At 44.5% G+C, this 144,179-nt stretch overlaps 1 protein-coding gene and 1 long non-coding RNA gene across 3 annotated transcripts; one reads left to right on the top strand and one right to left on the bottom strand.

Annotated features, from left to right (window-relative positions):
- The first annotated feature begins 38,377 nt into the window (after positions 1-38,377).
- CEBPG (CCAAT enhancer binding protein gamma) lies at positions 38,378-119,164 on the top strand. 2 transcript variants are annotated; one of them, XR_012234329.1, is made up of 2 exons: positions 38,378-38,849; positions 88,936-89,540. XR_012234329.1 is itself a non-coding variant. In XM_073586703.1 (2 exons), exon 2 carries the CDS (start codon positions 117,309-117,311, stop codon positions 117,720-117,722), a length of 414 nt encoding a protein of 137 aa, XP_073442804.1. In that variant the 5' UTR covers positions 38,475-38,849; positions 117,273-117,308; the 3' UTR covers positions 117,723-119,164. The 2 variants fall into 2 exon arrangements, 1 of the variants encoding a protein (XP_073442804.1); XM_073586703.1 differs by lacking the exon at positions 88,936-89,540 and adding an exon at positions 117,273-119,164 and having other exon boundaries at positions 38,475-38,849.
- LOC141098720 (uncharacterized) lies at positions 51,767-55,369 on the bottom strand. The gene is made up of 3 exons (XR_012234328.1): positions 54,555-55,369; positions 52,990-53,047; positions 51,767-52,035 (listed from the first exon to the last, which is right to left on the bottom strand). It is a non-coding gene; the product is annotated as an uncharacterized lncRNA (long non-coding RNA).
- Positions 119,165-144,179: the final 25,015 nt, after the last annotated feature.

Here is a 144,179-nt window from a genome sequence, read left to right as displayed (position 1 = left end):
AATGTCTCCAATCCTGCCCCCAACGTCTCCATCCTGCCCCCAATGTCTCAAATCCTGCCCCCAATGTCTCCATCCTGCCCCCAATGTCTCCATCCTACCCCATCTCTATCCTGCCCCCATCTCCATCCTGCCTCCATCTCCATCCTGCCTCCATCTCCATCCTGCCCCCAATGTCTCCAATCATGCCCTGCCTCCAATCCTACCCCCATCTCCATCCTGCCCCTGCCTCCAATCCTGCATCTCCAATACTGCCCCATCTCCATCCTGCCCCGTCTCCATCCTGACCCTAATGTCTCCAATCCTGCCCGTCTCCATCTTGCCTCCCCTTGTCTCCAATCTGCCCTGGCAGGATGGAGACACATGGTCCATGTGTCTTCATCCTGTGGGGAAACATAATAAATAAAAAAAAACTTACCTGGCCGCCTCCTGCTGGAAGATGCCGCTCCTGTGTGAGCTCAGCTATTGCTAAAGAACCTGTGGTGATGTCATTGTCATGTGATCAGGGGGCAGAGCTGATCAATGGTGAAGGCCTGTGATCAGCTCTGCCCCTGATCACATGACAATGACGTCACCACAGGTCCGCTTCGGCATGGCTCTCCCCTCCTCCTGCGCTCCACATGACTAATTTGAAAACTGAATAATTAGCCATGTGGTGCAGGAGGCTGGAGGGGCCCCCCTCTCACCTGGGTCCCCGTTCAATGAACCATCTGCACAGCCGGTAGGTCCGCCCCTGGTAGGCTTAACCATGCGTGAATGTAAGGGTGGGTAAGAGAACATGTTCTGGACATTTTGCTGCAAAAGTAACATTGAAAACCTCAAACTAATACCCAGACATTTTCTGAGTTATCATGATTGAAAAGTCTCAATCCTTAAAGTTAGAGGCATTGATCATATCTTTACTGGTACTTGTGGAGGAAATATAGCCCATCGTCTGTCTTAAAAAGGAATGCAAATGGATCTGGACCCTTGATACAGTGCACCCAAATGGTTTAAATATAGTCTGTAGTTTCGTACCATTCCTCTAGTCTAGTTGATCCCCTGACTTCCCTTTATTTATTTTATCTGTTTTTAATATATCTTGTATTTTAAACTAATTAGGCACTTTTTTTGTTTTATGTACTTCTAACTTGCATTTTATTACTTTCATAGTGATATCAGTGGAGCACGGATATTTATATATATTAGGCCTGGTTCACATATTGTTAACAGCAGTCCGTTCAACGCGTAGCGCTGACGGACTGCGTTAAGGCTATGCATAGCGTGATCGCGTTATGTCCTCCCACCAGCGCAGATGCTTCATCTGCGCTAACAGTGACGGACCCACAGATGCTGCAGCCCGGGTCTGTCACAGTATGACGGCACATTGCTAACGCATGCCGATTATGGCATGCATTAGCGATGCGCTCGTCTATAGCTGTGTATAATGCCATTAATGCCGATATATAATGGATGCATTAAACGCAGCCCATTAACGCTATGTGAACCCAGCCTTACCCTCTTTGTACCTTCTCTATAAAGGCTGATCTCTTTCTGGACAAAACATACAAAAAATCTCGCATGGATCCTGATGAAAAATATCCTTTCTTCCTGCCTCGATGGAGATGACGTCATCTAGGTTGGATCTAACCAGAACGTCTGGAATATTGAAGAAATATATACATTTTCTCTGTCCTGCAGACCTTTATAGTTGGCAATTTGTTGAATTCTTTCACTTCTTTATTCATGTCCTTATATGCATTCATATATTATGAAAAGTGTTTTTATCACTTTCATTCCTGCTTTTATATAATTATCTACTTCACTTAATATGTAATGTACGCCTTTTTTTCTTATCACTTATTTTTACATGCACTCATGCACTTTATTTTTATATTTACGTAATGTGTCTTTCTTCTTTAATTGCACAACTTTTTTGCCTTTCTGTAGTACCGGCTCCACTTTTATATACAGTTGTGCTCAAAAGTTTACATACCCTGGCAGAAATTTTGCTTTCTTTGCCTTTTTTTCATAGAATATGAACAATAACACCAAAACTTTTTCTCCTCTCATAGTCAGTGGTTTGGTGAAGCCATTTATTGTCAAACTACTGTGTTTTCTCTTTTTAAATCATAATGACAACTAAAACATCCAAATGGCCCTGATCAAAAGTTCACATACCCCATTTCTGAATACCGTTTATTGTCCCCTCTAACATCAATGACAGCTTGAAGTCTTTTGTAGTAGTTGTGGATGAGGTTCTTTATTTTTTCAGATGGTAAAGCTTCCCACTCTTCTTGGCAAAAAGCCTCCAGTTCCTGTAAATTCCTGGGCTGTCTAGCATGAACGCCACGCTTGAGACCTCCCCAGAGTGGCTCAATGATATTGAGTTCAGGAGACTGAGATGGCCCCTCTAGAACCTTCACTTTGTTCTGCTGTAGCCAACGACAAGTCGACTTGGTCTTGTGTTTTCATGTTGGATCATCCAAGTACGTCCGATGCGCAGCTTTCAGACATATGAGTGCAAATTTGCCCCCAGTATTTGCTGATAACGTGCTGCATTCATCTTTCCTTCAACTTTGACCAAGTTTCCTGTGCCTTTGTAGCTTACACAACCCCAAAACATCAGTGATCTACCTCCGTGCTTTACAGTAGGAATGATGTTCCTTTCATTATATGCCTTGCTGACATCTCTCCAAATGTAACGTTTATAGTTGAAGCCAAAAAGTTCAATTTTGGTCTCATCACTCCAAATTATCTTGTTCCAGAAGTTTTCAGGCTTGTCTCTCTGCTGTTTTGCATAGTTTTTGCATATTGATACTTTGTGGCATTTGTCCATTACTCCCCAGCAACATGCCCGCTGTCTTGGGGTCATACTTGATTCCGAGCAGTCATTCACCCACAACATCCGATCACTGGCTCACTCTTGTTATCTGCACCTCAAAAACATTTCTAGGATTCAACCCTTTCTTACTTTCAACTCTGCAAAAACTCTTAGTTTCTCTTATTCATTCTCATTTGGACTATTGTAACTTTCTACTAATCGTTCTCCCTCTTACCAAACTCTCCCCCCTCTAATCTGTCTTGAATGCTGCAGCCACATCAGCGCTAGTCAGTGAGGCTGCGTGGAGTCACCTGGCTGTGCAGAGATGAACTAATTCTTTTTCCAGTGGTTTACAGCGGGGTCGGTCGCATTAGCACCGGACCCCGTTGTAAACTAGTTAACCCCTTCTGATGGATTGCAGCAGGGGACCTGACTGAACAGCGGAGAGGTATGTATATTGTTGCTTTTTTATTTTTTTTAAAGATCCATGGCTTTTTCTTGGATTAGCAGATGAATAAATGTGGTCAAAAACTTGGTGTGTTTATTTCATTAAAAGAATTTTTAATTAATGTCTGTTTTTTCAACCCTTTACTATTCTAGGGTTAACAATGGATGGGTGTCTTATTGACACCTCTCCATTATTAATCTGGCTTAATGTCACCTTCCAATAGCATGGTGACATTAACCCATTATTAACCCATTAGCCACCTCTACAGGGCAATGGCAATAGAGAGGCTAAGTGCCAGAAAGGAGTATCTTATAGATGAACCTTTTCTGAGGTGGCAGGGGCAGATTTTTGTAGCCAGGGGGGGGAAACAATGGTCCCTCTCAATGCTATTAATATCTGCCCTCACTCACTGGCTTTTCCTCTCTGGTTGAGAAATTACCGTGGGAGCCCACGCAATTTTTTTCAACGAATTAATACCTTAATTTAACACCTACATGTCCCAAATTTTACACACATACCCTAATCTAATTATTAGTCAAAGACATATAAAAACTAAATTAAATAAAATGGTTTACTGTATGTAAACCATGTGTCATTTCATGTCGGGTTTTGCATTGATTTTACAGAAGCCGGCAATTGATTTTGCGAATATTCTGCTATGTAGAACTCTATGAAACATAAATATATGTGTGTCTCAATGACATGTATATATCTATATATATATATATATATAATCGTCTTATCATGTCTGTCGTAACCGAAATCCTGCTGCGCTGATTGGTCGCGGCCGGCTGCGGCCAATCAGCGACAGGCGCACTGCGCAGTCTGGAATTCGAAGGACGCAAGCCACCCCTACCGTCGGGAGATCAACAGTCTTGAAGGAGTTCCCAGAGATGCTTAGCACTTGTTGGCCCTTTTGCCTTCACTCTGCGGTCCAGCTCTCCCCAAACCATCTCGATTGGGTTCAGGTCTGGTGACTGTGGAGGCCAGGTCATCTGGCGTAGCACCCAATCACTCTCCTTGGTCAAATAGCCCTTACCCAGCCTGGAAGTGTGTTTGGGGTCATTGTCCTGTTGAAAAATAAATGATGGTCCAACTAAAGATGGCTGTCAGGGCACGCTGCACCAGGCTCTCATGGGTCTGTACACCATGCTGTTAAGGCCCCAGGCGTCAAAATTGCGGCATAACACGTGATCCAGGCCTTTATACAGGTCGGGTCACATCAGGAGCTGGCCAATCATTGGGCCAGAAGTACCCACAGACTTAGGCTACTTTCACACATCAGTTTTCGTGCATCAGGCGCGATGCGGCGAAAAGTGTAAAAACCGGATCCGGCGCCTGTTGCCACCGGATCCGGTTTTTTCCCCATAGAGTTTCATTATCGCCGCATCGCGCCTGATGCCTATGCGGCGTATCCGGTTTTTGCCAGATCCGGCAAAAACAGCAGGTCCGGCGTCTGGAAAAAACGTTCTCTGCAACGTTTTTTCTCAGCGCCGGACCGGCTTTTTCCACAGCGCATGCCCGGACTCTGTGAATGTTAACCCCACAAGTGCCCGGTGAGAGAGAGAGAGATCTCTCTCTGTCACCCAGACACTTGTGAGAGATCTCTCTCGCCGGGCACTTGTGGGGTTAACACTCAGTGTCTGGGTGAGAGAGATCTCTCTGTGGGGTTAACCCCACAAGTGCCCGGCAAGAGAGAGAGATTCTCTCGCCCGGACACTGAGTGTTAACCCCACATGTCTCTCTCTCTCTCCAACCCCCTCTCCTCTCCCCTCCCCTCTCCTACCCTCCCCTCACCTCCCTTTCAGCAGCTGTCTCTCTCAGCGGCTGTCTCTGTCCACCTCCTGCTGCGGCTCCTTTAAATCACGTCCGAGCCGTATCAGACGCCGCACACACATCCGGTGTCACGGCTGCAGGCCGGATCCGGCGGCCCGGCTTTTCGCCGCACGCCGCCGGACCCCACACACCGGATGTGTGAAAGTAGCCTTAGAGCTTGTTGATTGGCTGCGTCGTAGCCTTTCAATAAGCTTTATTAGGCTGCCGAATCCAAATAGTACCATGGATGTTCAGTAAGAATCGTGAACTTTACCGTTCGGGTTTGCTAATCCCTACTTCTTAGTTAAAATTATAATCATACCTTCAGTTAATTTTACCAATTTTTAAAATAGCATTTATGTATGACTGAAAAATGATTCTAAGTTATTTGTAAGTTCTGTTTAATATCTTTTTGTTAATATTAACCCCTTAGCGACAGCCAGTTTGCAGCTTAATGACCAGGCCAATTTTTACAATTCTGACCACTGTCCCTTTATTAGGTTATAACTCTGGAACGCTTTAATGGATCCCGTTGATTCTGAGACTGTTTTTTCGTGACATATTGTACTTCATGTTAGTGGTACAATTTCTTCGATAAGACTTGTGTTTATTTATGAAAAAAAACGGAAATATGGCGAAAATTTTGAAGATTTTGCAATTTTAAAACTTTAAATTTTTATGCCCTTAAATCAGAAAGATGTGTCACGCAAATTTCTTAATAAATAACATTTCCCACATGTCTACTTTACATCAGCACAATTTTGGAAGCAAAATTTTTTTTTGTTAGGAAGTTATAAGGGTTAAAAGTTGACCAGCGATTTCTCATTTTTACAACAAAATTTACAAAACCATTTTTTTTAGGGACCACACCATATTTAAAGTCATTTTGTGGGTTGTACAAGACAGAAAATACCCAAAAGTGGCACCATTCTAAAAACTAGACCCCTCAAGGTGCTCAAAACCACATTCAAGAAGTTTATTAACCCTTTAAGTGATTCACAAGAACTAAAGCAATGCGGAAGGAAAAAATTAACATTTAACTTTTTTTTGCAAAAAATTTACTTCAGAACCAATTTTTTTTATTTTCACAAGTGTTAAAAGAGAAAATCAACCACAAAATTTGTTGTACAATTTCTCCTGAATACGTCGATACCCCATATGTGGGGGTAAACCACTTTTTCAGCACATGGCAGAGCTCGCAAGGGATGGAGTGCCGTTTGACTTTTTCAACGCAGAATTGGCTGGAATTGAGATCAGATGCCATGTTGCGTTCGGAGAGCCCTTAATGTGCCTAAACAGTGGAAACCCCCAACAAGTGACCCCATTTTGGAAACTAGACCCATTAAGGAACTTATCAAGATGTGTGCCGAGCACTTTGAACCTTCAAGTGCTTCACAGAAGTTTATAACGTAGAGCCGTGAAAATAAGAAATCCATTTTCCACAAAAATGATCTTTTCGCCCCCAAATTTTTATTTTTACAAGGGTAACAGGAGAAATCATACTCCCACAGTTATTGTGCGATTTGTCCTGAGTACGCTGATACCCCATATGTGGGGGGGAACCACTGTTTGGGCTCATGGGAGAGCTTGGAAGGGAAGGAGTGCCATTTTGGCAGGGCTGTGGAGTCGGTGCTCATTTTGGTGGAGTTGGTATAAAATGGACCGACTCCTAAAATATATAATAAATTGGGTACAGTAGTTCAATGCAGAATGTGCTGAATATTTTTTCATAGGAATTTGGGAAAGTTATGAAATGTCCTATAAATGACTGTTCTTTTCCTGATCTAAGGCTACTTCACACACAGCGTTTTTTGAGGATACATTTTTCAGTTGCAAAAGCAGATCAGCTTTTTAAAAAACTGCATCACCTGAAAGGTTTTTGAGCTCATAGATGTTTTCAATAGCAAAAGCAGATTAGAAATCTGCTCTAGCTATCCATTTATCCATATGTCTATCCATATCATATCTGTACCAAAAAGAATGAAAGCTGGATAGCACACAGACTGAGGCTAGTTTCACACTTGCTTTTTTTTGCAGCGCGTTTTTCCCGCAAAAAAACGCATACAAACGCATACAGATGCTGCGTTTTTTTCAAGCATTTTTATGAGCATGCATGAAAAAAACGCAGCGTTTTTATGCGTTTGTAGTGCGTTTTTACCGCGTTTGCGTTTTTTCCCAACATTAGGTGGCCCCTCACACTAACCCAAACCATGACTTTACTAACCCTAACCCTTAACCAAACCATACCCTGATCCTAACCCTAACCCTGACCCTAACCCTGACCCTAACCCTTAACCAAACCATACCCTGATCCTAACCCTAACCCTTAACCAAACCATACCCTAACCTTAACCCTAACCCTGACCCTAACCCTAACCCTTAACCAAACCATACCCTGATCCTAACCCTAACCCTGACCCTAACCCTTAACCAAACCATACCCTGATCCTAACCCTAACCCTGACCCTAACCCTTAACCAAACCATACCCTGATCCTAACCCTGACCCTAAACCCCCTTAACTAACCCTAACTCTAACCCAAACCCCTAAATTCCATTGTCTAACTAATGGTAAAAAAAAAAAACGCATGTGCAAAAAAACGCATACATAAGCATGCCAATGCGCACATATGCTCACCATAGACTTATAATGGGTGTCTTGCTGTAAAAAAACGCATTGCGCGCGCATGCGTTTTTTTGAGGCAAGTCGGACGCCCAAAAAATGCAACAGGTTGCATTTTGTGCGCCCGAGCGCATACCGCAAAAAAACGCATGCGCGGAAAAACGCGTACAAACGCATGTGTATGCGCACATAAGCGCATCCCATGCAAAGTATAGGAAAAAAAAACGCATGCGCTATTTAGCGCTAAAATACCGCGAAAAAAAACGCAAATGTGAAACCAGCCTAACACTCCTTTTTTTTAGCACCAGTCAGGTACACCTCATAGCTGCCCAAAAGGACGCCCAGGACAGGCATTGCTCGTCTTCAGTAACACATCAACATCAATCGATAGTTGGAATAAATAGACAGCATTCATCACATCTTCTTAAGGTGCAGGCTTTATTTTCAAGTGTAGGGGTGTGCAGTATGAGGTTCTGCAGCAGCTGAGGTATGCAGTATGAAATTCTGCGGAACAGTATGAAGTTCTGCCCCCCCTCCTCTAGGTTTGATCCTGGCTATGCCCATAGTGTGAATGTAGCCTGAGGATCTAGGCTTTATCTTAGACAAGATAAGTCATAGTGTGTGTATATATATTGTAGGGATTCGCTCTGGTAGGCAATAGCTGGGCGGCAGTAACGAGGCAACACACAGGCATAAAGACCAATTTCAGTGGATTTAATGTCACTCCATAACCAGCAGCTTAACAAAACATAAGGGAAATAAAACACATACTCCAGCTTGGAGAACCACTGGTCCCAGACTCACCCCTTGCATGGGACGGGCGTAACTAAGCGGCTGCCAGGTCCTGCGGCCTCCGCCAGGTGCCATTCCCAGGGTTCTTCTGAGTCTTGCTGCGATAGTCCTGCAGCACGGGAATACTATATACAAGTTCCAGGCTGAGTCCACACAAGTTCCTGTAGCTTCCAGAAACACACTCACACTGTGGCATTTACCAACCTCCATTACATAGGGCCTAACCCCTCCCACCAGTGAGGTAGACATCACATGGGCTGATCACGTTACCCTGACATCATCGCAGGTCCCGTCTTTAAGGAAAAACCCGGCCAAACATTAATCTGCTAGGAGAAACATCTTCCATCCAGTAAAACACCCTTTACTGTACCACATACCTCCCCCCTATGTTCAACCCTAGAGGGGTGGACACATGACATACAGTGAACTCTGGACAGGGCATCTGCATTCCCCTGTAGTCTTGCCTGCGCGATGTTTAAAGTTTTGCAGGGACAGGAACCACCTGGTGACTCGGGCATTCCTCTCCTTAGTTTGACTCATCCACGTAAGAGGGGAATGATCTGTCACCAACCGAAATGTTCTCCCCAGCAAATAGTAGCGCAACGATTCCAGTGCCCACTTGATGGCCAGGCACTCTCTCTCCACAATACTGTACCGGGTTTCATCTGGGGTAAGCTTCCGGCTTAGGAAACTAACGGGATGCTCTTCCCCGTTAACTTCCTGAGACAGCACGGCACCGAGGCCTATCTCAGAGGCATCAGTCTGCACCATGAACTTTTTTTTGAAATTTGGAGTGATCAGGACTGGTGTACCACACAGTACCCCTTTTAATTTTGTAAAGGCCTCCTCTAACTGATCATTCCAGTGGACCATCACAGATTTTTTTCCCTTTTAAACAATCTGTTAAAGGTGCGGACAGGGTTGCAAAGTTGGGAATCGCCTGTTATATCCCACCAAACCCAAAAAGGCCTTTACCTGCTTTGTTGTGAGGGGACGGGGCCAGTTCTGAATTGCCTCGACCTTGTTTACTTGGGGCTTGAGAACTCCCCTCCCAATGACATAACCCAAGTACCGGGCTTCCTCCAACCCTATGAAACACTTCTTTGGGTTGGCAGTTAGCCCTGCTTGTCGCAGGGAGTCTACCACTGCCTGTTCTTTTGCTAAGTGGCTTTCCCAATCGGTGCTGAACACAATATCATCTAGAAAGGCTGAGGCATAGCGGCGATGGGGACGGAGAACAATATCCATTAACCGCTGGAACGTTGCTGGAGCGCCATGCAACCCAAAGGGTAACACCTTATACTGGAACAGCCCCTCAGGTGTTATAAACGCCGTCTTTCCTTTCGCCGCCTCTGTTAAGGGTACCTGCCAATAACCTTTTGTGAGGTCCAGAGTTGTAAAATACCGTGCTTGCCCAAAGCGCTCTATCAACTCGTCAACACGGGGCATGGGGTAGGCATCAAACTTTGAAATGTCATTGATTATAAAATCATTACAGAATCTTAGAGACCAATCAGGCTTGGGTATTAGAACTATTGGGCTGGCCCACTGACTCTGAGACTCTTCTATGACCCCTAACTGTAGCATCACTTTTACCTCTTCCGAGATGACTTGTCACCGGGCCTCAGGTACTCGATATGGCTTTAGTCGGATCTTGGCCTGTGGCTCTGTGACAATGTCATGTTGGATTAGGGAGGTGTGTCCAGGGAGCTCCGAAAAAACATCTGTATTTCGGCTGATGAACTCCCGGACCTCCTGAACCCGTTTAGGAGACAAAGTATCTGCAATTTTGACCGCGGGTTGGGCTTCTCCTGCCTCGCCCCGAGGTAACGGAGCCTTTTCCATCTGAAACGCTGGCAGCGGACTATCCCCACCAAGGTGCTCTCTATCTTTCCAGGGTTTGAGCAAATTAATATGGTAAACCTGTTCTGGCTTTCTCCGACCTGGTTGGTGTACCCTGTAGTCTACTGGCCCCACCTTCTCCATGATCTCGTAGGGTCCCTGCCACCTTGCGAGAAATTTGCTATCTACGGTAGGCACAAGCACCAAAACTCGATCCCCAGGGCTAAAGGTTCTTACCCGAGCCTCCCGGTTATAGACCCGACTCTGTGACCGTTGTGCTGCCTCCATATGTTCCCGAACCAAAGGTAGGACTGTCTCCATTCTCTCTTGCATTTTTGCAACATATTCTATCACACTTTTGTGGGGAGTAGGTTGGTTCTCCCAGGCCTCTTTGGCTATATCTAGTAAGCCCCGTGGATGTCTGCCGTACAATAGTTCAAAGGGCGAGAACCCCGTAGATGCCTGAGGTACCTCCCGCACTGCAAATAACAAATATGGCAATAACAGATCCCAGTCCTTCCCATCTTTGGAAACTGCCTTTTTTAACATGCCCTTCAGTGTCTTATTGAATCTTTCTACCGACCATCTGTTTGGGGATGATAGACCAAGGTACGCAACTGTTTAACATTTAACAACCGTCAGAGTTCCTTCATAATTTTTGACATAAAGGGGGTTCCCTGGTCGGTTAAAATCTCTTGCGGAATTCCCACCCATGAAAACATACCCATGAGTTCCTTTGCTATAAGCTTAGCTGATGTGTGGCGCAGAGGAATGGCCTCAGGATATCGGGTAGCATAGTCTAGAAATACAAGAATGTGTTGGTGTCCCCTTGCCGACTTATTGAGTGACCCCACCAGGTCCATGGCCACTCTCTCGAAGGGTACCTCTATAATTGGCAAAGGCACCAAAGGGCTCCGAAAATGAGGCTGGGGACTGGTTACCTGGCATACTGGACAGGAGCTACAGTACCGTTTAACTTCTTCATGAACCCCTGGCCAGTAAAATCGCTGCAGAATTCGGTCGAGGGTCTTCTTTGGCCCAAATGCCCCCCAAGTACATGTGCATGCGCTAAATCCATTACCAGCCTTCGATACGTCTGAGGTACCAGTAACTGTTCTACCATTTCCCCACGTATTTTCTCCACTCGGTGCAACAAATCCTGATTCAACTCAAAGCGTGGAAATACCGTGTCTGCCCCAAGTTGTTGGGGTTCCCCATTGACAAACAGTACATTTTCTCTGGCCCGGGCTAAAGTGAGATCTCGGAGTTGCGCTGTACCAAAATTATCACCTGATACATTCAAGTCTGACAACTCGGGTCCCAGCGGCAAGTCTTCCACCTCTCCAGCCAATACTTCTATGGGAGAACTCTCCCCCTCCTCCACCGAAGGGAAGGTTATTCCTACCGCCAGCACTTCTTCCTCCGGGCCACCAGGTTCATGCCCCCCTTCTGGAGAATGTAACCTGGTTGCCTCTGGTGCCGGCAGTTGCTCAGTGGACGGGACAACCGACGGCCACAGCACAGAAAACGGAAAGTCTCTTCCAATTATCCCTTCATAATGTAAATTAGTCACCACCCCCACCTCGTGGCACCGCCTCCCTGCTGGCGTGCTGATTACCACTAGTGCGGTGGGATAGTCTTTTAAGTCTCCATGTATACACAACACCCCAATTTTCCGACCCGTATACTCGCTGGTGTGTATCCAGCTGGCTCGTACCAGGGTTACAAGACTCCCTGAGTCCAATAGGGCCACAGCCGGGGAGCCCTCCACTTCCACCCGACACAAATGTTCCATATTGGGGCCTTTCGGGGTGCCCACTGCACACATTGGTTCGGCATAATGGGACTGGCGGTACCCAAAATTAGTGTCCATGGGCTGTCAGGTGGGGGCAATCAGCTCTCATATGACCTGGTTCCTGGCACCGACAGCAGATTATGGGGCTCCTTACTTCCCCAGATAAGTCCTGAGCGGCCTTCCTGGGCTCCACTCGCCGAACCAGGGGCGGGGACTTAGGGAACCTTCCTGTTACCCTTCGAGGGGTCCCTCCCTGTAACTCTTTGGTAGCCCCATACCTTTCTATGAGGTCTTAATCTGCATGGCATTAGTAGGGGATGCCTGACCGACCCATGTCTGGAGGGAGTGGGGCAAAGCCCTTCAAAATTTATCAGTCACTATGCGGTCCAGCATGGCCGTGGGGGACAACACCTCAGGCTGCAACCACTTTTGTAATATGTGCAACAGGTCGTAATACTGGGACCGGGCCGGCTTGGCGGGGGTAAACTCCCACTGGTGTACCCGCTAGGCCCGCACTAACACATTTACCCCAAGACGAGCCAGTATCTCACCCTTGACGACCGGGTAGTCTGCCCTTTGCTTGGGGGGTAGGTCCTGATACGCCTTCAAAGGTCCTGGGGTCAGAAACGGAGCAAGGACATCCGCCCAACTGTCCCAGGGATGCCTCCACATCGTCCGATTTCTCCATCTTGGGAATCGCTATACGAACCGCTTTCCGGACCACATGGATTCCCCGGTCAGCTCCTTTTGTCTGCGCTGCCATGATATGCTGTATCAACATCGGATTGGTTTCCTGCTGCTGCACAGCCTGCTGTCGCATGGCCTCCTGTTGCTGCTGCCGCATGGCCTCCTGTTGCTGTCGCATGGCCTCTATGAGTGTTTTTACCGTGGCCTCCATTTCTGGAAAGTTCCCTGCCTGGGTCTCTGCCACTTGTTTCACCCAGGACATAGGCTGGGGTGCAAATCAAAAATAAAAACAGCCTGGCCTCACTGCTTGTGCCCGCATTCTCCACCAATTGTAGGGATTCGCTCTGGTAGGCAATAGCTGGGCGGCAGTAACGAGGCAATACACAGGCATAAAGTCCAATTTCAGTGGATTTAATGTCACTCCATAACCAGCAGCTTAACAAAACATAAGGGAAATAAAACACATACTCCAGCTTGGAGAACCACTGGTCCCAGACTCACCCCTTGCACGGGACGGGCGTAACTAAGCGGCTGCCAGGTCCTGCGGCCTCCACCAGGTGCCATTCCCAGGGTTCTTCTGAGTCTTGCTGCGATAGTCCTGCAGCACGGGAATACTATATACAAGTTCCAGGCTGAGTCCACACAAGTTCCTGTAGCTTCCAGAAACACACTCACACTGTGGCATTTACCAACCTCCATTACATTACATAGGGCCTAACCCCTCCCACCAGTGAGGTAGACATCACATGGGCTGATCACGTGACCCTGACATCATCGCAGGTCCCGTCTTTAAGGAAAAACCCAGCCAAACATTAATCTGCTAGGAGAAACATATCTTCCATCCAGTAAAACACCCTTTACTGTACCACTATATGTATATATATATATATATATATATATATATATATATATATACACACACACACACACACACACACACAGTACAGACCAAAAGTTTGGACACACCTTCTCATTCAAAGCGTTTTCATTATTTTCATGACTATGAAAATTGTAGATTCACTCTGAAGTCATCAAAACTATGAATTAACACATGTGGAATTATATAATTAACAAAAAAAGTGTGAAACAACTGAAAATACTGTATGTCATATTCTGGGTTCTTCAAAGTAGCCACCTTTTGCTTTGATTTCTGCTTTACACACTCTTGGCATTCTCTTGATGAGCTTCAAGAGGTAGTCACCAGAAATGGTTTTCACTTCACAGGTGTGCCCTGTCAGGTTTAATAAGTGGGATTTATTGCCTTATAAATGGGGTTGGGACCATCAGTTGTGTTGTGCAGAAGTCTAGTGGATACACAGCTGATAGTCCTACTGAATAGACTGTTAGAATTTGTATTATGGCAAGAAAAAAGCAGCTGAGTAAAGAAAAACGAGTGACCATCATTACTTTAAGAAATGAAGGTCAGTCAGCCAAAAAATTGGGAAAACTTTGAAAGTGTCCCCAAGTGCAGTGGCAAAAACCATCAAGCGCTACAAAGAAACTGGCTCACATGAGGACCGCCCCAGGAAAGGAAGACCAAGAGTCACCTCTGCTGCGGAGAATAAGTTCATCCTAGTCACCAGCCTCAGAAATCTCAGGTTAACAGCAGCTCAGATTAGAGACCGGGTCAATGCCACACAGAGTTCTAGCAGAAGACACATCTCTACAACAACTGTTAAGAGCGACTCTGTGCAGCAGGCCTTCATGGTAAAAGAGCTGCTAGGAAACCACTGCTAAGGACAGGCAACAAGCAGAAGAGACTTGTTTGGGCTAAAGAACACAAGGAATGGACATTAGACCAGTGGAAATCTGTGCTTTGGTCTGATAAGTCCAAATTTGAGATCTTTGTTTCCAACCACCATGTCTTTGTGTGACGCAGAAAAGGTGAACGGATGGAGGAGGAGGTGTGATGGTGTGAGGGTGCTTTGCTGACACTGTTGGGGATTTATTCAAAATTGAAGGCATACTGTACCAGCATGGCTACCACAGCATCTTGCAGCGGCATGCTATTCCATCCGGTTTGTGTTTAGTTGGACCATCATTTATTTTTCAACATGACAATGACCCCAAACACACCTCCAGGCTGTGTAAGGGTTATTTGACCAAGAAGGAGAGTGATGGGGTGCTACGCCAGATGACCTGGCCTCCACAGTCACCAGACCTGAACCCAATCGAGATGGTTTGGGGTGAGCTGGACCGCAGAGTGAAGGCAAAAGGGCCAACAAGTGCTAAGCATCTCTGGGAACTCCTTCAAGACTGTTGGAAGACCATTTCCAGTGACTACCTCTTGAAGCTCATCAAGAGAATGCCAAGAGTGTGCAAAGCAGTAATCAAAGTAAAAGGTGGCTACTTTGAAGAATCTAGAATATAAGACATATTTTCAGTTGTTTCACACTTTTTTGTTAATTATATAATTACACATGTGCTAATTCATAGTTTTGATGCCTTCAGAGTGAATCTACAATTTTCATAGTCATGAAAATAAAGAAAACTCTTTGAATGAGGTGTGTCCAAACTTTGGTCTGTACCGTATGTATGTAATCGATATTATACAGTGTATTACATATTTACAATTTATTAGTTTTTTGTGTTCTAAACTTGTATTCCAATAAATAGATATGTTCTATCTAAATATCTTGATTATTGCATCATAGAAATGATTTCTGATGTTCACATTGTACTACAATAAATTTTTCACTTAAATATAAGCAATATATGTGGAAGTCGGAGTCGTGGAGTCGGTGTAAGGGAAATTGAGGAGGCGGAGTCGCAGGTTTGGCTTACCGACTCCACAGCCCTGCATTTTGGAATGCAGACTTTGATGGAATGGTCTGCGGGCATCATGTTGCGTTTGCAGAGCCCCTGATGTGCCTAAACAGTGGAAACCCCCAACAAGTGACCCCATTTTGGAAACTAGACCCATTAAGGAACTTATCTAGATGTGTGGTGAGCACTTTGAACCTTCAAGTGCTTCACAGAAGTTTATAACGTAGAGCCGTGAAAGTAAAAACTTCATTTTTTTTCCACAAAAATGATCTTTTCGCCCCCAAATTTTTATTTTTACAAGGGTAACAGGAGAAATCATACCCCCACAGTTGTTGTGCGATTTGTCCTGAGTACGCCGATACCCCATATGTGGGGGGGAACCACTGTTTGGGCGCATGGGAGAGTTCGGAAGGGAAGGAGTGCCATTTTGGAATGCAGACTTTGATGCGCTTGCAGAGCCCCTGATGGGCCTAAACAGTGGAAACCTCCCACAAGTGACCCCATTTTGGAAATTAGGCCCCCTAAGGAACTTATCTAGATGTGTGGTGAGCACTTTGAACCCCCATGCGCTTCACAGAAGTTTATAAACGCAGAGCCGTGAAAATAAAAAGTCTTTTTTATTTCCACAAAAGTGATTTTTTTAGACCCCAATTTTTAGACCCCCAAAGTTGGTAAATAGTGGAAACCCCTCAATTCTTGCTCCAACCCTAACCCCAACACACCCCTATCCCTAATTCTAACCCTAATCCTAGTTCGCCCTAACCCTAATTCTAACCCTAGCCCAACCCTAACGGAAAACTGAAAAAAATATTTTCTTTATTTCATTATGTTTGCCTATATAAGGGGGTGATAAACGGGGGCGTTATGTACTATTTTTTTTATTTTGATCACTATGATCGTTTATCATAGTGATCAAAATAATGAATGGAATCCGCCAGCCGGATCCGGCAGATTCCCGGCGAGCGCACTGTGCATGCGCCCGCCATTTTCAAGATGGCGGCGCCCATCGAAGGACGCCGGCGGGACGTGGGACCACCGGGAGGGGATGGAGGACCACAGAGAGGTACCGGGGGGGGGGAAATCGGGGACCCTATTTCTCTCTCCTCTGATGTGCGATCACATCAGAGGAAAGAGAAATTTAATGCATAATCGCGGCTTTTTTTTTTTTGCGGTCGCCGTTATGGGGTTAATAACGGCGATCGCAAAAGTGGGGTCGGTAAAAACCGACCGATTCATGTCCTCTGGGGTCTCGGCTACCCCTGGCAGCCGAGACCCCGGAGAAAATCCGACACTGGGGGGCGCTATTCACTTAAATCACAGCGCCGTGAATTAACGGCGCTGTGGTTTTAGTACCCTTAACTACCGCCGTTAAAAGGCGTATCGGCGGTCGTTAAGGGGTTAACTCTGATACCACAACAAGATTTCATGACAGTATTTACAAATAGAGCAAAAAAAAACAACTGAGTAAACATTACAGCTCATAGCCAGACATCAGCTAGCATTTTTCTTTTATGGTGGGGTTGCCTCATGCAGTGTCTGTAAAAGAAGAAAAAGAAGATTGTAATACTTCTAGATGGCAATATACAGCTCTGTCAAAAATTAAGAGACCACTTCCAAACATTCAGTTTGTCTGATTTTTTCTCTTTATAGGTACCGTATATACTCGAGTATAAGTCGACCCGAGTATAAGCCGACCCCCCTAATTTTTCCACAAAAACTGGGAAAACTTATTGACTCGTGTATAAGCCGAGGGTGCACAGTGAGTGGCCTCAGTTATCTGCAGTGTGTGGCCCCAGTTATCTGCATAGTATGTGGCCCCAGTTATGATGCACAGCATGTGGTCCCAGTTATGATGCACAGTGAGTGGCCCCAGTTATGATGCACAGTGAGTGGCCCCAGTTATGATGCAAAGTATGTGGCCCCAGTTATGATGCACAGTGAGTGGCCCCAGTTATGATGCACAGTGAGTGGCCCCAGTTATGATGCACAGTGAGTGGCCCCAGTTATGATGCACAGTGAGTGGCCCCAGTTATGATGCACAGTGAGTGGCCCCAGTTATGATGCAGTGAGTGGCCCCAGTTATCTGCACAGTATGTGGCCCCAGTTATGATGCACAGTATGTGGCCCCAGTTATGATGCACAGTATGTGGCCCCAGTTATGATGCACAGTATGTGGCCCCAGTTATCTGCACAGTATGTGGCCCCAGTTATCTGCACAGTATGTGGCCCCAGTTATGAAGCACAGTGAGTGGCCCCAGTTATGATGCAGTGAGTGGCCCCAGTTATGATGCACAGTGAGTGGACCCAGTTATGATGCAGTGAGTGGCCCCAGTTATGATGCACAGTGAGTAGCCCCAGTTATGATGCACAGTGAGTGGCCCCAGTTATGATGCACAGTGAGTGGCCCCAGTTTTCTGCACAGTGTGTGGCCCCATCATGTTGCTGCTGCCGCTGCCTCTTACAAAAAACCCCAAAAAACTGTATACTCACCTCAGTCGCTGCCCCCTGCTCATCAGCGTTGCGCTCTGCAGTGACTGTGCAAGCAGAGAGCGATAGCGCTCTCTGACCTGAATGTCACTGCAGAGGACGCAAGACAGCAGAGTGCAGGGACAGGTGAATATGCCTCCCAACCCCCCCTTCATACTCACCGGGTCCTGGCGCTTGTCTCTGCAGCTCCTCTGCTTGTTCCATGTTGTCGGCGCTGCTCTCTTCCTGGTTCAGCGGTCACGTGGTACCCGCTCATTAAATATGCGTATATTTAATGAGTGGGTACCATTTGACAGCTGAAGCAGGAAGAGAGCAGCGCCGACAACATGGAACAAGCAGGGGAGCTGCAGAGAAGGGTGAGTATGATCTGACACCCCCGCTCCCCCGCCGATCCCCCCGGTATATGACTCGTGTATAAGCCGAGAGGGGGACTTTCAGCCCAAAAAAATGGGCTGAAAATCTCGGCTTATACACGAACATATACGGTATATTTTTGAGTAAAATGTAAATTGTTCTTTTAGTCTACAACCGTCTGACAACCTGTCTCCGAATTTCCAAGCAATACATTTTGTATTTTTTTTCTGAAAAGGAAAAATAGCCAAAATAAAAAAAACAGCGCTTTCAGACCTCTAATAATGCAAAGAAAACAAGTTCATAATTATTTACAACGATACTAATGTTTTAACTCAGGAAGGGTTCAGAAATAAATATTTTGTGGAATAACCATGAATTTTAAAAACAGCTTTCATGCATCTTGGCATGCTTGCCACCAGTCTTTCACACTGCTTCTGGCGCACAAATTTAAGCAGTTCTTCTTTGTTTGATGGATCGTGACTATCCATCATCCTCTTGATTACATTCCAGAGGTTTTCAATGGGGTTCAGGTCCGGAGAATGGGCTGCCCATGACAGGGTTTTGATGTGGTAGTCTCTTATTTTTTGCCAGAGCTGTATGTGTGTATATGTGTATATATATCACTAGAACTACCGCATGTTTCATAATACCTATAACTACCATTAGGGGTCATTTTGACTCCCATTCAAAAGTACTGACTCTGGAGTAAAAATAACTTTTTTGTTGCCAACAAATTAAAGAACATTTATTTTAACTTAGTAGGAACAGTGTTAAGATCAAGTTTCCTTTTACATGGTCATAGCATGCGGTGTCCAACAGTTAACACAAAGTACTTTCTTCCACTTTCCCAGTGCATTTTCCACAAACTGGTTTGCTACAGCTTGCGCAAGTTTTAGTTGCATCTTCCAACTCCATATTTTCGACGCTTGCGGATTTCTTGTCCTTTTGTTTGTGGTTCAGACATTGTGGATGATGGGCCACTTCTTCTGACTCATTTTCAGATAAATTCTGAAGACATTTCAAAAGTTCATCACTTGTCAGACCCCTCTGCTTACTCATGCTTCAAATATACGTCGCAAAAAGGGACTTGTAAGATCGCTAGAACTACCAGAGGGGTCATTTTGACCCATTTGCTATTTCTTTTTCCTATAATTTCTAAAATTTTAACAAATGAGTTCTGACTTTTTGTGACTTTTATTTATTCATGGTAGTGTATATTTTAGGACACAAAAATGAATTGTAACTTTTTCAGGGGCCCGGATTTTACAATTCATACCTATAAGTACTGAAGGGGTCAATTTGACCCCATACATAAAAGTGGTAGTAGGCAAGTCACCTAATATTACAGAGTACAGAAAATCACAGTGCTTCTCCCTAGTTGTAGAGTGTAATTGTATCTTTGCATATCAGGGATGATTCAGCATTTTGCTTTGTCTAAACTTGTCTGAACATGTTTGATCCATGTCTCTTGTAGCGATTTCTGTCTGCACTTCAGTAGCAAACATTACATACAGTTGAAGCTACAACTCTGCATGTTTGTACAGTGTCGTTTTATTACTTCTGCAATCTAACAAGTCCCTTTTTGCGACGTATATTTGAAGCATGAGTAAGCATAGGGGTCTGACAAGTGATGAAATTTTGAAATGTCCAGAATTTATCTGAAAATGAGTCAGAAGTGGCCCATCATCCGCAATGTCTGAACCACAAACAAAAGGACAAGAAATCCGCAAGCGTCGAAAATGTGGAGTTGGAAGATGCAACGAAAACAAAACTAAAACTTGCGCAAGCTGTAACAAACCAGTTTGTGGAAAATGCACTGGGAAAGTGGAAGAAAGTACTGTTTGTGTTAACTGTTGGACACCGCATGCTATGACCAAGTAAAAGGAAAATGCCTGCTGTATTTGATCTTAACACTGTTCCTACTAAGTTAGAATAAATGTTCTTTAATTTGTTGGCAACAAAAAAGTTATTTTTACTCCAGAGTCAGTACTTTTGAATGGGGGTCAAAATGACCCCTAATGGTAGTAATAGGTATTATGAAACATGCGGTAGTTCTAGTGTTAAATATACACACACACAATAGCAAATCTGGTCTCATTTTAAGACTACAATGATTTTTCTCATGCATAAAAAAAATTGATCAATTTTCATGTTTGTTTAGGATGGGATTTTCACCAGTGTTTTATCAGTGTGTCAGATTTTACCATCAGTTTTTTTTGCTGCATAAGAGAAGTTTTCTTAATTTTCTATCAAACAAAAATAGGACAGAACACGGATGGGATCCACATTACTTGCATGTGTGAGTGCCAGTCATGATTAGAGATGAGCGAATATGTTTGGAAAACGATCGCCAAACATATTTGGCACGCTTATGGCACATTCGGATTCGTGATTGGTAACACGAGCATTTTTGTTAAAAATCGGAAAATGTTAGTACAATTTAGTAAAAGTGTAGGAAAATAATTGCATTGCCACTAAAGAATTTTAAAGTAGATAACAGATAGAAGAAACACTAGCAATTCAGCAGTAGTGTAAAATCACTGCAGGAGCCAACAGGATAGCAGAGATGAATTATATACAGTAAATACAAAAAGAATGGATATACATACTGTATATATATATATAGATGTCTGTGACTATTATATATACTGTACATTACTAACATTATTAGTGAGGGACATATATAAATCTAATGGATATGCAATGGTTTACTGTATGTAAACCATGTCTCATATCCTGTCGGATTCTGTAATGATTTTACAGAAGCCGACAGTTGAATTATCGGCTATTCTGCTATCTAGCTTTGTATGAAATATAAAGACATTATATGTCCATTTTGCAAGCCAACGAGAAAATCTCGCCATACAGATGTCACGCGGATGCTTAGATGCGAGAAAATCGCATCCTCGCATTGCACACGGATGACATATGGATCACTGTTCAGGGAACATTTCTGCGATTCTAGTCCGTGTAAAACGGACAGATTTTTTATATGTTGTGTGTGACTCCAGCTTTAAATAAACACACACACAGCCAGAAAAGTCTTTTAATGAAATAAAAAATTACACAGTTTTCCCATTTTATTGTATGCCTAATCCATGCGACACCCTCAATCTCCTGAAAAAAAAGAATAAACAAATACTCCGTTCCGACGTAGTCCATTTAATAACGAGTGTCCCACCACGATCTCCCCTGTAGAACAGTGACATCGGGTGACGTCACTGCTCTACAGGGCCTCCCACAATGCACTGACAGGACACAATGGCTGTTGCAGTGCATCACTAAAAAATTTACCTGAGTTCAGCCTCTCAGTTTACAGCAAGGCTCAATGCTTCGTGAGAATTAGGCCGGGGTCACACTGGCGAGGAATATGGCCGAGTGATAGGCGCTAAAAGCACGCATTAGACACGGACCAATGATTCTCTATGGGGCAGCTCCCAACAGCCGTATATTTCTCATCTGTATTCTACGGTCCGTGCCAATCGCAGCATGCTGCGATTGTCAGCGTACTACGGCCGTAATACGCCAATGCAAGTCTATGGATGCGCAAAAAATACTGATTACACACGTTCCACACATGTGACTTGCGAGAAATACGTACCCGGAGTCTTTAAGCAAAGCCGGCAATTCAGTGAGCTATACAGTAAACTCACACTGACAGGTTTAATAAAGAAACGAAAGAATAGATATAGACACATAGAATACACACACATATATATATATATATATATATATTGTGGCAGGGCTAAGGGTCGTGTAATTGATGGGAGATATGTGTCTCATAAATGGCTTATCTCCATAATGTAAGGCATAAGTAAAGCATACCAGATATTTGTTATTGTTTTTGTTTGAAGGACCTGTGGTGAGGTCACAGTCATGTGACCAGTCAGCTGCTGGGTTTGTGGGTGTGACTACAGCCTTATAATGTGATCTGCTCTTGAACCAGGGAGCTGTATGTGGGGAGGACTACATCTCCCAGCATGTGCTGAGACTCGCGGTCTGAGCCTGCAACCACGAACGTTTATGTTTTGCTTGCCTAAGCTAGAGGCTATTCTTGGTGACACGCTGTTTTATGGTTTATGACAGAAATAAACCTCAGGAACTTTGGAAGAACCGGTCTCCTGATTGTCTCCCGCTGCACTTTAGTGAGTCACATCCCTACAATTGGTGGTACACGTGCGGGCAGCGGTCCCAGCAGAGACTTGAGACAGTTGCTGCATGTCCTGGGTGAAGTTTGCAGCGGGGCAACAAGCACTGCCGGGAATCATGGAGGACCTGCTGAAACACCTGGTCCAGTCCCAGGCACTGCAGCAGGAAACCAACAAGCTGTTATTACAGCAGATCCAGCAAAGCCAGCAGGAGCAGCGGCAGCAGTTCCAGCAGGAACAACGGCAGCAGATACAGCTTCTGGCAACCGCCATCCAGGAGGGCAGGACGAGCGCCCCAACCCCAGGTCGGGCTGATGCCACCGATGTCGAGAAGGCGGTAAGACGCGCATTACAAAAAATGACCCCTGAGGATGATGTTGAGGCCTTCCTGACGGTGTTTGAAAGGGTGGCTGAGAGGGAAAAACTTCAGCCAGAGCGGTGGGCGGAGGTACTGGCCCCATACCTAACGGGGGAGCCCCAGAAGGCGTACTTTGACCTGACGGTACAAAATGCCAAAGAGAATCCCAAATTAAAAGCGGAAATTCTCGCCCACTTGGGGGTAACAATGACTACCAGAGCACAGAGAGTTCATCGTTGGGCCTATCACCTGGAAAAACCCCAGCACTCCCAAATGTTTGACCTGTTGCACCTGGTCCAGAAATGGCTGCAGCCAGAGTCGGCTTCCCCTGCACAGATGGTAGAGCGAGTTTTGATGGATCGGATTGTGCATTCTCTGCCGAGACCTCTACAGATTTGGGTTGCCCAGGGTGATCCCCAAAATGCTGATGAACTGGTTGGGCTGGTCGAGAGATACCAGGGGATGGAAGGTTCCTTGGGGAAGCAGCCCATTCCGTATTGGGGGTCCCAGCAGGGGGCGGAGTCACAAAAAGGGGTGGTGCGTCCAAGGTCAAAAGGGGCGGGGGAGGCTGTGCCCAAGGTCCCCTCGGGTGTTATTTGCTGGAAGTGTCATGGGCCAGGACATATAGCGGCCCGTTGTCCCCAGACCACCGAGCAGATGGACTGCAGCATGGGACGCCGTAGTTCATACTACGCATATCCAGATTGCAGTGTGAACTCGCTACCTAACAAGGGTCCACAAGCGTGTCCCGTGAAGGTGAACGGTCGAGCAGTAATGGCGCTTCTGGACTCCGGGAGCTTGGTGACCCTTGTGAGGGCCAGTTTTCCTCTAAACATACTCCCGGGTAAAAAGATTGGTGTTCGGTGCATACATGGCGATGCAAAGGACTACCCTATGGCTAGGGTGAAGATTGAAACGGCGCATGGCACCGAGTCACATGAAGTTGGCGTTGTTCGAGACTTGTTGCATCCCATAATTATTGGCCAGGATTTCTGTCTGTTTTGGGATCTGTGGGGGATGGGTTCTGAGGGGGCTAGCAAGAGCAGGGAACCAATCCACCCCACTGAGGTATCGCCACCACCAGAGGCAGACGAGTTTCCTTTATGTGTCCTTGTTGGGGATGAAGGGGAAGGGTCCCCTGTACCTGACATCCTGGAGTTAGGGGTGGCCGGGGAGAATTTTGGGACTGCCCAACATAGGGACCCCACGCTAAGGGAAGCCTTTAACAATGTCACCGTCATTAATGGGGTTGCACTAGAGCCGGGAGCAGACATAAGGTTTCCCCATTTTATGTTGGGTGGGGAATTGTTGTACCGGGTCACGAAAATAAGGGAGGAGGTGGCAGAGCAGTTAATAGTACCAGGCCCCTATAGACAAAAAGTGTTGGACATGGCCCATTCACACATCTTGGGGGGACACCTGGGGGTGGAAAAAACCTAGGAACGGATTGTACAGAGGTTCTATTGGCCTGGGTGTCACCGGGAAATAGTAAACTATTGCAGGTCCTGCCCGACATGTCAGTTAACTGCCCCCACATCTCATTTTCGGAACCCTCTTGTGCCACTGCCCATTATTGAGGTGCCATTTGAGAGAATTGCCATGGACTTGGTCGGTCCCTTAGTTAAATCAGCTTGGGGCCATCAGTATATATTAGTCATCCTGGACTATGCCACACGCTATCCTGAGGCCATTCCCCTGAGAAACTCCTCCTCGAAGAGTATAGCCCGTGAGCTGGTCCATGTGTTTTCCCAGACGGGTTTGCCGAAGGAGATCTTGACCGACCAGGGGACACCTTTTATGAGCAAGGTGATGAGAGAATTGTGCAGTCTTGCAAATTTCCCAGTTGAGGACTTCAGTGTACCATCCGCAGTCAGATGGCCTTGTTGAGAGGTTTAACAAGACCCTGAAGAGCATGCTGAGAAAAGTCATAGAGGAAGATGGTAGACACTGGGATTGTCTCTTACCGTATTTACTGTTTTCTATCCGTGAAGTTCCCCAGGCCTCCACGGGGTTCTCCCCCTTCGAGCTTCTGTACGGCCGGCATCCGCGAGGTCTCCTAGATATAGCCAAGGAAACCTGGGAAGCCGAAGTCACGCCCCACAGAAGCGTCATTGAGCATGTGGCACTGATGCAGCAGAGGGTTGCGAAGGTGATGCCCATTGTTAAAGAACATCTCCGCCAGGCACAAGAGGCTCAGGCCAGGGTCTACAACCGGTCAGCCAGAGTGAGGCAGTTCAATCCGGGAGACCGAGTTCTCGTGCTAATCCCGACGGTGGAAAGTTCTTGGCCAACGATCACTGGGTTTTGGCGGTTGCAGCTGAAAAGAGGAAATCGGAAAACCAGGGGAAGAGTCTTGAGGAGATCATTTGCATATTCCCAGTGCCTTCTGGGATAAGTGAAGAGTCTCCGCGAGCTCAACGATCACTGGGTTTTGGCGGTTGCAGCTGAAAAGAGGAAATCGGAAAACCAGGGGAAGAGTCTTGAGGAGATCATTTGCATATTCCCAGTGCCTTCTGGGATAAGTGAAGAGTCTCCGCGAGCTCAACGATCACTGGGTTTTGGCGGTTGCAGCTGAAAAGAGGAAATCGGAAAACCAGGGGAAGAGTCTTGAGGAGATCATTTGCATATTCCCAGTGCCTTCTGGGATAAGTGAAGAGTCTCCGCGAGCTCAACGATCACTGGGTTTTGGCGGTTGCAGCTGAAAAGAGGAAATCGGAAAACCAGGGGAAGAGTCTTGAGGAGATCATTTGCATATTCCCAGTGCCTTCTGGGATAAGCGAAGAGTCTCCGCGAGCTCAACGATCACTGGGTTTTGGCGGTTGCAGCTGAAAAGAGGAAATCGGAAAACCAGGGGAAGAGTCTTGAGGAGATCATTTGCATATTCCCAGTGCCTTCTGGGATAAGTGAAGAGTCTCCGCGAGCTCATCTTTCATCATTGTTAAGAAATCTCAAGATGGAAGAGGCCAGGAGCCATTTGGTGAGCTGCATTTCTTGCTACATGTTCACAGATTTACCAGTGGAAAAGCCAAACTTCACATGCCACAAATGCAAGCTTGTGTCCCTGTTGGAGGAAAAGTTGCAAAATCTCGAAGAGAGGTTAGCTACGTTGAAGATCATTAAGGAAGGTGAAGAGTTCTTGGACAGAGCAGAATTATCTCTTCATGTTACAGAAAGAGAAGAAATTCGAAGTACACCTGAAGAAACAGAGGAATGGAGACATGTGACCCAGAGAAGCAGGAGGATCAGGAGGCAGTCAGCACCCATACTGCTCAGAAACCAGTACCAGGCTCTCACGCAGGAAAACGATGAAGAAATACATCAGGATAAGACTTTGCCAACAAACAGCAACCTTGTACGCCTTCAGAGTCCTCCTGGATGGAGAAAGAAAAATGTTGTGAAGAAGAAACGGAGAGTGGTGGTCATGGGGGATTCCCTGCTGAGAGGAACAGAGGCCGCTATCTGCAGACCGGATATAACTACAAGAGAAATGTGCTGTCTTCCAGGTGCAAAAATTAAAGATGTGTCTGACAGGATATCAGGACTCTTCAGACCTACAGATGACTACCCATTCCTGCTACTACATGTGGGGACAAATGACACCGCAAGAAACGACCTGGAAATCATCTGCAGAGACTTTGAAGACTTAGGCAAGAAAGTGAAAGAACTGGGAGCGCAGGTGGTCTTCTCTTCCATCCTCCCAGTGGATGGCCATGGAACAAGGAGGTGGAATAAGATTCTGCAGGTGAACAACTGGCTACGTCGATGGTGCCGTCAGCAAGGATTTGGATTTCTGGATCACGGAGTGAACTACTTATACGATGGACTACTTGCTAGAGATGGGGTGCACCTTACGAAGACTGGAAAGCATGTATTTGGAAGTCGCCTTGCTACACTTGTAAGGAGAGCTTTAAACTAGAACAACATGGGAAGGGAAGCAAAAGACCAGAAAAAGCCATACACCTGACAAATGCTATTGAGAACTCTGCTATTAGAAGTGGAAAGGAAGAACAAAGACGAAAGAATCTAATTAATAAAAATATTGGAGAAAGAGAAACCAATCACAAACTAAAATGTTTCTATACTAATGCACAAAGCATGGGCAACAAACAAGGAGAATTGGAACTACTAACACAGGAACAGAAATATGATGTAATTGGAATCACTGAAACTTGGTGGGACAATACACATGATTGGAATACAAGACTAGAAGGATACAACTTATTTGCAAGAAACAGACTTGATAAACGAGGAGGGGGTGTCGCATTGTATGTTCGAAATGCGTATATCTGCACAGAGATTGAAGCTTCAGAGACTGGGAGTTCTGTGGAAACTGTTTGGGTAAGAATACAAGGACAGAACAATGGAAAGGACACCATTGTAGGCATTTACTACAGGCCGCCTGTGCAAGCCGAATATATAGATGAACTCTTTATGCATCAGATGGCCAAGTTCTCCAAAAAATATGACATAGTTGTCATGGGAGATTTCAACTATCCAGACATTTGTTGGGAATCTCTCTCAGGCAAAACTAACAGGTCAAGGAAATTCTTATCCTCTCTTGCTGACAACTTTATCTTCCAAAAGGTAAGGGAGAAAACAAGGGGAACTGCTACCTTGGATCTAATCCTTATAAACAGGGAGGAAATGGTTGAGGAGGTAAAAGTGGCTGGGACCCTAGGAGGTAGCGACCATGCTATTTTAGAATTTTGGATTACTAGAGGTGGAAGACCTGTGAAGACTCAGACGTCAAGGTTAGATTTCAGAAAGGCAGATTTTAAGGGATTCAGAAAGAGAATTGGAGGGATCCAATGGCTGGATATCCTTAAAGACAAAAATGTCCAGGAAGGATGGGAAATCTTGAAAAATGAAATTCTCAAAGCACAGTTGTTAACAATTCCGAAAAGAGGGAAGAATAGGAAGCATTTAAGGAAACCAGGATGGATGAACACAGAACTTAAGCACATGCTAAAAAGGAAGAAAAAAATGTTTATAAAATGGAAAGAGGGAGGCATATCTAAAGAAGAATATAATGCTGTCTGCAGAACCTGCAGGGCACAAATCAGATTAGCTAAAGCTGAAAATGAACTGAGGCTTGCAAGAGATGTCAAAAGCAATAATAAAGGATTTTGGGGATATGTCAAAAGTAAAAGAAAAGTCAAAGATGCTATAGGATTTTTACAGGATGAAAATGATGAAATGGTAAGACAGGATGTTGAGAAGGCTGAACTTTTAAATTCCTATTTTGCATCTGTTTTCTCTCAGAAAGGAAATGCAACATCAACTGTTATTCACTGTCCTATTAAGGGAATAGAAGAATCCAGGATATCTATAAACAGAAAGATAGTGAGGAAACACTTAGCTAACCTAAATGAATTCAAGTCTCCAGGTCCAGATGAATTACACCCCAGAGTACTGAAGGAGATAGCAGAAGAAATTTTTGAACCCCTCTCCATAATCTTTGAAAATTCTTGGAGAACAGGAGAAGTGCCAGAAGACTGGAGAAGAGCAAATGTTGTTCCTATCTTCAAAAAGGGGAAGAAGGTGGACCCAGGCAACTATAGGCCGGTGAGTCTGACTTCTATACCAGGAAAGATCTTTGAACAAATTATTAAACAACATGTATGTCAATACCTGGATAAGAATGAAGTGATTAAACAGAGTCAGCATGGGTTTCTAACTAATAAGTCATGTCAGACTAACTTAATTTCCTTCTATGACGGTATCACTGATTGGGTGGATCAAGGAAATGCTGTAGATATAGTATATCTTGACTTCAGCAAAGCATTTGACAAAGTCTCTCATACAATCCTTATTGAAAAAATGACTAAGTATGGAATGGACAAGGCAACTGTTAGGTGGATTCATAACTGGCTTAGTGATCGGACCCAAAGAGTGGTCGTAAATGGCTGTACATCCAGTTGGAAGAATGTCTCAAGTGGGGTACCACAGGGCTCTGTCCTGGGCCCTGTATTGTTCAACATCTTTATCAACGATTTAGATGAAGGAATTGAGGGTAAACTGATTAAATTTGCTGATGACACAAAGCTAGGAGGGATAGCTAATACTAGAGAAGAGAGAGAGAGGATTCAAAAAGATTTAAATAAACTGGAGAAGTGGGCAGCAACTAACAGAATGGTTTTTAACAGGGAGAAATGCAAAGTACTACATCTGGGCAATAAAAATGAAAAAAGCATATATAGAATGGGAGGAATAGGGCTAAGTGACAGCACATGTGAAAAAGACTTGGGTATACTAATAGATCACAGACTGAATATGAGTCAACAGTGTGATGCAGCAGCAAAAAAGGCAAATGCAATTCTAGGATGTATTAACAGAAGCATACAGTCTAGATCACGTGAAGTCATTATTTCCCTCTACTCCTCTTTGGTCAGACCTCATCTGGAATATTGTGTCCAGTTTTGGGCACCACATTTTAAAAAAGACATCAACAAACTGGAGCAAGTTCAGAAAAGAGCGACCAGAATGGTGACCGGTCTGCAAACCCTGTCTTATGAGGAAAGGTTGCAGGATTTGGGAATGTTTAGTTTGCAAAAGAGAAGACTGAGAGGAGACTTAATAGCTGTCTACAAATATCTAAAGGGCTGTCACATTGTAGAAGGATCAACTTTATTCTCATTTGCACAAGGAAAGACTAGAAGCAATGGGATGAAACTGAATGGGAAGAGACACAGATTAGATATTAGAAAAAACTTTTTGACAGTTAGAGTGATCAATGAGTGGAACAGGCTGCCACGAGAAGTGGTGAGTTCTCCTTCAATGGAAGTCTTCAAACAGAGGCTGGACAGACATCTGACTGGGATGATTTAGCGAATCCTGCTTTGAGCAGGGGGTTGGACCAGATGGCCCAGGAGGTCCCTTCCAACTCTACGATTCTATGATTCTATGATTCTATGATTCTATGATTCTAAGTGGCAAGGGCCATATGAGGTGGTGGAGAAGCTGGGAGACGTAAACTACAAGATCCACCAACCCGGAAGACGGAAGCCATACCAGGTTTACCATGTTAACCTTATCAAGCCGTGGCAAGATAGAGAGCCAGCGGTAAGTCCGTGCTTGCTGGGCAACCTAGAAGGGGAGGTTGGAGCCGTTACCATAGCGGAGACTCTATCGAAGGCCCAGAAGCAGCAGTGCCGGGAGTTACTCCAGAAAAACCGCGACCTGTTCTCAGAGTTGCCGGGGTGCACGAAGGTGGTGGAGCACGAAATTCTGACCGAGCCACATGTGCGCGTGAACGTGAAACCATATCGTATTCCTGAGGCCCGGCGAGAGGTAATCTTCAAGGAGGTGCAGCGTATGTTGAAGCTCGGGGTCATTGAGGAATCCAAGAGCGGCTGGTCGAGCCCGATTGTCCTGGTCCCAAAACCTGATGGTGAATGGAGGTTCTGCAACGATTACCGGAAGCTGAATGAGGTCTCCAAGTTCGACGCTTATCCCATGCCATGCGTTGATGAGCTCATCGAGAGACTTGGACCTGCCAGGTACATAACCACTTTGGATCTGACCAAGGGATATTGGCAGATCCCCATGGCACAGGAAGCCAAGGAGAAGACGGCATTCTCCACACCATACGAGTGCTTCCAGTATGTCCGGATGCCGTTTGGCCTACAGGGAGCTCCAGCAACCTTCCAGAGGGCGATGGAAAGAATCCTTGCACCTCATAAGCTATACGCTGCCACATACCTGGATGATATCGTCATCTTTACCCCGGACTGGGAGACTCACCTGGAAAAGGTCCAAGCAGTGTTTGACGCTCCAAGAGAGGCGGGGTTTACAATAAACCCGAAGTGTGCCTTGGGGAGAGAAGCCAAGTACCTCGGATATGTAGTGGGGCGTGGTGAGATCAAACCCCAAATCAATAAAGTGGAGGCAATTCAAACATGGCCGAGACCTCTGTCAAAGAAGCAAGTTAAAGCCTTTCTGGGGATTGTGGGATATTACAGGAGGTTCATCCCAAACTTCGCCACAATGGCTGCACCTCTAACTGATCTGCTTAAAGGGACAAAGTCAGTGATGGTCAGCTGGTCCGAAGAAGCAGAGTCAGCCTTCCAAGAAATGAAGGGAGCTCTTTGTAAGCAACCCGTTTTGGTGGCCCGACTTTAAACGTGAATTTGTCCTCCAGACAGATGCCTCAGATGTCGGGGTAGGAGCTGTCCTTTCCCAAGAGATACGTGGGGAGGAGCATCCTGTTCTCTACTTGAGTAGGAAGTTGACTTCTTGTGAGAGAAATTACTCAGTTGTAGAGAAGTGTTTGGCCATAAAATGGGCAGTGGACACATTACGGTACTACCTGGGGGGACGGAAGTTTAGGTTAATATCCGACCATGCCCCACTCAGGTGGATGAGGGAAACCAAGGGCAAGAATGCTAGGGTCACCCGCTGGTTCTTAGCCCTATAAGACTTCAGCTTCCATGTAGAGCATAGGGCTGGGAAGCTACATGGGAATGCCGATGCCCTCTCCAGAATCCCTTGCCTGGTAGGTGAAAGTGCCAAGCCCCACGGCTTTAGGCAGAGGGGGGAGGTATGTGGCAGGGCTAAGGGTCGTGTAATTGATGGGAGATATGTGTCTCATAAATGGCTTATCTCCATAATGTAAGGCATAAGTAAAGCATACCAGATATTTGTTATTGTTTTTGTTTGAAGGACCTGTGGTGAGGTCACAGTCATGTGACCAGTCAGCTGCTGGGTTCGTGGGTGTGACTACAGCCTTATAATGTGACCTGCTCCTGAACCAGGGAGCTGTATGTGGGGAGGACTACACCTCCCAGCATGTGCTGAGACTCGCGGTCTGAGTCTGCAACCACAAACGTTTATGTTTTGTTTGCCTAAGCTAGAGGCTATTCTTGGTGACACGCTGTTTTATGGTTTATGACAGAAATAAACCTCAGGAACTTTGGAAGAACCGGTCTCCTGATTGTCTCCCGCTGCACTTTAGTGAGTCACATTCCTACAATATATATATGCATTCTATGTGTCTATATCTATTCTTTGGTTTCTGTTAGAAACCCTGTCATAGGGCTCCATTATATGTCCATTTTGCAAGCCTGCGAGAAAATCATAGAATCATAGAATCGTAGCGTTGGAAGGGACCTCCTGGGCCATCTGGTCCAACCCCCTGCTCAAAGCAGGATTCGCTAAATCATCCCAGTCAGATGTCTGTCCAGCCTCTGTTTGAAGACTTCCATTGAAGGAGAACTCACCACTTCTCGTGGCAGCCTGTTCCACTCATTGATCACTCTAACTGTCAAAAAGTTTTTTCTAATATCTAATCTGTGTCTCCTCCCATTCAGTTTCATCCCATTGCTTCTAGTCTTTCCTTGTGCAAATGAGAATAAAGTTGATCCTTCTACAATGTGACAGCCCTTTAGATATTTGTAGACAGCAATTAAGTCTCCTCTCAGTCTTCTCTTTTGCAAACTAAACATTCCCAAATCCTGCAACCTTTCCTCATAAGACAGGGTTTGCAGACCGGTCACCATTCTGGTCGCTCTTTTCTGAACTTGCTCCATACGGATTACATACGGATGCTTACATGTGCAAAATACGCGACCACACCTTGATTACGGATGACATACAGAGCACTATTTAGGGGTCATTCATCCGTATTACGCATGTAAAATACTGACCGTATTTTCCGTCGGTTAGTGTGACCCCGGCCTTAGAGTTGCGGGACCTCTTTCCCGGCGGTGGAGGGATACATCGGAGGATTACCTCCGCCCATCAGTTCATCAAGGGAGGCCCTGTAGAGCACTGACATCACCGAATGTCAATGTTCTACATGGGAGATCGTCGTGGGGCACTCGTTATTAACTGGACTACGGCGGAAAGGTAAGTATAGGTTGGTTTATTATTTTATTTTTGGTTACAGGAGATTGAGGGCTTTGGGGACTAGTTGGGGACGCGAAGTCATTATTGCCCTCTACTCCTCTTTGGTCAGACCTCATCTGGAATACTGTATCCAGTTTTGGGCGCCACATTTTAAAAAAAGACATCAACAAACTGGAGCAAGTTCAGAAAAGAGCGACCAGAATGGTGACCGGTCTGCAAACCCTGTCTTATGAGGAAAGGTTGCAGGATTTGGGAATATTTAGCTTGCAGAAGAGAAGACTGAGAGATTTAATAGCTGTCTACAAATATCTCAAGGGCTGTCACATTGCAGAAGGATCATCTTTATTCTCATTTGCACAAGGAAAGACTAGAAGAAATGGGATGAAACTGAATGGGAGGAGACACAGATTAGATATTAGAAAAAACTTTTTGACAGTTAGAGTGATCAATGAGTGGAACAGGCTGCCACGAGAGGTGGTGAGTTCTCCTTCAATAGAAGTCTTCAAACAGAGGCTGGACAGATATCTGTATGGAATGATTTAGCGAATCCTGCTTTGAGCAGGGGGTTGGACCAGATGGCCCAGGAGGTCCCTTCCAACTCTGCGATTCAATGATTGGTGAATATCTACTCTATGTTATATGTACTGTCTGTAATGTATATGAACTGTATGTTTTTTTTTGTTTATATACTTGACATGCATTGTGTGATGGGACTACTTTTCCATCATCGGCAATGCAGTATTCCCATCAAACAATGGCTACTTACACAGCAGACACGCACACACACAGACACGCACATAGCACCATCCACACTCCGCCCACACACTTCACTCTTCCCGATCTGTAGAGTTTCTAGCACCCACATCCGCTGCAAATTCGCAGATCTTTTTTATATCTGCGGTTTTGCTGCGGATGTGCCTGACTCAGTGGAAGTCAATGGGTGCAGAAATGCTGCAGATCCGCAAAAAGAATTGACATGCTGTGGAAAAAATGCTGCGTTTCTGCGCGGATTTTTCTGCAGCATGTGCACAACAAATCTCCATTTCCCATAGATTTACATTGGTTGTGCACTAAGCTGCGTATTTGATGCGAATCCGTGAGGCCAAAAATGCTGCAGCTCCGCATCTAAATCTGCAACGTGAGCACACAGTCTTACCGCCTTCCCAGGCTATTCCCTCTGCTGGTTAAGAAAATTATGCAAGAGCCCACGCCATTTTTTCAGAAAAGTAATCATTTGTTAAATAAAAGTGTACTAAGCTGTGCACACACTGTACTAATTGTATATATCACAGACATCTATATATCTACCTATTCTATGTGTATATACTGTATGTAATCCATCTCTTCTATCCTGTCAGCTCCTGCTGTGATTGTACTGTACGCAGCTGCTGACTTACCGGCTTTTCATAGGAGACCATTGTGTAAAAATCGGACAGCACTCGCATGGTATTTTTCTTCTATCGATTACAGTCGCAGCATGCTGCACTTTTTTTTCCAGTCCGATCTGAGCTGGAAAAAATAATCGCAGATGAACACCCAACGGCAGAATAACGTTGGTTTGAATGCAATCTGATTCTTAACCCCTTAATGACCGCCGATACGCCTTTTAACGGCGGCAGTTAAGGGTACTTAAACCACAGCGCCATTAATTCACTGCGCTGTGGAGAAAGTAAATAGCGCCCACCAGAGTCGGATTTTCTCTGGGGTCTGGGCTGCCGGGGTAGCCGAGACGCCAGAGAACATAAATCAGGTTGGTTTTTACCGACCCTGATTTTGCGATCGCCGGTATTAACCGTATAACGGTGATCGCAAAAAAAAAAAGCCGCAATTTTGCATTTGATTTCTCTCTCCTCTGATGTGATAGCACATCAGAGGAGAGAGAAATAGGGTCCCTGATCCCCCCCCAGTACCTCCCGGTGGTACTTGTGGTCCCCAGGCCCTCCTGCCTCCTCTGGTGGGCGCCGCCACCTTGGTCTGGGAAGAAAAGGACGGGCCCATGCTCAGTGCGCCCGCCGAATCTGCCGCCTGGCAGATTCGATTCATTCATTACAGGTACATTTTGATCACAGTGATCAAAATGAAAAAAATAGTAAATAACACCCCAGTTTATCACCCCCTTAGTTAGGTAAATATAATGAAATAAAGAAAATAAATGTATTTTCATTATTCCATTAGGGTTAGAAATAGGGTTAGAATTGGGGTTAGGATTAGGGTTGGAATTAGGGTGGGTATTAGGGGTAGGGATGGGATTAGGGTTAGGGTTGGGATTAGGGTGTGTTGAGGTTAGGGTTGGAGCTAGAATTGAGAGGTTTCCACTATTTACCAACTTTCGGGGTCTAATTTCTCCTGTTACCATTGGGAAAATAAAACTGGAGGCTAAAAAATCACTTTTCTGGAAAAAAAAAGATTTTTTATTTTCACGGCTCTGCATTATATACTTCTATGAAGCACTCGGGGGTTCAAAGTGTTCACCACACATCTAGATAAGCTCCATGGGGGGTCTAGTTTCCAAAATAGGTTCCCTTATGGGGGGTTTCTACTGTTTAAGCACATCGGGGGCTCTGCAAACGCAACATGAAGCCAGCAGAACATTCCATCAAAGTCTGCATTCTAAAATGGTGCTCATTCCCTTCCGAGCTCTCCCATGTGCCCAAACACGTATGGGGTATCAGTGTACTGAGGACAAATTGCAAAACAATTTTTGTGGTCCAATTTATCCTGATACCCTTAGGAAAATAAGTAGCAGGCTAAAAAAATCATTTTTGAGGAAAAAAATGATTTTTTATTTTCACTGCTCTGCGTTATAAACTTGGGGGTTCAAAATGCTCACCACACATCTAGATAAGTTCCTTAAGGGGTCTAGTTTCCAAAATGGTGTCAATTGTGGGGGGTTTTCACTGTTTAGGCACATCAGGGGCTCTCCAAACGCGACATGGCGTCCAATCTCAATTCCAGCCAATTCTGCATTGAAAAAGTCCTTCCCTTCTGAGCTCTGCCGGGCGCCCAAACAGTGGTCTACCCCCACATATGGGGTATGGGCGTACTCAGGACAAATTGCATAACAACTTTGGGGGTCTAATTTCTCCTGTTACCCTTGTAAAATTAAAAATTTAGGGGCAAAAAAGATCATTTTTGTGAAAAAAAAAATGCATTTTTATTTTCACGGCTCTACGTTATAAACTTCTGTGAAGCACTTGGAGGTTTCCACACATCTAGATACGTTCCTTAAGGGGTCTAGTTTCCAAATGGGGTCACTTGTCGGAGGTTTCCACTGCTTAGGCACATCAGGGGCTCTCCAAATGCAACATGGTGTCCGATCTCAATTCCAGCAAATTCTGCGTTGAAAAAGTCATGTGGCGCTCCTTCCCTTGCAAGCTCTGCCGTGCGCCCAAAAAGTGGTTCACCCTCACATATGGGGTATCGGCGTATTGAGAAATTGCACAACAAATTTTGTGGTTCATTTTCTCTTTTAACACTTCTGAAAATAAAAAAATTGGTTCTGAAGTAAATTTTTTGAAAAAAAAGTTACCGTGTATACTTGTGTATAAGCCGGCCCCCCTAATTTTGCCACAAAAAACTGGGAAAACTTACTGAATAGCATATTAGCCTAGTGTGGAAAATGCAGTAGCTACAGGTAAATTTCAAAAATACATACCAATAAAAGTAAAATTGAGACATCAGTAGGTTAAATGTTTTTGAATATCCATATTGAATCAGGGGCCCCATATAATGCTTCATACAGTTCATGATGGCCCCATAAGATGCTCCATACAAAATACACCCCATATAATGCTGCACAAAGGTTAATAATGGCCCCATAAGATGCTCCATAGAATATGCCCCATATGCTGTTCCGTAAAGGTTATGGCCCCAATAAGATGCTCCATAGATTATGCCCCCATAAGATGCTCCATAGATTATGCCCCATAACATGCTCCATAGAATATGCCCCCTTAAAATGCTCCATAGATTATGCCTCCATAAGATGCTCCATAGATTATGCGCCCATAAAATGCCTCATATGCTGCTCCATAGATTATGCCCCCATATGCTGCCGCAAACAAGAAGAAAAAATGACATACTCACCTCTCGTCGCTGTTAGCCTGGTGCTGGGACCCTGAGCAGGCGGGGACACCGGTGTGCTATGGGGGACATGTGCCGGTGTCGCCGCTGGCTCAGGGCCCTGGCACCTGAGATATTCACCTGTCCCTGGCTGCCGCTCTCTTCTGGGTCCTCTGTCAGTGACGTTCAAGCAGCAGAGGGCACAGCGTGCACTGACTACGTCATCGCGCCCTCTGCTGCCTGAACATCACAGCCAGAGGACGTGGAGGACAGAGCAGCCACAGCGGTGGACCGGGGACAGGTGAATATTGCATAGACTCATCCCCTCCTGGCGCGGTCTCAGCAGCCCCGCTTCTCCAGCACCTTTCTTCAGCGGTCACGTGGTACGTATACGCAAGTATATACGGTAAATGTTAATGTTTTCCTTCTGCATTGCTTCAGTTCCTGTGAAGCATGTAAGGGTTAATAAACTTCTTGAATGTGGTTTTGAGAACTTTGAGGGGTCCAGTTTTTAGAATGGTGTCACTTTTGGATATTTTCTGCCATATAGACCCCTCAAATGACTTTAAATATGATGTGGTCCCTAAAAATAAAACGGTTTTGTAAATTTTGTTATGAAAATGAGAAATCGCTGGTCAACTTTTAACCCTTATAACTTCCTAACAAAAAAAACATGTTTCAAAAATTGTGTAGATGTAACGTAGACGTGGGCAATGTTATTTATTAACTACTTTGTGTGGCATGACTCTCTGATTTAAGGGCAGAAAAATTTAAAGTTGTAAAATTGTGAAATTTTCAAAGTTTTCGCCATATTTCTGTTTTTTTCATAAGTAAACACAAGTCATATTGGATACAGGAAAGATGTATATCTTTGTACCGTGTTAACCAGTAGATAGAAAAATATTCAGGATTGAGAGTCCTCAGTAGTTGATACCTTTTAATGGCTAACTGAAAAGATGGTAACACATTGCAAGCTTTCGAGACTACTCAGGTCTCTTCATCAGGCTAGACTAATACAAAATCTGAAGTCATATTGGATAAATTTTACCAGTAACATGAAGTACAATATGTCACTAAAAAACAGTGTAAGGCCATGTGCACACGCTGCGGTTTTGGCCCTGCAGAACTGCAACAGTTCCGCAGACATGGTACTTTACCATGTTAGCCTATGGGTTTTCAAAACCGCAGTGCACACGCTGCGGTTTTTTACCTGTGGAAAAGCTGCGTTTTTTTTTCCGCAGCATGTCAATTGTTTCTGCGGATTCTGCTGCGGTTTCACACCTTTAACATAGTAGAGGTGTGAAACCGCAGGTCACTTTACCTGCGGTTTTACCTGCGTTTCCACAGGAAAAAACCCGCAGGTGAATCCGCAGCGTGTGCACATGGCCTAAGAATCAGCGGGATCCATGGAAGCGTTCCAGAGTTATTACCTCATAAAATGACAGTGGTCAGAATTGTAAAAATTGGCCCGGGAGTTAACATGCAAAAGGGCTCCGTCACTAAGGGGTTAAACGGATTGCATGCGTTTGACTTCCTCACAATTCGGAATGAGCCCTTTGTTGCAGATGCACAGTTCTATCATCAGGGCTGCGACAAGTCCTGATCAGAACCAGAACCTGTTACCTCATAAACTGTGGAGGAATAGAGCGTAAGGAGAGAGAAAAACCCACCCAGTCAGAGGGCTCAGCCTCGGGCTTCTGGTGGGAAAGGCGGGCGCCAAAAGTCACTGGGGAATAGAAACCGTGAAGTGGCCGTGACGTGACATCAGCCCGCAGCTTGTTTCCCACTGTTCCTCCGCCTGACGATTCGCTGCGGCCTGTGTAACATAAGCTGTGTACACATCAGGCTCTGATTGGCTAGGGGGCATGTCACTCACCCGATTGCATCATGCTGCTTAGAATAAGCAGGAGAAAGACCTGGGAGATTTCGCAACGCGGCTTTGTCTGTAAGGAAATCGGGGCGAAAGGGGCGAAAGGGGCGAAAGTGGCGAGAAGTGCGGCAGAGTGTGTCCAGCGCCCGACTGTCAGGTAACACACTGTGTGAGAACCGCTGCGGTATGCCGGACTCACTGTGGGGAAGTGGAGTCACGGGGGCTCCCGGCCGCCTGTGGGGGTAGTCGTGTTCTGGGGTTTCTGGAGCAGCGGGCATGTTGTGTCAGTGACGGTGACTTACTTTCACCAGCCTGGTCACCTCACCTTCCCCCATACAGCGCTGTTTTTGTTCTGCCAGTCCTCTGCTGTAACTTGTCAGTTCCCACCCCCATCATCCCTCCTATCGCTGCCATACATGTCCTGGACTAGGAAAAGAAGTTTTCGTTTTTGGAGTCTGTGAGCAAGACAACCCGCCTCCTCTTAAAGGGACCCTGGGCTGAACTTCAGGAATAGGAAGTGGCCCCTCCACCCACGAGGGCTGGGGCATTGCTTTCAGCCACGAGGGCTGGGGCATTCCTCCTAGCCACGAGGGCTGGGGCATTCCTCCTAGCCACGAAGGCTGGGGCATTGCCTTCAACCACGAGGGCTGGGGCATTCCTCCAAGCCACGAGGGCTGGGGCATTCCTCCAAGCCACGAGGGCTGGGGCATTCCTCCTAGCCACGAGGGCTGGGGCATTCCTCCTAGCCACGAGGGCTGGGGCATTCCTCCTAGCCACGAAGGCTGGGGCATTGCCTTCAACCACGAGGGCTGGGGCATTCCTCCTAGCCACGAGGGCTGGGGCATTCCTCCTAGCCACGAGGGCTGGGGCATTGCTTTCAGCCATGAGTGCTGGGGCATTCCTCCCATTCCTAGCCATGAGGGCTGGGGCATTCCTCCTAGTCCTAGCCATGTGGGCTGGGGCATTCCTTTCAGCCTTTGTTCTCACCATTGGTGGTGGTCTCTTGGGATAAGACATCACACCCTGATTCATCAACGCTTTTACCACTCAAAAAATTACAAATAAATTGGAGGAACATGCGTTTGGAAGGTTTCGTCATTTTTGTGCAACATGTAGATGTGCAGAAAAATGTTGCGACCTTGGCAGCTCTGCCAGAATGGACAGAACACGTACACGTCGCCAGTCTGTATATTTCAGGTCACAAAGCCTGCTCAAAGGAGCCTGTGACCAGGGTCTTACAGTCTAGTAGTGGACATCATGATGTAAGGCTAGAGTCACTGATTCTGAGGTGTGTAGTGCTGCGGGTATGAATGCTGTATTCAGGACTTTTGTATAGCTCTCCTCCCCCAGCACTGATTTCTGCCTATGCACAGTGTACCTAGAAATCTGCCAACCAGTGATGTGGACCGCGTAATACAGAACTCCGCATGTAGAAATGTAATAGATCTGCAGCAGAGACAAGGGTCAAACGACAGCATGGAAGAAGCTGTATAATTATCCGGAAAAGTGCAACTTTTTTATCTTTGTCTATAAAGACATTTTGTTTTCTCACCTGTCATCCGTGTGCAATCCATATAAAAAAAAAATTACATACACTAATATATAATGTATTTTTTCTTACAGCAGCTATTTGAAGACGTTGTCCACTACTTGGACAACTTCTTGTCATACCCCTTGCTTGGCCTCCATAAAATAATATAAAAAGGCTTCTTCTCCCCTCCTGTGCTGGTGCCGTTACCACGGTGTCGGCACTCGCTCTCCCCAGGGCCCCTGTGCTGTTGTGACGCCGGCGCCCAGTCATTGCCGGCGTCACTGTCCCCATCTCCTGTCAAATTGAACATGAAGAGGAAGCGAAAGATCAGCTGCACATTGGGCTCTAGCGGCACAACATCCGCACGGTAGCCCTGGGACCACGTGTGCCCACTCAGCTGGAATAGCGCTGGCATCAGAGGGCAGTAAAAGCGTTATTATTTTATTGGGGCCAAACATTTTGATCATGAAGGAGTTGTCCTAGTAGTGGATGACCCCTTTTAATCATTTACAAAACGATTTTCAGTTTCCTATAGTTTAAAATTAATCAAGGGACTGTTGGAGAAATCAGCGCAAATAGGGTCTTATCCGATATACACAGCAAGATTTTCCTTAGATTAAACCAACCTGATGTATCCGTAGAAAAAGCATGGAATGTGAGCATGAGCTGCAGCCAGAGGCGTAGCTAGGGGTTCAACTCGGGGGGTGGGGGGGGGGGTAGATACCAGTCCTACAAAGCATATAAGTGATTACAGCACAGTTACAGATGGTGACTTACAGCTGACGATCTTTCTGATAGAGCCGTTCACTTTTCCTGTCTTTTCATTGTGGCCCAGACCGACATGACGACTTCTCCAGCCAGGAATTAGCTGCACAGATTACAGCAAAGACACATCTGACTTCTCACATTTCCAGTCATGTCCCCATCTATTCCCAACCTGCACAAACTCCTCATTCTGCTGATACCCAATACTGAGCCTCTGCTGTTGTGTCCCTAAGGGCTCATACTCACTATTCTCGTGCGAGTCTCTCGCATGAACACCCAAAACTGCCGCCAGCACTCGGACCGGAGCGTATGGCTGCATAGGAATACATGTAGCCACCCGTTCTGGTCCCGGCGGCTGTTCCAGGTTATCATGTGAGAGACTCGCACGATAATCATGCGAGTCTCTCGCAAGTGAGCATGTGCCCTAATACTGCACCTGCTGTGTGGTACAAAGGCAGTGTTCCTCTTATTGCCCCACATAATAATGCCACCACTGTGCCCTTACATAGTGAAATGTCTCCTATGTGTCCTCACTGGCCCCACACTGTATAATGACCCCCACAGTAGCTCCCACACTGTATATAGACCCCTACCCTGTATGATGCCTGACAACAGCCTTCAAACTGTGTAACAGCCCTTGCATACCTCCCAACTTTTGAAGAAGGGAAAGATGGACAAAGGCTGCGGCGCACGCAGCACGTTGCGGCAATTGTAGGTCACGCCCCCCGACCACACCTATTTTGCAACTAGTCATACCCACACCCAACCGCACCCATTTAGCACTGCTGATCACACTGACTGGTACTGAGGGCACAGTGGTTGGCATTATGGGAACAGTGGCTGGTACTGTGGGCACACTGACAGGTACTGAGGAAAAGAAAGAAAGCAGAGAGAGAAAGAACAGAGAGAAAGAAAGAGGGGACAGAAATACAGAACAGAGAGAGAAAGAGGGGAAAGAAAGAACAGATAGAGAATGAAAATAAGAAAGATTAGAGAGAAAGAAAGAACAGAGAGAGAAAAAAGGTGAAAGAAAGAACAGAAGGAAAGAACAGAGAGATAAAGAGGGGAAAGAAAGAACAGAGAAAGAAAGGGGGGACAGAAAAAAAAACGGAGAGGGAAAGAAAGAACAGAGAGAGCAAGAAAGGGGAAAGAAAGAATAGAAAAAGAAAGAACAAAGAGAAAGAACAGAGAGCGAGAAAGAAGTAAAGAAAGAACAGAAAGAAGAGGGGAAAGAAAGAACAGAGAGAAAAAAAGAAAGATTAGAGAGAAAGGACAGAGAGAGAAAAAGAACAGAAAGAAACAGTGAGAAAGAAATAAAGAAAAATTCTATAAAGATACTATAACAGCCCGGCTCCCATTATAGTGCCCACCTGATCCTCCCGGTGCAGGACATATGATCCGCTCACATGACCGGCATCCCCGATTCCAAGGCGATCCCGCTGTCTGAGGAGGACATGGTGATGGATCTGAAGCATTCTCTGAAGTTCCTCCATGGCTCCGTCACAATCTCCTCATGAAATTACCTAATTTCCGGACAGCTTCCAGCACATCACTTCCGGTGGAACGTCATGTGCGAGTTTTAAAGTGCTCCTCTGGGCTCCGCCACGTTCTCAGGTGTCCGCGGGAAAAGCCTGCTTTGTATGCCTCGTACACACTTGGCTCCGATCCGTACATCCCATACACATATGGCTCCACTCTGTACACACACGGCTCCGCTCCACACACCCCATACACACATGGCTCGGCTCCACTACGTACACCAAGTACACACACGACTCCGCTTCGTACACCTCGTACACGCGCGGCCCTGCTCCGTACACCTCGTACACGCGCGGCCCTGCTCCGTACACCTCGTACACGCGCGGCCCTGCTCCGTACACCTCGTACACGCGCGGCTCGGCTCCGTACACCTCGTACACGCGCGGCTCGGCTCCGTACACCTCGTACACGCGCGGCTCGGCTCCGTACACCTCGTACACGCGCGGCTCGGCTCCGTACACCTCGTACACGCGCGGCTCGGCTCCGTACACCTCGTACACGCGCGGCTCGGCTCCGTACACCTCGTACACGCTCGGCTCTGTACACCTCGTACACACGCGGCTCCGTGCTGTACACCTCGTACACACGCGGCTCCGTACACCTCGTATACACGTACACCTCATACACACGCGGCTCCGCTCCGTACACCTCGTACACACGCAGCTCTGCTCCGTACACCTCGTATGCACGTGGCTCCGTACACCTCGTACACGTGCGGCTCTGCTCCGTACACGCGCGTACACGCGCGGCTCCGCTCCGTACACCTCGTACATGCGCGGCTCCTCTCCGTACACCTCGTACACGCACGGCTCCGCTCCGTACACCTCGTACATGCACGGCTCCTCTCCGTACACCTCGTACACGCACGGCTCCTCTCCGTACACCTCGTACACGCACGGCTCCGCTCCGTACACCTCGTACACGCACGGCTCCGCTCCGTACACCTTGTACACATACAGCTCTGCTATATCCACACTGCTATATCCACACTGTAAACCCCTCCTGACCCCACACAGCAACTTCACCTCATCCAGCACCATGACAACCAGCACAGCAGAGTCCTGCAGAGTGCAGACACCATGTGACCTCTGACTCCTCACCTCCTGTGACCTCATCACAGGTCGTGTGCGCACAGCCACAGAACAGCCTAGGACGTCATTGCAGGCTGCGGTGGGTCTCTCTGGGAGGGCGAGGATGGGGGTCCGTGCATGGGGGGCGTGGCGGCTCAGTGCAGTGCGGGAAAAATAGGAGTCCCGGGCAGGCCGAGGGTGGGATGGTCAAAAACAGGACTGTCCTGCGAGAATTGGGACGGTTGGGAGCTATGCCCTTGCATTAACTCCCACGTTGTATAATGCCCCCCGCTGTAGATTCCACACCTTAGATTCTGGTCTCTGTCCGTCCTTTTCTGTGGGCTACTACTTTCACAGTCCTGATATATATGACAAAGAGCTAAAGAAAATAGAAACAGCCAGTGGGTGTGTATAGAGACCAGCATATGGGTATAGCTCCCTGAATGTATCCAGGCAACCCTACAAGAAATACTCTTGTCTGAACAAAAGAGGGAAAAGGAAAGGAGGGAACCAGAAGAATGAGGAGGAGGTAGAATATTACCATTCTAAAGAAGAAAGTGTCCCCTCTTTTTTTCTTCCCGTTCTCTCCCTTTGGGGTCTCGTTGTCTAGACTGAGTATATGTTCAGGGTCCTGCACTCATGTGATTTTTTTTTTTTTTATATACGCCCCTACTTGCTGTTTCTATTTTCTTCTGTCTGGCTATTTATCATATATATTCATCCTCAAGTTTTTTTGTTTTTTTTTATAAGGCTGGGGTCATACTGTGTTAATGCAGTCCGTTTAACGCAACACGACATAACGCGATGTAACGCAATCCGTTAACGCAGCCATTAACCCCCATTATCGGGCGCATCGCCAACGCATGCGCCGTCATTCTGTGATGGATCCTCGGACGTGGGCTGCAGCGTCTGAGGGTCCGTCACCGCTAGCGCAGATGAAGCACCTGCGCTAGCGGTATAGCATAACGCGATTGCGTTATGCTATAGCGTTAACGCAGTCCGTCAGCGGATTAGGCCCTGCGCATCTGCAGCAATTTCTGCTGCGGTGTACAGTACCATTTAAGTAAATGCAAAATGAAAAACTCAATGCCCACGATGCAGAATTTTCCGACCGGTTTTTCTCTCTTTCTCTGTTTTCTTTCTTTCTTTCCCTCAGTACCTGTCAGTTTTAAATCTGCAGCATGTCACTTCTTTGTGCGGATTCCGCAGCGGTTTGGCACCTGCTCCATGACAGGTGTTAAACCGCAGGGGAAAACTGCTGGCTAATCTGCAATAAATCCGCAGATAAACCGCAGGTCTTTTGACCTACGGATTTACTGGCGGATTTAGACAAATCTGCGTGGAAAAATCTGCAGCAGAATCCGCAACGTGTGCACTCACCCTTAGGGCCTTGACCCCGGCTACAGAACTGCATCACTAATATATATATATTGGAAAAGAGACCTATTTCCTCACCTGTGGGGTCATGCAGCCAGTTTTGTGTCTGTCTGAGGCACCATGAGATTTATGGCAGCTGCTCTGAAGTTTTTTACAGATCGGGTGATGCTCCGGCAACTTGCGCTGACAGACACCAATCTGTTTAGAAGTTCAAGCAGCTGCAATAAAACTGCTGTGCCTCAGATGGAGACCGCAGTCACAGCACAAGAATCCGGCAGGGTCTTATCAGGAGGGGAGCCTCGTCCTGCCACCTCCTCGCTGCACAGTGCAGACACCTCCAGCCGGTACTGGCAGAAGTGTGAGCTGTTAATTACAGCACCACTGTGTCCTGTCCTGCACCTCTTTGGAAGGAAGAAGCAGCGCCGGGCATCCTCACTTCTCTGCAGCAGACACGGTCACACAGCGTGCAATGTGGGTGTGCCTGCAATGTACTGGAGGCAGCTGTCGGATACTGTGCCGGCACCCAGCGTCCTGGGGGCATGTATTCTTCGGCCTCTCCCCAGCCACTGCCGGCGGTAGTGCAGGAAGATCATGTCTCCCTCCTCTATCACGGAGCTTAACTCGTATTCTTCGGACTATAAGACGTACGTTTTTCCACAAAAAATTGGGAGGAAAAGGGAGGGTGCGTTTTACAGTGCGAACGCAGGCTTACTGGGGGGTTGCGGCAGTGGTGTTGCAGCGGAACCGGCGGCGGTAGAGCTGTGGCTATGCTGCGGCAGTGGGCGGTGCAGCGTGCACCTGAGCAGGGTCCCTTCCTCAGGATGCTGGCGGCAGAAAGCTGAGTGCATCATCGGTTTCCCTGCGGCCATCTTCCTGAAGCCGTTTGCCGCCAGAGGCTTCAGGATAATGACCAACAGAGGCCGGGCGTACGCAGTTTGAGATCTCAGCGGCACTCTGCTTCAGGAAAATGGCCGCCGAGATCTCAATCTGCGTACGCCTGGCCTCTGGCGCCATTTTCCTGAAGCCTCTGGCGGCCCACGGTTTCAGGAAGATGGCCGCAGGGAAACCGGTGATGCACTCGGCTCTGATCGCCATGGACACTGGGCCGCGGCATACACACATTTCTGCTGCTGCATCCTGAGGAAGGGACCCTGCTCCATGCTCTGCCTCACCGCCAACACCGGACCAGCAGCATCGCACCCCGGGACTGCAGCATTGCCCCACTTCTGCCACCGCCAGCCTCCTGAGAAATGGACCATGCCTCCTGTGACCCTGGTATACCACCGCTGGCCCTCAGGTAAGATACCTTAAATTGGGACAATAAGACGGACCCCCAACTTATTTTCCACCCCAAAATTTGGGGTGCGTCTTCTAGTCCGAAAAAATACGTTATATATCGGCTGGCTGTGCACGCTGATATAATTAAGGGTAGTGTAGCTCCGGGTAGGCCCCTGCCACTGCACCCTTTGCCTCCCTGGTAGCTACGCTACTGGCTGCAGCGCATCCACGGGTCAGTCAGTGACCATTAGACATCAAATAAAGAGATACTTGTGGATGATCTCCACTGCTAGATGAACTGAGACGTATACTCCAGTATACTTAGTGAAAAGATAGTGGTTTATTCGACGCTTTCCAAGTACAAAATTACTTCTTCCTCATGATTGACCACATGTATACAGAGAATGCAGGGGTGACGTTTAAATAGGGTAATTTTTTGAATGTATGCCATGTGCTGTATAATGTGGTACACGACTGAACTCTGACACTTCTGTCATGTAGTTCAGTTGGCGCCCACATTCAAAAAAATTTACCTATTTAACCCCTTAAGGGCAAAGACCAGGGGTATTTTTGTTTTTGCGTTTCCATTTTTTTGCTCCTCTTCTTCCCAGAGCCACAACTTTATTTTATTTTTCTGTTAATATTTGCGGGATGAGTTGTACTTTTGAATAGCACCATTGATTTCACCATATCGTGTACTGGAAAACAGTAAAAATTCCAAGTACAGCGAAATTGTAAAAAAAAAAAAAAAAAAAAAAAGCCGCCTCCCAGCTGTCCATCAACCCCCCTGTAGCGTCCGGCACCGCCTCCTCCTGTGTTGGATGCTGGAGGGCGCCTGCATTGTTCCAACAGTTCTCGGGCATGCACACTGCGCATGTCTGAGAACTGACATCAGGCTGTCCAGCCTGTGTGTTTTGGAGTCCCCTGATGATCCCGCCCCGCAGTGTGTTATGAAGTATTCACACTGCGGGGCTGGGAATCTTGTGCCTGCTTCCATCTCCCTCCTCCACTTTAGTTTTGCTCCTTTGGCAGTGTCTCATGGGCTGACCTGTCAGTGAACCGCTTAAGGCAAAGTGGGGCCATGGCAAAGTTTAAAATAGTGCCCCACACACTCATATATTGCACATCATACTGAAGCATTTTAGTTGAATTTACATGCGCGGAGTTCAGGTCGCTAAACGAGTGTGAACAACAATGTTAGTCATTCGATGATTTCAGCAGCACATCTGTAGTTTTCACCAGGCGATGTGCTGCTGAGAATAATGATTTTTGTTTCAGCATAAACAATCCAATCACTCAGTCAGCATTTTGCTTGTTTAATATAATGCACTCACCAGCCCTCCATATAGTATAATGCACACCTCATAGCCCTCCATATAGTATAATATAGTATAATAGACTCTTCATAAATCTCCACATAGTATAATGCACACCATATAATATAATGTGAACCACAAACCTCCATATTATATAATGCACTCCCCATAGTCCCCCATATAGAATAATACACTCCTCAGTCCTCCATATAGTATAATACTCCTCATGTTCCTCCATACATTATAATGCATTCCACCTAGTCCTCGATACATTATAATGCAGGTCCCATATAGTATAATCCACTGCCCGTAGTCCGATAGAGCATAATGTAGCCCCCCAATAAAATACAATGTTTTCAACAGCTGACATGAGTCCGCAATAGGCGCAGGTGGAATCGCGATCCACCCATGCCTATTAACTAGTTAAATCTCGCTGTCAAACGCTGATAGTGGGCTTTAACTAGAGCTTAGATGCGTTACCATGATCTGCTCATCGCCTATATGTAGCAGAGCCGATCGAATTGTGGATGCTTCTAGCCTCCTATGGAGGCTATTGAAGCATGCCAAAATCTAAAAAAGAAAGTTTTAAAAAATATGAAAAAAATAAATAAAAGTTTAAATCACCTTCCTTTCGCCCCATTCAAAATAAAATCTAAAAAAAAAATCAAACATACACATATTAGGTATCACTGCGTTGAGAATCGCCCCATCAATAAAAACCTGATCGCTAAACGGCGTTGCGAGAAAAAAATCGAAACGCCAGAATTACGTTTTTTTTGTTGTTGTCACAACAATGCATTAAAATGCAATAACGGGCGATCAAAAGATCGTATCTGCACATAAATGGTATCTTTAAAAACCTCAGCTCGGCGCGCAAAAAATAAGCCCTCACCCAACCTGAGATCACGAAAAATGGAGATGCTGCGGGTATCGGAAAATGGCCTTTTTTTTTTTTTTTAAGCAAACTTTGGAATTTTTTTTCACCACTTAGATAAAAAAGAACCTAGACATGTTTGGTGTCTATGAACTCGTAATGACCTGGAGAATCATAATCGCTGGTCAGTTTTAGCCTTTAGTGAACTTAGCGAAAAAGCCAAACAAAAGGCCTGTGTGAGATTGCAATTTTTTTGCAATTTCACCGCACTTGGAATTTTTTCCCCGTTTTCTAGTACATGACATGGTAAAACCAAATAGTGTCGTTCAAAAGTACAACTTGTCGCACAAAAAAATAAGCCCTCACATGGCCATATTGACGGAAAAATAAAAAAGTTATGGCTCTGGGAAGAAGGGAAGCGGAAAACGCAAAACCAAAAAAAGCTAGGGTCGTTAAAGAGTTAAAAAATGTATTAATCCAATAAATGTAGCTAAAAAAATAAAGTACACACAGTTGCTATCACTATTTCCGAAACCACCCACTCTATAAAACTGACCCACTAATGAACCCCTTCAGTGAACACCATAAAAAAGTATAAAAGAGGCAAAAAACAATGGTTTATCATCATACCGCTGAACAAAATGTGCAATAAAATGCGAACAAAAGATGAATGTAAATAAAAATAGTACGGCTGAAAACGTCATTTTGTCCTGCAAAAAAAACAAATCAAAAAAAGCTTTGTCAGCAGAAAAATAAAAAGTTATAGCTCTCAGAATAAAGTTTCGTGCAACAATGCCAAAACATAAAAAATATATAACTGGGGTAACGCTGTAATCGTACTGACCTGAAGAATAAAACTGCTTTATTAATTTTACTATGCATCAAATGGTATAAAAAAAATCCTGAATTTCTAGTTAATTCAAAGAGAATGCCCCCTTGTTCTTGTCACAGTCCTTGGTACAAACAGTTCACTGGAGAGAGATCTCTGTTTTGCCCTCTGATATACTTGTACATATATATTAGGTCTCCCTTAAGTCTTCTCTTTTCTAGAGTAAATAGACCTAATTTTGATAACCTTTCTGGGTATTGTAGTGAACCAACTCCATTTATCATTTTAGTAGCCCGCCTTTGAACCCTTTCAAGTTCAGTAATGTCTTTCTTGAGCACCGGCGTCCACAATTGCACACAATACTCCAAGTGTGGTCTGACGAGTGATTTGTACAGAGGGAGAATTATGTTTTCATCTCGTGTCCCCAGACCTCTTCTAATGCATCCCATGACCCTATTTGCTTTGGTGGCAGCTGCCTGACACTGGGTACTCCAATTTAGCTTCTTGTTGACTAAGATGCCTAAGTCTTTTTCCATGTCTGATTTCCCCAGCAGTTTCCCATTTAGTAAGTAATTGTAGCATCTGTTTCTCCTTCCCATGTGCATAACCTTACACTTATCTGTGTTAAACCTCATTTGCCATTTTTCAGCCCAATTCTCTAATTTACTTAAATCTGTCTGTAGTTGCAAACTGTCCTCCTTTGTGTTAACTACCTTACATAGTTTTGTATCATCTGCAAAAACTGATATTTTACTGTGTAAACCATCCACTAGATCATTAATATATTAAATAGTAGGGGGCCCAATACAGAACCCTGTGGTACCCCACTAGTAACCCTGGCCCAATCTGAGTATGCACCATTAATAACCACTCTTTGTTTTCTATCACTAAGCCAGCTACCTACCCATCCACACACATTTTCCCCTAGCCCAAGCTTTCTCATCTTACTTACCAATCTTTTATGTGGGACAGTGTCAAATGCTTTAGAGAAGTCGAGATAAATGACATCCAATGATTCTTCTTGGTCCATTTGAGAGCTTACATCCTCATAGAAGCTGATCAGGTTAGTTTGACAGGAGCGATCCTTCATAAATCCATGTTGATATGGAGTTAAACATTTATTAACATTGAGATAATCCATAATGGTATCCCTTAGAAACCCTTCAAAAATTTTACCCATAACAGATGTTAATCTTACCGGCCTATAGTTTCCAGGTTCCCTTTTACACCCCTTTTTGAATATTGGTACCACATTTGCTTGCCGCCAATCAAAAGGAACAGACCCTGTTTCTATAGAGTCTTTAAATATAAGGAATAGAGGCCTGTCTATCACATTACTTAACTCTCTTAATACCCGAGGGTGAATGCCATCAGGGCCTGGTGATTTGTCAATTTTAATCTTACTAAGGCGGTTCTGCACTTCTTCCTGGGTTAGGCAGGTAATACTTAATGGGGAGTTTACATTATCGCTCTGCATTTCCCCTGGCAAATCCTTTTCCTGTGTGAACACTGTTGAGAAAAAGTATTTAAAACATTTGCTTTTCCCACATCGCTTTCTATGATTTCACCCTCATTGTTCTTTAAAGGGCCGACACCATCAATTTTAATCATTTTACTGTTTATATAATTAAAGAATAGTTTGGGGTTTGTTTTACTTTCCTTAGCAATGAGTCTCTCAATTTCCACTTTTGCTAAATGTATTTGTTTTTTACACATTTTATTTTTTTCTCTATAACTTTTTAATGCTTCTTCATTGCCTTCTTGTTTTAGTTTCTTAAATGCCTTGTTCTTGTTATTTATTGCCCTTTTTACATCCTTATTTAGCCACATTGGTGTTCTCCTGTTCCTAGCCCTTTTATTTCTGTACGGTATGGCTAGCTCGCAGTGGGTGTGTAAAACTGATTTAAATATTTCCCATTTATTTTCTGTGCTCCTATTTTTGAGGACATTGTCCCAATCAATTCGGCAAAGGTCCTCTCTAAGCTGATCAAACTTTGTTTTCCTGAAATTCAGCGTTTTCGGAACCCCCTTCCAGGGCACCTTACTGAAGGACAAGTGGAATTGTATTATATAGTGGTCACTGTTCCCTAGGTGCCCATCGACTCGTACGCCTGTTGCTTAAAATTAAGTCCAGAAGGACAGACCCTCTAGTTTGGCCCTGCACAAGTTGTGACAGATAATTATCCTTGGTCACTGACAGAAATTGATTTCCTTTCTGTGATATGCAGGTTTCAGTTTCCCAGTCTATGTCGGGGTAGTTGAAGTCCCCCACAATAGTCACCTCATTGTGATTTGCTGCTTTGTCTATTTGTTTCAATAATACATTTTCAGTGGTTTCTGTTATATTTGGTGGCTTATAACAAACCCCCTATGAGGATTATATTACTTTTCCCTCTGTCACGGGGTCCTTCTCTGGTATCACACAATCAACAGAGCAAGAGGAGAGTGAACAATTCCAAGACATTTATTTAGGCAAAAATATGAAAGGTCCATATTCAGTCCACCCCACAAAAGATAGTCTAGAATCTGAATGCAGTTCAGTAACAGTATAACATGTCCAGGGAGATGAGAGTCCAAAATCCAGCTGACAGTGATAACATGTTCCATATATTCTTCTTTCTCTCCGAAGTCCTGTCTTCACACCATGCTCTGCACACAGCAACTGACTTGCCCAGCCCCCTCATTATGTCCAGGGAGAGTCAAACCGGTTTGGCGGTTTTCAGGCCTCCCAGACTTGACAAAAGGTGCCTGGGGGATTATGACACTACAGGGGGGTCATCAAGAGTCATAGATAAAAGTCAGGCTGCAGACATACAAGGCATCAAGATTAACACTATGCAAATCAGTGAAATAGCAATATACACAAAATGATATCCATATAGCATATCACACCATCACACCCTCCTTGTATCTCCACCCATAGAGACTCCACCTCTTCATTTCCCTCTTGTATATCTTCTCTTAGTGTGGGCTTTAAAGTGGACTTTATATATAGACAGACTCCACCCCCCAAAATAAATAAAGCCTATTCTTCAAATGCTGTTAATTTGTTCATTTTGTTTCACAAAGTACGCTAGGATTTCCATGTAAATCTCTGAAATATGTGATTCAGACGGAACCCCCGGCAGAAGATTCCCAATGAGTCAGATGGAGGCACTGTGGACACCGTCTGACCTGTGATCCGGTGGTGTCCGTCTTTTTAGGCAAGTATAAAAGTCCAGTGGACCAGTTAGTTTTGTGCACTTCTGTAAAGGACACCACTGATGGAGTCCAGAGTAACTCTGCTGCCTCATTATAGTGAATGGATCCCTCAGGGATTTCATATGAATCATGTCACTCAGAGATTTAGATGAAAACCCCGATATAAGTGGTCAGAGTAGAGCGCCGGATTAATGTGATCCCAAACGTTATGTAAAATGTTCCCAATAAATGCTTCAACTCAATCCAGAAAAAAGCAAATCCCCACTCACTTCCGTCATCTGTTAACGGAAATATAGGGGGCTCCCACGTTACTGGTAGGACAAAGGCTCTGGAAAAGCTAAGTGGCTCCTCACCCCTCAAAAGAAATTCAGCAAATTCTCCACTCCCAAATCCAAGTGCCCCCCTCCCCCTTCTGAGCCACACAGTATTTCTAAACCACATTTGGTGCCCACATGTTTTGCATTTCTGTAGTGATGAGGGTACATGTCTCCAGAAGCATGAAATGGGCAGAACTTACTGGTCACTACAATGGCAGTCTTCAATTTTCACTCTTCAACATCCACTGCTACCTGTTTCTGCGAAAACACCCATGGAGTCAAAATCGTTACTACACCTATAGATAAATTCCTAAAGGGGTATAATTTACAAAATGGGGTCTCTTCAGGGGGGATTCCACTTTTCTAGCACTTTGGGGCTCTGTATATTAAGTCCGCAAACTATTCTAGCAAAATCTGCGCTCCAGGAGGCAAATGGCGCTCCGTCCCTCTCGATTCTGTCAGAATGGCTAAGCAGTACTCTACAGCCACATATGGGGTATTCCTACACTCACCCAAGTCCAAGTATGAAAATGTAAACCTTGGTGCTAACACACAATCTTAGTGGTTAAAACGTAAATTATTTTTTCTTCAGTGCCCAGTGGTATAAAATTCTGTGACCTACCTGTGGTTTCAATATGATCTTTTCACCCCTAGAATAATTCATTGAGAGGTTTAGTTTGTAAAATGGGGGTCAAGTATGGGGGGATTCTGCTGTTCTGGCATTTCTTGGGCTCTACCAATGTGACATGGCACCCTCAAACCAGTGCAGAAAAATCTAAACTACAATATGGTGTTTCTTCCCTTCTGAACTTTGCACTGTGCCTCAAAAGTAGTTTTCGACCACAAATGGGGTATCGGTGAACTCAGGAGAAATTGCATAACAAATTTGGGGGTCCATTTTCTTCTGTTATCCTTGTGAAAATACAAAGTTTGGAGCTAAAGAAACATTTGTGGGGAAAAATGATTTTTTTTTGCTTTTTTCCCCACAACTCAACGTACTTGGCTATAGTCTGTTCAGAAATGACTGTACAAATAAGCAAGGGGGGGGTTGTTTTTATGTAAAATCATCCTTAAAACACATCCTGCGTGATAATATATGTGAGTCTAATGAAAATGTAGAGTCCCTGTGGGTGGCGATAAGGGGAGGGGAAGAAAATAATAAATTATTGATATGGGTTTGTTATAAGTCTCCAAAAGTAATGGAAGCAACAGAGAATATCCTTGTGAAGCAATTACAGCTCTGGCAAAAATTAAGAGACCACTGCAAAATTTTCAGATTGTCTGATTTTTCTTTTTATAGGAATATTTTTTAGTAAAATGTAAATTGCTCTTTTATTCTATAAGGTATTGACAACATGTCTTCGAATTTCCAAACACTAAATTTTGTATTTATTTTCAGAAAATGAGAAATGGTCAAAAGAACAAAAAATGCAGTGCTTGCAGACCTCAAATAATGCTAAGAAAACAAGTTCATAATCATTTAGAAACAACAACACTAATGTTTTAACTCAGGAAGAGTTCAGAAATCAATCTTTTGTGGAATAACCATGATTTTTAATCACTGCTTTCATGCGTCTTGGCATGCTGCTTCTGGGTGACCTTATGCCCCTCCTGGTACAAAAACTTAAAGAGAATCTGTCATCCTTTTTTGGACTATCAGCTGCCGGCATTGACATCAGGGGCTTATTTAAAGCATTCTGTAACGCTGTAGATAAGCCCCTGATGTAACCTGAAAGATAAGAAAAACACGTTAGATTATACTCACCGGAGGGGGCGGGATCCGATGGGTGTCGCGGTCCGGTCCACCGCCACCCTTCTTCATACGATTCCGTCCTCTTCTTCCCTTCCTGTAGTGGCTCCGGCGCAGGTGCACTGCTCTGCCCTGTTGAGGGCAGAGCAGAATACTGCAGTGCGCAGTATTGTTTACCAACAAGGCATCTGATCTGAGACTTTTCTTTTTTTTTTAGCAGTCTATAATCTGTATGCCCATATTAATAGTTCAGATAGTATGTTATTCCTCCATGTACAATTACTATACAGCTGTTGGGTTTGCAAATATTAGAAAATAAGTTTGTTCTGCATTTTTTTGTTACCTGCTAAAATGTATTATCTTGCAATGCTGCCATTTGCTGGTCAGTATTAACCGCTCGCTCTTGTTTGTTCCAATTAAGTTGGTTCAAAATGGGCTTGGCTTCACATGGCAGATAAATTGGTCACTTCCTCTAGGCAGCCATTTTAAAGTCTGAGATGCTGTGAGGACCACTTGTGCTAGGCTTGTGAAGCTACCGATTTCTGACCAGCAGGAACAGACCGTTAGCGGAGTCAGAGAAAATTGCAGTATTGTGCAGACAAGTGTTTCAGTATCTGAGTTTAAATAAACCAAGTCTTGAATTGTGCCCATGCTATGGTTCTACATTTGCATCTACGAACACTGAATCTGCGCTGTTCCAGTCTGCTCATCTTTGATACAGAGGTAGGAAGATCAGGACCTTTTTATAGTCGGCTATGCCTCCATTCGCGTTATGTGGAGACAGGTCAGAAGTTGCCTTCGAGCACAGTCATTGTGCCTGCCTTGTGCCTGCACAGCAGAGCGCAGCTGAATCTCACAGGAATCTCCCTAGCAACAGGCAAGTCAGAGGCGTAGCGTCTTCAATAATCTACACCCGCCTAGAGGTCTTCTACAAACGTCAACAAGCTGTTTTCGTGTTTAAAATGAACCCATTGCTTGCATAATTGCAGAACCGTCTGTGTGTGCGCAGTTTCATCTTCAATCACACCTTTTAAAATAAACTTTCTGCATATTTTACCTCAGTTTGTTATAACAATTTTCCACGTAGCAACGATCACCCAGACTGGAAATCCCAAAATTCACTCCAAATATTTTGGGAATCTTATTGAAGGGACCCATGGGAGCTGTGCAGTAATTGTCAACATCCAAAAATCACAATGGCTGAGAATTGTCCTGTGCAATCTCCCGATGCTGAAATACAGCAAGTGCAATCTGATTGTGAACATTATGAAGGGCAGGAAGTCAAGAGCCCACACTTGCCGCAAACCAAATTGCATGACCTCAAACAGACGCTAAAAGTAATTGACAACTATCATGCCACAAAAGATGACCTCTCCGATAACCTGAAAGGTCTATGGAAATGAGTCCCCTCCCTCATATTGGGTTTTCAATTATATAAAAGTGATGGCGAGTTTGCTGGACACTATGGCTGAACACAGCTCATGTCTGCAAGGTAGGCAACCTTTCTAAAAGACTCCAACATCAATGAAGCCTTGTCGGATCTAAGGCTGCTTTTGCATATCAGTTTTTTGGCGTCACAATCCATCGGATCGACGGATACGACGCAGATTGTCAAAAACTGATGTGACGATCCGTTTTTTTCCCTGGATCAGCTAGTCGGATCCGTAAAAGAAAACTGATCCGTCGCATCTGTTTTTTCATCCGTTTTGTCCGTTTTTTGACTGATCCGTTCTTAAAAACGCCCACAGACAGACAGATCTATAGATAGAATACATAGATATAGCTATAGATATATTTTTTCTTTTGATATATCTATGGATAGGGATAGATAAATTAGGCTGATGTTTATTAATGAACAATATTTTTTATGTAAAAAAAAAAAAGAAAAAAAATGGCGTGGGCTCCCACGCAATTTTCTGTGCCAGACGGGGAAAGCTGACGGCCGGGGGCCAATATTTGTAGCCTGGGAAGGGGGTAATACCCATGGCCCCTTCCCAGGCTATGAATATCAGCCCGCAGCTGTCTGCATAGCCTTTACTGGCTATTAAAATAGGGGGACCCCCCCAAAAAAAATGACTTGGGGGTCCCCCTATATTTTGTAGCGAGAAAGGCTACGCAGACAGGTGCGGGCTAATATTCATAGCCTAGGAAGGGGCCATGGATATTGCCACCCCAGAAATGGCGCATCTCTAAGATGCGCCAATTCTGGGAATTAGCCCCTCTCTTCCCACTGCCGTGTAGCAGTGGCATATGGGGTAATAAGGGGTTAATGTCACCTTGCTATTCTAAGGTGACATTAAGCCCAGTTAATAATGGAGAGGTGTCAATGTGATGCCTATCCATTATTAATCGTATATTAATTAAGGGTTAAAAAACCTACACATGTAAGAATAAAGTATTTAAATGAAATAAAGCACGACACATTTTTTCAAAATTTTTATTTTACGCCTATCCAGTCGAAGCTATCGATCACCTGCAAAAAAAAACCCAACAATATACTCCCTGTCCAACGTAATCCCATTAATAACGATTGACCCACGGCGATCACCCCTATAGAGCTGTCACATTAGCAGATGTGACCGCTCTGTAGGCCTCCCGATGACACACTGACCAGAGATAACCCTCCAGCAGTGTGTCATTGGAGATAAGCCTCTCGCTTTACAGCACTATAGCATGAGAAAATTCTCATGCTGTATTGCCGCAAAGTGACAGGTGACCTGTCGGTGGCGGAGTGATACAATGCGGAGGATTATCTCCGTCATTGTATCACCTTAATCCCTGGAGAGCGGTCACATCAGCTGATGTGACAGCTCTCCACGGGAGATCGTTGTGGGACAATTGTATTTATTGGATTACGTCGGACACAGGGAGTATATTGTTTGTTTATTTTAATTTTTTTTCAGGTGAGCAAGGGCTTCAGGGATTAGCAGAATATGGTGAGTATGAACTTTATATGTGTGTGTTGTTTTTTTTTTTATACATTCAGCACATTGGACTACTACTGTCCAATTGTTGGCTAATGTGTCAATCAATCACTGTCACTGTAGCAGGCATAGCCCGACAATGCCTGCATACACACACACACACACAGACCCACGCATACCCCCGCACGACCCCGCCACACACGCACACACACATAGCCCGCACACACCATACAGGCACACACAGTGTTGGCACATGCACAGTTAAAGAAAAAAAACGGAATCAGTCACCGGATTCCGTCATTTGTCGGAGAGCGACGGATCCGTCGCCCATAGGCTTCCATTCTAGCAAAAATCGGACAGCAATGGATTCGTCGCTGTCCGATTTTTCGATGTAGACAAAAAACGTTCCTACGTTGCCTCCGGCCGACGGACAAAAACGATGGATGAAACGTGCGGCCATCCGTCGCAACCCGTCGCTAATACAAGTCTATGAGAAGAAAACGGATTTAGCGGCATCAGTCACCAGATCCGTTTCTTTGAAAATTCGACAGATTGATTGCAAAAAACTGATACGTGAAATCAGCCTAAGCAAAGCGCAATCAATAGACAGAGAAAGACACCATGATGCAGAGTCTTAAATTGAATCTGTCAGCAGGATTGTGCACAGTAACCTACACACAGTCTGGTCAGCGCAGTTATACTGATTAAGTTGATGAAATCCGTCTTGTGGTTGTTGTGTAATCTTTAGTTTCAGTTTTGAGTTACTGAGATTCTCATACTTCGGACAGGCTGGGGGGTAGTGGTCTTCAATGTGGTCTCTTTTTAGCTATTCATACTGAAGACTGCCGACAGGTCACTGATCTGCCCTGTAGTTAACATAATGAATATTATATATGTACACATACTGGGGGAAAAAAAAACCACACCCTTCTGCAGGCTGGTGCCAGCTGGGGCATTATCGCATGTGTAATCTATTAATATAATTGCCTTGTAATGTTTTCATTTCCTGTTCTGTCCAGATGTCACCGTATACCAGAATTCCAAGTGGAGGACGTTCACCGACCACCATATTGGGACACCCAAGTGATGGGTGTCTCAATATGGAAACTGCTGGTATCAACCTATTGTGCGGTACCATCAGCGGAACACCGTCGCAACACACGTACTCACGCAGCCTCTTGCGCGGTACCACCAGCGGAACACAGTCACACTGCGCCTTCGCAAATTCCGCGCAGTGAATCATTTGGCTGATCCCGGCGGCAGATGCATGACGTATCTACAGGCAGAGGAAGCCGGTCACATTAAAGGGGTTTTCCCACGAACGAAAGTTCATTTTAAAAATTGTCTGACCGTGTATGGAGCATACCAAATCTCCTGGGCAGGGGAGGAAGCAAAAGAAAATACTGATATAACAGCAGGGGAGCACAGATGATTCATTTTGTGAGGTAAAATATTTCACTGACTCTTTTTAAACAATATTTTACCTCACAAAATCTATCCTCTGCGATCTCCTGCTGTAATGTCAGTATTGTCTAATGCTTTCTCCCCTGCCCAGGAGCTGTGGTATGTTCTGTACATAGTCAGACACAGGGGTGAGAGAGACAGAGCACAGGGGGGACACAGCTCAAATGGGACAGCACATGAGGGGAGAACACAGCACCGGAAGGAGAGAGACAGCAGACAAGGGGGATAGCACATGGGATAGACAGGTCAAAGAAGAGAGCACAGACGGGAGAAGTCAGCACATGGGGAAAGAGAGAGTGGATAGGTGGGTGAGCACATGGTGGGGGGGATTCTCAATGCTGCAAAGCCTGCCCCCATCGTGACATTACCGCCCTCCCGATACCATAGCATCGGGCCTCCATCTAGACTAATATTTACACCTTGCAATGTCTTCACATCTTTTTCCGTCCAGATGTCACCGGATCCCAGAATTCCAAACTGCGGAAGTTCACCAACCACCATATTGGGACACCCAAGTGATGGTTGTCTTAATATGGAAACTGCTGGTGGTATCAGCCTCTTGCACGAAACCCAGCCGAACACTGTCACACCACACATACAAGCTGTATATGCCGTAAGCAGCACACACACTGTATAAGCTGTACACAGCCTCTTGCGTGGTACCACCAGCGGAACTCTGTCGCGAACACGCCGCTACCGGAATCAGCCAAATGATTCACTGACCGCCGCCATCTTCATACAGGAGGAGCGCATGCGCAGTTTTAATGTGATCGCCACTATCTGCACAAAGATGGTGGCAGTCTGATTTACTGCGTCTGCGCGAATTCCACGCAGGCGCAGTGAATCATTTGACTGATCCCGGCGGCAGATGGGTGAGGTGTCTACAGCACAGTGGTAGAGAGAGAGAGCAGTCAAGGGGGAGAGCACATGGGGTACACAGGGCAAAGAAGAGATGACATGAGAGGGGAGTACAGCAGATGGGTGAGAGAGACAGCTCAAACGGGACAGCACAGGAAGGAGAGAGACAGCAGACAAGGGGGATAGCACATGGGGTAGACAGGTCAAAGAAGAGCGCACAGACAGAAGTCAGCACATGGGGAAAGAGAGTGGATAGGTGGGTGAGCATATGGGGGGGGAGATAATCAACGCTGCAAAGCCTGCCCTCATCGTGACATTGCTGCCCTCCCTATGCGATAGCATCGTGCCTCCATCAAATGTGCATATAATTATGGTTAAGGTTACCCTGATATTTAACAAAAAAAAAAGACACGCATTTAAATTTGCTGGAGCAGCTATTGGTGTATATAGGAGTGATTTGATAGCTGCTATTGCGCAGGTGGCACCATCTTGCAAGAGAAGAAAAAAAAAATTTCCTCCTCCAAGATGGGGCCACTAGCACAATAGCAGCTATCGGATCACTTTTAGATACACAGATAGCTGCTACTGCGCAGGCGTGGCTGGCGAGATTGTCTAATGGATTTTTAAATATCAGGATAACCTCAACCATATTAATTATAAACACAATACACATGCAATTATGCTGCAGCACAGGTGCCACGGCTGACATCTGCCTGCTGAAGTTTTTTTTGTTTCTTCAGTAAGTATATATACTATTCATTATGTTAAACATACATAACTAGAGTTGTGGATTGCAGAAAATGGCATATTCAATGCCACAAGAAAGTCTCCATATAACATAGAAATATGAGAGAACATTTGGGAGCTTAAATCTCTGTTCAAAGTAGAAGATAAATGTGGATGGTATTTGAAATTAATTCCAAGTCTTGTTTTATAACAAGGTACAAAATGATGTTTTATTTATAATCACATAGACAAGACATTAATGCAAACTATTAAATATAAACTATTTTTACCACATGAATCAAATATATCAAACAATATTAAAAGGCGGGCCGTGACAACCATGAACATGAAACAGCAATACAGGCCAAACATTAGATGAGGTAGAGTAGAAAAAGAAACTAACCAAAATTGCAGCTGTTAGTTTTTTCGTGTAATCAGGTGGAGAGATTGAGGAATGAGTAGCCCATACACAGCAAATCTGACAGCCTCAAATATAATAATAAATACCTATAGATTTCTTATAGCACAAAATGCTGTGCAGCCTCAAATGTTGTGTATTGCATTAGTAAACTCATTCGGGCACGAAAGCCAAAACAACTCCTAACTGAAACATAACCAGCGTGTATGTAAAGACCTCTTACCCATGGTTTGTAATGCCTGTACGATGCGCAGGAGTCTCGACGAGCGTTTTACACCTGCTTCTTCAGGGAGCAGTGTGTTCTGTACTAGCTGCAGAGTTTAAATGTCCCTTGGAGTAAGTAATCTGACTAATCTGAGGTAGGAAGTTTCATCTCCTCCTTGTTTTTCACGCCCCCAGCGCATGGGGGCGTGACCTCAGTGCCAGTCTGTCATTTCTGGTGTCCCGGCCGTGATGCGTGTCAGGAACAAGTGTTCCAGTGACGTCAATGGCACGCATTGCTCCGTACGGTCACCTTCTGGGATTGAGACACACAGGAAGAGCCAGCCCCATGTGCTACACGAGGTAGGACCATCCCTACTACATAAAGCACCGTGGTGGCCATATCAGATCTTGGCACATGCAAGGGCAAGCAAGGTCCATCTCCGATGTGGAAGGAACCAGGACAATCTGATGGTAAATGGACTACTGGAACAAACCATACATGGACAAGGCAAAAGAACCTGGATCCAATGAAATGATACTATAACAGCAGAACAAGTGAGAGAGGATATATGAAGTGTATGAGGAAACTCTGTATGGATATAAGACCTGCATGTCCACTGACTGAGAAACAACTAGTCACCCAGCGTTTCAATGTATTAAAGAGAAAGCTATTATCACGACTTGAGATGGATCAACTGCACTGCAGATCCTCCCCACATGAAGATCTGGAAGAACAATATGCAACCCAATGAAAATCCTGATCCAATCCTGCAACAAGAGAGCATTGCAGCTTATCTGAAACAGAAGATCTCGTAAGATTTTAGATAAACTAAATATAATCAATACCAGAGATCAACTGCCAAGGCTCAGCAAAGAAACACCACCAGACAGTATGCTAGAAGATTCCAGTAGAGCACTTGCATCAATACCTACTACCACCATAACTCAAACTAAAACTAATCTATTAAACTGCCTCAGCAATCATGGAAATACTTGGATATACAACCAGCAAGAACAACAGAAGTATGTGCCCCCCTTGGAAAAGAAGACTGGAGACAAAGATCAAGTTGATACGAAGGGAAGTAAGCCAATTAACAGAAATACAGAAGGGTGTAAAGATCAAGCTGTACAAGTACAAAGGCCCGACCCCAACTGAAGCCCTTGAGACTGCTAAACAAAGGCTCACGACACTCGCTGCAAGACTAGGGAGATACACTAGGGAAGCAGAGGCCAAGAGGATAAATGCCCTGTTCTCCAAAGAACCATTCCAAGGTGTACTCCCAACTACAGAGTAACATCACAAAGGCAGCAACTCCAATAGCAGACTGAACAATACTGAAAGAACATATGGGATAAGGAAACAAAACAACACCAGTGTAATGTGGCTGGAAGATTTGAGAATGAAACACAGCAACCACCTAGAGAAAGAACCAGTCAACATTACAGAAGCAGGCATCCAACAGCGGGTCAACAACATGAAGAGCTGGACAGCACCTCGCCCAGACATGATCCACACCTAAATAAATTAACAGCGGAACATTAACTCATGGCTAAGCAGATGAACCAACTGCTAGAAGCAGGCCACCACCCAGCTTGGCTAACACAAGGAAGAACAGTGCTGATCATGAAGGACCCTCTCAAAGGAACAGCTCCATCCAACTACCACTCAATAACCTTTCTTACAACAACATGACAACTCCTATCAGGCATCATAGCCACCAAGCTGTTGAACTATATATGAACCAGTACATGAATCCAGCTCGGAAAGGAATTGGGACCAAAATCAGAGGCTCTAAGCACCAGCTTCTAGTAGCTAGAGCAGTTGCTCAAGATCCAGAGAGACCAATCTTAGCACAGCCTGGATTGACTACAGGAAAGCTTATGATTCAATGCCACGCACATGGATCTGTGATTGCTTGGCTCTTTACAATGTCAACAGGAAATTAAGAACCTTCCTCAGAAACTCAATGGGGCTATGGAGAACAACATTGGAAGTGAACTCAAGACAACTAGCACAAGTGACCATCAAATGTGGCATATACCAAGGTGATGCACTGTCCTCATTGCTGTTCTGCATAGGCTTGAACCCGCTCAGTCAGATAATTAGAGTCTGGCTATGGATACAAATTCAAGAGTGGAAGGACCATCAGCCACCTCTTCTACATGGATGACATCAAGCTGTATACAAAAAATGAACAAGACATCAATTCACTGATCCACCTGACAAGGATCTACAGCGAAGACATCGGGATGTCCTTCGGACTGTAGAAGTGCGGCAGGTTGGTAATAAAGAGAGGCAGGGTAGTCAAGGCTGTTGGAGTGGAATTACCAGTAGGGCACATAGCAGGTGTACAGACATGCTACAAGTACCTCGGCATCCCACAGGGATGCGGTAACCATGATGAGGAGGCAAGGAAAGCAGCAACATCCAAATACCATCAAAGGGTAAGGCAGGTCCTAAAGAGCCAGCTCAATGGGAAGAATAAAATCTGCACCATCAATACATACTGTATGCCCTACCAGTTATCAGATACCCTGCTGGTATAGTGTGCTGGCCAAAAGAAGAGATGGAAACTGCAGACATGAAGACACAAAAGCTCCTCATAATGCATGGAGGTCTCCACCCCAAGTCTAACAACCAAAGATTGTATACCAACAGAAAAGAGGGTGGTTGAGGTTGGATAAGCATCCAAGCCACCATCATGGATGAAACAAGGAGTATCCAGGAATACATTAGAAAAATGGCACCAAAAGATGAGATCCTGAGAGAAAGCATAAGGCAGCAACAACAAATCTGGAAAGAATAACAGGAACATAAAGCACCATGACAAGTGAAGCCGCTGCATGGGATGTACCATCGACCGATAATGGAGGTGGCTGAAATGGAGACATCTTACCAATGGCTGGAGAAAGCTGGACTCCGAGACAGCACAGAGGGACTAATCATAGCTGCACAAGAGCAAGCACTAAGTACCAGATGCCTAGTAGCAGGAATCTACAAGACAAGACCCAAAGTGGAGAGTATGCAAAGAAACCTCAGAAACAGTCCAACACTTAGTGGCAGGATTAAAAACAGGTGAGCCATGCACAAAAGTGAACAAGTCGGTTGGACAGTGTTCACATCACCCAAAGACATGAAACACAGAAAAACACAGTATAACAAACGCGTTAAAATACGAGTCTGTTGTAAAAAACAGGGTATTTAGTTGATACTTTTTTTGCAAAAAAAGTATACTAAGCCGCTCCACCAACGCCAAGGTATACCCATCTTAGAGCAGTCCTATCTAATGTATTTAAAACCTGATCATGTGAACAGTACCTGTATGAGCAGGGTTCAGAAAGGCAATGTCTGATGTGGATATGCTGTGCAAGATGGCTTTTTATGTGCATGGCTCACAAGAGAGGGGCGGGGATCTCCCAAAACTCGCAGAAGCAAGAAACTAAATAGATTAAAAACGCATGAGCCATGCACAAAAGTGAACAAGTCGGTTCAACAGTGTTCACACCACCCAAAAACATGAAACACACACAGGTACTGTTCACATGATTAGCTAGCCGATGATAGGACAGTAGTAGTCCCATCATCCAGCTACTGTGTTCACGTGTAAAAAAAAAAAAAGACATACAGTACATAATCACTATACAGCTAATCCCAGATGCCCTCAATCACCTGTACAAAATAAAATAATAAACCAATAGTATTCTCCCTGTTCCGTTGTAGTCCATGTAATAACGATTGTCCCACGATGATCTTCTGTGGAGTGCTGTCACATCGGCAGATGTGACCGCTCTCCAGGGGCCTCCGGTGATTGAATGATGGCAGGTATCCTCCCTCACTGGATCACTCTGCCATCAGAGGTCAATGGAGTTCATGCTGTCACTTGCGGCACCACTGTGTGGGAAAATATTCACGCAGCAGTGCCTTAAAGTGAGAGCATGAACTCAAGTGAATCCTCAGTGATAACACTGCAGGAGCCATTATCTCCTGTCAGTGTGTCACTGGAGGCCCTGTAGAGAGGTCATCTCTCCTGATGTGACAGCTGTTTAGGGGAGATCATCGTGGGACACTCAATATTAAACGGATTACGTCGGAACAGGGAGTATACTATTGGTTTAATATTTTTATTTTTCTTTACAGGTGATCGAAGGCGTCGCAGGAATTAGGAGTAGAATAAAGATGGGAAACTGTTTAGTGTTTAATTTCCTTAAAATACTTTATTCTGGCTGTGTGTTTATTTAACCCCTTAACAACTAGAGGATTAGTAATGGATAGGTATCTTATTGACACCTCTCCATTACTAAGCTGGACTTGATGTCACCTTACAATGCAAAGGTGACATCAACCCCACAAATATTACCCTATATGCCGCCGCTACAGGGCAGTGGGAACAGATGGGCAAATTCCGGCACTTAGCCTATCTTAAGAGATGTTCCATTTCTTGGGCGGCTGTGAGCTGATGTTTGTACCGGGGAGCAATATCCATGGCCCCTTCCTAGACTGTTAATATCAGTCCGCAGATGTCTGCATAGCCTTTTCTGGCTATTAATTATAGGGGGACCCCACTTCATTTTTTTGGGGGGGGTCCCCCTATTTTAATAGCCAGTAAAGGGTAAATATACAGCTACGGGCTGATATTCATAGCCTGGGAAGATCCATGGGTATTAACCCTAGGCTTTAAACATCGCCCTCCAGTCGCTGGCTTTCCGTCTCTGGCGCAGAAAATTACTCGGGAACACACACCATTTTTTTTCAATTTTTTTTTTTTCAAAGTAGACAGATATTGTGTTTAAGGCCGGGGTCACACTCGCATGCGTCTTGCACCTCAATACCCGGCACTGCCGCCGGCACTCAGGACCGGAGTGTGCGGCTGCATGGATTTCTATGCAGCTTTCAATTTTGTATAGACTTGAGGATGACACTGGCTCTTGCAGATCATGTTCTCACAGGGGCGTAATAGCATGCTGAGTAGGATGGCTAATCTGGGAAAATGAGTGCCCCATCCCCTAGTCAAAATGTTAATTTGCATAGGAAAAAAAAGAGTTTAAAAAAAATGGATTTCTAAAGCTCTATTGGTGTTATCCTGAATAAAGGGTCTGTGATTTGGGAGCTATGGGGGGGACCTGTCAGGTTTCCTCTTAAGTGAAAACTAAGGGCCTTCAGTACGCCCACTATTACTGTGTACTTACCGCAATACATGTACTTCTCCTTCTCTTTAAAAGCAACTAGAACTTTGGCATGAAGTTCCATTTTTTTTTTTTGCACGTTCTTGGCACAAATCAATACACTTGGACCATGTCAGCCAGAAGGTTTTATAAAATATATTCCTCTATATACACTTTGTTACTGTAAATGTGAACTTTTCTAAATGATCTCCCATGTAAACTGGTTTACCAGTTTATCGGCTGGTATAGTGTAATGGTTAAGTGCATACCCTAAATCATGGAGACTGTGGTTCAAATAAATTTATCGGCTGATTTACCAGTGAGCATGCTGATATGGGTAATACAGGTTGTGTTGTACTCTGTAGGCTACAGCGCTAACAAGCAACCATCCTAGATTCTGAGGGCTTGTCTTATTAGAATACCGCATGCTGAGTTGCCAACCTCAAGATGGCCGCTCATATGAATGTGATTCTCTCATAACATAATTCCTCTATTCACAGTCATCATTTTTCCAAAGATGATTTATTTCCTGTTTATTTATACAGTCTCCTTACCGTGACATACAGTGGCTTGCGAAAGTATGCATCCCATTGACTTTTTACTTATTTTGTTACATTACAATTTGGGTTTAAATATCTTTTTTTATCTAACTTGTGTGTGAAGCTTCAGTACTAAATAGTCTAACTTGGAGAAGTGAGAAAAACATAAGCATTAATTAAATTTATGGGGTCAAATAGCTAAAAATTGGCATGTGCATATATATTCACCCCTTTTTTCAATGAAACCCCTAAAATTTTCTGATGCAAGCAATTTCCTGCATAAGTCACATGCTTGGTGAAAGGAAGTATACCTGTGTGCATCCTAAGGGTATGTGCCCAGGTTCAGTAATAAAATAGAGAAGACGGTCAGCAGGAGCGCCAGCTGCACATTTCCAAGTGATAGATAAAAAACCAATGCTGCTCCAGCCGGGTGCCTCAGATGAGGGAAAGTACTGGAATAAGAGTAAAAAGCCCGGTCCAAGGGGGTGCATAGGATAGGATTAAGTATAAAAATTGCTCATTTAGGCTATGTGCACACGTACCGGAACTCTCGCGGAAATTACCGCTAGAATTCCGGAATTCCAGTCCGCGGGAAAACCGCATTTTAAATTCCCGCGATTTTCCCACGGAAAAACTAGCATTTTGCAAGCATATTTAGCTTGCAAAATGCTAGCTTTTTCCAAGCGATCTGTAGCATCGCTTGGAGAACTGATTGACAGATTGGTCACACTCGTCAAACATAGTGTTTGACAAGTGTGACCAACTTTTTACTACTGAGGCCGCCTATGCAGCATCAGTAGTAAAAGATAAAATGTAAAAAAAAATAATAAATGGTGTTATTCTTACCTTCCGACGTCCCGCGCAGGCGTTCCCAGTAATCCTTTACGAAAATGCCCGCGATGACGTCCGTTCTCGCGGGATCGCGATGTCTCGCGGTAATTCGCGATGACCGCGAGACTTTGCGATCCCGCGAGAACGGACGCCATCGCGGGCATTTTCACAAAGGACTACTGGGAACGAGAGCGTGAAGAGAAGCGGGAAGACTGCGCGGGACGTCGGAGGGTGAGAATAACAATATTTTTTATTTTAAATTCTATTTTTTACAGGGATATGGTACCCAAAGCCCGGAGGACAATCTCCTCTCCTCCGGACCGTGGGTACCATCCGCAATTGTTCTGCTTACTTTCCGCATGGTGTGCACAGCCACATGCGGGAAGTAAGCGGAACAATGCATTCCTATGGGTGCGGGATCGCCGCGATTCCGCAAATTAATGAGCATGCTGCGGTTTTTACCGCGAAGCGATTCAGCCGCGGTAAAAACCGAAGCATTAGCACAGCATTGCAGAATCCCATAGGAATGCATGGGATGCTTATTTTTCGCGTTTTTGCGGCAAAATCGTGCGGTTAAAACGGCCGCGGAAACGCGAAAAAAACGCCACGTGTGAACTCAGCCTAATTAGGATAAAATTTTCCACAGCGCATTTTGACAGAAAAAACTGTCTTCATCAGGTGGCAATAACAGGAAGTAAAAGGGGGGGCACATTTAAAGAGGGGTGGTATCCAATGATGAAACAGGAGCAATAAAATCACCCTGCTGAAGCAGCATTGTTTTTTTATCTATCACTTGGAAATGTGCAGCCGGCACTCCCGCTGACCGTCTTCTGCCAGTGTTTTGCACTGTAGCTATAAAATTTTGGGCACACCACAATGCCAAACAATAAATGTCTAACCCAAGGTGCTACATCAGGTAGAAAAGAATGAAGGTAGGGCAAAGGAGAAAAGGCTACCTGAATATCACCAAAATGATAAATATAAAAAGAATAATTTTATTGGACAACTAACAGACAGAATACATCTAAAAACAATTAAAATGCAAAGGAAGAAGGTTTCCCAGACCATAATGTCAGACAATGCACGAAACACATTGTGCAGAGGTATTTAAATACCATGACAAACAGGTAAATGAATGTCTATCACAATATAGTCAAGCACCACCAATAGAAGTATGTATCCATAAAATTGATAACAATAGTAAACCTAGCGGCGTGGATAATGGGAGTCAGCAAACAGAAGAAAGATTTTATCTGAAAAAGAGATAATACTCTTGGCAAGGTAAACTATAAAAATAGGTATTCAAGGAGGACTGCACCTGCACATAATAATTACAGTATATGCTGGAACAAATAGCGGGATAAATATAGAAGATGTAATGAATAACCAGAGAAAATGCCCGACGGACAGAAATGTCAAATATGCCCCAAAGGTCTAACAAAGATGTACCTTCATATGCATGGTGTGCATCGATGAAACAAAAATTGCCAGAGGAATACTGGATAGTGCTGAAGTGGGGAGCAGCAATGAAATAAAGGCCCAAAAAAGGGGTCTGGGGACCCAACTCACACCGTAGGGCATTTTCCTCTGGTTATTTATTACATCTTCTACAGGGTGGGCCATTTATATGGATACACACCTAAATAAAATGAGAATGGTTGGTGATCATAGAATCATAGAATCGTAGAGTTGGAAGGGACCTCCTGGGCCATCTGGTCCAACCCCCTGCTCAAAGCAGGATTCGCTAAATCATCCCAGTCAGATGTCTGTCCAGCCTCTGTTTGAAGACTTCCATTGAAGGAGAACTCACCACTTCTCGTGGCAGCCTGTTCCACTCATTGATCACTCTAACTGTCAAAAAGTTTTTTCTAATATCTATTCTGTGTCTCCTCCCATTCAGTTTCATCCCATTGCTTCTAGTCTTTCCTTGTGCAAATGAGAATAAAGTTGATCCTTCTACAATGTGACAGCCCTTTAGATATTTGTAGACAGCTATTAAGTCTCCTCTCAGCCTTCTCTTTTGCAAACTAAACATTCCCAAATCCTGCAACCTTTCCTCATAAGACAGGGTTTGCAGACCGGTCACCATTCTGGTTGCTCTTTTCTGAACTTGCTCCAGTTTGTTGATGTCTTTTTTAAAATGTGGTGCCCAAAACTGGACACAATATTCCAGATGAGGTCTGACCAAAGAGGAGTAGAGGGAAATAATGACTTCACGTGATCTAGACTGTATGCTTCTGTTAATACATCCTAGAATTGCATTTGCCTTTTTTGCTGCTGCATCACACTGTTGACTCATATTCAGTCTGTGATCTCTTAGTATACCCAAGTCTTTTTCACATGTGCTGTCACTTAGCCCTATTCCTCCCATTCTGTATATGCTTTTTTCATTTTTATAGCCCAGATGTAGTACTTTGCATTTCTCCCTGTTAAAAACCATCCTGTTAGTTGCTGCCCACTTCTCCAGTTTATATCTTTTTGAATCCTCTCTCTCTCTTCTCTAGTATTAGCTATCCCTCCTAGCTTTGTGTCATCAGCAAATTTAATCAGTTTACCCTCAATTCCTTCATCTAAATCGTTGATAAAGATGTTGAACAATACAGGGCCCAGGACAGAGCCCTGTGGTACCCCACTTGAGACATTCTTCCAACTGGATGTGCAGCCATTTACGACCACTCTTTGGGTCCGATCACTAAGCCAGTTATGAATCCACCTAACAGTTGCCTTGTCCATTCCATACTTAGTCATTTTTTCATTAGTATTTGGGGGGGGGAAACTTTTCAAGATGGGTGGTGACCATGATGGCCATTTTGAAGTCGGCCATTTTGGATCCAACTTTATTTTTTTCAATGGGAAGATGGTCATGTGACACATCAAACTTATTGAGAATTTCACAAGAAAAACAATGTAACAATGCTTAGTTTTAATGTAACTTTATCCTTTCATGAGTACTATCCATTGTGTTGGATTGTCAATGCAACCCTCGTCTCCCACTCTTGACACACTCTTTTGCCGCGACGTGGGTAGCTAAAGCTATGGTTCTGGTCAGGGTATCAGCCCAAGAAACCATTCAGGATAGTAACCATTCCACAGGAGGCAGCGGATCTGGCCCATCAGATCTCTCTGGCCAAACCTGTCACACCGCGCTCACCTGGGGGCGGGACCTTGGTCCCGACGTCATCTCTTCCGGAGCCGCGTTCACTCCGGGGGTCCCGTCGGGTACGCACGCGCAGCTTTCATTCCCGGGTCTCCTCCATGTCACGTTTGCGCTTGCGCGCTCCTGTCAGTGCTGTATAGGGCTCGGTCCTCTCTATGGTAATGGAGGACCTGACCCGGAACCTGTAGTGGTCAGGTGATTTCTGGCTAGGTCCTGACCCGCAACCAGTAGTAGTCATGTGCTATATCAGATGACCTCCCCCTTGGGGAGGTGCCTGATTATTGTTGTGCTTCCTGGCTTGGTCTGCCGTGTCCCTGCCTGGCTGTGCGCTGTATTCAGGTCCCCTGCCTTGCACTCTGTTGTGCCTCTTGGCACACGCTCTGAATCTGCACTCTGCCTTGTACTTGGTTGTGCCTCCTGGCACACGCTCTGACCCTGTGCTCTGTCTCGTACTCAGTTGTGCCTCCTGGCACATGCTCTGACCCAGTACTCTGTCTCATCCTCAGTTGTGCCTCCTGGCACACACTCTGATTCCGTGCTCTGTCTTATACTCAGTTGTGCCTCCTGGCACACACTCGGACCCTGTGCTTTGTCTCATACTCAGTTGTGCCTCCTGGCACATGCTCTGATCCTGTACTCAGTCTCTTACTCTGTTGTGCCTCCTGGCACACGTACCAATCCTGCGCTCTGTCTTATGCTCAGTTGTGCCCTCTGGCACACACCCTGCTCCTGTACTCTGTTACACCTCGTGGCACACCTGCTGCATGACTCAGTGCTCTGACGTGCTCCTTGCACGCATCCTGCTTCACTCACACCCAGACGAACGAAGTCTCTATACCACGTGATCCCGTGTCCACCCTTTACACGTTCCTGCAGACACACTCACCCACTCGTGTCTCCTGTGAGCCGGCCGACTAGTGCCAGCAGTCATGGTGCCTCACCCCCTGGGGCTTGCCCCTGACACTCCCTGTATAGGGGGTGGTCTTCACTAGGTCAGCTCGCCCTGGGAGGGTTGGTGTCACGACCCAGAGGGTCCATTCCAGGAGTCGTCATACCTTCTCTCCAGACGCAGCGTCTGCCCCCTTGTGACCGTCACATTCTTTAGTATAAACATCCTTGGAGAGAAATTTGTATTGTCCAGTATAATATCCTTCAGAAATTGTTCAAATATTTTACCAACAATAGAGGTTAGACTTACTGGCCTATAATTTCCAGGTTCACTTTTAGAGCCCTTTTTAAATATTGGTACCACATTTGCTATGCGCCAGTCCTGTGGAAGAGACCCCATCCCTATAGAGTCCCTAAATATAAGAAGTAATGGTTTGTCTATTGCATTACTTAGTTCTCTTAGTATTCGTGCGTGTTTAATAAATTAGCTTTTTCCTCGTCATCTACAACCATTCTTTCCTCACAATTAATTTTAAGGAGCCTACACTTTCACTTTTGATTCTTTTACTATTGATATAGTTGAAGAACAGTTTGGGATTAGTTTTACTCTCCTTAGCAATGTGCTTCCCTGCTTCCTTTTTGGCAGCTTTAATTCGTTTTTTAGCTAAAGTATTTTTCTTCCTATAGTTTTTAGAGCTTCAACTGTGCCATCCTGCTTTAGTAGTTTAAACGCTTTCTTTTTACTTTTAATTGCCCCTCTTCTTTGTTTAGCCACATGGCATTTTCCTATTTTTTGCGTTTTTTTATTCCCTGAAGGCATAAAACGCTTACAGTGCCTATTTAGGATATCTTAAACATTTCCCATTTATTTTCTGTAGTCTTATTTCTGAAGACATTGTCCCAGTCAATCAGATTAAGGGCATCTTTAAGCTGGTCAAACTTTGCCTTCCTAAAGTTCAGTGTTGTTGTGACTCCCTGACAAGTCCCCTTAGTGAAGACAAGTGAACCTGTACAATATTGTGGTCTCTATTTCCTAGTTGCCCAACGACCTGGAGATTTGTTATTCTGTTAGGTCTATTAGATACTATTAGGTCTAAACGTGCTGCTCCTCTGGTTGGATTCTGCACCAATTGTGAACTCGATTGTACTCAATTGATTGAATTGATTGGACTCAATTGTGATACTCGAACCTATTCGTGGTTCCGAAGAAGGAAGGAACGGTGCGGCCCATTCTGGACCTGAAACTCCTAAACAAGTTTGTCAAGGTCTGGCACTTCAGGATGGAGCCCCTCCGTTCTGTCATCACCTCAGTGGAGAAGGAGGGAGTTCCTAGCATGCATCTTCAAATCCCGTTTCCCCACCACCACCAGAAGTTCCTGCGTTTCGCCGTCCGTGGGGATCATTTCCAGTTCACAGCCTCGCCACCTCTTCCAGATTGTTAACAAAGGTCATGACGGCCATCATGTCCATTCTGCATTCTCAGGGCATGGTCGTTTTGCCATACTTAGACGACCTTCTAATCAAGGGCCCGTCTTTCCAAGCCTGCACGGAGTGCATCCGTATCACTTTGGATACACTTTCTCACCTGGGCTGGCTGATAATCCTAAACAAATCTTCCCCTGTCCCAGCTCAGCAGATATCCTCTTTTAGGAATGACTGTGGACACCTTCCGAGGGTTGGTGATTCTCCCACTAGACAGGATCCTAGCCCTTCAACAGGGAGCGCAGTCACTTTGTCGCCCATATCCTCACTCCATCCGATTCCGCATAGGGAACCCTGGGCAAGATGGTGGAGGCGAAGGAAGCTATTCCCTTTGCTCAGCTGCACCTCCATCCTCTGTAGCATGCTCTTCTGGCAGCCTGAAACAGGAACCCGTTCTCCCTCGACCGGCTGCCGCTTGTCTCCGTGGGTCAAGCAGGCCCTCAGGTGGTGGACGTTATGGTCTTCTCTCACCCAGGGATAATCCCTTCTCCCAGTCCAATTGGCTGGTGGTCACCATCGACGTCAGTCTTCTTGGCTGGGGAGCTGTCTTTCGTCATCACACTGCCCAGGGGCGCTGGTCACCTCAAGAGTCGCGCCTTCCGATCAACGTCCTGGAAATCCAGGTGATTCAGTTGTCCCTGTGGCGGTTCCATCTTCACCTGGTGGGTCGTCCCATCCGAATACAATCAAAGCCATGGCTGTTGCATGTATTAACCATCAAGGGGGCACCCGCAACAGGGCGGCAATGCGTGAGGTGGAACACATTCTCCACTGGGCTGAGAGGAACTTGTTGTGAGTTCATCTTTCCCTTCACCATTGAGGTCTGATGAACTCCCTACTCTGGTGAAGGAAGGTAGTGAGGCTGATTACCAAACACCTGGGCAGCTAGATGATGACTGGGTGGCTGGAATTGAGGACTGGATATAAGGCTGCCGACGCCCTTCTTTCTGGCTGGTGATTTTCCTGCTGGATTCTTGGAGACCAGTCTGATTCCTGCATCTCAAAGATAAGTTTTTCTGCTCTGCTTTGTACTCTTCAGTTTTGTTTTTGTTTTGCCTTGTTTTATGGGAGTTCTGTCATCCCCGGCCGGGGGTGAGCTGAATTCCATTTTTGTCTCTGATCTGTTGATCTTTTGCTCTGTCTTCAGAATATACCTGAGTGCTGATATAGTCTTTTGAAGCCTAGCGACTTCAGGGCCTCTTTTTCCTATCAGTCGGTTGGCTCTTTTTGGATAGGGTTTTTGCGGATGGCAGACAGCAACTTTCCTATCCTGTCCTATGTAGTTAGCTTGGGCCCCATCATTTGCTCAACCTATCTTTCTATCTGTGTTAGTGTTTTCATCTTGCTTCACCGTCATTATATGTTGGGGGCTGCCTATTGCTTTGGGGTCTGCTCTGAGGCATTTTAGTTTTTCCCCTTTCTGTCTTTAGGCTATGTAGTTCTCCGGCTGTGATCGAGGGGTCTAGGGCACCGTAGGAACCCCCCACGGCTACTGCTAGTTGTTGTGGATAGGTTCAGGGGTCTGCAATCCGATAGCTGTCAACCTCTCTGATTTTTCTGGACTTAGCTAGTATTTTGTTTTTTCCTCCTTCGGTGACTCATCATAACAGAATCACCATCCATACCGCAGATCCTGGGATACTCAATAGCAGGAGAGAATTGTAAGAAAAAAAAAAAGAAAGAAAAAAAAGTGTCAGAATTTTTTTTTTTTTTTGTGTGCATATTTTTTCCTGAATATCTCTGAGGCCGTAGGGGGAATTTTTCTCTCAATGGAGATGAAGCAATTGTCTGATCGTGTGGAGCAGCTCGCTGCTGAAGTGCGGGGAATTTCCGCCTATCTTGCTCATTCACATGCTGCTGAACCAAAGATTCCTACTCCTGATGTGTTTTTTGGGGATTGGTCTAAATTCTTGAATTTCAAGAATAATTGTAAATTATTTTTTGCCTTGAAGCTTAACTCGTCGGGGAACTCCGCGCAGCAGGTTAAAATTGTCATCTCTTTGCTGCGCGGCGATCCCCAGGATTGGGCGTTTTCTTTGAAACCTGATGATCCTATTCTGAATAATGTGAAAGCATTTTTTCAAGCCTTGGGGTTGTTGTATGATGAACCTAATGCTATTGATCAGGCTGAAAAGACCCTGTTGGCATTAAGCCAGGGTCGGGATTCGGCAGAGTTGTACTGTCAAAAATTCCGAAAGTGGGCGGTCCTTACTACCTGGAATGATGGTGCCTTGGCAGCCCTCTTTCGGAAGGGTTTGTCAGAAACTGTAAAAGATACTATGGTGGGATTTCCTGTTCCCTCTGGTCTTGACGATTCTATGTCATTAGCCATTCAGATGGTTTACGTGAACGCAAAACTACACGAGAGATGTTGCCACCTGTTGAACAAATGTCTGAACCTATGCAATGTGATAGAGTTTTGTCTAGGGCGCAACGTCAGGAGTTCAGAAGGCGTAATAAGCTGTGTTTTTTTTTTGTGGAGATGCCTCGCATATTATTTCTGTCTGCCCTAAACGAGAAAAACGTGCACACACGTTTTCTGTGGGTGGTGTTCAACCTAAGTTTCTTCTGGCAATTACTCTGATCTGCTCCCTGTCCACATTTTCCGCCAAGGCTTTTGTGGATTCAGGAGCAGCTCTGAACCTGATGGACCTGGATTTTGCTAAACGTTGTGGATTTCCTATGACACCTCTGCGGACGCCTATCCCTTTGAGGGCTATTGACGCTACTCCTTTGGCGAAGAATAAACCTCAGTTTTGACCCAGGTGGTAATGCGGGTCGCCCCAGACCATCAAGAAAATTGCAGATTTTTGGTGTTGCATAATTTGCATGATACCATTGTTCTGGGGTTTCCCTGGTTGCAAATCCATAATACAGTTCTGGATTGGAAATCTTTGTCTGTGGTGAGTTGGGGTTGTCGGTGTGCCCTTAGTGATGCTCCTGTTTTCTCCACCTCTCCCCAGGCATGATGTTCCTGACTATTTGGCTGACTTTTATGATGTATTTAGTGAGAATGAGTCTGCGTCTTTGCCTCCTCATAGGAGTTATGACTGTGCAATTGAGCTGAACCCGGGGTGTAAATTCCGCAAGGGTCGGCTTTTCAATTTATCTGTACCCGAGCACGAGGCTATGCGATCCTATATTAAGGAGGCATTGGAGAAGGGTCATATTAGAACATCCTCTTCACCCTTAGGTGCTGGGTTTTTTTTCGTGGCTAAAAAGGATGGTTCATTAAGGCCTTGTATTGACTATCGTGCCCTCAACAAAATTACTGTTAAATATCAGTATCCGTTACCCCTGATTTCTGATCTATTCTCCAGAGTTAAAGGTGCTTGCTGGTTTACCAAGCTTGACCTCAGGGGGGCTTATAATCTTATTCGCATTAAGCATGGGGATGAATGGAAGACGGCGTTTAATACTCCGGAGGGACATTTTGAGTACCTGGTGATGCCTTTTGGGCTCACTAATGCCCCTTCTGTCTTCCAGTGCTTCATGAACGATATATTCCGAGACTTTGTGTATAAATTTTTGATTATCTATCTGGATGATATTTTGATCTTCTCCAAGAATTGGGACTCTCATGTGGAACATGTTCGGACTGTGTTCCGGATTTTGAGGGAGAATTCCCTGTATGTCAAGGGATCGAAATGCCTTTTTGGGGTACAGAGGATTTCATTTTTGGGATTTATTTTGTCTCCGTCAACTATTGAAATGGACCCGGCCAAGGTACAGGCCATTTATGATTGGGTTCAGCCCACTTCTTTGAAGGCCCTCCAGACGTTTTTGGGTTTTGCTAATTTTTATCGGAAATTTATAGCAAATTTTTCTGGTATTGCCAAGCCATTGACGGATTTGACTAGGAAGGGTGCTGATGTGCTGAATTGGTCTCCGGAGGCTGTTTCTTTCAGGAGCTGAAGCGAAGATTCACTTCTGCTCCGGTTTTGCGGCAACCTGATGTCTCACTCCCGTTTCAGGTGGAGGTGGACGCTTCTGAGATTGGTGCAGGAGCGGTGTTGTCCCAAAAAGATCCTGTGACATCTAAAATGAATCCTTGTGCTTTCTTTTCCCGAAAGTTCTCCCCATCCGAACGTAACTATGATGTGGGGAATCGGGAACTGTTGGCCATGAAATGGGCATTTGAGGAGTGGAGACATTGGTTGGAGGGAGCCAAACACCAAGTCGTGGTCCTTACTGACCACAAGAATTTGATTTACCTGGAGTCGGCCAAGCGCTTGAATCCTAGACAGGCTAGGTGGGCCTTGTTTTTCACACGTTTTGATTTTGTGGTCTCTTTTCTTCCGGGCACTAAGAATTTCAAGGCAGACGCCCTCTCTAGGAGTTTCCTTGCTGATTCTCCTGTTGTGACCAAGCCTGCTACCATCTTAGGTGAGGGGGTAGTTCTTTCTGCCATCTCGCCTGATTTGAGACGTGCTCTGGAAGAGTTTCAGGAGGACAAACCTGAGCGTTGCCCCAGTGGAAAGTTGTATGTTCCTGACCAGTGGAGGAAGAGAGTGATGTCTGAAGTTCATTGCTCTGCATTGGCTGGTCATCCAGGTATTTTTGGTACTAGAGATTTGTTGAGTCGGTCTTTTTGGTGGCCCGCCTTGTCTCTTGATGTCAGGAATTTTGTGCAGTCCTGTGCGACTTGCTCCCGGTCTAAACCTTGTTCTCGCTCTAGTGGCTTGTTGATGCCTTTGCTTGTGCCCAGGAGGCCATGGACCCATGTTTCAATGGATTTTATCTCTAATATGCCTGTCTCTCAGAGAATGACTGTTATTTGGGTGATTTGTGATAGATTCTCTAAGATGGTCCATCTTGTACCACTCCCTAAGTTGCCATCTTCCTCTGAGTTGGTGCCCTTGTTTTTGGAACAGGTGGTTCGCTTGCACGGGATTCCTGAGAACATTGTATCTGACAGAGGAGTTCAATTTGTGTCTAGATTTTGGAGGACTTTCTGTTCCAAGCTGGGAATTCAGTTGTCCTTCTCCTCTGCGTTTCACCCTCAGACCAATGGGCAGACGGAGAGAACAAACCAGACTTTGGAGTCGTATTTGAGATGTTTTATTTCTGCCGATCAGGATGATTGGGTTTCATTTTTGCCCTTGGCCGAATTTGCTTTAAATAATAGAGCTAGTTCTGCCACTTTGTCACCTTTTTTTTGTAACTTTGGGTTTCACTCTCGATTTTCTTCAGGGCAGGTGGAGCCTTCTGCCTGCCCAGGTGTTGACACTATGGTGGAGAGAATGCACCAGATCTGGGACCAAGTAGTGGATAAGTTGTCTCTCTCCCAGGAAAAGGCCCAGCGGTTTTCCAACCGGCGTAGGACCGTTGGTCCCCAGTTTAAGGTGGGTGATATGGTTTGGTTGTCATCAAAAAATATCGCTATGAAGGTGGCTTCTCCTAAGTTTAAGCCTAGATTTATTGGACCTTACAAGATTTTGGAGCTTATTAATCCGGTCTCTTTTCGGTTGGCTCTTCCTGTCACATTTAAAATTCATAATGTATTTCATAAGTCCTTGTTGAAGAGGTTTGTTGAGCCAGTAGTTCCTGTGGTGGCACCTTCTGACCCTATATTGGTTGAAGGTAACATGGAATATGAGGTAGAGAAGATACTGGATTCCCGTCTGGCTAGACGGAGACTCCAGTATTTGGTTAAGTGGAAGGGTTATGGTCAGGAGGATAATTCCTGGGTCTCTGCCTCTGATATTCATGCCGAAATATTGGTGCGTGCCTTTCATCGGGCTCACCCGGATCGCCCTGGTGGCATGGATGAGGGTTCGGTGACCCCTCCTCAAGGGGGAGGTACTGTTGTGAGTTCATTTTTCCCTTCACCATTGAGGTCTGATGAACTCCCTCCTCTGGTGAAGGAAGGTAGTGAGGCTGATTACCAAACACCTGGGCAGCTAGATGATGACTGGGTGGCTGGAATTGAGGACTGGATATAAGCAGGGTTGTGGAGTCGGAGTCGGAGTTAGTTTTGGTCGGAGTCGGTAGAAATGTACCGACTCCGACTCCAGCTTTAAAAAAAAATGTATTAATATTTCATAATTGAACTTTTATATGAATTTTATAAATGTTACTCAAATATATATGTTCTATCAAACTATGAACAACAGTGATAAGCAGTTCTGCTGGAGATAGAGACATTTCTTACTTCTTGTGTGTCACTGTTCTCCACTGCCCTTATCTAAATTTATAGTTGGTTAACCTCATGCTGCTCCAACCCCCCTACTTACAATGTATGAAACTGAAAGTGAAAATGTGTTGCAAATTCTTAGTAGTAAAGCTCCTCCTCTAGACTAGATCATACTAGGTGTGCGTCTTCCAAGCATCTCACAGCTGCCTGCTACTCAGAAGAGGAAGACTGTAAGAAGTATTATCCTTTCAACAAACTTTGCATCAGTTAACTGTGAGTACATGAGGAATAATAACAGTATTACTGACCACTATATCAGTTGTACAACCTGGCAATAATTTTGTACAATTGTTTTTAGGAAAAACAATTGTCATTTGGATTGTGAATGCAGAATTAAAAACCTGAGAATGTCAAAGAAGCATCACATTAAATCACCTGTATTTGAACATTTCACCATCACTCAAGATAGAAAACATTATGTTTATCCGTGTATGTCAAATGATCCAGACGAAAACAAATGCTGTGAAGCCAAGATGAGTGCATATTCAGGCAAAGATAAAAATGCTCCTACCAGAGCTTCTAATCTAAAGAGACATTTACAGCGCTTTCATCCAGAAGTACTGAAAGCAGTGGATGAGAAAGACTGCATCCAAACCAATGAACCAGTGCCCAGCTCTTCCAGCCAAACAAAGGAGCAGAGAACTTTGCAGCCATCAGTTGCAAGATATTTTGTCAGTGACAAAGTTACTGTGACAATGACAGTAGATACATTTAAAAAACAGATCATAGAGCTTGTTGTAAAGGATAGTGTGCCTATTTCATTATTTTCACGACCAGCTTTTATGTGTCTGAATGGGGAAATGGCCCGCAAGCTTGGTGTTTCTCTGGAGAGAGAGAGAGTATTAGAAAATTAGTAATCGAAGAAGCTTTTAAACAAAAGGAAGAACTTAAAAAAACTCTCAAGGGACGCTTTCTGTTTCTTAAAATGGATGCCTGCACACTTCACAGAGTGAACTATTTTGCCATCAATGTCCGATTTGTTTGTGACAAAAATGAAATAGTTACCAAGACATTGGCAGTAAAAGACACCAAAGCTCATCACACCAGTGAGTTTCTCCAGGTCTTGGTGGAAAAGGTTCTGCAAGACTATGAACTTTAAAAAGAGCAAGTTCTTTCTGTCGTAACTGACAATGCTTCAAATATGATAAGTACTATTAAGCTAATGAATGAGAGTAATGATGGTGACCAGCAGCTAGAAGAACATTCTGGGTCCACAGACACAGAAATGTTTGAAATAGAGGAACACAGTATTGTAACTGAGGAGCAAACTGAAGTTGCTTCAGATGAACAGCAACATGATAGTTTAGATGATCTTGTTGAAACTGTGTCAATATGTTCTTTCATTCATCACATGTGCTGTGTTGTGCATACGCTACAGCTGGCTATAAGAGACAGTCTGCAAGAAGGACATGCTGCTGCACTGATTGGCAAGGTGAGAAAATTGGCTACTGTTGCCAGAACCCCTAAAGTTGACTCAATTTTGAAGAGACGTGCTGGAAAAGGGGCAATTATTGATCAAGCCACACGATGGAGCAGTACTTACTTAATGATTCAGCGCTTGGTTGAACTGAAAACCTTTCTTGTAGACATGGCTAACTCTCAACTGACGCTAAATGAAAGTCAGTGGAATCAGGTGACTGAGCTGGAAAAATTGCTAGAGCACCCATTTACAGTGACTAAAAAATTACAAGCAGAGGACTTCAGGTATTTTCTTAAAGGAGTGGAAGAACCTGATGTTTCGCCTGTCCCAAAGAGGAGGGTTAATTGCAAGTGGCATTGCTACATCAATGAAACGGAGAGAGGAGCTACTATTACAAAATAACATTCTTTTGGCAGCTGTTTATGTAGACCCAATGCATTGGATTCTTCTAGATGATCAACAGCTAAGTAAAGGAAAAGAAGCTCTGTTTGAAATAGCAGTAAGGATGAAAGGGTTGCAGAACAGTCAGGAGCAACAAGAAGAATTTGGTCGTCCTGCCACATCTTCACCCTCATCATCAACTGATGAAGAATTTAATTTAAAAAAATATTTGGATCACAAGGACCGTGCAAAGCGTTCCCGCATAGAAGAGTCATCCCCATCAAGGAACACAGCCAGTACATTTCAGCAGAATTTTTCATGTGCACTAAAAGAAATTGAGAAATTTGACCGTTCATCAAAAATAACAGTGCAACAAGCGATTCCTCTGTATCCTGACATTGTCAGAGATGTTGCCCGAGTGGTTACTGCTTTGCCACCAACACAAGTTAGTGTAGAGAGGTTGTTCTCTGCTCTCAAAATAATTAGATCAGATTTGAGGGCATCCATGAAGGAGGATCTGACAGAGGCAATACTTTTTCTGAGGACAAATTTATAGATTTCTTCTTATTAACTGCATAAAAGTGTTTATTGCATATTTACTTACAGTTTATAAAAGTTTATAAAAGTTATTTGCTATATTCTAATTGTATTCTAATAAATGTAGTTTTTGCTCTAAGTGGTCTGGTTACTTATATGATGGTGAGAAACTGAATAAGCACGATGTTTAATATTTTACAACAGTAAATTTGTTGTTATGAATTGGCCATTTATGAAGGAGTCGGAGCCGGAGTAGGAGCCTGATAAAATCCAGGAGTCGGAGTCGCAACTGTGGCTTACCAACTCCACAGCCCTGGATATAAGGCTGCTGATGCCCTTCTTTCTGGCTGGTGATTTTCCTGCTGGATTCTTGGAGACCAGTCTGATTCCTGCATCTCAAAGATAAGTTTTTCTGCTCTGCTTTGTACTCTTCAGTTTTGTTTTTGTTTTGCCTTGTTTTATGGGAGTTCTGCCATCCCCGGCCGGGGGTGAGCTGAATTCCATTTTTGTCTCTGATCTGTTGATCTTTTGCTCTGTCTTCAGAATATACCTGAGTGCTGATATAGTCTTTTGAAGCCTAGCGACTTCAGGGCCTGTTTTTCCTATCAGTCGGTTGGCTCTTTTTGGATAGGGTTTTTGCGGATGGCAGACAGCAGCTTTTCTATCCTGTCCTATGTAGTTAGCTTGGGCCCCATCATTTGCTCAACCTATCTTTCTATCTGTGTTAGTGTTTTCATCTTGCTTCACCATCATTATATGTTGGGGGCAGCATATTGCTTTGGGGTCTGCTCTGAGGCAGTTTAGTTTTTCCCCTTTCTGTCTTTAGGCTATGTAGTTCTCCGGCTGTGATCGAGGGGTCTAGGGCACCGTAGGAACCCCCCACGGCTACTGCTAGTTGTTGTGGATAGGTTCAGGGGTCTGCAATCCGATAGCTGCCAACCTCTCTGTTTTTTCTGGACTTAGCTAGTATTTAGTTTTTTCCTCCTTCGGTGACTCATCATAACAGGAACTACTCAGTCATCTCAGCAGTGCACATTCCGGGCGTGGAAAGCCGGGCTGCAGACTTCCTCAGCCGTTAGGGTCTCGCCTCGGAAGAGTGGTCACTCCATCTGGACATCTTCCAACAGATCTGTTACCGCTGGGGGACTCGGGATGTGGATCTGATGGCATCAAGACTAAACGCCAAGGTGCCCGAGTTCATAGCTCGGTCCCAGGATCCAGAGGCCATTGGGGCGGATGCAGTGGTCCTTCCGTGGCGTCAGTTTCAGCTTCAGAATGTGTTTCTCCCACTTCTGTTACTTCCGAGGTTCTTCAGGAAGATCAAGATGGAAGGAGTTCCAGTGATCCTAGTCGCTCCGGACTGGCCACGATGGCCATGTTAGGCGGAGCTGGTGCAGCTCGTCATCGACTTTACCTGGTGACTACCGGATCAACCAGATTTACTCTCCCAGGGCCCGATTTGCCACCAGAACTCATGGGCCCTGTGTATAACGGTATGGCCATTGAATCCTGGGTCCTAACCCAATCTGGCTTCTCCCAAGAGGTGGTCTCCACCATGACTAACGCTCGGAAACCTGTATTGGTGCGCATATATCACCGCACCTGGAAAGCTTTCTTCGCATGGTGCCGAGACCGCGGTGATCCTCCTCTCATCTTCTCCATTCCCACCATCTTGGAGTTCTTGCAGACCGGACTGGAATCGGGCATAGCGCTTAGCTCTCTCAGGGGCCAGATCTCCGCTTTATCTGTTTTGTTCCAGCGCAAGATCGCTTCCTACTGCAGGTGAGGATGTTCATTCAGGGGGTCTCAATGTAGTTCCCCTTATAGAATGCTGTTAAATGCCTAAGACCTTAACTTATTCCTGGATGTTCTACAAGAGACTCCCTTCGAGTCGCTGCAGGACGTCTCTCTGACCCACCTTTCATGGAAAGTTGCCTTTCTTGTCGCAGTGACGTCAATCTGGTGGGTTTCGGAGCTAGCTGCCCTGTCTTGTCGACTTCCTCTCCTAATTTACCACTAGGACAAGGTGGTTCTCAGGCCGTCCACATCCTTCTTGCTCAAGGTGGTTTCCTACTTTCACCTTAGCGAGGACATTATCCTGCCATCGTTTTGCCCTCCACCAGTACACCGTGTCACGAATGCTCTCCACACTCTGGATCTGGTGAGAGCTCTCAGAAGGTACATCTCACGGATGGCATCCTTCCTTAAGATGGAAGCCTTATTCGTTCTTCCCGAGGGTCACAGGAAGGGACTCACTGCTTCAAAGTCCAGAATAGACAGGTGGATATGCTCGGCTATTTAAGAGTCTAACCGTCTCAGGGGCAAGTCTATCCTAGTGGGGATTAATGCAAAAAAGTGAAACAAGAAGCACACATGAGAAGGACCTGTTATAAATAGGAATTAGGCAAGCAAAGAACAGCTAAGGGGTCACTTACCTTCTGGGGTTATGCACCCCTGATAACCCCGAAGAAGAGAGAGACGTGAGAGAAATGATTCCCCTTGTGCAGCAGCTGTTCCTGTTGCGGACCCAGGGGTACACCACGTGATCACTGACAGACATTGCTGGATCTATGCTGGAAGCACGTGACCGCATGCCCTAGAGTCACGTGACCACAGGTCCTTAAGATGACAAGAAAAAACTTTCACCTGGAGCTGCTCTTTCCCCGTGCCCTCAATAGAGGGATATGAAGTGGGAGAAAAAGATATCGCGGTCTTAAGAAGCGCTGAGGCAAAATGGGACAAGGCAATTAAATTTAAAAATTAAAAAACACAGACCTTTATTAAAACACTCCAACACATTTCAATAGCGGCACGCTATCTTCGTCTGGTGGTTCCACCTGATGAACATAGCGTGCTGCTATTGAAAAGCGTTGTGAAGTGTTTTAATAAAGGTCTGTGTTTTTTTTTAATTTTTAATTGCCTTGTCCCATTTTTCCTCAGCGCATTCTTAAGACCGCAATATCTTTTCCTCCCAGCGGGGATTAAGGCACACTCCACTCAGTCGGTGGGTGCTTCTTGGATCATTCAGCACGAGGCATCGGCGGAACAGGTTTGCAAAGCTGCGACTTGGTCCAGTCGGCACACGTTCTCGAAGCACTACAACATTCACACTCAGGCTTCCGCGGATGTGGGCCTGGGCAGACAGATCTTGCAGGCGGTGGTAGCACATCTCTAGACAGTTGGTACGTGAGATGTGATCTGTTATGTCTGTTTCCCACCAAGGGACTGCTTTAGGGCGTCCCATGGTTCTATGGTCCTGTGTCCCCCAATGAGGCAAAGGAGAAACAGGAATTTTTGTGTACTCACCATAAAATCCTTTTCTCCAAGCCACTCATTGGGGGGCACAGTGCCCACCTTGTTTGCCTGAAGGCTTGAGTATGTTCTTTGGTTTGACATTTGTATACTCTCATATAATATTACTTGGTATCCTACTGCTTTTGGCATGGAACTGGTTCACCTGGAGCCAGTGTGTGCGGTGTATACTGCAGAGGAGGAGCTAATCGTATTGTGTTTACTTCGTGTCAGCCTCCTAGTGGCAGCAGCATAAGACCCATGGTCCTGTTTCCCCCAATGATTGGCTCGGAGAAAAGGACTTTACGGTGAGCACACAAAAATCCCTGTTCTTCAGGGAAGGAAGCTAAAATGTCCAATGCTTTTGTCACAGCATTTCAGGAAAAGAAATTTGCACATATTAATCCACCAAACTTCATCCTTAGGTGTTCTCCACACTCCTTTAGCTCTTCCTCATCTGTTAAAAAGGCTGGAGTATTTACAGCGATTAGAGGCTGTCTCCTTCCAACTAATAAAATAAATTTCAGACATTAATTTATACCTTGGTAATATTTATGCTCCCAATAAGAGGCAAAATACATTTCTTAACAGATTTAATGAAAAAAGTGTATAAATTCCTAAAAGAATATTGATAATGATGGGGGACTTTAATGTTATCCCTGATAGATGTATTGATGCTTCGGCTATTTCCAGAGGCTCTATGATCACATTGAAGAATTGGTTATATAGGGAACAGGTATAGAATCATAAAATGTTAGAGTTGGAAGGGACCGCAAGGGTCGTGTCCAAACCCTTGCTCAGTGCAGTGCAGGATTAACTAAGGCTGGTTTCAGACTTGCGCTGAGGAGGGCTGCGGATGGCAGCCTACTTCCTGCTTTCTTCCCCTGTGACGCTCCACCCTTGCTCCGCCTACTGCCGCATGCGTCCAGCATTTCCCTGTTTACCTATCTTTAACATTGTGTACGCAGGGACATGCGTTGCATGCGGATGCTGACACATCCTCATACAACGCATGTCCCTGCGTACACAATGTTAAAGATAGGTATGCAGGGAAATGCTGGACGCATGCGGCAGTAGGCGGATCGTGGGAAGAGATTCACGGAGGAAGAAAGGAGGAAATAGGCTGCCATCTGCAGCCCTCCTGAACGCTAGTGTGAAACTAGCCTAAACCATCACAGAGAGATGTCTGTCCAGCCTCTGTTTGAAGACTTCCATTGAAGAAGAACTCGCCACCTTTTGTGGGTGCTTGTTCCACTCATTGATCACTGTCAATCTGTATCTTCTCCTTTTCAGTTACATTCCATTGTTTCTCGTGTTTCCATGTGCAAATGAGAATAATGATGATCCCTCCACACTGTGACATCGCTTCAGATATTTGTTGAGAGCTATTAAGTCGCTTATTTGTCTTGTTTTTTGCAAGCTAAACAGTCACATATCCTTTAACTATTCCTCGTAGGACATACTTTGCAGTCCGCTTACCATCCTGGTGGCTCTTTTCTGAACTTGCTAGAGTTTTTCAATGTCTTTTTTTTTATTTGGTACCCAGAACTGGACACAGTATTCCAAATGAGGCCTGACCAAGGAGGAGTAGAGAGGGATAATTACTTCATGTGATCTAGACTCTATGCTTCTCTTAATACATCCTAGAGCTGTTTGCCTTTTTGTTGCTAGGAAATTAGATTAGTGTGGCATGACTTATTTGCTACAAACCCATGCTGGCTGTGGTTAATTACTGTATTTTTATACAAATACATGCTGTTTAATAATTTGTTGAATAATGATATCTTGAGGTGTCTGAATGCACGTCAACGGAATTCACCGTTTATTCTAATAACCATAAATCATACTCAAATATAGAATTAGTTCTGACCAATATTCCCATTATTCAAAAATTCTTAGATGTTCAGACTGGAAATATAACTTGGTCAGATCATGCCCCAGAATCCTTTACAATTAAAACGGGATTCCAAAAATATAATTATAAAGAATGGAAAGGCAATTCATTTTTTTGTTTTAAATCGTTTGCCTTATGAAAAGGAAATTGATGAAGCCATAGGTTTCTACTTCAAAGATATCTTCTCCTGATATTTCCCCTTTTCATTTGTGGAACATCCATAAAGCTCAGAGGAGTGCTTATGCAAATAAATGCTATACATCAGAGGAAGACTAAAGAAAAGAATCATTACATCTCCAGGAAAATTAATGATCAGGTAATAAAACAAAATAACCATTCTCCTTGTACACATACCACCCTGCTGAATTTAAGAACAGAACTCAAATCTGTTTTAATCAGTGAATGTGACAAAATGATCAAACTACTAGAATGAAGTATTACTGTTTATATACCGTAATAAAATGTCAGAAGTAACGGCAAACAGAGCACCTTGATTTCTCTTATCTTGAAATATCTAATAGACCCTTCTCTTCCATTACCTGAACAACTAACTTTAAAATTGACAATTACTCATTGGAAAAAATAATTTAAACTGTCATTAGACAATGTCAGTATACCGACTGGAGAAAGTTCCTATTACCATCTTTCAAACAATCTTTCCCAAATTTCCTCTTGTATGAAGGAATGGATATGGATAAAACTAGAGATTAAAAATTTCTCCTGTTTATTCTATTTAATTATCAAGGATTCTATTCTAAATTTTCAAGATTTTAAAATTTACACAATCTTCCTGATGAAGAATTACACAAGTTATTGTATCTCAGGAAATATATAAATAAAATAAATTCACATTACCTATAGCCCTTTCAGGAGCAATTTCAGCATTACTGAACAATCCTTCATCAGATTTAATCTGGAATATGAAAAATATTCATATGCTTTTCACTTCAGATCTAGATTAAAAAAAAAAAATCTACACCCATCTTAAAATGGGAAATTGATTTAAATAAAAAAGTCCTCCCAAAATTGGCAACAAACATTTAGAAATGTGTGTAAATCTAAAATAAGTGCTAATATTCACGATAACTACTTCAAAATTTTTTCATGTTTGGTACTTAACACCTGTTAGGCTTAAAGAAGCCTTTCCAGATTATTCTGAGTTATATTGAAGAGGTTGTGGCAGAGAGGTAGTATTATCGATATTTTCTGGTCTTGCCTGAAAAAAGTCTTCATAGGGAGAGAAATGTTTTATTGAACAAGATAGGGAAAGATAAGATATCCATTTCCCCTCAACTCCTTCTTTCTCTTTAGACTGATTTATTTCATTAGGAAATTAGATACATCTTTTGCATATTTTTGCAGTAATAAAAGTGATCATTTGAACCAAATGAAAATCACCTGCTGTCCCTACCATAAATGATAACATTGAAAAAATCTCAGTTCATAACTCTTTTGAAATACCTTTCCTTTAAAAATTAATTATCTTTTCAAATACAAGGTCAGATGGTCTTCATGGAACTTATCTTTTCCTCCGAATGTGGATTACTTTGTATATGACAAATTTTGATTGTTAGCCATTTTAAACATATTACTTGATCTATACATATTTTAAAGTTTTACCATGTTTTCCGTTTTAAATAGTTTTCAGATGATCATTTTCTTTTCCCTTCTTGCCGTTTCTTTCTTTTTTCCCTAAGATCCAGTGTTTCTTTCCTCTCCTAGCTTTTTCCATTATTTTACCTTTTTCGTTCATTCCTTCCCTTTCTTCCCTTCTTTCCCTTTCTTCCAATTCCTTTTTCCTCCTTCTTTCTCTTCCCTTTTCTTCCCCTCCTCCTAATTCTAGTTCTTAATTTCCTTATGCCTTTCCTTACTTTACATAGTTGGCTAGACATGTTATATTAATATTTTAATATAAAATTTTTAATTGTTATGCTGTACTCAAATTTACCCCTTCCCTTTATGTTAAATTCCCTTAATAAACAAAATTACTTTAACAAAAAAATGTAACTTTTTGTCCACCAAGGTGAACGTCTGGCGCCAAACCAACACAGCTCATCACCCCAAGAACATCATCCCCACAGTGAAACGTGGCAACATCATGCTGTGGAGATGTTTATCGGCAGCAGGGACAGGAAAAATGATATGGGTCAAGGGGAAGATGGATGGTGCGAAATACAGAGATATTCATAAGCAAAACCTGTTTCAGTCTGTCAGTGATTTGAGACTGAGATGGAGATTCACCTTCCAACAAGACAATTACCCAAAGCATACTGCTAAAGCAACACTCGAGTGGTTTTAGGGTAAACTTGTAAACGTTTTGGAATGGCCTAGACAAAGCCCGAACCTTAATCCAATTTAGAATCTGTGGTCAGACTTGAAGATTGCTGTTCACAAGTGGCAACCATGTAATTTGAAGCAGCTGGAGCATTGCCATGATGAATGGGTAAAAATCCCAGTGGCAAGATGTGTAAAGCTCAGAGACTTGTCCAAAGAGACTTGCAGCTGTAATTGCTGCAAAAGGAGGCTCTACAAAGTACTGACTGTAGACGGATGAATAGTTGTGCAAATTGAAACTTTCAGTTATTTTGTCCAATTTGTTTGCTTCACATTAAAAACAAAACAAATGTTCACAGTTGTAGGCATGTTATTTTCATGAATCAGTGCAAACCCTCAAGAAAAGCTAGTGAAATTCCAGGCTGAGAAGCAAAACACAGAAAAAGCCAAGGGAGGGCGAATACTTTTGCTAGTCACTGTATGCTAATATGTGTAAAGGTGATTGGTCCTCTTTAAATCAAGCGACTGATGTGCAGTAAAAACCCATCCACAAGAGGAAAATCTTTCTTCTGCTCCCTGTTGGAGTGCTTCACTACCCACCACCACTCCATAATTCAACTACTCGGAAACAAAACTAGATCTCCCTGCAACTGGGGAAAATGACCAATTTGGTGCCCTCTCCTGTATGTAGTTTAAAGCGAACCTGTCAGCGGTTTTGGCCGATATAAGATGCGGCCACTGCCTTTCAGGGCTTATATACAGCATTCTATAATGCTGTAAATAAGCCCGCGGTCCGACCTAAAAGATAAGAAAAAGTAAGTTTTATTATACTCACCCGGGGGTCGGTCCAGTCCGATGTGTGTCGTAGATCTTCGTCCGGCGCCTCCCATCTTCTTGCAATGCCGCCCTCCTGTTGTTTCATCGCTCCCAATCATCACGCTCCTACGCAAGCGTACTTATCTACCCTCTTGAGGGCAGACCAAAGTACTGCAGTGAGCAGGCACTGGGAAAAGTCAGAGAGGTCTAGTGCCTGCGCACTGCAATACTTTACTCTGCCTTCAACATGGCAGATAAGTACGCCTGCGCAGGAGTGCGATGCCGGGGAGCCATGAAGCAAGGAGATGGAAGGCCCCGGACCTGCGACACCCATTGGACTGGACCTCCCCCCGGGTGAGTATAATAAAACTTTTATCTATCAGGTCTGACTGGGGGCTTATCTACAGCATTATAGAATGCTGTATATAAGCCCTGAAAGGCAGTGGCTGTATCTTATGTCGGCCAAAACTGCTGACAGGTTCCCCTTAATGGTATGGACAGGAAGAGCGGTCATGTCACAGTCCTGGTACAGCTACAACATTTTTTAATTGGTGGTTGGCTGCCTTAACATATGACAGCCATTTTACAATTTTTTTGTGCCATGATAGCTCAACATCTTTTTGCCACGATTAAGAGAGGGAAAATAAATGCAACACTAAGCTAACAGTACTGACAACACCATCAATCCTGACACTACCAAATTTACCAACAATAATGACAATACCAACTACAACAATAATACTGACTCTACTGATGTCGACAGTACTGAAAATATCAACAATACTAATACTGCCAACTCTACAGACAATACCAGAAAACTTAAAAAGACCATACAAAGCCAACGGCGCTGCGCCCGAACCTTAATGGTACAAAGCTGCAAGTAAAAGGACAAAGACCACTCAACTCGTCCAAAAAAGAAATACAAATAAAATGATATATATAACTTGCGCTAAAATGATGTACCCAGGTTCAGTAAATAACTCTAATGGAGCCAACAAATACAATGCTGAGTAAAATGAGAGGTAAATTACCTTAAATAGTGCTCGATTGGCATAAAAAGAAGTAGTCCCGGAAAAGGTTCCTTAGGAACGAGGTAGATGAAAGGTCCTTCCCATTAGAGAAAGTCAGTCTGTCAATAGCTGATGTCCCAGATGAATAGAAGTGGAATCTCCATATATGACGCTGTCTCGGACGGTGACTAGCGTGCAGCTGGAGATATGCAGCGGCCGTCTGTGTTGGATACAGACGCCGCATTGGACGGCAGGCCTGCAGGGTCCAAAGACGCTGCAGGACCTTGCGTGACGTCACAGACACGTGATAGATCACGTGACAGGCACTGGAGGGCTACGGAGCGCTGTGCGGGCCAAAAGAAACTTGATTTCCTACGCGTTTCGGAATTCTCGGATTCCTTCTTCCTGAAGAATTCCGAAACGTACCTATGATGTATAGGTACATTATAGGCCACCTCCCCCACTTTGATGCCCGCTCTGGCGCTGATCCCGCAACTTTTCAGGCACATGACAGCTGATCAAATCAGCCAACAGTCGTGGTGGAATGGCGATCCACCTGCGGCTATTAACATGTTAAATGCTGCTGTCAGTATGTGATAGTGGCATTTAACATGCCCACATCAGAAGCGCATTACTAGCTCCGGCCATCGGCGCCTGTCACATGTTGCCGATGGGTTGGCATAACAACCCGGGGTCTGCAGGAGAACCCTGTTGTTATCAATGCCGCGATGCCATGAGTGCCGTCCAGTGTCCGGCATTCATAGGGGATGAGAATTTCTGCTATACATGTGTTGGACAAGCGATCAGAAGTTCGCAGTTTCGAGTCTCCTATGGAGACTATTGAAGTACATAAAAAAAATTAAATATTTAAAAAAATATAAAAGTTCAAATCACCCCCTTTTTGCCCCATTCAAAGTAAAACAATAAAAAAATCAAGTACACATTTGGTATCACCGTGTTCAGAAACTCCCGATTTATCAAAATATAAACAGAACTAATCTGATCGGTGAACAGCGTAACGGAAAAAAATCAAAACGCCAGAATTCCGTTTTTGTTTGTTGTTGCCGCAACCGTGCAATAAAATGCAATACCAGGCAATCAAAACATTGTATCGGCCCTAAAATATTATCAATAAAAATGTCAGCCCTAGATCACTAAAAAAGGAGATGCCATGGGTCTTTTTTTTTTTTTTAAATAAATTTAGATTTTATTTTCACTACAATAAAAAACATATACATGTTTGGTGTCTGTGAACTCATAATGGCAGGTCAGTTTTAGCATATAGTGAACATGGTAAAAAAAAGAGCAATTGTCGCTTTTTAGCAATTTTACCGCTCTTGGATTTTTTTTTCCGTTTTTCAGTACACTATGTGGTAAAATCAATGAAGCTTTTCTAAAGTACAACTCGTCCCACAAAAAAGAAGCCCTCACAAGGCCATATTGACGGAAAAATAAAAAAGTTGTGTGGAGAAGGGGTGCAAAAGCTGAAAATCCCAAGGTGGTAAGAGTGGTCCAAACTCAAAATAAACTTAATTCTAAATCCCTATTCAGTGCCATAATCTAAACTACAGTTGAAACCAAAAGTTTACATACACTATATATAAAAAGACGCATATGCATGTTTTTCTTAATATCTGACATGAAATCAGAATAAACCTTTCCTGTTTTAAGTCAATTAGGATAACCATTATTATTATTTGACAAATGCCAGAATAATGAGAGAGAGAGAGAATGTTTAAGACATTTTTATTACTCAAAATTTTACATACATTTCATTAGTATTTTGTATCATTGCCCTTAAATTGAACGACTTGGGTCAATCGTTTGGGATATTCTTACACAAGCTTCTCACAATAGTTGGTCGAAATTTGGGCCCATTCCTCCTGACAAAACTAGTGCAACTGATCCAGGTTTGTAGGTCACCTTGCTCACCCTTGCCTTTTCAGCTTTGCCCATAGATTTTCATTAGGACTGATATCAAGGCTTTGTGCTGGCCACTACAAAACATTGACTATGTTATCCTTAAGCCACTTTTTTACCATTTTGGCAGTATGCTTCAGATCATTGTCCATTTGGAAGACACATTTCCGTCCAAGCTTAAACTTCCTAGCTGATGTCTTGAGATGTTGCTTTAGTATTGCCACATAATCTTCTTTTCTCAAGATGCCATATATTTTGTGATGTGCACCAGTCCCTCCTGCAGCAAAACAATACCACAACATGATGCTTCCACCCCCGTGCTTAGGCTTCCAAGTTTCTCCCTTTTTCTTTCAAACATAGCGATGATCATTATGCCCAAAAAGTTCAATTTTCATTTAATCAGACCACAGGACATGTCTCAAAAAATAAGGTCTGTGTTCCTGAGTGCATTTGCAAACATTAATCTGGCTTTTTTATGTTTCTTTTGGAGTAATTGCTTCTTCCTGGCAGAGTAGCCTTTCAGCTCATGATCAAACAGTACTCTTTTTCACTGTGGATATTGACACAATCTTACCAGCTTCTGCTATCATCTTCACAAGGGCTTTTGTCTTTGGGTTGATATGAACATGTCAGACCAAGGCACGTTCATCTCTGGGACACAGAACTAGTCTCCTTCCTGAGTAGTATGATGGCTGGACTTTCCCATCTTGTTTATACTTGCGTTTAATTGTTTGTACAGATGAACGAGGCACCTTCTGGTATCTTGAAATTCTACCCAAGGATGAGCCAGATTTGTGCAAGACCAAAATTCTCCTGATATTTTGGCTGATTTCTTGAGACTTTCCCATGATGCTACACAAAGAAATAGTGTGTTTCAGGCATGCATTAAAATACATCCACAGGTGTGTCTCTAACTTAGATGTTGCCAAAAAACAAGAAGCTTACAAACACATGACATAATCATATGGGCATTCCAGAATTGGTTAAAGGCATAGTAATCTTGGCAGGACTAAGTACATGTTAGCATTGCCAAAGCAAATGGTAAAAATAGGGGGGGTGGCGTAGGGAGGCATATAGAGGTCCAGGATATATCAGGTTCCTGTTAGAAGATAAAGGCATGTTCAGGGTGGGGGGTAGGAGTCCATGACATACCAGGCTCTTTAGTCGGGGGATAGGAACATGTCTACGGTGGGGTTTAGAGGTCCATGACATATCAGTCTCCTTTTAGTCTGGCAGGCACTGACTTATTATGCTGCTATGGTCGCTGCACTTTCCTTTTCCTCCAGTATTATCGGCAGTTTGTCTTCCTCTTCCATGGAGGTGAAGTCTGGGAGGAGATCAGAAAGTCCCTTAAAGTGAGTGTCCCTCACTGCAGAGTATTTCAGGCACCTCAGCAGGAAGTGGGCCTCATCCTCCATGGTCTCCTGGGGGCACTGAGGGCAGAGTGTGCTCTCTTGGGGCTTGTAGTTCTGTCAGTGCTGCCTGGATTAGATGAGTAGGTCGTGGGCACTCTGTACTGGCTTAGGATCTGTCACTCTTTGGAGTTTTCTAGTTTCTCTATATATTGGGCCAGTTTGTACTCCCTCTGTAGGTTCTGGTATATCGACAGTTTCTGGGATTTGTTTGTCGTTCCTCCAGATACTGAGATATTCCTCCTTGACTTTGTGTGCCATCTCCGGGATTTCGTCTTTTGTCAGGTCATGTTGGTTGATGGCTTGGTCAGGCTGGCTTTGGGTACTTTGTATTTGGAGGCTTCCTGGTGTAGGAAGGCTTTGTGATGGTTGGAGCTGGGACTACTACTTTGTAGATGAGCCTTGAATGACAGAGCCTTCTTCTGGATTGCGAGGTTAGTGGGAATCTGCCCCGCTCTGCTCGGCAGTCACTGTTTGATGTGCTCCGATGGACTTGGAGAAGATGCTTGCAGAACTCTAGGGGGAATATTTCAGTCGGCCCAGCACCCCACTTTGACCAGTTTGGGTATGAGACTGGGCCCCAGACCTCACTGCCGTACAAAAGGATTGGGGCAATGATGGAGTTAAAGATTTTTAGCAAGACAGTTACTGGTGCCTTGAGATGGTACAGACGTCTTCTGATGGCATAGAAAGCTTTGTCTGCCTTGTCTTTCAGTAACTCTGGCTTGCTTGAAGCTCCCTTACTGGCTGAGTTCTACACCCAGGTAGGTGTACTTGTTGGTTTCTATAAGTAGACCTTTGTCATAAAGGTAGGACGGCCAGTAGGTTTCTGCTTTCTTTTCTGGAACACCATGATGTTAGATTTCTTCTGGTTGATTGGCACTGCCCATGTGCTGCTGAAGGTCTCTAGGATTTTTAGATGATCTTGGAGGCCTTTCTCAGTTGGTGATAAAAGCACAACGTAATAAGCATACAGCAGAAATGTTACCTGGGTGGCATGGAGGGTGAGTTCTGGTGCTGAAGAGGACTCTATGGCCACGGCCAGCTCATTGATGTAGATGTTAAAGAGCGTTGGATTGAGGCTGCAGCCCTGTCTCACTCCTCGGCTCTGTTGGAAATAGGCCATCCTCCTTCCGTTGACCCTCAGGCTGCAACTGTTCTCAGTGTAGGAGCTTCAGATGACATCATATGTTTTGCCTCCTATTGCGCTCCCAGCAGTTTTAGGAATAGTCCTGGGTGCCACACGGAGTTGAAGGCCTTCTTGAAGTCCACAAAACAGGCGTATATCTTCCCATTCTTTGTATTGTGACCATAAGGCTGTGCAGAGTGTAGATATGGTCAATGGTGTGGTGGTTCGGCATGAACCCTGCTTGGCTCTTGCTGAAAACGTTGTGCTCGGTGAGGAAGATGAGGATCCTCTTGTTCAGGATGCATTTGAAGAGTTTACCCAGGTAGTCCAGTCAAAATACGGTTTGACCTGGAACAAATTCCAAGAAAGCGTTTGATTTTTTTTTATTACTATTATATGTGGGGAACAACATATTAAAAGTTTTCCAAAAATTGATCGCCACAAAGGTCCCTAACTATGACATCATAAGACGATGACAGCCATCGCACTAAAAATAACGAATATTTCCCTATTTCAAAGCTGTAGCTGTAGGTTACAGAAGAGTTTGCATTTTGTATACTATATATTTTCATATAACAATTTTTATACAAAGTTTTATACTAACTACATGGACAGGCGAGGTCATGATGTCATCAATGACGTCATGACATATGTACATTTCTAGAAATTATAGAATTAATACAGAGTGCATTTTAAGTCCTACTTCACTGAATAAGCGTGTCAGGTCAATAGTCACTATTTTGATCATCAGACACTGCTTCCTCACTCATATTGTCACAATGCCCTTCTTGACATGGTCCGCATACCCGTGAACAGGTAAGTCCGTGTCTTTTGCAAGTGCACCGAAGTGTACTACAACCACGAGAACAATTGCAGTGAATTATTTTCAGAAGTGTTTCTGGTGCGGGTGAAGTATGTATCATCACAGGAACTAGACTGTTGTTCTGCAATTCCCATCCCCATTCAGTAGTGTCCATGGCCTCACCATTGTCTATGCAAAGCATCACTTGGAGGTAACTCCGAAGGGCATGATACTTCGTTGCAGAGGAGGTCGGTGGCAGTTGTTCAGGTGTAACAAAGATTTTGGCTGAACCAACTTTTTTGCAGAGAGTAGAATACCTCATTGCAGACAGATTGTCTCCAGGTTTGCCCCCGAACAATGCCACCATCGCTTTAAACCCAGCGTCTTCAATCTCAGCTCTGTTTTTGTTAGGTGTGGAAAAGATTTTAGCACAGCTATTTAAGATCGAGTCTCCCTTCAAAACCTTGTGTAGACCAAGTTTTTTTCCGATTCCAAAAATCGCGGAAGTCGTATCGCAACCCGTGAATGCATGAAGGAACAGAAGACTGCTGCAGACATGGTTTCCCAGGAACTTCTTCATAACCTTAATGTCGTATACTGTTGCAGGACGCCCTTTATCCGAGTAAAAATAAAGCTTGTTGCCATCGCTGGTTGACGCGTGATGAAGTAACAACACCAAAAGATCTGTATCTTCGCCAATGAGACTAGTACTTTTGTTGGATGACGGGGGAGACAGGGCAAAAGCTTAGAACAAGGATGAATGCTCATCGTCACACAATAAGAGAAAAAAGAATGGATCTACCTGTGGCAAAACATTTTTGTATCCCTGATCACAGCAACATGGATATGAAATTACTGGTATTGAAAGGTAACTTCACATCTCAGAGAGAGAGACGTGTTTGGGAGTATAAATTTATGACGACCTTTGACACTCTCAGTGCTGGAATGAATGTGTCGCATGGATTTATGTCTTTTTACATCAATTAAGGAGTTTGCTTTCAAGACCTGGTGGGGGCATCACAACACATTAGGAGACCCCAATCAGAGGACTATAAAACATCCGGACTCCTTATCTATGTATTGGTCCAATATTTATGTTTCTCCCTCTCCCATATTGATAGTTCTGCTTCACGTCACTTGTCTTATCCATTGCATTTTTTCTGTGTTGTATTGTGCATAAATATGTGACTCTTCAGATTTTGTATTAGTCTAGCCTGAAGAGGAGACCTGAGTAGTCTCGAAAGCTTGCAATGTGTTACCATCTTTTCAGTTAGCCATTAAAAGGTATCAACCACTGAGGACTCTCAATTCTGGATATTTTTGGATGACATTGACACTGCTGCCTTAACAATCTACACATCTGCATCCCCCTCTGATTGTATTACGTGGCAACCTCTGTCATTCATGCTCTGTGAAATGAGATTGATGAGACTGTTAGTTCTCCACATTCAAAAGGAAGTCCTCCTTTTTCCCGACAAATTTGGTTCCTTCAGCAATGTTCACTTTGTTACTTGTTTGTTTTTTGCGCCGTCGCTGATGGGTAATGTCCTTAGTGTTTGGTCCTCCAATGGAACCATCAAATACTATCGTAGCCTTACCATAGTGCTTTAGTGTGAAAGATGCATAGTCTTCAGCAATTGAACAATATGTCTTTCCTTTTGATCACTTCAGTCGATGGAGAAGAGAGCCTCCGTCAAGAACATAATGTTCCACTTCTGGTACATCCTTAAGTACTGCGTCATCTGAACTCCGTTCTTTTATAGCAGCCATCAGTTGTTCTTTGTTTGGTTTGCGTAAGAGATGTTTTGCCTCAAAGAGGGATGGTGGGTATGGTGAAAGTTCATAGGCCATCACCTCATCAAGGGAAAGATCAGCAGTTTGAGACACCACAAGAAACCTTTGGAACAAAAGAGCGGGGTCTATTGTTTTGTCCTTAGCAACGTCAATAGCCTCACTGGATGCCAGGGTCTTGGCTTTCATTGACCGCTTGTACTTAACTGAAAACAGTGATTGACCCTCCATTGTTGCCACTATTTCTCTGCCAATGGTGAACAGGTTATGGACATTCACATCCTTATTTGCATTGACACCAGTGATAATGTTGCGAAGAGACACTTCATCAGAGACCATCTGTTGGTAATTCAGCCATAGTTTACTGGTGCGAGAGTGAGCGGATAATCCGTTCCTTTTGGTGGACAAGAGGTGGACAATTTCACTAAGGCAGGTAGAAGTGATGACTGAATTTAAGTCACTCTCCCCTGTCAGTGTCCGAGCATACAACTGCTCAAGTTCTTGCAACAGGTCTGCAAAACCGGGATGGTCGCAAAGTACTTTGCAACTTGCGAGTAAGACACTGATCAAGGAGGAAATGGCCACGAACTGCACGCTGAACTGCCTTTCCAGTCATGATATGTTGCACAGCATTGTCATCGTAAATTGTTCCCAAGATCTCTGATTCCACTCCCATCCATCAACGTTCCTATGGCACCCATAAGATTCATAAAATGTGTGGAAGCTCCCGAGCATCAGGACAACTTCTCGAACCGGGCTGTCTTCAGGCACCTCCTGTTTGATTTCTGACGCTTTCCAGTAGAGTGGCTGGTGCAGGCTGTTTGAAGCGTAAAGACATCTCCCACAATACATCAACACGATGGTCAATGACATCGAGAAATGGCAAGGGCTTGAATTTTATGTTTCGGCGAGTGTGTTTTGCGAAACGGTATTCCCTTACATCAACTCTGCTTTGTTCAACTATCTCCAAGTCCGCAGTCTTCCGTCTGAGAACAGTGCGACTGACCTTCCTTCCTGGCGTCACAGTAGCTACCATCCCCATGCCGTGGAAAGTCCCCTTCCCATCTAACGTGATGGTATTATGATCGACGTCCGCAGCGAACAGCAGTGCCGTATCCAGTCTACTATAGTACCACCGAGTACATCCTGGCCAACAGAAGCGTCAGCGTTTTTCTCGAATCGCTGAACTTTCGAATATGATGAACAATATCCCATGGCTGAGAGACTGTCTACAAGAAATCAAGACCTGAAATGATGATGGAGCTGGACTGTTAACCCAAGCTGCAATGGAGCTACTACAGCCCTGGGACGTACAGCCTGAACAACTGATTGTCCAATGCTTGCGACCTTCCTGTGAATGTCCTTTCCAACAAAGAGGGTTGCAAGCAAAGCAAACTCAGGGGGAGATAATCTAAGGCAGACTGACATTCAAGCAAAGAAGTCTTCGGATATTCATCGGTTGAAGATGGGATCTTAGACTTGATATCGCTCTTGATTAGTTTGACTGCAGTCTCTATGATGGCTCTCTTCTGGGCTTATTCATCCGTTTCCTGACTACGGAAATAGTCCCTCAGGATTATTCTGGTCTTTTCACGGAACGTTACAATGTTAGGCAACCCTTCACACTCTGCTATGAATAGCGAATTGCCATACCTCTCCTCCAGCCTATACCTCAGCCATTGATTACTATAGGCAGCACTGTCTCCTTCTACAAGATACTCCGTCATTTTCTTTGCAATATCTGTGACAGTCAGTTGCTCTTCATCGTTGTCCTCAAGAGATGCACACATTCTCAAGAACGCTTGCTCTTGGTCCATGTTCATCGGCCTCCCTACCTTCCGCGGTTTCTTTGTAGTAGATCCACCACCATGACGCATAGGAATTCCATAATTTGTCCGAAAGTTAATGTCACATGAACGATGATACAGACAGTCTGCAGCATGTAAGTCCTTCCCAAAGTACGCGATTCTCCCTTGAATGGTGATTGCCCAGTCATCATTACGCTGTTTGCAATGTGACAAGATGGACCTTACAAATCCATCCGTTTTAACAAAGCTATAGTCATCGAAATCACTACTAGATCTTGTCTTCACCACTTGATGTCCACAGAACAAACGCTGCGTCGTGCTATCATAGGATCCAGTAGACACCCGTGTACCTCTCTTGGCAGATGAACGGAAGTAGCTTTCTTATGCAAGTCTATTTGCTTCTTGTTTATGTAGTTCATACGACATCTCTTGTGCACCACTGCCCCAGCAGCTACCACAGTGCTAACGCCCCTCTCAATACTGGCTTTATTGATCCCTTCAGCTCCTTTTGCACCAATCACCACTCTTTCTCCGTCATTTTCTACTTCATGGCTGCATAAGGGGCAAGTTTCTTGACTTTCCATCATTCTCAGCTCTGTAAAAGAAGATAAATAAATCATTAAATAATAAATATAATAATAGTAATTGTAAAAGAAATATGATAGACACTGAAAGGCGAGTCGCATTTAACATTTTACAGCTTTGGCGGCCATATTCTTTGACGTCACATTTGGACCCTTTGTGGTATCCCTATCTTAGTAAACTTTTAGTATGTTTTTCCCTACATGTAATACTACCAAAAAAAACAATAAAACGCTTTCTTGGAATTTGTTCAGGGTAAAGGATTTTTTTTTTCGTATTTTGACTGGACTAAGGTTGCTGCTGACACATATCCCCCGCTAGTTTGCTGGGTCGTACTTGTTCCCATTTTATATGTATAGGGGTTATGAGGCCTTGGTTCCAGTTTTTAGGGAAGCAGCCAACCTGCAGTATGATATTAAAACAGTTTTGTTATTGTAGCCTGAATGTCTGGAGGGCTGTATTTTAGCATTTCTGGGAGGATCCCATCCGGACTGCTGTCTTTTTTACCTTTTATCCATGTGATCCTTTTTGTTATTTCTGTCAGTGTGATTGGTGTGTCCAGAGGACTTTGGAAATCTTTGAACTTTTCCTCCATATCTTTCAGTTTTTTCACAAGCTATTTTTGTGCTAGGTTCAGGTCTTTACTTGGGATGTCTTTGTAAAGGTCCTTGAAGTACTGGAGCCAGATGTTGTCGCTCTGGATGTGGAGGCTGTTGCTTTTTGGTTGGATCCAAGGCGATTCCACAGTTTCCAAAATTTGTTGTCTCCAAGGGCATATTGGAGTTGGAGGAGTTTGGCAAAGATGTGGTTTTGCTTTTTCTTTCTGAAGATGGCTTTGTAATTTTGTTGTACAGTGTGGTAGGCTTCTCTCAGAGTGAGGTTGTTTGGGTCTCTGTATTTTTTATTTGAGGCCATTCTTAAGGCCTTCCGTATGGTCTTGCATTCTTTGTCGGCCTCTTGTTGATACTTCTTTTCAGGTCGGGCATTTGCGCCATGGCATAGAGAATGTTGTTAAGGTCTCTTACCGCCAGGTGTACTCCTTCAGGGTTCATACACGTGTTCATACACGTTATTATGGAAGTGTTGGAGCGTCTCCTTGATCTCTGGTCTGTTGATGGCATCTTTATATTTTGGGGCCAAAATCTTGGACCATCTGAAGCATGGTGGCAAGCTAAAGAGGCCAGTCTTTTGCAGGGTTTCTCTTTCTCTCTCTCTCTTTCTCTATCCCTCTCTCTTTTTCTCTCTCTTTGTCTCTTTCTATCTTTTTCTCTCTCTTTTTCTCTTTCTCGAGCTTTATTGGCATGACTAAGTACATGTTAGCATTGCCAAAGCAAATGGTAAAAATAGGGGTACAGGAGTACAGAGACGTGTAAAGGTCCAGGATATATCAAACTCCTTTTAGGGGATAGGGGATGGCTTTGGGTACTCTGTGTTGGAAGGCTTCCTGGTGTAGGAAGGCTTTGTGATGTTTGGAGCTGGGACTACTACTTTGTAGCTCAGTTTAACACAATCCAACACAATAGTGAACATAGTGCTTTTTCCTATACTGAAAAAAGAATGTTCATAGGGACATAATAGAAGGACAACTCCCTAGAGACAGTATATGAACCTATATAGAAATTTGGAGTAACGCCCAAACAATCAATTCAAAAAAGTCAAATTTATAGTATCAAAATGATTTGCTCTTTTTACAGGTGCAAAAAAAGTACAATCATGTGATCAGATACCAGGGATGACAGAAAACAGGGGAGTGGGATCGCTGCACATACATAATAAAATTGCAGTGGTACAAAATGGAATCAACATAACATATCATAATCCCACCCTTAGCAATCCATTATTTTTGCCAAAGTAAAATCCATGCTAAGGGAATTTATACGGAACCTTCCATTAAAGTGCTATGTGCAGGAAGGTGTAGGGGAAAGATGAAAAGGTGACCATGCTTACGCATGTGGAAAAATGCACATGCAGCGTGTCCGATCCCCAGAGCCCCTACGCACGTTTCGCGCTGGGCTTCGTCGGGGGGCTTGTGTCAAGACGAGAGGGGGACGCCTGAAAATCTCAGCTTATATGCAAGTATATACAGTACTTGTATTAAAAATTCCCTAATGTTCCCCAGCTAAACTATCCAACTATTCTATTTTTTCCCTATTTCTTCTAAATCCCTTCACGACCTTTGACATATCCATACGTCCAAGCGATTTTGCACACGATTGTCACTGCGTCATCAGCTGACACCTGGCACTCACTGCCAGGAGCAGTGCCTGCACCCTCCTGGCAGTTTAACCCCCTAAATGCTGTGATCGATATCAATCGCAGCATTTAGATGGCATGCACATTGAGGGAGCCCTATTTGCCCTCCGATCAGCACCCTGCAACGTCATCGCAAAAGCTCAATCATTGCCATGGTGACCTGATGTCGTTAGTATAACTGCGATCACAGTGCTGTAAGTAATTGTCCCACAGTGGGACTAAGTGAAAAAAAAAATTGTAAAAATATTTAAAAATAAAAATCACAAAATAATATAAAAAATATATTGTACCCATAAATATTTTTATAAAAGACAAACAAGAAAACTACACATATTTGGTATCGCCACTTCCGTAACGACCCGCCCTAAAAAAATTGTCACATTAGTTAACCCCTTCAGGGAACAACGTACAAAAACAAACAAGGCAAAAAACTATGCTTTATAATCATACCGTCGAAAAAAGTGTAACAAAACATGAAAAAAAGATGAATGTAAATAAAAATAGTATAGCTGAAAACGTTAACATGTTGCATAAAAAACAAGCTGTCGTATTTCTCCATCAGTGGAAGACTAAAAAAGTTATAGCTCTCACAATAAAGTGATGCAAAAAAAGGTGAACTTCAAGCTCAATAAACATCAGTGTCAGATCGCACCATCCGTAGTTGTATGAGCCAAAGTGGGCTTCAAGGGAGATGACCAAAGAGGATACCATTGTTGAAAAAAATCAAAGCCAGACTGGAATTTGCCAAACTACGTGTTGACAAGCCACAAAGCTTCTGTGAGAGTGTCCTATGGACACATGAGACAAAAATGGAACTTTTTGGCAAGACACATCAGCTCTATGTTCACAGATGGAAAAATGAAGCATATCAAGAAAAGAACACTATCTCTACTGTGAAACATGGAGGAGGCTCTGTTATGTTCTGGGCTGCTTTGCTGCATCTGGCACAGGGTGTCTAGAATCTGTGTAGGGTACAATGAAATCTCGAGACGATCACGGGATTCTAGAGAGAAATGTGCTGCCCAGTGTCAGAAAACTTCGCCTCAGTCACAGGTCATGGGTCTTTCAACAGGATAATAACCATAAACACACAGCTAAGAACACCCAAGAATGGCAACCTTCAAACATGAGACAACTGGAGCAGTTTGATCTTGATGAGAGGGCCAAAATACCTGTCGAGAGGTGTAACAGTCAATGAGACTTCTGCAGGAATTGTTTGATTGCAGGGATTGCCTCAAAAGCTTGTGCAACAAAATATTACGTTAAGGGTACCATCATTTCTGTCCAGGCCTATTTCATGAGTTATATTTTTTTTAATTTTGTGGAAGCATGGTTGAAAACCAATGTCTGACTTTCATTTGTTCATTTTCATAGATTTTTGATTCATTACTTTTGTCAGATTGAAGTTATTTCTGTGACCATTGTGGATTTTTCTTTCATTAAATGAAGGGTTCCAACAATTTTGATACAAAAAGTTTTTTTGCAAAAAAAAAAAAAGCGTCTTTGTGTGTGACAGCAGCCAAGCATAAAAGACAGCAATATTAATCTGGTATCTCTATTTGTATGGATTATCCTAAAAAAGAAAAAAAAAGCGCTACTATCTAAGTGTGGTAAATTTGTCAAGTTGTAAAAGGTGAGTTGTATAAGGAGCTTGCTTGCCTGAGATAGTTGTGCTGCTTGAGGCACAAATCTTTGTGGTTTGGATTCAAGAGTGATAGGCTGCAGCTATTCCCGGAGAGACAGGGGAAACAGCTTCCAGGAGTTTGCCACAGTGGAAGAATCGGAAATGGAAATCAGGATAAGCTTCTGTTGCTACGATTGAATCAAGGGGTGACCAGAAAAATGCCCACAGGAAAAATGTCCACAGGAAAAATGCCCACAAGAAAATTGCCCACACGGAAAATTGCCCACCCAAAAAATTGCCAATTGCATCATCACAAAGTTTCAGATCTATGATATTTGAGGTACAAGGTGAGGATGTTCACATGATATGTGCAAAATGCCCACAGAAAATCGCCCACAGACATGAATACCCACAGGAAAACAGCGAGTTATAGGTGAGATGCTCTGCAGGACAGAGAATAGTATAGAATTATAGGTTAAATGCTCTGCAGGACAGGGGGATAGTATACAGGTATAGGTGAGATGATCTGCAGGGCAGAAGAATAATCTAGAATTATAGGTGAGATGCTCTGCAGGACAGAGAATAGTATAGAATTATAGGTTGGATGCTCTGCAGGACAGGGGGATAGTATACAGGTATAGGTGAGATGCTCTGCAGGGCAGGAGAATAATATAGAATTCTAGGTGAGATGCTCTGCAGGACAGAAGCACATTTGCTTCTGCTTTTTGAGGGCAGGAGTCATGATAATGTTCTTGAACTACGTTGTCATCTTTTGCTTTGAGAACTGAATGGCACTTTGAAGAGCGATGCAGTCGGCATTTCCAAGTCACAACTGCGTTGATAGTATGAAATGCAAGATATTCAAACCCCAAGTAAATCATAACTTTGTTGTTCCTCTAGCTAGAATACTTTAGATGAACTCAAAATACACTTTTATTGAAAAGAAATTAAAAAATATAGGGCTAGAGCTATTAAAGTACATGCTTTAACTAAGAGTACCATTACACTTAGCGATGCACCAGCGATCCCGACAATGATATGGATCGCTGGTGCATCGCTAAGTTGCCGCTAGTGAGCTGCCACACAGGCAAATCTCACCAGTGACATAGCAGGGGTCGGGGGTCGCTACTTACCTGTCAGACGCGGCGATCCTGACGTCCTCCCGCACGCGTCGCTCGTCGGCGCCACAGGAAGCCCAGCATTAAGCGCCCGACGAGAAATGGTCCAGGACGTTCTCGCGCGACCAGCGATGAGCAGCGGGGGAGCCGGTCGGAGGTAAGTATCAGACATAGCGATATCGCTAGCAATATCACTGCTATGTCACAAAATCGGTGACGTTACAGCGATATTGCTAGCGATATCGCTATGTGTAACGTGGGCTTAACCATAACACAATTGGCTGGCACAGCAGGAAAGCCATTGTTCACTGGGGTTGTTCCAAAAGGAATGACAGGATTGCCAATTTGAAACAATGGGGGTGGGGAAGCGCTGGAAGGAACATGTGAAATAATGTCAACAAGGAAAGCCCGGTGACTTCCATGGGCTCCATTGAAATACAATACAGCACAACACAGGCAGCAAAGAAAATGCAGAATGGATTTCACCATAGGTCTCTGGACCCAGCTTACTTCTCCGGGTTCTACAGATTCGGTTCACTCATACCTAGTCCCAGAGTACAGATTCTGTTCTTACGAGCTGTCAGTCCACTGTGCTAAAAATAATACCACTCTCAGTGTGGCGTGTATGGGCCAAGAGACCCTTAATCAAATCCATTCTGCATTTTCTTTCATGCTATGCCTGCCTACACCTGCAGTATATGTGTATGATGCATAACTACGTAGGATCTGTTCACTCTTACTCTTGGTAGTCATAAGTGGACAGGGAAGTAAGTGCAGGTGCCATATTCACTAGCACTGAAATCAATAGGAGAGCGGTGCTGCTCTGGCACTTCCGGCTCCTCTGCTGGTCAGTGACATCACTATGGAGGCACACCGGGCAGTGGGGGCTGTTGTCTGCTGACCTGGCTGTCTTTCGAGAGCCCGCAAAAACCAGGGCTCATCCCACTGAACGCCCGCGCTCGACCCCCATGGGTAGAACCCCACTCAGACAACACAGGGTGAGGGGAACACACATTGGTAAGACTATTGGTTCACCAACAGAAAAAAACAGGTGCAATGACTGTTTTGAAGGCCATGATCAGGCATGGGGGTACAGATGTCTGCTTCTGCTGGATCTCCGTCCTCACTGAAGACACAGATCCAGATGACATGCATAGTGTTGCAGAGACCAGTCGGGTCCCTGCACTGCGATACATGCTGCACTGCAACACATGCAGTGGCTGTGAGCTGACATCGGCGGTGCAGCCACAGGGAGCGGCGCATGACAATGGCGTACACTCCGATGTCAGCTGACGGGTTGTTTTGGATACAAAAGACACTGGGCGACGTGGGAGCAGAGGAAAGGGGAGTAGAATGTTTTTGTGTTTAATTATGCATTAGGGGCAGAACGGGGGCACATACACTAGGATTGGGGACCATGTAAACCAGGATGGGGACATATATACCAGGAAGTGGGCATATATACCAGGATGGAGACCATTTGGACCATACATACCAGGATGGGGACCATATATACCAGCATATATCTATCTATTGCTGATGATGACAGACTGCAACAAACACAGATCTTCATTGTTGCAGTTTTGCACTAGATCAACTGTAAATCACAAGTTAATCACATATCATTTGCACCTCAAAAATCATACATCTTAAACTTTGTGATGCTGCAATTGGCAATTTTCTGTGTGGGCAATTTTCCATGTGGACAATTTTCCGTGTGGGCAATTTTCCTGTGGGCAATTTTCAGGGAACCGAATCAAGGACTGTGTCTTTTTGATTGAATGGGTAAAATCTCTTGACGCATAACCAATCCACCAAGAGCAGCAAGTTTGTTCTTGGGGGATTGGCTATGCAGAAACAGATTTTACTTGTTTAATCATGCAAATTGTCTTTTCACAGAGGAAGCTGACTAGAACTTTAGTCCCTCTTATAGGAAGTGGTAATCTTAGAAGTCAATGTCGATCATTTAACAATCCTTGTTGCATGACTTGGGATAAAAGCCAAAACCAGAAGTGCAAATTGAGATTCTGATTTTGGCTTTTATCCTACGTCGTGTAACAAGGCTCGTTAATGGGTCGACATTGATTTCGAGGATCGCTACTTCCTATAGGGGGCACTAAATTTCTAGTCCTCTTCCTCTCTGAAGAGACAATTTGCATATTTCCCAAAGAAGCATTGCTCGCACCGACCAAAAGAATAAAGTTGTCTAATCACTTATACCGTACAAGAATCTGGGGTAAAAAATAAAAACAATTCTTCACCCCAGTTTTTTTTCATCCTGACTTCCAAAAAATGCATTAAAGCTCGGCTCAGATTCAACCAGTGCTCTGTGCTGATCGCTTACTTCTGGGTTTTCGTGTAAATCTGTGAAATACATGATTCAGATGAATCCCCAGGCGGAAGACTTTCTATAACGAGGCATATGGAGGCACTCTGGATGCCTTCTGACTTGTGATCTGGTGGTGTCCGTCTTTCTAGGAGTGCATAAAAGTGCCGTCGGCCACAGTTTTGTGCTAACTTCTGAAAAGGACACTGCTGAACATAAGCTAAACAGAGTCCGTGGTTAAGCCCCCGTCAAACTAAGCGACGCACCAGCGATCCCGACAATGATATGACCTGGTCAGGTCAGGATCGCTGGTGTGTCACTACATGATCGCTGGTGAGCTGTCAAACAGGCAGATCTCACCAGCGATCAGGACCAGCGACGACATGGGTAACAAACACGCGCGTCGCTTAGTTACTCGTTGTGTACACTGGATACCAGCGTGCTCACGCTGGGAGCTGGTATCCAAGGTAAACAGCGGGTAACTAAGCGCGCACAGCGCTTAGTTACCCGCTGTTTATCTTGGATACCAGCTCCCAGCATGAGCACACTGGTATCCAGGGTACACAGCGGGTAACTAAGCGATACACGCGCTTAGTTACCCGCTGTTTACCTTGGATACCAGCTCCCAGCGTCTGCTTACAGCGCTGGGAGCTCTCTGATCGATGGTCTCCCTCTGCAACACGCAGCGATGCGTGCTGGCCAGCGGGAGACCAACGATCAAAAAAGGCCCAGGACATTCCTGAATGATTAGTGATACCCAGCGGGGGGCCAGTCGCTGATAGGTGTCACACACAGCGAGATCGCTGCTGAGGTCGCTGTTGCATCACAAAACTTGTGACTCAGCAGCAATCTCGCTAGCGATCTCGCTTAGTGTGACGGGGGCTTTACTCTGCTGCCTCATTATAGTGAATGGATCCTGCTTGGGATTCGTCTGAATAACGTCACTCGGAGATTAAGGCTATGTGCACACGATGCGTTTTTGAGGCGTTTTTTACGAGTGTAAATGCTCCAAAAACGCAATGGAATACTAAAGCAAGGGATTGCAATGACAATCCTGAAGTGTTATGCACAATATCTGAAAATTTCCGTCTGTATTTGCAGCATTTTATATTCTGCAGCATGTCAATTCGTTTTGCGTTTCTGCAGCATTTTTAACTCATTGGCCGGGGTCACACTGGCGAGGAATACGGCCGAGTGAGAGGCGCTAAAAGCACACATTAGACATGGACCAATGATTCTCTATGGGGTCCCTCGCACCAGCCGTATATTTCTCATCCGTATTCTACGCTCCGTGCCAATCGCAGCATACTGCGACTGTCAGCGTACTACGGCCGTAGTATGCCAATGCAAGTCTATGGGTGCACAAAAAATACGGATTACACACGGACCACACATGTGACTTGGGAGAAATACGCACCCGGTGTCCTTTACAAAAGCCGGCAATTCAGTGCGCGATACAGTAAACTCACACTGACAGGTTTAATAAAGAAACGACAGAATAGATATAAACACATAATACATATATATATATATATGTATTCTATGTGTCTATATCTATTTTTTGGTTTCTGTTAGAAACCCTGTCATAGGGCTCCATTATATGTCCATTTTGCAAGCCTGCGGGAAAATCTCGCCATATGGATGCCATACGGATTACATACAGATGCTCACATGCGCAAAATACGCGACCACACCTTGAATACGGATGACATACGGAGCACTATTTAGGGGCCATTCATCCGTATTACGCATGTAAAATACTGACCGTATTTTGCGTCGGTTAGTGTGACCCCGGCCATTGACTTGAGTCAGTCAAAACTGCAGCAAAAACGCAGGTGTATAAAGTTTATGTCTTTGCTGCATATTTACTGCTTATTTTCTGCAGATTTGCTGCCAAAAACGCTGCAAATTGTCAAAGTAAATTTCAGAAGGAGGAAGATTGTGTGGGCGGACAATATGTATGTGAGCGGAGAATCTGTGTGTCTGCGTGTGTCTGTCCGTATGTGGTGTCATCTGATGGGAATACTACTCCCATCCAGCTCCGTCTTTTGTCACACATAACAGAGACGACATGAGCCGATGATGGGAGAATAGTCCCATCATCTGGCGTCTGTGTTCAATTATAAAAAAATAAATAAAAACTTTTACATAATTAAATACATATTCACATACAAAATACATACTCACCAAACACCTAATCCTCAACACCCTAGTTTCCTGCAAGCAATCAAAAATAATAAACCAACATATACTCCCTGTCCGCTGTAGTCCATTTAATACAGAGTGTCGCACATCGATCTCACCTGGCCGCTGGTGATACACTGACAGGAGGTAATCACTCCCACTGTGTATCACTTCGCTGCCGTGAGAGTTCAACGGAGTTCATCAGCTGATCAGCTCCGATGCTTTCACTTGCAGCACCACTGTGTGAGAAAGTTCTCACAAAGCGGTAGTGCCGTAAGTGAGAGCACCGGAGCTGATGAACTTTGGTGAACTCTCACGGCAGCTCAGTGATACATTGCAGGAGTGATTACCTCCTGTCAGTGTATCGTCGGCGGCTGGGGAAAGCAGTCACAACCCCCAATGTGAATGTTCTACATGTGAGATCGCCGTGGGACACTCGGTATTAAATGGACTACGTCGGACAGGATAGTATTATATGTTGGTTTAGTATCTTTTGATTGCAGGAGACGAGGGAGTCGGCAATTAGGTGTTCAGTAAGTATGGTAAATTTGGATTCAATAAAGGAGTCTGTGTCATTATTTCAAATAAAGTACTTTATTCAGGGTGTGTGTTTTATGCAATATCACTATGGGGGTGTCTTATTAAAGCCTTTTCATTACTAACCTGTGGGCTTGATGTCACCTGACAATACAAAGGTGATATCAACCCCTCCAACCATTACCCTACTTGCCACTGCTACAGGGCAAGTGGGAAGAGCGAGGCTAAGTGCCAGAATTGGTGCATCTATAAGATGTGCCATTTCTGGGCCGGCTGATGTTTTTATCCTGGGGGTGCCAATATCCATGGACCCTTCCCAGGCTATTAATATCAGCCCGCAGCTGTCTGCCTAGCCTTTGCTGGTGCGATTTTATAGGGGTGCCCATGTCAATTTTTTTCTGAGCTTCCCCTGTAAACTAGCAAGTAAAGGCTAGCAAACAGCTGTGAGCAGATGTTAACCCCTTCGCCCAAGAGCCCGTTTTTGCTTTTGCGTTTCTTTTTTGTGCTCTCCTTCCCAGAGCCATAACATTTTTATTTTATTGTCAATATGGCTATTTGAGGGCTTGCTTTTTTTGCAGGAAGAGCTGTACTTTTTAACGGCACCATTGGTTTTACCATAACGTGTATTCAAAAACGGGAAAAAAATTCCAAGTGCGGTGAAGTTGCAAAAAAGTGCAATCCCACACTTGTTTTTTTTTTTACCATGTTCACTAAATGCTAAAACTGACCATTATGATTCTACAGGTCATTACGAGTTTATAGACACAAACATGTCTAGGTTCATTTTTATCTAAGTGGTGAAAAAAAATTCAAAACTTTGTTAAAAAAAAATAAAAAATTTGCGTCTTTTTGAGATCCGTAGCATCTCCATTTTTCATGATTTCATGTTGGTTGAGGGCTTTTTTTTTGCACGCCGAGCTGACATTTTTAATGTTACCATTTTTGTGCAGATACGCTCCTTTAATCGCCTGTTACTGCATTTTAGCGCAATGTTGAGGTGACCAAGAAAAACAATTCTGGCGTTTTTAATTTTTTTTCCCCCTACGCCGTTTAGCGATCAGGTTAATCCTTTTTTTTATTGATGGATCGGGTGATTCTGAACGCGGCGATACCAAATATGTGCATGTTTGAATTTTTTTTTTTTTTTGAATGGGGTAATAGGGAGGTGATTTGAACTTTTGTATTTGTTTTATTTTTTTAATATATTTAAAAACTTTTTTATTTTTGGCATGCTTCAATAGCCTCCATGGGAGGCTAGAAGCTGCCATAACCTGATTGGCTCTGCTACTGTACATAGAGGCGATGCTCAGATCACCTCTATGTAGAAGGACAGCATTGCTATGAGCGCCAACCACAAGGCACCTGATGAAGACGGAGGTTATCCGTTGAAACGCGTAGTGGAACTTAATAAAGAAGAAAACCTTTCAAGCGTCTCCCTTTCCTTTGCGCTCCCCTGCGATCAGGTTACCCTGCTTCCCGTGGCTGGAAGATTTGGCATCATAACCTGCTGAGAGTTTAGAACAGACTCCTTGTATTCAGTTCCAACATTGTGTGGCTCTGCAGGTGGAGGCATGTGGGCAGATCAAATTACAGCAGCTCCAGGCTTATCATCCATAGTTTATGCAAGCAAATTGGAAGATGTCCTCTGGTCAGTAGAAACAATAGAGGTTGCTTTAGGGCCTAGGGTGAATTCAGTCAGGATGAGGTTAACTTACTGCTCACTGTCTGTTGTGTGCAGACACACTCTGAGATAAAATCCAAAGACACTTTTTTTTTCTTCACTGCACTGATCTCTCTGCAGCAGTCCTACCTACTGGGGGCAGACTTACAACTCTTCACTGAAGAGAGGCAGCACCTCCTGGCAGGAGTAACAGGAGGCCAAAGAAGAGTCTGAGTGGGCGGGGCTAGTTTTGGTGCCGTTTCCAAGGCTCCACCCACTATGGGATGACTCAGCACAGGCTTAGCTGAGTACATGGGTCCCTCAAACAACGGGGGCCATCTTTGCAATATGTCAAAGTACAGTTCAACATACAATTTTACAGTCTTTTAGGATGTAAGGCTCCCCCTCTTGAATAAAGCACTGCTGTGTATGAGAATCTGCACTTAGCTTTGCTAAACAGGCAGCAGCAGCACAGCATATACCAGGAAACAGTCTTTAGAATACACTGGCAAGATACGGTTAATAAGCAGTTCTGAGCCTTGTAGTGCCACAATAGTGGAAAGGCACAGAGGAATATATCCTGTTCATGACACCACTTTTATGCAATAGCCCTGGTATGGGGCTATTCCATTCCCTTTTATCCACCCCCACGCAGCATCCACAGCTGATTGAATAACCACAGACAACAGGTCTCGGGGATAACAGCTGTTTTACTTCAGCAGAACGGGGAGAAATAACATGGAGTTATGGTAACCGTTCATGTGGGGAATCCACAGCCAATACAGTTCAGAATTGGATTCTGACACAGAATTGAGGTTCTGGAGCTTTAAGAACCTGTACTTGTACCTGTACCTGTAGAAGCAGTACTTGTGGGTAATTATAAGAGAGTTCAAAGTCTCTTGGTAGCATAAAGGCAGAAGAGGGAATATATGGCAATGTTTACAGACCTGAAATCCCATATTCATTTTCTCAGCTGGTCACGGTACATGCAGAAATATACTTGAAGTAAATAACGGATAATTTGCGGTGAGGCGGGGGACGCTCGATTTCCTCAACATGCAGAGCAATAGGTTCTTCTGTACACATTTAGTGCGACCTAATGCTGGAGAAGCACGCCATAAACCGGACAGCGGGTATCCAGGGTTAAAAAAGGTTAAAAGTCTTCAGCCATCTTGGCTGTAGAAGTCAGGGGAAGATACAAGGCATTAGGCCTGGCTGTAAGTCTTGAAATGAAGGGAAAGATGAACCTCCAGGCTTGGAGCCTGGAGGGGGTCGGGAGACCCCTCACATGAGGCCTGCTCTGGGTTACATCTTGAACCAGACTCCTCAGGGAACTTTCCAGAACCCTGTCTTGTCTCCACGGAGACTGGAGGTAGCTCCTCCCATTGAACCTTGGTGACTGGGTCACTGACCAATAGGATAACACTCAATTCTTGTGTCAGACTTCACATTGTGAGAATAATATAAATCATGAATATATGAGATTAGTGAGTAATGGATTCATTTAAACCATATAACAGTTAAAGGATAACTTAGGGGTGAGTTGAAGTGCATGAAAGCTACTCACGGTCCAGGGTTAGTTAAAGGGACATACCCAGTCTGGACCAGGTCACTACACAGGCTCTGGGGCAAAAGGTTTAAACATACACGATTTTTGTTCGGTATGCCCAGATACCTTGACGTGGTCCCAGTTTACATGATTAAGCTCTTCTCTTAGACCTCTTTCACACTTCAGTTTTTTGCCATCAGTCACAATCCGTCATTTTTTGAAAAAAACTGATCCAGCGTTTTTTTATGCCAGATCCGTTTTTTCTCATAGACTTGTATTAGTGACAGATTGTGACGGATGGCCACACGTTTCATCCGTCGTCCGACGGATCCGTCAGAAAATCTCTGACCGTCGGCAGGAGACAACGGTCAGAGTAACGTTTTTTGTGTACGTCGAAAAGTTGGACAGCGACAGATCCTGCGCCATCCGTCTTTGGATACAATGGAAGCCTATGGGCGTAGGATCTGTCACTGTCAGTCAAAAGACGGAATCCGTCGCTGGATTCCGTTTTTTCAAACTGAGCAGGCCCGGAACAATTTCTCTTCCATTAATTTAACCCCCACAGCCTTTATGGCACATAAAAATTCTCTTTCATTTTCTCTCTCTCTCTCATTCCGTTCCTTTAAATTTCCTACAACTCCTGCTTCGATGGATCCGTCAAAAAAACGGATACGGTGCATCAGTTTTTTACAATCTGCACAGGATCCGGTTTTTTAACACTGACGGATTGTGCCTGATTATAAAAGACTGAAGTGTGAAAGAGGCCTTAATGTGATGAAATCTGCTTTCCTTAAGTTCCAGATTTTTGCATTTCCTTATTGAAATGTTTTATTGAATATTACATTGAGACTTACCATATTATGGTCGCTGCATCCCAAAGGCTCCCAGACCTGTAGATCTGAAATTGTATCTGGTCTATTTGACATAACCAGATCCAGCAGATTACCTCCCCTGGTCAGTTCATCTACCAGCTGAGAGAGGTAATTGTCTTTAACTGCAGATAAGAACTTCCAGCTTTTAGCACAACCAGAAGAGTCTATGTCTATTGAATGTCTGGATACATAAAATCCCTCATAGTAATGACTCTTCTCATTTGCTGCCTTTTCAATTTGTTGCAGCTAAATGAAGAGGATTCTAGTGAATGACAATTAGCAGCTTTACATTATTACCATCCCCATGTACAGTTACCACACTAAAACTAAAGGTACTGTCACACTTAGCGATGCACCAGCGATATGACGCGGTCAGGATCGCTGGTGCATCACTAAGTGGTCGCTAGTGAGCTGCCACACAGGCAGATCTCACCAGCGACATCGCAGGGGTCGGGGGTCGCTACTTACCTGTCACACTAGGCGATCCTGACATCTATCTATTACTTTATTAGTTGTTTCTAAATGGTTTTATTATATGTAATTGCCTTTAACCCCTTAGTGACATAACCAATTTTTTAAATTCTGACCAGTGTCACTTTATGTGGTGATAACTCTGGAATGCTTCAACAAATCCCAGTGATTTTGAGACTGTTTTTTCCTGGCACAATATAATTTATGCTAATGGTAAATTTAGATTGATATATTTTGTGTTTATTTATAAAAAATATCAGAAACTTGACAAAAATGTAAAAAAAATTGCAATTTTCAAACTTTGAATGATTATCCCTTTAATCCAGATTGTCACATCACAGAAAAACATTAATAAATAACATTTCCCACATGTCTGCTTTACATCAGCACCATTTTTAAAACACTAATTTATTTTATTAGCCTTTTAGGAGGTTTAAAAATGTAGCAATAATTTTTCATTTTTTCAAGGAAATTTAGAAAATTTATTTTTTTGAGGGATCTATCCAGGTTTGAAGTGACTTTAGAGGTGCTATATATTGGAAAACCTCAAACATGATACCATTTTAAAAACTGCACCCCCTGACATATTGAAAACTGCTGTCAGGTAGTTTATTAACCCTTCAGGTGATTTTCAGCGCGCTGGTAACTAACGTACACATCGGGTATCTAAGGGACGCCCGTCCCTTGGATACCCGATGTGTACGTTAGTTACCAGCAGATCGCTGGTCTCCCGCCTGTCACACGCAGCGATGCGTGCTGGCCAGTGGGAGACCAGCGACCAAAGAAAAGTCCAGAGGTTTCCCAGAGCGATCAGCGATACCGTCAGGGGGGGCGGTCGCTGATCGCTGTCACACACAGCGATCTCGCTGGTGAGATCGCTGTTATGTCACAAAACTAGCGAGATCGCTATGTGTGATGGGGCCTTAAGGCCGCTATTTGGCCATGAACTGCTATGGCATACATCAGGACCACACAATCATGATCTCAGTGTGTCAATTAGATTAAAGCGGAAGCCCCCGCAATCTATTAACCATTTATTTGATGTAGTCACTTTTGACAGCAGCAACTAAGGGGTTAAACAGATATGGATTGTGCCAACACCGATCATTTATGATATAGCAAGTTGTCAGATATAGTGGATAGCCGACAGCTGCTGGATTGCCACCTGTATGGGGATGATATTCCCTTATATCTCAGGTCAGTAAATATACGTATTGGCTGTCATGAAGGGGTTAATTATGCTTTTTTTTCTCTATAACCACCATACCCTTTATTTTTGATGATCATCATGCTCCAATGTGATTTTTATATATGAATTTTTGATGAGATCCAGTCAAGATTGATATTGAATTAACTACTATTATGTGCATGAGGTTTATGCTTTCTCATCTAGTCAGTGTTTGTTTTACTGAAATTATTAGTCACTGAGGTATGTTATTAGTCACTGAGGCATGTCTCCTCATTGCTGGGTTAACAGGTATTTCCCTATGTGTGGGCACTAGGCGATACCTTTCAGTCTAGCTAAGGGGGAAAAGAAAAAGCAAGTGGGATCATACCTCTGTAACTAATCATCCTAAACTCCACGTCTCCAGCCATCACTTTAAAGGAAACATCTCATGTTAGTTAATGCTATTAACCTGCAGACATAGGCTTAATCTGCAGGTTAATAGCATTAGAAAAGTGCCCGGCAACCATAATGAAGGCAAAATTAGCTTGGCTCCTCATAGTAGCCGCCAGCTTTCAGTCATACAGGTTTTCCAGTCTGTCTACCGTCACGGCACTGTGATCGGTGGCATGATAAAGCACTGCAGAGCTGGCTGTCAGTCAAGTGCCTAAATGTGTTAACAGCTTCTACTCAAGGGTTACTATTGCTGAGCCAGAATGGCTTTATGACTGAAAGCTGGCTCCTGGGAAGAATAATGACTGAAAGCTGGCTCCTGGGAGGAATAAAATTCAATTTCTCCCTGGTGCCGCTTTAACACTATTAACCCTAAATCTGGAGCTTAATGGCTATATAATATGTGACAAGTTTCCTGTCTAGTATATTTTCTCTAAAATGCTGCAGTATTTAATAGAAACCTATACTTTGCTGCAGTAATCTGTTTCTAATTCATGCTGCCTGTTTTTTGTGCAGTATGATTAAACTAACAGGTTCCTTTTGAATGTATTCTGTTTAATAGAATGAAATATAACTAATTTAAAATTCTGTCATTTAACTGCAGGTTTTCCAGCTTTTTTGGCATTTACAACTGTTGAAAATGGATATATCTCCATCTTCTTCAGATGATGGGTTAAGTAATTCTCACCTGAGTAGCCCATCAACTCCTCAGCTTGTGCCACTAGACCCAGAAGGTGGTGGTAAAGCTACTCCTGCAAGTAAAAACAAGAAAGCACAGCGGATGGACCGTGGTAGCGAGGAGTACCGTCTACGCAGGGAGCGCAACAACATGGCTGTAAAGAAAAGTAGATTAAAAAGCAAGCAAAAAGCCCAAGATACACTGCAACGGGTCAATCAGCTAAAAGAGGAGAACGAAAGGCTAGAAGCCAAAATTAAGCTATTGACGAAAGAGTTAAGTGTGCTGAAGGACCTTTTCCTAGAGCATGCACACAACTTAGCAGAAAGTGTACCAACAGAGACTTCTGTAGCAGGGCCGGACCAAGCAACACCATAACATGTACTACATTATTTTAATTGGTGGCAGACTTCAGAATAGACGTTTGGACAGAGATAAAGCTTGACAATTGTTCATGGATATATATTCCAAGAAGTGCTGGAACTATTTGTTCTGCTTCATCTTTGTAAACATTTTATGTGAATAGCACTGGGAGTTCCGAGGTTTTAAAAACCCTGTTAATTTTTTTAGCACTATATGATGTGTCATCATGACCTTATCATTTTGTGCTCCATGACAGATATGTACTTCATGCTGATCACTCCAACAGAGATGATATGTGGTGCAATCAACTGCAGGAGCCAATTGATATGCACATCTCGACTCCTACTGTAACTGCTATGATCAGCGTTCTCTGAAATCCTACCTGTTTAATCTCCCATATTGTGTTTTCGATAATGATAACCAAACAAGGAGGTTGACAGATTTAAAACATTCTCTCTGTCATCCCATTGGAACCTCTGCAGCAAGGTAGCGAGTATCAATGGGTTGCTATGGCAATAGGAGGCTTGACAAATGCCTTCGGGTTTGCCATACTTGACAGTACAGACAATCCGATCCCACTGGAGGCAAGGCCTGGTATGTTAATCATTAGTCAAGCACTGGTATGATAGTCTAATGCCCACCAAAGTACACTACAGCTCAATAGTGCTGTGTATTAATACTACCTTAATTCGTATTTTTAAATCACATGTTAAAATACCCTTAAGGGCAGATAAATAATGTAAAAATTGTTCAAATCTGGAAAAAATAAACATAACTTAAAAATGTCACATTTGTTATTGCCGCATAAGTAATGACATGTACTACATCACAGACATAATTTATCCCACATGGTGAACACTGGAAAGAAAAAACACAAAAAAAATTACTGGCTAAAAAATTGTACATACGGTATAGCAAAAGGATAACAGTAGAAACTACAGGTTATTGCGCAAAAAATATAAGCCCTCATCTGGCTCTAAACTAAACAAGTAAAAGTTATTGATCTCAGAAAATGATACAAAAAAACCACAAAAAAGTAGTAAAATGTAAAACAAATTATATAAATTGGATAGCAATGTAATCATACTGACCCGTACTATAAAAATATATATTTTCCTGTACAATTCACGCTGTAAGAAAAAAATATACTGTAATTTCTGGATTTTCCTCATCCAGCATCACAAAAAAATGAAATTAAATGATCAAAAAGTTGTTTGTATCAAAAAATGGCACCATTCAAAACAGCAGCTCTATGTCTATGGAAACAAAATTATTTTCTGGTTCTCGGATTTCTCAGATTATAGGGAACACCCACCCCTCCTCAAAAAAAAGAATTTTAAGACAAAATAACTTTTTTTGTGTGTGTGTAAAAGTCGTAAAACCAAAATCTACATAAATTGGGTATTGTCATTATCGTATCAACCGCCAGAATAAAGTTACTATGGCGCTCAAAACAATACAGATTTTTTTTTAGTTGTTTTTTTCTTACACTGTTTACTATTCAGCTTATATACATGCCACCTCCAAATAAAGTGTAGTAAAAAGTGATCACAAATTCCTATGCATTAGAAAATGGCACCGCTGAATGCTGCATCTTCATCTGTCAGGCAAATAAATGAGACCTTATACAGCTACTTTCACAGAATATTGAAAAACGTATCACTCTCAGAATATGGTGATGCAAAAGCAATTTTTTTTTCTAATGTATTTCTTATACTAAAGATGAGTTTAATGGCCATCGCCATATTAGTTCGAACTCACGAAATAACGGTAACACCTTATTTGTGTGGCACGTGAATAAGAGAAATGTTCAAACATCAAAAAATAGATGTGATGTTTTATTAACTTTGGTATAGTGAGACATTGAAAAAAATTTTAATAAAAGTTTGGTAAGATATATACAACCAAATCCTGCCGCTGACAAGTAGAACTTATCCAAAGAAAGAAAAATCCTCATACAGCTACATCGACAAAAAAAATTATTATGACTGTTTTTTCAAGGGACAAAATGGGGGGTGTCAGTACAGGGGTAGCACTGCTGCAACAACGCATGTCCTCTGAAAGTCAGGGGAGTGTCTGCTCCAGTAAGGGGGAAATAGGGGAGCAGGGCAGGCCAGACAGGTTCAGGTAGTGGGGGACTCAATTATTAGGGGAACAGATAGGGCAATCTGTCACAAAGACAGGGATCGTCGAACAGTGTGCTGCCTACCTATTCATTTTATAGGAGGGTATGATAGTACAGATAGTGACCTGGGCACAAATAAAGAAATTGGGGGTGACATGGGGGGTGGGGCTAAAACAGTTATTATTTTAAGAAAGAATAGAGGTACAGAGAGATACATAAAGTGCATGTATACTAATGCCACCAACAAAATGGAGAACTTAAAATTAATTTTGTTGGAGCATAATTATGACATGGTGGGGATACAGATATCCCCGCCATGTCATAATTATGTTCCAACAAAATTAATTCTAATTTAATTAATCAATTAATTAAGTAATTCTAACAGCCCAGTCATGGCTCTCATCCAGCCATGTCTCAGAAGACATGGCTGGACAAGAGCCATGACTGGGCTGTTAATTTACAGGGATGTAGTCTGTTCAGAAATGACCATACAAATAACCGAGGTGGGTGTGTGTTTATATGTAAAATCATCCTTAAAACCCATCCTGCGTGATAATATATGTGAATCTAATGAAAATGTAGAGTCCCTGTGGGTGGATATAAGGGGAGGAGGAGAAAATAATTACTGATAGGGGTTTGTTATAAAGGCCCTTTTACATTTAGCGATGTACCAGCGATCCGACCCGGTCAGGATCGCTGGTGCATCGCTAAATGATCGCTAGTGAGCTTTCACACAGAAAGATCTCACAGCGATGCAGCAGCGACGCAGCGCACGATACTCATCTTTCACACACAGCGATCCTGACGTCCTCCCGCCCGCGTCCAGCGTCGCTCGTCTCACACAGCAGGAAGCCCAGCAGGAAGCAGACGACGAGAAATGGAGCCGCCCAATCTCGCGCGATCAGCGATAACCAGCGGGGGAGCCGGTCGGAGGTAAGTATCACACATAGCGATATCACTAGCAATATCGCTATAACGTCACAAAATCAGTGACGTTTTAGCGATATTGCTAGCGATATTGCTATGTGTAAAACCCCCTTAAGTCTCCAAAAATAATGGAAGCAACAGAGAATATCCTCGAATAGAACGGAGAATATCCTCGTACAGCAAATATATGAAGCAGCGACTCAAGGAGAAGTCATTAATATGGGGGACTTCAACTACCCTGAAATAAATTGGGGAACAGAAACCTGCAGTTCCAGCAAAAGGTAATAGGTTTTTGACAACTATGAGAGACAGTTATCTTTCACAACTGGCTCAGGACCCAACAAGAAGGGGCATTACTAGATCTAATATTAACCAACAGGCTAGACCGCATATGAAATATAAGGAACATAGAAAAGTACAGTAAAACAAACGTATAAAAATACTCTGTTGTGAAGAAGTAACAGTAAACAGCAAGTGCTAGTAAAAAGATGATAAAAAACAGGGTATTTGGTTGATACATTTTTTGCAAAAAATGTATACTAAGCCGCTCTACCAAATGTCAAGCGTGTCCACATCGGACATTACCTGTCTGAATCCTGCTCATATAGGTACTATACCCATGACCAGGTTTTTAAATACATTAGTTAGGGACTGCTCTGATATGGGTTACCTTGATGTTTGGTAGTGCAGCTTAGTATACATTTTTTTCAAAAAACATCAACTAAATACCCTGTTTTTTATCATCTTTTTACTACCACTTGCTATTTATGGTTTCTTCTTCTCAACAGACTATTTTTATACATTTGTTTTACTGTGCTTTTCTATGGTTCAGTCTTTTGGTGGTGTGAACACTGTCCTACAGACTTGTTCACTGTGTGCATGGCCCATGTGTTTGTATATGAAATATAAGGGATGGGGGTCACTTGGGTAATAGTGATCACAAAATAATAAGTTTTCATGTACCCTGTAAAAAAAATATTTAGAATTGAGAGTCCTCACTGAGGCAGGCCAGTACACCAGGAGACGTGGAGGGGGCCATAGGAGGGCAACAACCCAGCAGCAGGACCGCTACCTCAGCCTTTGTGCAAGGAGGAACAGGAGGAGCACTGCCAGAGCCCTGCTAAATGACCTCCAGCAGGCCACAAATGTGCATGTGTCTGCACAAACGGTTAGAAACCGACTCCATGAGGATGGTCTGAGTGTCCGACGTCCACAGATGGGGGTTGTGCTCACAGCCCAACACCGTTCAGGATGCTTGGCATTTGCCACAGAACACCAGGATTGGCTAATTCGCCACTGGCGCCCTGTGCTCTTCACAGATGAAAGCAAGTTCACATTGAGCACATATGACAGACGTGACAGAGTCTGGAGACGCTGTGGAGAGCGATCTGCTGCATGCAACATCCTTCAGCATGACCAGTTTGGCAGTGGGTCAGTAATGGTGTGGGGTGGCATTTCTTTGGAGGGCCGCACAGCCCTCCATGTCCTTGCCAGAGGTAGCCTGACTGCCATTAGGTGCCGAGATGAGATCCTCAGACCCCTTGTGAGACCATATGCTGGTGTGGTTGGCCCTCGGTTCCTCCTAATGCAGGACAATGCCAGACCTTGTGTGGCTGAAGTGTGTCAGCTGTTCCTGCAAGATGAAGTAATTGAAGCTATGGACTGGCCCGACCGTTCTCCAGACCTGAATCCGATTGAGCACATCTGGGACATCATGTCTCGCTCCATCCACCAACATCACATTGCACCACAGACTGTCCAGGAGTTGGCGGATACTTTAGTCCAGGTCTGGGAGGAGATCCCTCAGGAGACCATCCGCCGCCTCATCAGGAGCATGCCCAGGCGTTGTACAGTAGGAAGGTCATACAGGCATGTGGCCACATGCAATACTGAGCCTTATTCTGACTTGTTTTAAGGACATTACATTCCACTTTAATTTTGTGTGTGACTCCAAATCCAGGCCTCCATTGGTTAATAAATTTGATTTCCATTGATGATGTTTGTGTGATTTTGTTGTCAGCACATTCAACTTTGTACAGAACAAAGTATTCAATGAGAATATTTCATTCATTCAGATCTAGGGTGTGTTATTTGAGTGTTCCCATTATTTTTTTGAGCATTGTATATCTTTCCTGTATCATGTATCCTTTAATAAGATGTGTAGTAGAGGGGTTACAAGGACCCTAAACTTAAGGTAGACAAATTTCCAATGGCTGAGAGATTATCTTAGTGCAATAAACTGGAATGATATCTTGAAAAATAAAGGTACACAAATAAAATGGAAGATGTTTATTAGCATCCTGAATAGGACCTGTGCACAATATATATCGTATGGGAATAAACATGCTACAAATAGGAGGAAACCACTATGGCTAAAAAGAGCTGTAAGGGGCACAATAAGTGACAAAAATAAAGCATTTAGAGAATTAAAGCAAGTAGGTAGTGATGAGGCATTAAATAAATACAGAAAATTAAATATATTCAGTAAAAAGCAAATCAAGACAGCAAAGATTGAGACAGAGACTCATTGCCAGAGAAAGTAAAAATAATCCCAAAATATTCTTTAACTACATAAATAGTAAAAAACTAAAAAATCATAGTGTTGGCCCCCTTAAAATTAGTCTGGGTGAAATGGTGGATGAGGATGAGGAAAAAGTCAATATGCTAAGTGACTTATTTTAAAATTAATTTACACAAGAAAATCCCATGACTGATAACATGATCAGTGATAACAAAAAATCTCCATTAAATGTCACCTGCTTAACCCAGCAGGAAGTATGTCAGCATCTTAAAATCACTAAAGTTGACAAATCCCCGGGTCTGGATGGGATACACCCCCGAGTACTGCAGGAATTAAGTACAGTCATAGATAGACCATTATTTTAATCTTTAAAGATTCCATAATAACAGGGTCTGTACCACAGGACTGGCATATAGCAAATGTGGTGCTAATATTCAAAAATGGTACAAAAACTGAACTTGGAAATAATAGGCCAGTGAGCTTAACCTCTACTGTGGGTAAAATCCTGGAGGGTTTTCTAAGAGATACTATACTGGAGTACTGAAGAAGAATAACCTCATAACCCAATATCAACATGGATTTATGAGGGACCGTTCCTGTCAGACTAATTTGATAAGCTTCTATGAAGAGGTAATTTCCAGACTGGACCAAGGGAACGCAGTGGACGTGTTGTATATGGACTTTTCAAAAACTTTCGATGTGGTGCCACACAAAAGGTTGATACATGAAATGAGAACAATGGGGATAGCGGACAATATGTGTAAGTGGGTTAAGAGCTGGCTCAGGGATAGGAAGCAAAGGGTGGTTATTAATGGAACACACTCAGACTGGGTCACAGTAAACAGTGGGGTACCACAGGCGTCAGTATTGGGCCTGCTTCTTTTTATCATATATATTAATGACCTTGTAGGGGGCACAGAGAGTAGAATTTCATTATTTGCAGATGACACTAAACTCTGCAGGGTAATCAATACAGAGGAGGACAATTTTATGTTACAGGAGGATTTTTGTAAATAGAATCTTGGGCTGATAAATGGCAAATTAGCTTTAATGGGGATAATTGTAAGGTCATGCACTTGGGCAGAGGAAATAAGATGTATAATTATGTGCCTAATTGTAAAACACTAGGCAAAACTGTTACTGAAAAAAACCTGGGTGTATGGGTGGATGACAAACTCACATTTAGTGGCCAGTGTCAGGCAGCTCCTGCAAAGTTAAATAAAATAATAGGATGCATTATCCCCTTCCCAACCCATAACGCCTACATAGGCATCATGAAATCTTTGCCAACACCAACAATGATGCCTACGTAGGCGTCATGGTATAAATCACCCTTCTGCGGGTCGGGTGACCGGGGTCACTGAAAGGTCACCTGGCCCGCAGATGCAGGAGGCTTTGTGCTTCACCCCAGGGGGGTGGCTTCGCCTCCCCGTGGCTACGATCGCACTGATTGGCTGTTGAAAGTGAAAGTGAAAGCCGCCGTCATCATCTGCTCCCCCTCCCCTTCCCTCTGCTCCCCCCTGCCTTCCGATCACCCCCCTCCCCTTCCCCGGTACCCTCCAAGTTCTGCTGTTGCTCCCGGTGTCCCGCTGTCCCGGATCATGGGCGCCGCCATCTTCCAAAATGGCAGGCGCTTGCACAGTGCGCCCGTCGGATCAGCCAAACGGCATATGCCATTCATTCATTTTGATCACTGTGATAGATCCTATCACAGTGATCAAATAAAAAATAGTAAATCACCCCCCCTTATCAGCCACATAGGTAGGGACAAATAATAAAATAAATAAAATATTTTTATTTTTCTATTAGAATTAGGGTTAAAATTTGGGTTAGAATTAGTGTTAGGGTTGGAAATAGGGTTAGGGTTGGAATTAGGGTTAGGCTTGTGGTTAGGGTTATGTTTAGAGTTGGGATTAGGGGTGTGTTGGGGTTAGGGTTATGGTTAGGGTTGGGATTAGGGTTAGGCTTGTGGTTAGGGTTATGGTTAGGGTTGGAAATAGGGTTAGGGGTGTGTTGGGGTTAGGGACGGAGTTAGAATTGAGGGGTTTCCACTGTTTAGGCACATCAGGGGGTCTCCAAATGCAACATGGCGCCACCATTGATTCCAGCCAATTTTGCGCTCAAAAAGTCAAACGGTGCTCCCTCCCTTCCAAGCCCTGACGTGTGCCCAAACAGTGGTTTACCCCAACATATGGGGTATCAGCATACTCAGGAGAAATTGCACAATCTGCTAAGTTACCAACCTTTCTGGTTTCCTGGTGGCCTAGCCTATTCCTGCCATCCTCCTTGGTGACCAGTTCTTAACACAGATCCAGAAATGGATTGTGACAGTACCCCCCTTATAATGAGCGGCCCCTGGACCCTCAACACTGCACCTCACCAGAAAACCACCTACATTGAGGACACCTAGATCCACCAGAGTTCACCTCAGCAACCACCTGACTCTCAGGGTCATGGCAAACGTGGACTGATGGAGGTGGCAACGTATGCTCCGGAGGCGCCACAAATCTCCAGAGCACCGAACTGGGGAATGAGTTGTGTATGGGCATTACCGGGGCTAACTCCAGCTGGTAAGTCCCTAGGCCAAAAATGGCCGACACCCGATATGGCCCGATCACCCGACAACTCCAGACCCCAGCAGCACACTTCCACTGGATGTTTTTGGAGAACACCCATACGTACTCATTCACACACAGGTCCGGACCTGAACGTTTATTGCCAAACACACGTTTGCCACAAGATGGTGAACTATTCACGAAACTGACTACAGAGGCGTCCCTGTTATGAATGAGTCACCGAAGGAGGAAAAAACAAAAATACAAACTAAGTCCAGAAAACCGGAGAGGTTGGTAGCTATCGGATTGCAGACCCCTGATCCTATCCACAACAACTAACAGTAGCCGTGGGGGGTTCCTACGATGCCCTAGACCCCTCGATCACAGCCGGAGAACTAAATAGGCCTAAAGAAAGAAAGGGGAAATCTAAACTGCCCCAGAGCAGACCCCAAAGCAATAGGCAGCCCCCAACATATAATGACGGTGAAGCAAGATGAAAACACTAACACAGATAGAAAGATAGGTTGAGCAAACGATGAGGCCCAAGCTAACTAAAAAGGACAGGATAGAAAAGCTGCTGTCTGCAATCCGCAAAAAACCCTACCAAAAAATGTCCCAACCGTCTGACAGGAAAAACAGGCCCTGAAGTCGCTAGGACTTCAAAATGACTATATCAGCACTCAGGTAAATTCTGAAGACAGAGCAAAGAGACAAACTGATCAGAGACAAAAATGGAACTCAGCACACCCCCGACCGGGGATGTCTGAACTCCAAAAAACAAGGTAAACAAAACAAAACTAATAAGTTCAATAGCAGAGCAAAAACTTATCTTTGGGAAGCAGGAATCAGACTGGTCTCCAAGAATCCAGCAGAGAAATCACCAGCGACTCAGAAGGACGTCGGCTGCCTTATATCCAGTCAGCAGTTCCTGTTACCCAGTCATCATCTACCAGATCAGGTGTTTGGTAATCAGCCTCACTACCTTCCTTCACCAGAAGAGGGAGATCATCAGACATCGACGGTGAAGGGGAAAATGAACTCACAACAGTACCTTCCCCTTGAGGAGGGGTCACCGAACCCTCATCCACGCCACCAGGGCGATCTCAGGATAGGCCAGATGAAAGGCACGAACCAATCTTTCGGCCAGTATATCGGATGCAGGGACCCAAGAATTATCCTCCTGGCCATAACCCTTCCATTTAACCAAATACTGGAGTCTCCGTCTAGCCAGGCGAGAATCCAGTATCTTCTCAACCTCATATTCCACATTACCTTCAACCAATACCGGGTCAGGAGGTGCCACCACAGGAACTACTGGCTCAACAAACCTCTTCAACAAAGACTTATGAAACACGTTATGGATCTTAAATGTAACAGGAAGAGCCAATCGAAAAGAGGCTGGATTAAGAATCTCCAAAATCTTGTAAGGTCCAATAAATCTAGGCTTAAACTTTGGAGAAGCCACCTTCATAGCGATATTCTTTGATGACAACCAAACCATATCACCCACCTTAAACTGGGGACCAATGGTCCTATGCCGGTTGGAAAACCGCTGGGCCTTTTCCTGGGAGAGAGACAACTTATCCACCACTTGGTCCCTGATCTGGTGCATTCTCTCCACCACAGTGTCAACACCTGGGTAGGCAGAAGGCTCCACCTGCCTTGAAGAGAATCGAGGATGAAACCCAAAGTTACAAAAAAAAGGTGACATCAAAGTGGCAGAACTAGCTCTATTATTTAAAGCAAATTCGGCCAAGGGCAAAAATGAAACCCAATCATCCTGATAGGCAGAAATAAAACATCTCAAATACGACTCCAAAGTCTGGTTTGTTCTCTCCGTCTGCCCATTGGTCTGAGGGTGAAACGCAGAGGAGAAGGACAACTGAATTCCCAGCTTGGAACAGAAAGTCCTCCAAAATCTAGACACAAACTGAACTCCTCTGTCAGATACAATGTTCTCAGGAATCCTGTGCAAGCGAACCACCTGTTGCAAAAACAAGGGCACCAACTCTGAGGAAGATGGCAACTTAGGGAGTGGTACAAGATGGACCATCTTAGAGAATCTATCACAAATCACCCAAATAACAGTCATTCTCTGAGAGACAGGCATATCAGAGATAAAATCCATTGGAATATGGGTCCATGGCCTCCTGGGCACCGGCAAAGGCATTAACAACCCACTAGAGCGAGAACAAGGTTTAGACCGAGAGCAAGTCCCACAGGACTGCACAAAATTCCTGACATCACGAGACAAGATGGGCCACCAAAAAGACCGACTCACCAAATCTCTAGTACCAAAAATACCTGGATGACCAGCCAATGCAGAGCAATGAACTTCAGACATCACTCTCTTCCTCCACTGGTCAGGAACATACAATTTTCCAATGGGACAACGCTCAGGTTTGTCCTCCTGAAACTCTTCCAGAGCACGTCTCAAATCAGGCGAGGAGATGGCAGAAAGAACTACCCCCTCACCTAAGATGGTAGCAGGCTTGGTCACAACAGGAGAATCAGCAAAGAAACTCCTAGAGAGGGCGTCTGCCTTGACATTCTTAGTGCCCGGAAGAAAAGAGACCACAAAATCAAAATGTGTGAAAAACAAGGCCCACCTAGCCTGTCTAGGATTCAAGCATTTGGCCGACTCCAGGTAAATCAAATTCTTGTGGTCAGTAAGGACCACGACTTGATGTTTAGCTCCCTCCAACCAATGTCTCCACTCCTCAAATGCCCATTTCATGGCTAACAGTTCCCGATTCCCCACATCATAGTTACGTTCGGATGGGGAGAACTTTCGGGAAAAGAAAGCACAGGGATTCATTTTAGATGTTACAGGATCCTTTTGGGACAAAACAGCTCCTGCACCAATCTCAGAAGCGTCCACCTCTGCCTGAAATGGGAGTGAGACATCAGGTTGCCGCAAAACCGGAGCAGAAGTGAACCTTCGCTTCAGCTCCTGAAAGAAACAGCCTCCGGAGACCAATTCAGCACATCAGCACCCTTCTTAGTCAAATCAGTCAATGGTTTGGCAATACCAGAAAAATTAGCTATAAATTTACGATAAAAATTAGCAAAACCCAAAAACTTCTGGAGGGCCTTCAAAGAAGTGGGCTGAACCCAATCATAAATGGCCTGTACCTTGACCGGGTCCATTTCAATAGTTGACGGAGACAAAATAAATCCCAAAAATGAAATCCTCTGTACACCAAAAAGGCATTTCGATCCCTTGACATACAGGGAATTCTCCCTCAAAATCCGGAACACAGTCCGAACATGTTCCACATGAGAGTCCCAATCCTTGGAAAAGATCAAAATATCATCCAGATAGATGATCAAAAATTTATCCACCAAGTCTCGGAAAATATCATTCATGAAGCACTGGAAGACAGAAGGGGCATTAGTGAGCCCAAAAGGCATCACCAGGTACTCAAAATGTCCCTCCGGAGTATTAAACGCCGTCTTCCATTCATCCCCATGCTTAATGCGAATAAGATTATACCCCCCCTGAGGTCAAGCTTTGTAAACCAGCAAGCACCTTTAACTCTGGAGAATAGATCAGAAATCAGGGGTAACGGATACTGATATTTAACAGTAATTTTGTTGAGGGAACGATAGTCAATACAAGGCCTTAATGACCCATCTTTCTTAGCCACGAAAAAAACCCCAGCACCTAAGGGTGAAGAGGATGGTCTAATATGACCCTTCTCCAACGACTCCTTAATATAGGATCGCATAGCCTCATGCTCGGGTACAGATAAATTGAAAAGTCAACCCTTGGGAAATTTACACCCAGGGCTCAGCTCAATTGCACAGTCATAACTCCTGTGAGGAGGCAAAGACGCAGACTCATTCTCACTAAATACATCATAAAAATCAGCCAAATAGTCAGGAACATCATGCGACTGGGGAGTGGTTGAGAAAACAGGAGCATCACTAAGGGCACACCGACAACCCCAACTCACCACAGATTTCCAATCCAAAACTGGATTATGGATTTGCAACCAGGGAAACCCCAGAACAATGGTATCATGCAAATTATGCAACACCAAAAATCTGCAATTCTCTTGATGGTCTGGGGCAACCCGCATTACCACCTGGGTACAAAACTGAGGTTTATTCTTCGCCAAAGGAGTAGCATCAATACCCCTCAAAGGGATAGGCGTCCGCAGAGGTGTCATAGGAAATCCACAACGTTTAGCAAAATCCAAGTCCTTCAGGTTCAGAGCTGCTCCCAAATCCACAAAAGCCTTAGCGGAAAATGTGCACAGGGAGCAGATCAGATTAATTGCCAGAAGAAACTTAGGTTGAACACCACCCACAGCAAATGTGTGTGCAAAACGTTTCTCTCGTTTAGGGCAGACAGAAATTATATGAGAGGCATCACCACAGAAGAACCACAGCTTATTACGCCTTCTGAACTCCTGACGCTGCGCCCCAGACAAAACTCTATCACATTGCATAGGTTCAGATATTTGTTCAACAGGTGGCTACACCTCTCGTGCGGTTTTGCGTTCACGCAAACGCCGATCAACCTGAATGGCTAATGACATAGAATTGTCAAGACCAGAGGGAACAGGAAATCCCACCATAGTATCTTTTACGGCTTCTGACAAACCCTTCCGAAAGAGAGCTGCCAAGGCACCATCATTACAGGTAGTAAGGACCGCCCACTTTCGGAATTTTTGACAATACAACTCTGCAGAATCCTGACCCTGGCTCAATGCCAACAGGGCCTTTTCAGCCTGATCAATAGCATTAGGTTTATCATACAACAACCCCAAGGCTTGAAAAAATGCGTTCACATTAGTAAGAATAGGATCATCAGGTTTCAAAGAAAACGCCCAATCCTGAGGATCGCCGCGCAGCAAAGAGATGACAATTTTAACCTGCTGCGTGGAGCTCCCCGACGAGTTAGGCTTCAAGGCAAAAAATAATTTACAATTATTCTTAAAATTCAAAAATGTAGACCGATCCCCAAAAAACACATCAGGAGTAGGGATCTTTGGTTCAGCAGCATATGAATGAGCAAGATAGGCAAAAATTCCCGTACTTCTGCAGTGAGATGCTCCACACGATCAGACAATTGCTTCATCTCCATTGAGAAAGAAAAAAAATTCCCCCTGCGGCCTCAGAGACATAGAGGAAAAAATATATACAAAAAAAATATTCTGACAAACTCTTTTTTTTTCTTTTACAATTCTTTCCTGCTATTGAGTACCCTAGGATCTGCGGTATGGCTGGTGATTCTGTTTTGAATGAGTCACCGAAGGAGGAAAAAACAAAAATACAAGCTAAGTTCAGAAAACCGGAGAGGTTGGTAGCTATCGGATTGCAGACCCCTGATCCTATCCACAACAACTAACAGTAGCCGTGGGGGGTTCCTACGATGCCCTAGACCCCTCGATCACAGCCGGAGAACTAAATAGGCCTAAAGAAAGAAAGGGGAAATCTAAACTGCCCCAGAGCAGACCCCAAAGCAATAGGCAGCCCCCAACATATAATGACGGTGAAGCAAGATGAAAACACTAACACAGATAGAAAGATAGGTTGAGCAAACGATGGGGCCCAAGCTAACTAAAAAGGACAGGATAGAAAAGCTGCTGTCTGCAATCCACAAAAAACCCTACCAAAAAATGTCCCAACCGTCTGATAGGAAAAACAGGCCCTGAAGTTGCTAGGACTTCAAAATGACTATATCAGCACTCAGGTAAATTCTGAAGACAGAGCAAAGAGACAAACTGATCAGAGACAAAAATGGAACTCAGCACACCCCCAACCGGGGATGTCTGAACTCCAAAAAACAAGGTAAACTAAGCAAAACTAATAAGTTCAATAGCAGAGCAAAAACTTATCTTTGGGAAGCAGGAATCAGACTGGTCTCCAAGAATCCAGCAGAGAAATCACCAGCAACTCAGAAGGACGTTGGCTGCCTTATATCCAGTCAGCAGTTCCTGTTACCCAGTCATCATCTACCAGATCAGGTGTTTGGTAATCAGCCTCACTACCTTCCTTCACCAGAAGAGGGAGTTCATCAGACATCGACGGTGAAGGGGAAAATGAACTCACAACATGTCCCCCTGTGTCACAACGCTCACACCCCCACAATTCAGAGAGGGAACCACCACCCTCCTCCTACGAGGATTCTGCCTCTCAGACTTGGTTAATGGTGAGGGTTGAGACTTGCCCCTACTCCATGGCAGCACCTCTGCTGACCCCACTGGAGAAGGAGACGGTTGTAGAATGACAGCAGAGACAGTAGCCCCCAGGCAGCAGCTCTCACACGACTGACCCCAGCCAACTACTTCCTTAGACCGCCAATCTATTACCGGGTTGTGTCTTTTCAACCATGGGAGGCCTAAATCGATAGGTGATGGCATTCTTACCAAGACGTAGCATGACAGGGACTCTTCATGATGAGTCCCTATACGCAGATTTATATTATCCACGACTTGGGTCGACCTTCCCTGGCTAAGTGGGACAGAGTTAATGGCCTGGTTTCTTAGGGGATTGGCTAGCATTCTACATCTCAGGCCACGGGTCTGGAGAAAGTGAGCATCCACCAGATTGACTCCTGCTCCACAATCCACAAGCACCGATAGACCCTCAGTTTCCCCGCCAAGCACCACTTCCGCAGACAGGGTACAAAGAGGGAAAAAATGGAGGAAATATACACTCCCTGGTCGCCTCCCTCCACACGACCAGGGGGACACGGCTTCTTAGCTGGTACAGATGATGTGGCGCGCGCTGGGCACACCCCGATGAAATGACCAGTCTGCTCACAGTGAAAACATGCTCACACACCACGACGAACCGCAGGCGACACCGTTTGGGAACTAACTCCTCCCACTTGCATGGGTTTGTTTGTCTGCTCTGGTGTGTCCTCTTCCCTAACAAGGACTACAGGGGGCACAATTGGGCATGTCTCTCCCTGAGGTGTCTATCCACCCAGATGGCAAGGGACATGGAGGCCTCTAACGACCTGGGGGCGGCGTACTGCACCAGCGTATCCTGCAACTTAGGGGACAGACCCTGCCCAAAATGACTCCTAAGGGCAGGGTCATTCCACTGTGTGTCAGTGGCCCACCTTCTGAACTCTGAGCAGTACTCCTAAGCAGGCCATCCCCCCTGCTTGATCTTACAGAGTCTGGTTTCTGCCAGGGAGACGCCATCAGGATCTCCATACAACAGCGCCAGAGCTGCAAAAAACCCGTCCACCGACTGTAACGATGGTGAATCGGTCGGCAGGGAGAAGGCCCAGTATCGGGGATCACCCTTATGAAGGGACACAATTATCCCCACATGCTGTTCCTCAGTCCCTGATGAACGGGGGCGGAGCCGGAAATATAATTTTCAGGCCTCCTGAAACAAGAAATTTTTCTCTCCCTACAGAAAACCTGTCAGGGAGAGATATCTTGGGTTCTGGCTGAGCCTGCACCTGAGCCGAGGCCAAGAACCTCACTAACTGCTGCAGCTGCTGCACCACCTCACCCCGCAGCACCATAAGTTCATCAGTGAGGGAGCCAAGCAGTTGGGCAAAGGCTTGCATTTGGGCCATGGCTCACCAGACAAAATGGGACGGTTGTTGGGCAGTAGCAGGTAAACAGGAGGCAAGGAACCAGGGCCCCTGAACTGCCCCATAGGCTAGGGGGGTGCCCTGACTTTCCTTAACTTGGGGGTACACTTGATGGTAGTGAGGCCCAAGTCCCCGATCTGTCCCTATCTCATGTTTAGCCCTGAGCTAAACCCCCAACCCCCTCCCCAGGAGGTGAGACAGGTAAAACAGTGAACTGCACCACAAACCAAAGGAAAGATAAAATAGACACCACCGGGTTATATCAACTGAAAAACAAAACTTAGCTTTATCTGCTGCTAAGCACCGAACAGCAGAGTAGGCACCAGAACAAGGAAATAGCTGGAGCTCCACTGCAACACAGCCTGCACCTGACTCCAGCTTGGTTGGGCTCCAAAGAGGAATAATATCACCAACAGTTAGCTGGTGCACCTGGTGACCTTATATAGGAATGTGGGAGTGGTTTTCACCTGCCTCAACAGATAGACCAGCCATGCAATTACACCAGTGGCCACTGGGGGGAAAAACCCACCAGCAGACTCACTAAACTTGTAGTAACACCAGCGGCCACCGGGGGCAAAAACTAATATTAACCCCGATGGCCTGAAAGGAAAAAAGTTTATATATGAGAAGCCCACACTGACAAAGATCCAGAAATGGATTGTGACAGGTTCTTCAGCTGAATGTTGTTATCTGGTGCCTTACTCTGCTGTGCGGTGCATTGCAGCAGAGAAAGCTAAGTGTGATTTTTGTTACCCTGTTCCTTTTTGCTGTCTGTCTATCCATCCTTACCTTGTGTTGTATTTGTGCAGTGGTGGGACCACTGTCTTCACTTGCCAATTCCTTAGTTAGGGATAGGTGCAGGGCAAGTGAGGGCTAAGGTATCCTGCTCGCGACAGGTTAAAAGAACCTGTATAGGGACGCTACTAAGAGCAGGGCACATCCTCAGGAGAGTGCAGGAGATGTCTATTTCCCCATTCCCTATCGCATGACCCACCGTTGTAATTGTTTCCCCGGTGTTCCCTTGGTATGGTTTTTGTTTTACCGTTTTGTGACCAACTGATTGTTGGGTCGTGTCACACAGGGCCAGTCACTTCGTGACACTCCTCTAGGCCTGTGTTTGTTGGGCTGCAGTGCTGTACTTGTGCGGGACTTTCAGCCCAAAAAGATATATATAGTGACCTCCTGTTAATGCCACTCCCGTTTAATGCTGGTCTTCTACATTTATGTGCCATGTGCTTTTCCACCCAGGTTTCAGTCTTACACAGAATATTAATTTGAGTAATTACAAATGCTCTATATATATGCTACTAGTTCGAAAATCTTACCCACCCTTCTGTTTATAAAGGGAAATTTGATATCATACCTCTGTTAGCACACGTCATATACTGCTGACATACACAGCACCCCAGTAGGTAGGCAGAACACCTGGGTACAAAAGCTGTGTCTGAGGGTAAAATCACTGCCCCTTTCCCTGTGTTACATCCTTCCCAATCTACTGTCCAGGAAACAGGCGCTGATGCCTCTTGTCCACAACCTGCAGTTTCGCATTCAGTATGAACATTCAGCAACCACGTCCACTTTTTGGTCCTATTGCAGTGTTCAGTTTTCTCTTGTCAGCATATGTCTCTTCTAAAATTGTTTCTTAGATAGGACATGCATATTCATTGGCCTTTAATTTGTACGGTTCTGGCTAAAGACCATTCCTGGCTTTTCCAGGCTTCTAAATGAGACTTGTGTCTCTTTATCAAACCATCGCTTCCCTTAAATTTTCTAACTTTTGGCAAAAAAAATGATGATGCGGTATTGGCCAGATTCTGTACATTTTAACCCTTCATGAAATGCACTGTACATGTACTGTACGTCGGATGTCGTGTCACTCCCTTTGATGTGGGCTCTGGTACTGATTCCACATCTTTTCCAGCACATGTCAGGTGTTTTGAACAGCTAACATGTGCCTGCCACAGCCATGGGTGGAATCGCAATCCACCCACAGCTGTTAACCCGTTATATGCCGCTGTCAATCTCTGATGGTGGCAATTAATGTGATCGCGCCGGAAGCGCGTCACTAATCCCGGTCACTTGAACGCAGGTCACCGATGGCTCAGCATGACAACCAGACGTCTCCAGTAGAACTTTATGGTTGTCATAGCCAGATTGCTATGAGCATCACCTGATGGTTATCGCTCATAGCAAGTGAGCATTTCTGCTACACACAGTTGATCTGGTCATCGCCTGTATGTAGCAGAGCCGATCGGACAACTGTAGCTTGTAGTCTCCCATGGAGACTATTGAAACATGAAAAAAGTAAAAAAAAAAAAAAAGGTTTTTTAGAATATTTTAAAAAAATAAAAATAAATAATAGTTCAAATCACCCCCCATTCGACCCATTCAAAATTAAACAATTCTATATGGTATCACTGCATTCAATATCACCCAATCTTTCAAGCTATAAAAAGAATTACCGTATATACTCGTGTATAAGCCGAGATTTTCAGCACATTTTTTAGTGCTGGAAATGCCCCCTCGGCTTATACACGAGAGTCATGGTGCAGAAACTAGCGGGGGAGGGGAGCAGTGGCAGGAGCAGGTGGCTGGGACATCATACTCACCCTCCTGTGCAATCGCTGAACGTCCCCTGGATCCCCTGTTGTCCCAAGGCTGGCAGCTTCCTGCATTGAGTGGTCACATAGTACCTCTCATTAAGGTCATGAATATGGACGCGTCTCCACTCCCATAGGCGTGGCGTCCATATTCATGACCTTAATGAGTGGTACCATGTGACCACTCAGCACAGGAGAGATGCAGGAAGTCGGGACAATGGAGGATGCAGGGGACATTCAGCGATTGCACAGAAGGGTGAGTATGACTGAGAAGAATGGGGGAAGCACGGAGGAGCACGGGGGAAGCACAGAGGAGGATGAAGGAAGCACAGGAGGACGGGGGAAGCATGGAGGAGGACGGGGAAGCACGGAGGCGGATGGGGAAGCACGGAGGAACACAGAGCAGGATGGGGGAGTATAGAGGAGGACGTGGGAATCACAAAGCAGGATGGGGAGCACAGAGAAGGACCGGGGAGCACAGAGGAGCACGGAGCAGGACGGGGGGAGCACTGAGGAGGATGGGGATGCACTTAGGAGCAAGGAGGAGGATGGGGAACACTGAGGAGCATGGAGGAGGACAGGGAGCACTGAGGAGGACGGGGGAGCATGGGGGGAGGACAGGGAGCTGAGCCATACATAAAAGGATGGGACGGGGGAGCCGAGCCATGCATACTGGAAGGGGGGAGAGCCACACAGAGCAGGACAGGGATGAGGGGACAATGCATACGCGGCTTATACTCAAGTCAATAAGCTTACCCAGTTTTCCATGGCAAAATTAGGGGCCTCGGCTTATAGGCGAGTATATACAGTAATCTGATTGGTAAACTCTGCATAATGTAAAAAAAAAAAGAGAGAAAAAAAGCCAGAATAAGGTTTTTTTTTTGCTCGCCGCAATAACACGTGATCAAAAGATCGTATCCACACCAAAAATGTTAGCTCAGCAAACAAAACATAAAACCTCACCCAGCCCCAGATCACAAAAAATGGAGACTCTACGGATCTTGGAAAATTACGCAATTTATTTCATTTTATTTTTTTAACAGACTTTGGATTTTTTTCACCATTTAAATTACAAAACTATCTATACATGTTTTGTATCAACAAACTCTTAATGACCTGGAGAATCATAACGGCAGGTCAGTTTTAGTATTTGTTGAACATGGTAAAAAAATTTTTAAAAAACTGTTGCGCAATTGCACTTTGTTTGCAATTTCACCGCACTTGGAATTTTTTCCCATTTTTGAGTACGCAACATTGTAAATCCAATGGTGTATTTTAAAAGTACAACTCATTCTGCAAAAATTAAGCCCTCATATGGCCATATTGTCTGAAAAATAAAAAAGCTATGGCTCTGAGAAGAAGGGGAGCAAAAAACAGAAACACAAAAATGAAAAAGGGCTGCGGCGTGAAGTGGTTAAGCAGGTCTATGGGACTGGGTTAATATGCTCCACAGATCTATTCAGGCCGCAACCTTACACATATTGGAACATACAAAAAAAACCCTGTTTGGGAGAGAACAGACAAATTGCGGCGCCCTAAGTGCGTAAACACAATTTTATAGTCTTTAAAGGGTGCACAATTTTATGCACTCACCTGATAGAAGACTAATATGGCTTTAGATTGTGTATCCGCAAAAATCCTTCTGGGATACATTTCAATAGACAGGGTTTGCAGCTTGCCTTAGGTGGATCCAAGTGAAAGAGCCAGATTCAGGTTCACACAGGATGAGTAAATCAAGAAAAGCACATCCAGCCCATGAATGGCAGCGCTTCCCAGGACTCACATCCAAAGATGATATTTCATATTTTTTTATTTGATAAGTTAAAATAGAGGAGTTACAACGCGTTTTGGATACAGTGTATATCCTTCATCAGGTATCATAAAAACTAAAAACACAGTACAAATCCTAATAGTATAAAATTCAGTTACACATATATATAGTAGCAAATAGAGTTGAGCGACTTTTGGTTTTTTAGGGTCGCGATTCGTTTCGTGAAACCCGACTTTTCCAAAAGTCGGGTCGAGCAAGATCGTCCGATTATAGGGAAAAGTCGGGGTCGTCCCGAAACACGAAACCCAATGTAAGTCAATGGGGAATAAAAGTCGGCAGTGAGAGGAGGACAGGAAACACACCTACAGTGCCCATTTGAATGCCAAAAGCATCAATTCTTCTTACTTAAGCTTGTCAACCTTAATTAACTTCATAATACAAGTTACGCACTGAAAAATGGGGGTTATTTGGCTAAAGTTGTGGGGGGGGGAGGGCTGGCTGCAGCTTTTCATGTGCCCTGGGCGAAAGAGCGCCCCTTTAACACATACCACAACTCATCATGCTCCGATACGGCAGATAAATAGCGGTATAGTACAATGAAAAATACCTCACTTTTTACATCTCATGACGAGGCCCATCTATTTCTCCATACAGAATCATTGGTCACATATAATGTTTGAAACAGTATATGATGAGCTCCACATAATGCTACAGTATATGTTGGTCCCCATGGATGAAGCTCCACTGTCTTATGGGTCCAAATAATGCTCCAAACATAATGGGCCCCATTTCTAATGCTCTAGTGTATAATGGGCCCTGTAAATGCTGCTCCAGTGTCTGATGTCCACCTTTGGAATGTTCCAGTGTATGGTGGGCCCCATCTATCATTCTCCAGAGTATAGTGCTCCCCAAAAATTGCTGTCCCAACATTGAAAACAATCAAATAAGTCTCCTCGCTAGGGAATCCCTGTACTTGTCTGGACAGGTGCTGTAGCTTGCTTAACAGCTCGCCAGCCGTTCTCACGCCCAGTATGGATTGCACGTGATGGCACAAAGGTTAGAAAGGGTACCGTATCCCTGGATAACATGTATGGATAGCGTACACATTCAAAATATATGTCTCAGGAGGCAGGCTCAGACGGTGTTAGGCCCAGTATGGATTGCACATGATTGCACAAAGGTTAGAAAGGGTACCGTATCCCTGGATAACATGTATGGATAGCGTACACATTCAAAATATATGTCTCAGGAGGCAGGCTCAGACGGTGTTAGGCCCAGTATGGATTGCACGTGATTGCACAAAGGTTAGAAAGGGTACCGTATCCCTGGATAACATGTATGGATAGCGTACACATTCAAAATATATGTCTATACAGCATGAGGCAGGCTCAGACGGTGTTAGGCCCAGTATGGATTGCACGTGATTGCACAAAGGTTAGAAAGGGTACCGTATCCCTGGATAACATGTATGGATAGCGTACACATTCAAAATATATGTCTCAGGAGGCAGGCTCAGATGGTGTTAGGCCCAGTATGGATTGCACGTGATTGCACAAAGGTTAGAAAGGGTACCGTATCCCTGGATAACATGTATGGATAGCGTACACATTCAAAATATATGTCTATACAGCATGAGGCAGGCTCAGACGGTGTTAGGCCCAGTATGGATTGCACGTGATTGCACAAAGGTTAGAAAGGGTACCGTATCCCTGGATAACATGTATGGATAGCGTACACATTCAAAACATATGTCTATACAGCATGAGGCAGGCTCAGACGGTGTTAGGCCCAGTATGGATTGCACGTGATTGCACAAAGGTTAGAAAGGGTACCGTATCCCTGGATAACATGTATGGATAGCGTACACATTCAAAATATATGTCTATACATCAGGAGGCAGGCTCAGACGGTGTTAGGCCCAGTATGGATTGCACGTGATTGCACAAAGGTTAGAAAGGGTACCATATCCCCAGATAACATGTATGGATAGCGTACACATTCAAAATATATGTCTATACATCAGAAGGCAGGCTCAGACGGTGTTAGGCCCAGTATGGATTGCACGTGATTGCACAAAGGTTAGAAAGGGTACCATATCCCCAGATAACATGTATGGATAGCGTACACATTCAAAATATATGTCTATACATCAGGAGGCAGGCTCAGACGGTGTTAGGCCCAGTATGGATTGCACGTGATTGCACAAAGGTTAGAAAGGGTACCGTATCCCCTGATAACATGTATGGATAGCGTACACATTCAAAATATATGTCTATACATCAGGAGGCAGGCTCAGACGGTGTCAGGCACAGTATGGATTTGACGGCCCAGATTACACAGCGGAGGAGCAGGGAGAGGTAAAGATTGCAAACGCTGGGGCCCTGCCCAAGCAAGGGGGGCCCACTCGTGGGCGTCGGTACTGGCACTGGGCCCCTCATAGTACAGCGGTGTGTCTGACGGCGGGTGTGCACCACCACCGTCAGAGACACTTGATTGCACTATGAGGGACCCTGTGCCAGTGCCCGCGCCCAAGAGTCGGCCTACCCACCTGTCCAGGGCAACGGCACTCGCACGGTGTCGTGCGCTAGGTGGTGACCCCGGCCATGGGGGGGGAGGCAGCACAGTTAGGGAGTTTTAGAAAGTGGCATATGTTGATGTTGGACATTCAGCTGATGCAAAAGGCGAAATAGGTGAAGTCCCAGGAAGAGGTGGACCAAAGCAAGCCATTTTTCTGTCACCCTATGTGTCATCAGGGGAAGGTGGGACAAAATCCTTGGAAACCCATGCATGGTTCATTTTAATGAAGGTTAGATCATCCACATTTTGGGTTGACAGACGGGTCCTTTTTTCTGTCAGGATTGATCCAGCTGCACTGAAGACTCTTTCCGATTGCACACTTGCAGCTGGGCAAGCGAGCTCCTGTAAGGCATATTGGGCCAATTCAGGCCAGGTGTCTAGTTTAGCGGCCCAATAGTCAAAGGGGAATGACCTGTGTGGGAGAACATCGATATGGGAGGAAAAGTAGTTTGTAACCATAGTTGACAACTGCTGTCTCCTGTCACTTTCCATCGATGCAGTATTACCAGTTGTGTGAGCGGTATTTGAAAAATCAGTCCACAACATTGTCATGAAACCCCTGTCTCCAACGCCACTTCTGCTGTGTGCACCACGAACACCTCTGCCAAGCTGCCCCCGGCCCGTACGGCTCGTGTGAGAACCATCACCGCTGCTGTGTGCTGGGAATGCCTCAAGCAACCGATTTACCAGAGTTGCTTGTTTATTAGCCAATATTAGGTCAAGGTTCTCCTGTGGCATGATGTTTTGTAATTTGCCTTTATAGCGTGGATCCAGGATGCTGGCCAACCAGTAGTCGTCATCGTTCATCATTTTGGCAATGCGGGGGTCCCTTTTTAGGATCTGCAAGGCATAATCTGACATGTGGGCCAATGTTCCCGGTGTCAATGATGCACTGCGAGTGCTGGTTGGAGGAGCACTTTCTGGCAAATCCACATCCCTCCAGTCATGCACAAACCCTGTACCAGACCTTGCCACGCCAACATTTTCACTTGCCCCACGAGATGCATCCTCCTCCCCTAAGTAATCATCCCCATCATCATCCTCCTCCTCCTCTTCTTCCTCCACCTCGTCCAGGAGAGGTCCCTGAGCAGACAATGGCTGAATGTCATCAAGGATTCCCTCCTCCTCATCCTCCTCATCAACATTGGCTGCAGATGCCTGCTCCTTAAGGTGCGTCAAAGTTTGCATGAGCAGACGCATAAGTGGGATGCTCATGCTTAGGATGGCGTCGTCTGCGCTTACCAGCCGTGTGCATTCCTCAAAACACTGAAGGACTTTACAGAGGTCTTTCAGCTTCGACCACTGCACACCTGTCAACTCCATGTCTGCTCTCAAAGTGCCTGGCCGTGTATCCTCCCACAAATGCATTATGGCCTGCCTCTGCTCGCACAGCCGCTCCACCATGTGCAGGGTGGAGTTCCACCTTGTTGCAATGTCGATAATGAGGCGGTGGTTGGGAAGGTGGAGCAATCGCTGCAGCTTCTGCATACGAACGGAGTGTACAGGCGACCGGCGGATGTGCGCGCACAGTCTTCGCACCTTCTGGAGCAGGGCTGTTAACTCCGGATAATTTTTGAGGAAGCACTGCACCACCAGGTTCAAGGTGTGAGCCAAGCAAGGTATGTGGCTGAGTTTTGAAAGGGCTATGGCTGCCACAAACTTACGGCCGTTATCACTAACTACCTTGCCTGCCTCAAGATGTACACTGCCCAGCCATGACTCAGTTTGTCGCTTCAAGTACTCGGCCAGTACCTCGGCGGTGTGTCTGTTGCCCAAACACATCATCTGCAACACAGCCTGCTGACGCTTTCCACTAGCTGCTCGATAGGGGGACACATCGTGTGCAACAGTGGCAGCTGCAGATGGAGTGCTCGTACGACTGCGCTCTGTGGACGAGCTTTCGCTTCTGGAGGAGGAGGGTCGAACGCCTACTGCCAACTGTTTCCTATACCGTGGGCTAGGCAGCACTGTCCCACCACCGCTGTCCCCTGTGGACCCTGCATCCACCACATTAACCCAGTGCACAGTGATGGACACGTAACGGCCCTGGCCATGCCGACTGGACCATGCATCAGTTGTGAGGTGCACCTTTCCGCTCACTGACTGCTTGAGTGCATGGACAATGCGGTCTTTCACATGATGGTGGAGGGCTGGGATGGCTTTGCGAGAGAAGAAGTGGCGACTGGGCAGGTCATAGCGTGGTACTGCATAGGCCATGAGTTCGCGGAAAGCTGCGCTTTCCACCAACCGAAAGGGCATCATCTCAAACGAGATTAGTTTGGCAATGTGGGCGTTCAAACCCAGTGTACGCGGATGAGAGACTGAGTACTTTCTTGACCTACTCATAGTGTCTGGGAGGGTGAGCTGGACTTGAGAGCTGCATATGGTGGAAGTAGCGGTGGACAGGGCGGACTGAGAGAGGGTTGATGATGGTGATGGAGTTGTTGTTCTTTCTGATGGCCTAGAATCAGTCTTTCGTTGATATAACAGTGGGATTCCCTGACTGCTGTGGCATTGCAACGACACCTCAACATTTGCTGCTGTGCTAACCGGTGGGCTTACAGTGGGGGAAACAATGTAGCGTTGCTGACTACCTTCGTTGTGATCAGTTGCGCATGTGGCACTTGATGTTTGGTGTTGTGTCCACGCTTGCAAGTGCATGCTGGTTAAATGTCTAAGCATGCAACTGGTATTCAAATTTTTCAGATTTTTCCCTCGGCTAAAGGTCTTTGCGCACTTCTTACAGATAACCTTGGCCTGATCATGAGGATTTTGTTCAAAAAAGTGCCACACTGCACTCTTCCTACTTTGGCAGACATTTTGCGGCCTAGCACGCTGTGATCTTTTGACCCTCTGGACAAGCTGTGCAGCAACTCTTTTGATGTTTGGAACCTGTCTTTGGAGTGCTCCGGGCCTGCCAGATAACAGCTGTTGCGATGTCGATGTCTGCTGTGGATGCTCCTCATCTGAGCTATTGGAAGCAGCACCCTCTTCCCCCAATGGATGCCAATCTGGGTCAACAACTGGGTCATCCATCACCTCCTCTTCTATTTCATGTGCACCTTCCTCTGTGTCACCGTGTATGGTGGTATAGTGTGCAGGAAGGGGCAACTGAGTCTCATCAGGGTCAGAATCTGGCTCTGTACACTGCGAGGACAATGTAGTGCTCTGAGTGAATGTACCAGCAGAATCATCCATCAGCGGCTGTGCATCAGTGCACTCCATGTCAGATTCATCTTGGCCTGGGTAATTCACCATTTCACTTGATAATCCAGGCATGGTATGTGAAAACAGCTCCATGGAGTAATCAGTAGTATGGCCTGCGTCATCCTTCAATCTTGGTTGGGGTGAAGGACACAAGGAAAGGTGTGGTTCATGAACATGAGCCTCCAATGACGACTCAGTGCTTTTACTTTTTACAACTGAAGAAGAGGAGGCGATAGAGCTGGAGGCTGAGTCAGCAATGTAAGACAAAACTTTTTCCTGATGCTCTGGCTTTAAAAGCGGTTTGCCAACTCCTAGAAAACTAAGCGTTCGAGGCCTTATGTAGCCAGACGATGACGCAGGCTCAACACCTCCTGCATTCGGTCCTATTTTGCTCTTGCCACTACCATCAGATCCACCACCAACACCATCATTACCAGCTGCCAACCCCCGCCAAATTCCACGGCCTCTTCCACCAGCCTTCCTCATTTTTGGTAGAAATGTAGACAAAATCCAACAAACTATATAGTAATGTAAAACAAGGTACAAGGTGTCTATAGGACAGGGGAGATTTTGAATTTCTGCAGACACTTGTGGACACTGGACACTTTTGGATTGTGTG

The sequence above is a fragment of the Dendrobates tinctorius genome, unplaced genomic scaffold (genome assembly GCF_039654945.1).
Source record: "Dendrobates tinctorius isolate UK_male_01 unplaced genomic scaffold, ASM3965494v1 ptg000094l, whole genome shotgun sequence".
Classification (NCBI taxonomy): domain Eukaryota; kingdom Metazoa; phylum Chordata; class Amphibia; order Anura; family Dendrobatidae; genus Dendrobates; species Dendrobates tinctorius.
This window is presented reverse-complemented; position numbering and strand designations above follow the sequence as displayed.

Coding starts and splice junctions, on each gene's coding strand:
- CEBPG (XM_073586703.1), top strand. CDS start 117,309: ATGGATATATCTCCATCTTCTTCAGATGATGGGTTAAGTAATTCTCAC.